At 32.1% G+C, this 121896-nt stretch overlaps 3 protein-coding genes across 3 annotated transcripts; all 3 read left to right on the top strand.

Moving 5' to 3' along the window:
* The first annotated feature begins 3732 nt into the window (after positions 1–3732).
* On the top strand, positions 3733–78511 carry LOC135958838 (asparagine synthetase domain-containing protein CG17486). Its single transcript, XM_065509755.1, has 7 exons — positions 3733–3804; positions 21230–21632; positions 31473–31693; positions 31757–32163; positions 32238–32421; positions 77845–78270; positions 78332–78511. Exons 1-7 carry the CDS (start codon positions 3742–3744, stop codon positions 78332–78334), a joined length of 1707 nt encoding a protein of 568 aa, XP_065365827.1. The 5' UTR covers positions 3733–3741; the 3' UTR covers positions 78335–78511.
* Positions 78512–91755: 13244 nt separating this feature from the next.
* LOC135957951 (uncharacterized) lies at positions 91756–94076 on the top strand. The gene has a single exon (XM_065508801.1). The coding sequence runs from the start codon at positions 91937–91939 to the stop codon at positions 92891–92893; it is 957 nt and encodes a 318-aa protein (XP_065364873.1). The 5' UTR covers positions 91756–91936; the 3' UTR covers positions 92894–94076.
* Positions 94077–107823: 13747 nt separating this feature from the next.
* On the top strand, positions 107824–108690 carry Smn (survival motor neuron). The gene is made up of 2 exons (XM_065507685.1): positions 107824–107918; positions 107984–108690. The coding sequence occupies exons 1-2, from the start codon at positions 107898–107900 to the stop codon at positions 108620–108622; spliced, it is 660 nt and encodes a 219-aa protein (XP_065363757.1). The 5' UTR covers positions 107824–107897; the 3' UTR covers positions 108623–108690.
* The last annotated feature ends 13206 nt before the right edge of the window (positions 108691–121896 follow it).

Raw genomic sequence — 121896 nt, 5'->3', positions numbered from 1 at the left:
AAATTCTGCTGGTTACAGTTGTAGTCGTGTGGCAGCTACTGAATTATTTTAAAGACGACAGCTACAAAGTAAACAGCTGATTTATAATTCAGTGGTGCCACTTTAATAAAAAATAATCGTACAAAATTCCAAAGTAATTAAGATTGAAGCAATTATTTTGAGTAAAAATATATATATGGTTATAATTAATTATGTACCTGTTATTAATTTATTTCAATATGGTTATCAGAAACTTCTCTTAATTAAGTAAAAAAATATATTTTTTTTAAGCACTAATTTGATTTACATTTGTTTATTATATTAGCAACACTATTTCTGTTTTGTAGCTGACAAAAATAGAAATTAGCCTAAAGGGTGGATTAGCCGACTGTAATGTAATGTAACCTTAACGGAACGGAACAGCTGATCGTTTCTATTGTGTGTAAAATAGTTAAAGCAGTTATAGTGACAAAATGTAACGTAACTGTAACGTCTGAACCTGTTAAAAACAGAATTTCTTTACGTTTCTACGTGACATTTACTAACGGTGTTGTCAACTTGTTGATTTTATAAGTCTTGTATAAAAAATACTTATGAACGCTTACACAGAAAAAAGAAATTCATAATTGGAATGAATTTTGTAATAAATATTATTAATCGAATTTGACTTTTTTTCCCAAACTTATTTCATTCAAAATAAGAACATGTTCATAAATATTATAAAATTTTACATGACGGAAATTTTTGCTTTTTTTACTTAATTTTTTTAATAAATTGCATTATAATTGTATTATATAATGAATTAGTGCAAGAATATTTGCATAATAACCATATATTGGCCAATATTTTAAGATAAAAAGGAGAATATCTGAAACTTAAAAATTATCATTAAACATAATAAAACATTCATAAATATAAAAGCATTTCATCCTCTTAAATCAATTTAATAATTTTCGCGCTTTTTATATCATTTTGTAGCTGAAAATCAAAAAAAAAATAAAAATTTTCCATGAAAAATTTCAAACATTTTTGAACAACATAAAAATAAAAATGAAATTGAAATTATATTTTTCAAGCTTTCTAGATTTTATTTCAAAACATAAAATATTAAAAAAATCATACTATTTAAGAAATTATTTATAAATGTTATGAATTGAAATCAATGAATTCGAATCATAATATTTATGTTGAAACTTTTTTCTGTGTAACAATATTTTCAATGTTCTAAAAATGTTTTAAATATTTCAATAATATAAATACATAAATAAAAAACAAAATGTAAGAAAAGATAAACTCACTGTTTATTGTTGATTTTTTGTTTAAGCTTTGATATTTTTACAAATAAAGCTTGAGTGTCTGTAATTCTCATTCACTCTATAGTTTGATTTGTATAATATCTTTGGTTTTTCTAAAGCCTTTTGGGAAAAGATTTCCTGATGATCTGGCCTAAGCAACCAGTGAAATGCGCATAGTCTACGTTTACAATGCAGAAATTGAAAATTAGACAGACGAAGTTTGAAGGCGAGGTGTTGAAGAGGTACAGTGTGTATTACACAATGTCTGCCTTTCAATTTCTGCATTGTAAACGGGGACAAAGGAACTAGCATATCCCACAACAGTAAATGTCAGTGAATTTATCAATAATTGGGAAATTTAGCACAATTTTTACTAAAAAAAAAACTTTTTTATTGTTATGGTAATATTTACTTATTATACAAATTAGTTCATACAAGCATTTATAAAATGTATACCAATAATAATAGTCGAAAGTAATAAGTTTGAAAATATTAAATTAATATTTTGTATAGACAAATTAAATTAACATATTAGGGCCATTATTACAACTTGCCTTTATGTTCGAAATAGTGAAAGGTGAAACTTTAAGCAATAGAAAAAGGTACCCTTAAAGTTAACTATTACTATTACGAACATAAAGGCAAGTTGTAATAATGGCCCTTAGTATAAAGTACAATACAATATTAATTAATTTTTAAGTTATCGGACCTTTAATAAATAAAGTCTGTATGACAAGGTAATAAATAATATTTATAATTGTCTCCTAATGGGTTAATATAAACATATATGAAGTCACTTCGAAGCACTTCACAATGATGATGAATACATTTTTTTTAAATCGCAGAAAAAAATTATAAAATCGCTTGAACAGTATTTATAACAATTGTGTTGATAACACTTTCAAACAGCTGTTTAAATTTGTTTGTTTATGTCAAAAACATATGACACGTTTTTAACACACCGTCTACAACAGGCATGAAATGCTAAACATTAACAATAACACGATGTTAGTGTTAGGTATAGAGACATCATGTTAGCGTTTTTCTCATGTTTTAACATGGTTGTTAAACCATATGTTTTAACAACTCTATTATAACATGAAATGACGTTTAAGCTTGACAGCAGCCATTTTGTTGCTTTTTTTTCATTTACAATTTTCATTCGACAAACAAACAAATAAATGCTGTAAAATAATGTGGAAAATTGTGTAAAAATTGATTGGCTTTGTAATTCTATAAAACAAAAAATAAATAAAAATGGATGCTAACGCTGAAGAAACTTTTAAAATCAATGGATTATACGAACAGTTCCCATATTTTATAGAATTTGCTTCGCTGACAATCAAAAAATAATGAAATATCTTAATATTGGCATGAGTACGATACTCCACCATTAACATATTAATAATTTAACATGAAGTCTTAACATCATGTTTTAACAGCATTTCATGCCTGTTGTAGACGGGGTGTAATGTTCTATAATCGCACTAAAGTGTTACGTTAAGTCAACATTACGGTTACATTACATCAACGGTCGGCTAACCCAGCCTTAATTCGGCTACATCGGCATGAGTAGTCGTGTGGCCGTGTAGCTGTGCTGTCGTTAAAATAATCGTCTCCATATAAACGTGTGCATTTTATTTTTGACAGATTGAAGTTGGTAGCCTGCTGTCTTGAATGTGTTTAATGCTTATGACAACCGTGTATACGTAGCTTAAGACTTATTAGTGGGGACACTTTTTATTCGAAACATTTATAAACTTCTTGTTAAACACAGGGCGAGTATTCGTAAATCGTTAACTGTGTCTGTACCCAAAGTAAATTAATAAAGTAGCGACAGTACTACAACATTTACAAAAACCACAAGCAATTTTGTTTTTGGTTTAAGGTCTGAGCTGTCAAAGTTGCCTGTTGTTGTTTTTGCTTTTGGACAAACACCACAATAACCACAAGTGAATTGACAGTTCAGACTGAATAAAAAAAATAGTCAGCTGTTCTACTGAGTCTACTTTATTAATTTACTTTGTATATTACTCTCTCCTTCCGTTCTACGTGTTTATTCTATGCCATGGAGCAAGGTATATTGTTTGAATTTCTATAAATTTTCAAACAATTGATTTTATAAATTGTATATTTTTTTAATAAGAAAAAAATATTTTTTTTCAATAAAATATTTACGAATTTCTGTATTTGATTTTACAATTTTTGTGATAGGTCCCATTTCAGTAAAAAAAAATATTTGATTTTATGAATTTTGTGATAGAATATGAAATCTAGTTTTTCTGTGCATATTTAAATGCACATTTAATTTAATTTTTGGAAGTACATAATCAATAAAGTGGGCCTTTTTAGGGATTATAAATCGTTAACTGGGGATGCAAAAACGTTAATTGGGAATGAGTATGGAAACAATACTGGCAGCACCGTGTAAAACTATAGTTTCTTGATTAAACTTAATTTTTATAAAATGTGTGGAATATTTTGCTGCATTTCGAAATCATCACAAGTACATTCATGTATAAAAAGTTCCGTAAGTTTGTGATTGAATATAATGGGTAGATGTCTATTTTGGTAGCCAAAAATGTTAAACGATTTCAGTGTTACAATAAAGTTTATTTACTATTCTGTTCGGCAAACGTGTTTTTGTTTTTAATTACACCAATGATGAAAAGTTAGTACAAATTGGAACAATTTCAGTCTGAAATGTAGAATGGTACTCCAATGACTCAATTGGTACAATTAATATCACCCTGTCTCCACGTAACACAGTATATACAAAAAGTCCGACTCTTTGACAGCAGTACTAGGATTCAGCGTTGCCACTCATAAAATATTTTTCCTACCAAATTTCTAATTAAAAGCTACCAAAGCCTACCAAATTTAAAATATTTGAGAAATGCTATATGAATTCGTTTCAAAATTAATAGTTAACTTAAAATTATATTATTGCTGCTATAAAATTATCCAGAGGAAGAATGATATTGAAGCAGAGTTTAATACATATTATTAGAAAATAAAAGTTTTGAGAGCCCTTTGGCATTTTTTGAACTCAACACTACTAAATAAATACACATTTACCTGACTAAACTAATGCCCAGTTTTTGACTTGTTATTTAAATACGTATTTAGTTAATTTTAACTTAAAATTAAGTTGTATTTAAATACAGTTTGAGTTTTTCAGTGCTACATAATTTGTCTTATTTAAATAAGATAAAAGTATGGTAGCACTACTAAATATCAAAAATTTATCGATAGTTTTGCTTAAAACAGCTGTTCAACCAAAACAAAAAGTGATACATTTTGCCCAATAAGAAATAAAAGTTTATTAAACAATAAAATTATTGGTAGGAAAATGCACAAAAGAAGCTCCAATTGCCCCGCATCGGAATTGTAGTTTTTGCAAGACGCTTTTTTTAGCAAGACGCTGTTGTTTGTTTTTTTTTTTTACTACAATAGAGTGAAAAAAAAACCAAACAACAAAAGTCAGCTGTCAAAAACATATGGTAGTTTATGAAACTTAAATAGAATTTAAATGACCAACGTCGGCCATTTAAGTATCATTTAAAAAAGCACTGAGAAACTCATTTTCGCATTTAAATAGAACTTAAATATAATTCATATTTAAATACGAAGTCAAAAACTGGCTCTAAATATTTTAGAAAATGCTATCTTCATATTTTGCAAATATGTAGTTTTATTAAGGCCGAACTATAATATGCATAAGCTAGCTTAAGGTAATGTCATAACTGAACGAAAAGTCTGTCAAATGCTTAAGGAAATCCGAAGAAACTTTTAGATGACCATAATGTACTTACGTGCATTCAAAACAATTTAGCTCCATTTGCACATTTATGTGCAACATGCAATTAAAAAAATACGTATTTCTTATTATTTTATCAAAATAAATTAATTGTCTTCATCCTTTTCATTTATTTCTCTATTTTCTTTGTATAAAATAAACAAACAGCTGATTCCGTACGGAATGTGCGACCAGCTTCGCACTTTGCTTAAGCAAATAAAATTTGACGAAACTTGACGAAACTCTCTTAAGTACATTATAGTTTGTCACATAGGTATAAATCAAGATCAGCGAAACAGCTTGCATTTTTATAATTTTTTTGGTGTCGATAGCTTTCATAATTAGAAGCACAAAAACGTTAATATTTTTGGCTGCTCTCTCTTAGTTTAAGAGTTATAGGAATTTAAAGTCAATACATATAATTGTACATTTCTCATATATTTGGAAAACAAACTGATCGTTATGGGTATCATTGAATAGTGCTTCACTATACCTTTAATATGATATATAATATGGTACAGTTTATTAATATTGTGAACCAAAAATTCCTTTTAGAATTTATATGACAGTACTTCAGAAAATGTTGATATACCGGAAAAGTGATTTTAGCGAAGCCGGTGTTCGATACACCCCAGAGTTAAAAGTCCCTTCGCCCGGCCGAAGACCGACAATACAGAAAATGTAAATATTAACAGAAAAAAAATTATGAAAATATAAACTGTTACGGAGATCTTGATTTGTTCCGCCTTTATTTTGGCTTAACATAAGTAGTATTTTCGTTATTATTTTAATTATTTTGTTCTTAAAAATACTTCTGTATTCAGAAATTACGTAGCCTACCAAAATACGACAAATATCGGAACAAACCAACCAAACTACCAAAAGTCAATTTGTTAACTTCAAACTACCAATTTTGGTCCAATTGGACCAAGGCGGCAACGCTGCTAGGATTCTATACAAAGTAAATTAATAAAGTAGCGACAGTACTACAACAAATACAACATTTACAACAACCACAAGCAATTTTGTTTTTGGTTTAAGGTCTGAGCTGTCAAAGTTGCCTGTTGTTGTTGTTTTTGCTTTGGGGCTTGTTGTATTTTTCACCACAACAACCACAAGTGAATTGACAGTTCAGACTGAATAAAAAAAATAGTCAGCTGTTCTACTGAGTCTACTTAAATAATTTACTTTGGTTCTATAGCTGAAACAAAAAGTCGACTTTTCGACTTTTTCCGTTTTTTAAAAAGTCGACATTTCGAACTTTCGACTTTTGGTAGTTTATGAAAAGTCGATTTTTCGAGCATTCGACTTTTTAGTTAATTGACTTTTTTCGTCTATTTTCGACCTTTTTCAACTTTTTTTCATTTCTTGTAAAAAATACATGGTTTCTACCAAGGCGTATTTAACAAGGTGACAGCCAAGGCGTATTTAACAAGGTGACAGCAGTGGCGAATTGAAATAAATACAGGCGAATTCACTTATTTTTTATATATAGAGTTTGACATACGGACGTACGGGCGAATATTTTTTATATATGTAGTTTGACATTTGTGCGTGCTATTTCTATAATCAGCTGTGCTGCCGATGGCACCTTATTAAATGCACCTTGGTGACAGCAGTGGCGAATTGAAATAAATACAGGCGAATTCACTTATTTTTTATATATAGAGTTTGACATACGTGCGTACGGGGCGGATATTTTTTATATATGTAGTTTGACATTTGTGCGTGCTATTTCTATAATCAGCTGTGCTGTCGATGGCACCTTATTAAATGCACCTTGGTTTCTACCATAGACTAACATAGACCCGAATCAGCTGTTTTTAGCAACATGGCGGAGGCAAACAAAAAAAATTTACGAAAAATTAACAAAAGAAAATGTATAATAAACCACGGTAGATTTAAAAGAGGGAGAAATATATAAATTTATCTTTCTATATCTCGTCTCATCGATTTTTAACTACATTTTAATTTTTCTCTCGCTCTAAGATCTGAAATTCATCAAGGCGATAATAGTTAAAATAATGTTGTAAGAATTTTGTGTAGAAAAAAGCTTTATTTTATAAACATTTATTTATTAATTATTTACATATATTAGCATACACTACAAAAAATGCAAGTGCAATATTTTTTTTTAACAATCTAAAAAGTCGACTTTTATCAACTATTTCGACTAATTTCGACTATTCGACTTTTGAGATAACATAATCGATTGTTCGATTTTTTTCCGACCAAAAAGTCGATTTGGACTTTTGAACTTTTTTCAGGAAATAGTAGATTGCTCGAACAATCGACTTATAGAACCCTAAGCAGTACCTAACTCTAAATATGTGTTAGTAAAATGTATCTAACTCTAAGTGTTAGTGCCTTTTTATTCTTCACCAGACAGAGTTTTATAAAAATGTTTTAAATTTTATACGATATTCAATACGGAAAATTTAAACTCTGTGTAGTTTAAATTCTACTATAAACAAAATAAAATGTCGAAAATAAAGGCGAATTTATATACTAGGAGGTGTCGATTCTACAACAAGTACAACATTTACAAAAACCACTTGTAATTTGTTTTTGTTTATGTGGTTTATGGCCATTTTCACAATGTACGATTAAAAGTTAACGTGAACTTTAACCGCAAGTTAGGCTAATATGAATTTCACAATGTACGATTAATTCTTAACTGACACTATTTAACAACAAAGTTGCTGTTAAATATAACCGAATAAATTTCGCCGGTTAGCATCTTAATTGTAAGAAATATAATAAAAGAACATGGAAAAACATTTATATTTTTGTAATATTTATAATTTTTAAAAGTGTAAAGCGAATAAAAGTAAATTTTGCACGGGGTGATCCATATACCACCCGGATATTGCACTTACAAACCAAACAACAAATGTGCACTTTTCCTTGTTGGTTTTCAGTAATTGTTGTTCAGTTTGTTCTGTAAATTTTACAGTTAGGTACCTTAATATTTTTGAGTTTTATACGTTTTTTTATTATACCACTAAGAAAACACAAATTATTATTTGTTATGCCGTCTTTTAGACAATTTTTTATATTTCAATCTTTCATTACACTATTTTTCGTAAACAAATGTATGCATTATTGCCATACTTTCTACTGAATGCTTTGGTTAAGTAATCAAATGATGGTGAAACGAAAATCGGTAACCGTTGGTTAAATGGTCCCTGTTAAACAAACCGACAGTTAGTTAATTTTCCGGTTAAAATGAAATAATCGTACATTGTGAAAATGGCCGTTAAGCTGTCAAAGTTTCCATGTTGTTTTTGTTATTTTTACGTTTGTTATATAATTCGCCGCAACAAACACAAGACAATTTGACAGCTCAAACATCTAAAAAAGTAAAGTAAACAATAATCAGCTGTGCTATCGACACCACCTGGTATATAAATTCGCCTTGGTCAAAAATTATAAAAAAAAATTTATTTTTAGTTTGTGAAAATTGGACGTGTTTTGAGAATTAAAATGTGCTAAAGTGTAGAATAAAATTAAAAAATTATGTGTGTTAAAGAATTAACGTGAATTGAACTATATTTAATCGACAATTTTTAGTTAAAATTTCAAGACATTTGATGTGTTTACATTAGAGATGAGCGATCCCGTGATTTTTGAAGAACGTTGTTCTCAGTGAACGTGATTTATAAATAACTGTTCTTTTAAACAGTGATCACGTTTTGTCTATGTTAAGCAAAATAACAATTATGTTAAGAAGAATACATTTGGTCAATTCACAAGGTCTCTTATCAGTCATAATGTCCTAATATATCACGACTCAGCAGCTCGTCTTAACCGACTCTTAAGCATTCGTAGCAGGTCTCTGCTGGTTGGTTACGATAACACAATAAACATAGCATACAGAGTAGTATTATTGTAGAACATTTTTTGCTTGAAAAACAATAAAAACCATTGTAAAATATTAGGACATTATGACAATATGACATGATAAGAGACCTTGTGAATTGACGAATTATGTATTATTTTCATTCTTAAATCTGTTCTTATGTTAACCAAAAACTAATATTTGCTGATTTAAAAACATCTGTTAAAAAAACATAGGAAAATAACAGAATTAAGCAAATGCAACAAAATTTTAAGAGAACTAACTGATATATAAAATTATGCGCCTAAAAATATGCAGTAACTGTTGTTACCAGTGAAAAGAACGAAAAAAAGAACGGCATTAAAAGTACCTGTTACTTTCTCCATTTGTTACCAGTGATTTTTTAAAAACGTTACCAGTGAATGTTGAAAAATATTAAGAAACGACATTTAACAGTATGTTGAAAAATATGAGAGAACGACTTAAATGTACCTGTTACTTGCTATATTCAGTAACTGTTGTTACCAATGATTTTTCAATCACAGTGATTAAATCACAGGTATGGAAATATTGCTCATCTCTAGTTTACATTTCTGACAATGGTGTCACAAAGTATACAGAGGCGATACGGCAAAAAAAATATATTTATCTCTTTCGCTCGAAACAATTTCAACTGGTTTGGTTTTGTGCTTATTTATATAGTTGTTTGTTTTAACGCACTGTCTGTATTAAACCGCAAATTTGTTTTCTCTTTCTATCGAAACAATTTCAAAAAAAGCTGATTTTAGTGTTTTTGAACTGTCAAATTTGACACCTCTGTATACTTTGTGATGGTGTTGAATTCACATGGTACCCGTATATGTGAGAGAGTAATATAGAAAAAATAGAGAGTCGTACTTTGTTTATAAATTTTAGTTTCGAAACTGTCAAAGTCTATTGCTAACTCCTTTTTGACCAGACATGAATTTGTCTCGTGTGGGCAATTCTTGTCGATGGTATGTTCGAACCACGTTGTTACAAAATAACATGGTACAGTTAGCGGCTCGTTCGGTTACATAAAAAATTATTTGGAGATTGCATGTGTGACGGATATTTGTATGGAAAGCAAAAAACGCATTATGGCAGGCGACAACGCAGACAAAATACTCACCCTTATTCTGTTTGGCGTCGTCGACACACCATAATGCCGTTTTTAAATGTTTGTTGTAAATCCGTATTCCCGTTGCCATTTATCGATGACTGTCAACATTTGTTTGGTATTCAGTGAAGAAATAATGACGTTTACGTTGCCCAAGGCGAATTCATATAAGGTGTACTTGTCCCTACAACAATTCAAAAACAACATACATTTTGTTTTTTCTTTTTACCCCATCTGTCAAAAAAATAAAGCTAGGCGAATTTAAACTGAAATTTAATAATAAAAAAAACAGTGTAAGATTTATATTAATTACTTTATTTCATATGGAGGGTGTAAAAATATTCGATGAAGAGTTCAAACGCGTAGAAAAAAGAAGAAATGATTGTAAAACAACGCGAAACAAGTGTACGCACAAACACACACACATACATATATCGCGCGCACTTAAAAGTACACAACATAAACAAAAATTTTGACAGTTGGGGTAAAACAGCTGGGCTAACGAGAACGCCTTATATGAATTCTTTAAGGTTTTTCAGGTGTTCATCGAAAGATGAACAAATTTGTTTTCTCTTTCTATCGAAACAATTTCAAAAAAAGCTGATTTTAGTGTTTTTGAACTGTCAAATTTGACACCTCTGTATACTTTGTGATGGTGTTGAATTCACATGGTACCCGTATATGTGAGAGAGTAATATAGAAAAAATAGAGAGTCGTACTTTGTTTATAAATTTTAGTTTCGAAACTGTCAAAGTCTATTGCTAACTCCTTTTTGACCAGACACGAATTTGTCTCGTGTGGGCAATTCTTGTCGATGGTATGTTCGAACCACGTTGTTACAAAATAACATGGTACAGTTAGCGGCTCGTTCGGTTACATAAAAAATTATTTGGAGATTGCATGTGTGACGGATATTTGTATGGAAAGCAAAAAACGCATTATGGCAGGCGACAACGCAGACAAAATACTCACCCTTATTCTGTTTGGCGTCGTCGACACACCATAATGCCGTTTTTAAATGTTTGTTGTAAATCCGTATTCCCGTTGCCATTTATCGATGACTGTCAACATTTGTTTGGTATTCAGTGAAGAAATAATGACGTTTACGTTGCCCAAGGCGAATTCATATAAGGTGTACTTGTCCCTACAACAATTCAAAAACAACATACATTTTGTTTTTTATTTTTACCCCATCTGTCAAAAAAATAAAGCTAGGCGAATTTAAACTGAAATTTAATAATAAAAAAAACAGTGTAAGATTTATATTAATTACTTTATTTCATATGGAGGGTGTAAAAATATTCGATGAAGAGTTCAAACGCGTAGAAAAAAGAAGAAATGATTGTAAAACAACGCTAAACAAGTGTACGCACAAACACACACACATACATATATCGCGCGCACTTAAAAGTACACAACATAAACAAAAATTTTGACAGTTGGGGTAAAACAGCTGGGCTAACGAGAACGCCTTATATGAATTCTTTAAGGTTTTTCAGGTGTTCATCGAAAGACTTCCCCTTGACAATTATGTCTTCGAGGTACACCAAGCATGACTTCCAGTGAAGTCCTTTCAACACATGTTTCATTAAACGCTCGAATGTGGCTGGAGCATTGCAGAGTCCAAAGGGCATCACATTAAACTGCCATAATCCATCACTAGCACTAAACGCAGTTTTCTCTTTGTCTTTTTCTGCAATCTCTACCTGCCCACGACCACTTTGCAAGTCCAATGTGGAGAACCATTTTGTCCAGCTAATGTGTCCAGGCTGTCGTCAATTCTTGATAGCGGGTAGCAGTAATTCTTGGTAACGTCGTTCAGCTTTCTATAATCGACGCAAAATCTAGTGCTGAAGATGGTACTTGAAGATGGTTCTATTACTCCATGCCGCTCCATTTCGTTAACCAGCTCCTTCACCTCACTTCGTTTTGCTAGAGGAATACTTCTGGGCGCCTGCTTATTGGGCCTCGCTTTGCCCCTATTTGTTTGATGCTTTACAATTGCCGTTCTACCTTGGCTTTGACTTTTTAAGGCGAAGCCCGAGGTTTGTTTCTTCAGAAGCAGTTTGGCCTTATTTCTATCGGGTGGCGCTAATCCTCCTACCCATTTCCCTACATATTCCGCTAGTAGCTCGTGTTCTTTGGTGGGTTTATTGGCTGGTTCCGGGTTTTTCTCGCAATTGATTACTGCCTCTGCTGAAGTGCATCGACCTATTTCGGAATTTGGCTTAACGACTTTTTCATAGCTGGACAGGTTAAGCACTCTTACAGGAACTATTTTGTTGCAGGTTTTAACAAGGGCTTTTGCTGTTACAAGATCACTTTTTATTTGTGCTGGTTCTACCACCCACAAACTGTTGTCCTCACAATCTCGATGGTAACTAGCTTTCTTACTTCAGTCCTATTTTCATATCCGACGTCAAGGGGAATCTCCACATTTCGCCAAATTATAACCTTTAGTCCCATATCCAAAGTAATGTCATGAGTAATCAAGAAATCAGTACCAATAATTACTTCGTCCACAATGTCGGCAACAATAAATACATGATACATGTTGGCAATGGTTAATTTCACATTTACTTAACCATAGACAGTGACAGGCTCTCCTGTAGCAGTGCGCAGACTTACCCCGCATAGTGGTTCTATTGTTTTCTTTACTAAGTCAGGTCTGTTGATAGACTGAGACGCTCCAGTGTCTATAGTAAAGATGTGCTTCTGACCGTTGATGTATCCACTAGCCGTAAGATTGCTATTTTTCTGCTGCATCAAACGTTCAATTTCCGTCGCAAAGTCTTGTAGCGTCTCATTTGGGTTTCTGAACTCTACCACTCAATTCCATTCGGTATATTTCTTTCCACCATACTTACGTTGTAGAGCATCCATTATGTCATCATAACTATTTCTGTTACTTACTTGCACGCTTTCAAGGACTACCGCTGCATTTCCTTTTAAGGCCAAAACCAACTCGATAGCTTTTTCTTCGACATTCCACACGTTTCTAATGGCAACCGTATCAAACTGGAACCTAAACACATTCAATGGTGAGGTGCCATAAAAACTAGGGGCTTTTATTCTACTAGAGGATTCTGGAATAATTCGTACCGCTCCTTCTTGACATTGATGATTATTCAATTTTGTTACCAAGTCGGATACCTATTTATCAATGTCATCCATTCTGCTGTTAATAACTGCTCGTTCTTGACATTGAACATTATTCACTTTTGTTTCTAACTCTGATACCTTTTGATCAACGACATCCACTCTGCTGTTAATAACTTCAGACATTTCCTGTATTTTCTCATCTGTGGCTCTAGAAGATTCTTGAAGTTTTGTTTCCATTTCAGCTAATTGTTAATAGTTTCTTTGACTTCAGATTTAACCTCAGCAAGAAGTTTCTCGTTGTCGGCAAGAAGCTTCTCGTTGTTGATGTTAGAAGTTTCTTGAAGAAGTTTCTTGAACTTCAGGAAATTTCTCATTTGTTTCTTTGAATTTGTCCATCATAGCAGCAAACATAGTGCTTAAATTCATGCTGTTTGTTGTTGCACGGGTAGAAACTTCTATTTCTTCTTTATACTCAAATTCGTAAGCTCATATGTCAATATCACGCCGTTTGAATTCATCTATGAGCCTCTTCTACAATTCTGCTTTATTACCTGCTGTTGGTAGCTCCGACTTACTCAATTCTTTCTTGAGTTCAACTTTTAGTTCCTCAAACTTCATGCTTATTATTTTGCAATCCCACTTCTGACACCAATTGTTATGTTTTAACGTTGGTTTATTTCCTTTAAATAAACCGGATACTATTGATTGCAAATAAAAGTCGTTTAGTGATTTGAAAATTGTAACAACTCTTTATTTATTTAAAATGTACAACAACAGAATTAAATAGTCACTCAATGTTTTATTTTATACACGTTTATAAATTCTCAGAAATACAGACACACTTGAAAATACAGCACACTTTAAGGCACTCAGAGTCTCTATAAACTGAAACTCACGACTGTAACCATGGCCACTATTTATACACACGCCATCTCTGGTGAACTTTCTACAATGTTCTTTAACTGTCAAAACTCGTATATTCGAAATATAGAGCTTACGAATACACACGCAATCTCTGGTGAACTTTCTACAATGCTCTTTAACTGTGAAAACTCGTATATTAGAAGTCTAGAGCTTTCGAATACACACGCCATCTCTGGTGAACTCTCTACAATGTTCTTTAACTGCCAAAGCTCGTATATTCGAAGTCGAAAGCTTTCGAATTCGAATATACGAGTCGCAGCAAACATTCAGCGTTGCCATACCTACGATCAACTCAAAGCATTTATTCAATGTTAATAATACCCACAGATATGTTACAGTTTGAGAGGCACTGCTGTTTGAAAGCATTATTCAACTTTAAATCGGCCGTTAAAATCGTTATATTTGAATTCAAGTACAATTTCGTAACAATATGGATTGGAATGGTATTTTGTCTTTCAGTAAAGCTTCTATGTGTATTTTATTCTATGACCATAAGATTCATTGTATATATTGTTACGAAATTGTACTTGAATTCAAATATAACGGCTGATTTAAAAATAGCAGTGTCTCTAACATATCTGTGGGCATTATTAACATTGAATAAACGCTTTCAGTTAACCATTGATCATAAGAATGGCAACGCTGTTTGCTGTGACCGTATATTCGAATATTCAGTTAAAGAACATTGTAGAAACTACACCACAGATGGCGTATGTATTAGAAAGCTCTAGACAGTTAAAGAGCAATCTAGAGTGCAGATGACAGTGTTATAAATAGTGGCAGAGGTTGCAGTCGTTAGTGAGTTTATCAGAAACGCTTTTCGAATAAATATCAACTGAGTGCCTTAAAGTGTGTTGTATTTTTCAAGTGAATTCGTGTACATTATAAAGTGTGTCTGTATTTCTGCGAATTTATAAACGTGTATAAAAAACATTGAGTAACTATTTAATTCTATGGTTGTTGTACATTTTAAATAAATAAAAAGTTGTTATAATTTTTAAACTACTAAACGGCTTTTATTTGCAATCAAAAGTATCCGGTTTATTTAAAGGAAATAAACCAAACGTTTTGAAAAGGTTAAAACGTAACAATTGGTGTCAGAAGTGGGATTGCAAAATAATAAGCATGAAGTTTGAGGAACTAAAAGTTGAACAACTCAAGAAAGAATTGAGTAAGTTGTAGCTACCAACAGCAGGTAACAAGGCAGAATTGCAGAAGAGGCTGATAGACGAATTCAAGCGGCGTGAGTTGATTTTGGCCTTAAAAGGAAATGCAGCGGTAGTTCTTGAAAGCATGCCAGCGAGCAACAGAAATTGTTATGATGACATAATGGAGGCGCTACAACGTAAGTACGGTGGCGAACATAAAAAAGAATTATACCGAATGGAATTGCGTGGTAGAGTGCATAAGGCTATGAGACACTACAAGATTTTGCGTTGGAAATCGAGCGTTTGCTACAGCTCACTTATCCAGGGGAAAAAAATCCATTTTTGGACCATATTAAGATAGAGGCATTCGTCAATGGCATTCGCGATCCTGAAATAAAACATGCGGTTTGTGCTACACCTAAACCATCATTTGCTGAAACAGTCTCATTTGCACTGGCGCAAGAAACGGCGAAAATAATTTCAAAGCCGCAAATATGCAAGGTGCGCAATATCGAGGTTGTTGCTGAAGACGAGATAAATATAGTCGACGAATTAAAAAAGGTCTTGGAGGCGTTTAATGATAAGCATAGCAAAGCCAGAGTAAAATGTTATAATTGCGGTAAATCTGGTCATATTCAGCGAAACTGAAAAGCACCGAGAAAACGAACCAGATCTGTTTCGCCTCCAAGAAACAACCAGCAGTCGAATCATCAATCGTTACAAGAACCTTTAAACTAAAACGAGCTAGCACTATGGGACAAGAGCTGGGATATGAAAATAGGACTCAAGTAAGAAAGCTAGTTACCGTCGAGCATCAGAGACTACCACCACAGTCAGAAACTTTAATATGGGCCTGTATGGAGGGAGATTGTGAGGACAACAGTTTGAGGGTGGTAGAACCAGCAGAAATAAAAAGTGATCTTATAACAGCAAAAGCCCTCGTTAAACCCTGCAACAACAAAATAGTTCCTGTAAGAGTGCTTAACCTGTCCAGCTCTGAAAAAGTCGTTAAGCCAAATTCCGAAATAGGTCGATGCACTTCAGCAGAGGCAGTAATCAATTGCGAGAAAAATCCGGAACCTGCCAATAAATCTACCAAAGAACACGAGCTACTAGCGGAATATGTGGCCGCCCGATAGAAATAAGGCCAAACAGCTTCTGAAGAAACATACCTCGGTCTTCGCCTTAAAAAGTCAAAGCCAAGGTAGAACGGCAATTGTAAAGCATCAAATAAATACTGGCGAATCGAGGCCCATAAAGCAGGCGCCCAGAAGCATTCCTCTAGCAATTCCTCAGTTAACGAAATGGAGCCGAATGGAGTAATCGAACCATCTTCAATTCCTTGGAGCTCGCCTGTTGTGTTAGTTAAAAAGAAAGACGCCAGCACTAGGTTTTGCGTCGATTATAGAAAGCTGAACGACGTTACCAAGAAACACAGCTACCCGCTACCAAGAATTGACACATTAGCTGGAACAAAATGGTTCTCCACATTGGACTTGCAAAGTGGTTATTGGCAGGTAGAGATTGCAGAAAAAGAAAAAGACAAAGAGAAAACTGCCATTAGTGCTAGTGATGGATTATGACAGTTTAATGTGATGTCCTGTAATGGGGAAGTCTTTCGATGAACACCTGAAAAACCTTAAAGAATTAAGAACTTCTCCACGAATAGCTGCGGCTGGACTAAAACTTAGCGTAAAGAAATGTGCATTGTTCCAGAAAGAAGTTAAGTATTTAGAGCATCGCGTAACAGCAGACTGCATATCAACAGATGAAGATAAAATACGAGCCGTAAAGGACTGGCCTCATCCGAGAAATCTTCACGAATTGCGCAGTTTTCTAGGCCTTTGCACGTACTACCAACGATTTGTACCGAATTTTGCCAGTGTTGCCGCAAGCCTACATGAGCTAACGCAGAAGTCGCGAGCGTTCCTGTGGAGTGAATCTCAAGAACAGACATTCCTTCAGTTAAAGGAATTGTTGTGTACAGCACCAATTTTGGCATATCCCATCCCAGGGGCGAAGTTTGTGCTAGACAGCGATGCGAGTGGGTACGGAATACGTGGTGTGCTTTCGCAGGTGATCAACGGGACGGAAAAGGTCATAGGCTACTACAGCCGAATACTTTCCAAGCCTGAGAGAAATTACTGCGTAACGCACCGTGAACTTCTGGCAGTATTAGAGTGTGTGAAGCATTTCCACAAGTATTTGTATGGTCAGCACTTCCAACTGAGAACCGATATTCTGCCCTCAGGTGGTTCTTGCAATTTAAACAACCTGAAGGGCTCGTTGGATTGAGCGGCTTCAGAGGTATGACTTTAGCATCGAACACCGGAAGCGTTTGAAACACGGCAATGCGGACGCGCTCTCAAGACGGCCTTGCAACCTGGAATGCAAGCATTGCGCAAAAGCCGAGGAAAAGGAACGTGTCATTGACGTTCGACTAATGCATATAGAGTCCAGTGCAGATTGGTCTATATTGCAGAGAAATTACCCCATTTCTCATTGGTGTTCCACTGGAGTTGCACTCGGATCAGGGTAGAAATTTTGAATCAGCCGTATTCAAGGAAATGTGCGATTTATACGGAATAAGAAACACTAGAACAACGCCACTGCATCCTCAATCTGATGGCATGGTCGAAAGATTCAATCGCACCCTGGAGGAATATTTAAGAAAAGTGTTCAGTGCACACCAGAAGGAATGGGATGAACACATACCAAACATACCTCTCGAACACCTGCAACAATTGTCTTCGGGACAGAACTCAAGTTGCCTGGTAATTTAGAATTCGGTATTAAGCCCTCATCAAATAATGAAAACACTTCCCAAGAGCATGATGACCTTAACGAACTTCACGAATTCTTACGCAGACGAATAAAAATGACCAGCGACAAAATGAAAGCCAGATACGATCGAGCAGCGAATTCTGAGGGATTTAATGAAGGCCAACTTGTACTGCTGTATAACCCACAACGTAAGAAAGGAATGTCTCCAAAACTACAAACCCATTGGGATGGACCATACAAGGTGATTAGGAGATTAAACGACGTGGTGTAGAGAATACAGAAATAAAAGAGCCCGAGATCTAAAATGAAGGTCGTACATCTAGAACGACTAGCTGCCTATGAGAGAAGTGAATCTATGCCTATTCGGGACGAACAGGCTTAAGCGGGCAGTGTTACGAAATTGTACTTGAATTCAAATATAACGATTTTAACGGGAAATTTAAAAGTTGCATAATGCTTTCAAATAGCAGTGCCTCTAACATATCTGTGGGCATTATTAACATTGAATAAAAGCTTTCAGTTAACCATTGATCGTAAGTATGGCAGCGCTGTTTTCTGCGACCGTATATTCGAATTCGAATATTCAGTTAAAGAACATTGTAGAAAGTACACCACAGATGGCGTATGTATTAGAAAGCTCTAGACAGTTAAAGAGCAATCTAGAGTGCAGATGGCAGTGTTATAAATAGTGGCAGAGTTTGCAGTCGTTAGTGAGTTTATCAGAGACTTAAAGTGTGTTGTATTTTTTAAGTGAATTCGTGTACATTATAAAGTGTGTCTGTATTTCTGCGAATTTATAAACGTGTATAAAAAACATTGAGTGACTATTTAATTCTGTGGTTGTTGTACATTTTAAATAAATAAAGAGTTGTTACAATTTTTACACTACTATCCGGTTTATTTAAAGGAAATAAACCAAACGTTGTGAAAAGATTAAAACGTAACAATATTTTCAAATCAAATGCAAGTCAAACATAATCCAAACATACATATATGAATAAAAATTACACTGTGCACGAAATTGATTTTTTTTGTCACCACCCAGTGGTGATTATCGTTTTTAAGGTTAGCTCTTTTTTTTCGAGATATACCGTTATTTAAAAAATGGATTAGTTTGCACTACATACATATGTTCAGGTAATTCAAAAACGGTTTAGCGTATTGAATAAACTAGAAAAACCGAAATTCCGCAAAATTATCTTTAAGTAAGACTGAAACTTTTTTAATCTGCGCTGTAGTTTTAGAAATATAAATTTTGTGTGCAAAAAAATAATTTGTTAGCTAAATTTCGAAATTTTTTGTTTTTTAAAACGGCATTACAAATTGGAAAATGTAGCTACGCTGTTAATTTTTTCGCGAATTGAAAACAAAATTCTAAACAAAACAAACCCTAAATGATTAAAACCCGTCTACAACTTTTGATTTTATAAACAAAATATATAACAAATATCCCCTAAAAACATTTCACATTTTTTCCCATATTTTTGCAAAAAAAAATTGTATACGTTGATACAATATATACATATATCTTTTATTTTCTACTTGTCAAATTTATGGATTAAATAAAAATCAACAACAAACAGAAAATTACAGAATCTTGCCGTTTTGTAATATACATATGTATGCACTAGAGATGAGCGATCCCGTGATTTTTGAAGAACGTCGTTCTCAGTGAACGTGATTTATAAATCACTGTTCTTTTAAACAGTGGCCGTGATCACGTTTTGTCTATGTTAAGCAAAATAACAATTATGTTCATTCTTATTATTTTAATTCTTAAATCTGCTCGTATGTTAACCAAAAACTTATATTTGCTGATTTAAAAACGTTTTTTTTAAATGGGAAAATAACAGAATTAAGCAAATGCAACAAAATTTTAAGAGAATTAACTGATATGGTACTTAACATTTTATTTTATACACTGTGTTGGATATAAATAAAATTATGCGCCTAAAAAGAGGCAGTAACTGTTGTTACCAGTGAATGTTGAAAAATATAAAAGAACGACATTTAACAGTTTGTTGAAATACGTAAAAGAACGACAGGAAAACTAACTGTTATTTTTTTGTTTTGTTACCATTGATTTTTTAAAAACGTTGCCAATTTGTGTTGAAAGATATAAAAGAACGACATTTAACAGTATGTTGAAAATGTGAAAGAACGATATTAAAAGTTCCTGTTACTACAGTTGTTCCAGTGATTTTTCTAAAACGTTACTAGTATATATTGAAAAATATAAAAGAACAACATTTAACAGTATGTTGAAAAATATAAAAGAACGACTTAAATGTACCTGTTACTTGCAATATTCAGTAACTGTTGTTACCAGTGATTTTTCAATCACAGTGATTAAATCACAGGTATGGAAATATCGCTCATCTCTAGTATGCACTGCATTGCAGACTTTTGTACTACAAAGCATCGCACAGAGGGTTGAAATGTACCAAAAGTGGCTATTAATTCAAAAGCTTAACTTTATCTGTCAAAGTCATGTTTGGTATTGGCTTAAAGTACATTAAATTCTACATCGCTAAATGTTAAAATTACAGTTGTGAAAATTGTGATATTTCGAGATCTTATATTTTTTGTTAAGTCTGTTAAAAGTAGAAATACTAAAATGGAACCATCAACTTCAGGTATTTGAGAACATAAATAAATATTTTTTGTTTAGATATGTAAATGTTTTCGAAATATTTTATTTTTAAATGCTTCATTATTGTGGTTTTTTCGATATATAGATTTAGTTTAAAAAAGTTCAGGGCGAGATCGGGTAAATTTCATTAAATGCTTTAAATTATGACATTTCAGCTTATACATAAAAAAATAGTGCGGGTTTATTGAGGTGTTTTACTTATTTAAGTTATAGTGGATGAACTCCTGTTGCTAAAAAACATATGCTGAAACAAAAACACTAAGGTTATTCTTTTCAGAAAAAGGGAAAATTACACTCTGATTTTTTTACACTTTTACATTGATGACTCCTTTTTTTGTATTGTTAATTACATGGTATAAATAAGAGGAAAATTACATATTCCAACAGTTAAGATAATTTTGTCTCTAGTGTAATGTAGCATATTACTTTATTACTTCAGACTTTATATGTAGTTGTGAAATTAAAGTTACATAATAGATATTTTGCAATTTTAATCCAAAAGTTTTGTGTATTCAACTTTAATGTTTCAATGTTTAATACAAATTCAGACAACAATTTCTTTTCAGAATCTTAGACAGCTGCTTGAGAATCGAGGTCCCAATGCTACACGAATTAAGGAATGTAGTAACGCTACATTTGGAGGATTTGTTCTGTGGCATCAAGGAATTGAACTTTGCATTCAACCAGTGGAATCCGAGTCACACCTTCTACTCTTTAATGGAGATATATTCAACATAAATAATTTTGAGTTGCAGGGAAAGTCCGATTCGGAATGGATTTTTGAAAAATTATCGAACGCAATGGACGAAGTTGAACTTATAAATTGCTTTAAAGCCATCGAGGGACCATACAGTATTATATTTTATGATAAAGTCAACAGAAATATTTACTTTGCAAGAGATTCCCTTGGACGAAATTCTCTTATTATTGAAAATAATAATGAGCATTTTCGGTTACTGAGTACAGCTTGTAAGTGACATATTAAATATTTAAACACATCTCCAACTCATCAACGCCAAACTCTAGTCTATAACTGTTCTTTCCAAAGTGGGACATTTTAAAATTTTTTGGGCAGAGACTGCAAATTATAACTACATAATAGAGTACATATTTTAATTTTTTAAATTTCGATTTATTGATGAAGATATTTTGTGTATCTTTCCGGTGATTATTGAGGAGATTTTGGAGATTTGAGTGGTGGACTATATTGTAGATCGAGATTATGTAGACCTTTATGAAACACCAAATTCTCATATTTTTCTCAACGCATTGGGAAAAAGGTTTGGATAAAAGCAATTAGAAATAAGGTTTGAAAATTAGTGGATTTAGGTATATACAAAATGTGTGGATGTTTGAGCTCACCTTGTGTTTGTGTGTATGTGTGTAGTTATAAATAAATAGATTTTATAATAATTATTTTCAAATTTATATTACAAAAGTTTATTTAGGTTTTATATTTTAATTGTTCACTGACAATGCTACTAGTTGTAGCTACGGATAAGCTGGACAACTCTAGTGAATTCGAAACTATATAGCTCATAAAGATCACCTTGAACCTTTTTTTACTATAGGTGTGTTCGCGTACTTTCCAGTAAAAAATATCCAGTAACTTTATTTTAGAGAGTAAAAATAAATTACTCTCAATCTGAAAAGTAACAAAAAAAGTACGCGAACAACAATTTGTAAAAATAATTTTATTATAAATTAATTTAAAACGTTTGTTTTGGGCTATTTTACTTCTTTTCTTCGCAAAACTTGTAAATTGTATTAGTTTTCAACTTTTTAGTTTTGTTTGCATTTGCAACCATATGTTTTAAACGTTTTTTATGTTGATATTTTTTACTGGACAAAAAATGTCCAGTAAAAAATATCACGTTCTCTATCTACGAACTGTCACTTTTAACACTCTCTTGCTCTCTCGTTACAAGTTTTTAAAAGTAAACGAACGGAATCCCGTAACTTCCAGTGAAAATTTGTACAAATTATTACAAATTATCAAGTACGCGAACACAACTTATATGTTGACGCTAAAATAGTATAATCCAGTCCACACTTTAATGTTGTGCTATATTATTTACTCGGCAGATGTGTTTTCGAGTTGATTTACAGTTTTTCAGCTTCGTAGGTGGAATGGTGATCAGTGGATGGCCCCTCAAAGGCTCACACTTTTTAAAAAATCTCCAAAAATCCATTCATGACCTTTATGAGCTGAAAGGTCTAAAAAAATGTAGGTTATTTTTTTACTTCAAAAGATATTTTTTCAATTTGATCTTTTTTTCGTTTTTTAGATATGAAGGGCCTACTGAGAGTCAAAAAATTTTTTTAAAATATCAAAATTCTGATGAAAATAAAACAAACTTTATAACGTTATCTGCGTGTAACTTTTTTGAAATTTTTTTCCTAAAAATTTGCCTATATTTGACTATATAAAATTGTTATATGAAGAGAACTTAATGTAAAAGCATGTAAAGTCAAATTTGGTTCACTTAAGCTCTATCCAAACTTGGCCAATTTAGAAAAAAAAAATTAGGTTTGAGTAAAAAAAGCTAAAAACACAAAATACATACAAAGCTTTTTTACATGCTGTAAATAACGTCAAAGTGGACACTTTTCTAAAAAATCTCAGTTTTTGGAACAGATTTTCCCCGTTTTAGGTATTTCGGTATTTGAAAACAGAGAATGGAAACGATTTTAATGCCATGTCTGGAAATTAGCTATCGATCAAAAACTACAAATGTCTTCATTCTTTAACAATATTGATATTAGTTGTAGAAATATGTATGTATATAAATCCACTTCTGCTCGACAATAAATTTCTTCAATGGGCATGATATTTTTGTAAAGGTATACGATATATATATCACATTCATCCAAAACATTTTTTCTCATGAAATTACGTGCTATTTGGCGGAATAAAAAATTTAAAAATGCAATCAGAAGAAATGCATCTGATTGCATTAATTTGAGGGTGCTGTAGGTTAACGCGCTAACCCAGCGTTTGATCATTAAACATGAATTGATATTTGCGATTCTCAGACGTAGTAAAAAAAATGTTACTATATACTTTAATACCTGATATTGAAGGTTCCATTATAAAAGATTTACATTATAACACTAACAATAAACGCTTGAATTGTAAAAATTTAAATTTTTTTCACTTTTTTTAAAAACAGCAATAATTTGTTAACTTTGACCGCTCACTGAAAAGAAAGTAAACAACTTAGTTGATTTATTTTTACAGCTAGTGATGTAGAATTTTATCTACTTTTATCCTGTACCAAAATTTATTATAAAAACTTTATTTATAGTTTTCAATTAATCGCCACTTTTATACCATTTGAACCCAACGCGCATCGCCAATCAATAACATCAGTTGCTGATAATTATTAGTTTTTTTTTTTTTTTTTAAAAAAGAGAAGTAACACTCAGGCAATTAATTATGCCTATATATAAATGTGTTACTTTCTTTGGAAAGGGGATAGAGTGTAGAGGAAAAGGTGGTGAAAGGAGGAGAAAAGCTTTTATTTAACAACTCTGCAATTGCGCGTTATGTTTGTTATTAGTGCAGATTGCAGCGCCTCTGGTGGTGAGATGGCGCCTTAGTCAAGCCAACAACCTTTATTTTATTATTTTACTTCGGTGTCGTTTTGGCGCTGTGATAAATATTAGTTATTAGTAAACTAATAATTATTATAAACTGATGTTGTTGATTGGTAGCGGCTGGGAATCGAACCCAGGCCACAAATACCATATCATGCTTAATGATCAAACGCGCTAACCAATTAAGCCACAGCACCCTCAATTTTATTATTTCATATAATTTTCGACAGAGATTTTTTATTAGTTTTTAAAATAACTATTACATTTAATAAGTCGTCTTACATTCGATTCCATTTTTTGGCCAAGTTTACAGTCACAGAGAAACCCATTTTGCTTACCATAGATTTTGGATTTATCGCCAGCAAGGCGTTTTTGTCAAAAATCGCTAATACTTTGTAAAACAAATTTTAAGTTATGTTAGTTCAAAAATTCTTTTCGGAAAACTTAATTATTGTTTATAAAATGTGTTGTAAGTAGTACATTTACGCTGCGTTTACACATGCAAGTAGATTGATGAAAGTTGATAATACGTATTATTATCGAAAATGTCGAAAATACATCGAAATGTCTACAAGTTGCTTGAGCGTTTACACATGCAAGTAAAAGTTCATTTTGTAAATGTTAGCGAAGGAGAATGATGTCTTCAAAATGCCACAAATATAAGAATATTTCAGCTAATTCGATAAATAAACCTTTTATATATCAGCATTTGTTATTTTTAAGTCCATTTGCGGCTTGAAACCAAATTTTATTATTTTTATTCATAACAATAAAGTGTTACCATGATATTCAAATATAAAAATTTCTGGGGAAAATGTTAGGTTAACAATTTTTATAGATATTAGTAACAATTTTATTTATTAAAACTAATGAAATTGCTATTTTTACGAAAACGATAAGCATTAGTGGTCATTTGTACTATTTTCTTTTACAAAAATACATAAAATAAGTTAAAAATATAATTATTATTTCACCACCTTCTGATAAATTTTTTAAAAGCTATTTATTGGCAACTCTATTTGTCATCACTTGTATGAAAGTGTCGAAAATCACTGTCCACCTAAATTCAGTAGGCAGTGAGCTGCAAGTGGCTGCATGTGTGATTGTGTTAGTGCAAAAGTATGTATGTATTGTGTTTTTCGAACTGTTACTTGCATGTGTAAACGCTAGGTTACAGTAATGATAATTATTATTAACCATGTTCATTTTCAATTTTCTAAATTACCGACAAAAAGCCTAGTCAGGCAGTACTGCTCTCTAACCAAACTCTTACTACGTTTAAACGCACGGCTTATTTGCAAATAAAAATATTGCAATTAGAAAAATTTGCCGCATAAACAGTGAATTAATTTTTTATTTGCGAATAGCTAATTCACGAAAACAATTCCTGATTAACGATACTATTTGCAAATAAGATTTTAAACATTGCCATATGTTTTTCCAAACCAGAAAGTGATTCTGAGTCGATCGGTATACTTTACAAACATCTGTCCACTATGGTGGTGAAGGGTATAAAAATATTCGTATTATGTTTATAACGTTGATGGCCCTGGACTTGCAAATCGCACTCTCTTAAGTTGTGGATCCAAATCGTCGTCCGAATCTGATTCAGAACTTATGGTGTTCCAGTATGATGTTAATGAAGTATTTGAAGAAGAAAAAGCTGATGATGTAGGGCAGTCTGGAAGCAAAGTGCCTGTGGACACCATAAGTTCTAAATCACAGTCAGATTCGGACGATTTGGATCCACAACTTAAGAAAGTGCGATTTGCAAGTCCATTGCCATCAACATTATAAACATAATTGTGCAGATGTTGCACACCCACCTTAAAGTATCGACTCAGAAACACTTTCTGTCCGTCTGAAAGTCCATGTAAACCTTGTACGCAACGTGCAGGTTACAATTTTGAAGATATTTCGATAAAGTAGGTCACCTAGCCCCCATACAAATGTCCTCCCGAAATTGGACTTTATCAGTCATATATGATTAAGTTATATAGGTATCTACATAAGTTTCGCTATAAATATGTTTTATACATATATATGGATAATTAGTCATAGCTCACATATAAACCCACTTTAACGCGTATAAATCTCCTAAAAATTTTGGTATACACATAAAATTCAACATACATAAATAATTTTCATATAGACATAAATCACCCCGATCACCATGAACGGTCCATAATTGGTCATAGCTCCCATATAAAGCCCACTTCCGAAAATCACCCACGAATATAAATTATTGAAATTTTAAAAGAAAAATGTGTTTGCTCATTTACTAAGTGTAGGCTATTATATGGTCGGGCTTGACCGACCATACTTTCTTATATGTTTTTATAATTTTTGTAATAGATAGCATAATATGTAGTTCAATGTTGAAGTAAGAAAAAACAAATTAAATTAAAAAAATTTCGGGAAATTGGTCACTTTGTCTGCTTTTACACAGGGCAAGTTTACTTGAAGCAAGTCTCGTCGATTCCCTTTTAAACTTGCTCGTCTGTTTACACACAGCAAGTCTGTGAGCAATTTTGTATGTCAAAACCTAATAGACGCCATATTGAAAATGAGAAAACAAAAGAGAATTGAAGAGACTTGCCAGTACAAGCAAGTGTGTACCCCTCTTCTTTCTTCTTGCCTCTCTCTCCTATAAACTCTAGACTTGCGCAAGAAAAATTGCCCTGTGTAAAAGCAGACTTTGCAGAAAGTTGTTTATTGAGATCTTAGGTACATTTTTGTAGTTGATTATTTCCTTGAATTTTGAACGGTTTGCTACCTATGGACCTGAACAGGGGAAAAATGTAAAAAATCTAATTTTTAAAGTTTTTTTGCGATTATGATCTTGATGAAGTGTTTTTGATTTTATATGTTTTGTGTCTTTTTTTTGTTTTTTATTTCCATGACTTAAAAAATTACACAGAGTGCTATCAATTTATTGTTGTTAAAATCATGTGTATAAGAATAAGTACTCCCAACATTTATTTTGAGTTATTTTTATATTTTTAAGTTTACATTTTGACTATTTACTTCTAACTAAAAACCCTATGATGTTTTTTTATCCTTTAGAGAATTAGAAAAGTAGTTGTGTTCGCGTACTTGATAATTTGTAATAATTTGTACAAATTATCACTGGAAGTTACGAGATTCCGTTCGATTACTTTTAAAAACTTGTAACGAGAGATCAAGAGAGTGTTTAAAGCAGCGAAATGCAATGAGCTCTCAAATGAGCTCTCTTGATTTTGTTTTTACATGTACGCAAGCACACACATTGTATAAAAACAGTCAGTCTCGCATGAGCATTGATAGAAGCAGGTTGTGTTACGCTTTTATGCATGTTTATTTCATTATTTCAGCTATTTGTTTTTGTTTTTGCCAGAGAATAATTCTCAACTCATACAACTACAATATCAAAAACTGTAGTGGTGTGAGTTTGCATTTCGCTGGTTTAAAGTGACAGTTCGTAGATAGAGAACATGATATTTTTACTGGACATTTTTTGTCCAGTAAAAAATATCAACATAAAAACTATGTTTAAAACATATTGTTGCAAATGTAAACAAAACAAAAAAGTTGAAAATTAACACAATTTACAAGTCTTGCAAAGAAAAAAAGTAAAATAACACAAAACTAAATTTTTAAATTGATTTATAATAAAATACAACTAATTTTTACAAATTGTTGTTCGCTTACTTTTTATTGATATTTTTTAGATTGAGAGTAAATGTATTTTTACTCTCTAAATTAAAGTTACTGGATAATTTTTACTGGAAAGTACGCAAACACACTTAGTGTCAAATCTCGAAAGTATTTGGCTATAGGTATTTTAATAATTACATTTAAAAAGTTTTTCGTTTACATATTTTTCTAAGAAATTTCTAAAAGATTTTAAATATTATTTACAGTAACTTTAATATTTAATGGATATGGACATAAGTAGATAAATGCACATAGATGGGATACTCTACTGTAAAAGTCCTAACTCAGTTGTCAAAAACCTAAGTTGTGAGAATGTATTAGTAAACAAAACCAACACTCGTATGTGTGATTACTTTGTTTTTATTTTTTTCTAGTTTCCGCTCTATGTGTATTTCTCTATGGATTTGTGTATTTCTGTATGATACCTTATTCGAGTAGTTATGTATATTGACATCGATTAACATAGATAACAAAACTTTATTTTTTATTTGAAAATAAAAAATTATCTATGCAATATATGTATGTTAATTAGAGTTTTTCACGGGAAATCCCGAGAATTCCGCAATATTTCCAATTCCGAAATCCCGGGAAATTGTGCAAGAATTCCCGGGAATTATTTTCCTTAGTTTTAATTGATGTTTTTTGAACATGACTTTCTCTAAAAGATGCTTCAAGCTCCAAAACAAATGAGGAATCATACAACAAAAAAGATTTAACCCTCCGTTAGTCGTAATCATTTTCAATCGAAACTAGTCGCAATGTATCAAATTGATATCAATAAAAGAAAGGGACGTTTGAAAATAATATTTTCACTTTTTATTTCGAAAACATAAAAACAATATTAAATTCAAAGTATTTAAAAGAGGATTAAAAGTACAATTGCAGTAAAAATATATTTTTATCAAAAAATAGCTTAAAATTTGTTTAAAAAAATTTACAATAAAACAAGTAAGAGTGCTATATTCGGCTATGCCGAATCTTATATACCCTTCACCTTTGTTGTGGATGCATTATTATTTTTTATAATTAGTATATATGTATGTACATTGCCCACTTTCAGCGTACAGCATCCTAAATTTATCAAGAACACAAAAAACAACAACAACGCCAAACGAAACAAAACACCAAAAGAAAAAACAAAAACAAAATACGCAAGGCAATAAAACCAACACACATCCAAACATATGTTTAATTGTATAAAAAACAACAACAACGCCAAAAGAAACAAAACACAAAAGAAAAACAAAATACGCAAAGCATGCACATCCAAACATACGTTTTGTTGCTTTTTTGTCAAAACAAAACCACATACGCACAGCAAAAAAACCAACACACAACCAAACATACGTTTAGTTGTATAAAAAACAACAACAACGCCAAAAGAAACAAAACACAAAAAAAAAAAATACGCATAGCATACCCTTCACCTTCTCACGAAGGTGAAGGGTATAAAAATGTTTGCCTGTTGCGACTAACCACATAGGTCTGGAGTATAGTTTTTTTTGGCCAAAACCATATACTTTCTTTTTTACGTTGAAAATTAATTGAATACTAATAAGTGAGAGGTTGAAATAAATTTTAGCACTTTTTAACCCTTTTGTGACCAATAAAAATTTTGAAAGAAAAATTTTTAATTAAATTATTTATTTATTATTAATGTAAATTTTGCATTAAACGGGCGAGTTATGGTAAAATAAATTGATTGTAAATATTTCCCAAAATATTGCATTAATTTCGATTTTTAACATTTTTCTCAACACTTTTCAACATTTTGTTTTATTCTTAATTAAAGTCTGTATTAAAAATTAGAACCAAAAAATGTTTATGACCGAAAAAATATATATATATTTTTGAGTATTAATTTGCTTAAAAATGTTTAATTTTTCATAAAACGTGCAGGTTATGGTAAAGTAAATTGATTGCTAATATTTTCCACCATATTGCTCTAATTTCGGGTTTAAATACTTTTCTCAACACTTTTAACCGTTTTGTTTTATCTTTGTTTAAAGTCTGCATAAATATTCAAACTATATTTTTAGTGCAATTTTTAACAAAACGGGCAAGTATGATAAAATAAATTGATTGCAAATATTTTCTTACATATTGGTCTAATTTTGGGTTTTTATATTTTTCTCAACACTATTAACCGTTTTGATTTATTCTTATTTAAAGTCTATATAAAAATTCAAACCAAATATTTTAAGTAAAAATTTGCTTTAGTGTCCATTATTAACAAAACGGGCAAGTTATGATAAAATAATTTGATTGCAAAAATTTCCCAACATATTTGCCTAATTTCGGGTTTTTCTATTTTTTTTCAACACTTTTAAACATTTGGTTTTATTCTTAATTAAAGTCGAAGTTTTAATGAATATAAATAAAATTTTTGAAGCAAAAAGAATCTTAAGAAATATCTATTTTTAACGAAACGGGCAAGTTATGGCAAAATATATTGATTGCAAATAATTCCTAACATATTGGTCTAAGTTCGCTATTTGATAAGTTCTTCAATACTTGTAAACATTTTGTTCTCTTCTTAACTGTCTGTATAAAAATAAAAAAATATAATAATAATAATGAATAAAATATATCTAATATATTCTGCACATCAGCAAATTTTTTTAAGATTTAACTTTTGAAACATAAGAAATATTTTATTATTTTCTTTATTTAACTAAAAAATCTGTTGGATAAGCATAGTACCAACATGATAGGAATATATTTTAATTTTTTTAATTTACGAAAAATATTTTATTTTTTGTTTGGTCTAACGTGTAGTATGTTTTTCAAAAAACAGAAGTCCAAATATGTATATTTCAAGTGTTTACTTCAACATTGCAGTACCAAAAATGCCATCGCAAGATTTGAGTTTTGGCCATAAATTGTGTATTTCTAGACCTATGTGCTAACGGAGGGTTAACCCAAATAGACCAATAACTAGTTCATTATTCTATTCCAAAAACTCGTGAATGTTCACGGCTGTCACAGAATTCTATTCCGATCGAAAGTGGAATTATTTTAGTATTTTGCATTTTCACAAAGAGTAAAATTAAAATTTTTTGGAATAAAACTACCTTCGGTTAAATTGAATTTTGTTTAATATTATTGGGTTTTCTTCAAATATTTATTTTTTGCGAATTACCAGAATTTCTAGTCTAACTAAATTCAAACCATTCCGATACAAATGACAAATGGTGACAGGTTTGTATACAACCAAAATTAGAAATTGTGTCAGTTTACCTATTTATATTAAATTTTTATTGGATATTTTTATTTGTATCAAATTACATTTTTTAGATTTTTAACGAAGCCTACATTCTTAAAATTCAATAATTTGTTCTATGCGGAAATTCCCGGGATCTCGGGAAATGAAAATGTGCGGGAAAAAAAACTCTAAATTTAATATATCCCCTACCAATCCATTGGTTTTTAATATAAAATTAAGCCTAATAAATGCATGCAAAATACTTTTGTAATATACGGTATGCATGAATGTGTTGTTTAAATTTGCAGGTATCACGAACATTGAAAATAATACCATGGAACTTCCACCGCTGGGAATTTACAAAATAAATGAAAATGATTTTCAGGGCTGTTGTCTGTTTCCCTGGCGAACTCCAGATGAATACTGCCATGTACATTTAGAACAATTAGAAAGATGCTGTAATTTAGGAATTCAAATCAAGCAACATTCTGAATGTCAGAGGTCCTTAAACGAACTATGTCTTAAAAAGGTGATTGATTGGTTGCATTTTTATTGTTAATTTAATATATGTATTGTTGCTTTTTCTATTTAGTATAATTTTAACTTTTACGACATGGTGGATGGTAAATATTCAAATACATCGGAACTGTATGACATTCTTTTAAAAAATAATGATATTATTAATGCCATAAATGAGTTTTCGGAACTTATAGAAGAATCTGTGAAAAAACGTGTACAATATACCACTAAGTATTGTAACTTATGCTTAGAAAAGAAAACGACGCCATGTGCGCATTCAAAAGTTGCAATTTTATTCTCTGGTGGCATTGATTGCTCTATTTTAGCCGTATTGTGTGATAAATTTATTCCGAAAAGTGATTCAATTGACTTAGTAAATGTGGCATTCGAAAGTACAAGAACAGATATTAATTGGAATGTACCTGATAGGATTTCTGGGAGATCATCATTTCAAAACTTGATGGATATATGTCCCGATAGGTATGTACATACATTTGGATATTATACATAAATATGTGTATACAATTTATCTAATAAGCAATATTGTTATTTAGGAAGTGGAATTTTATCGAAGTAAATGTCAGCAAGCAAGAATTGCATCAACAGTTAAGCCAACATATAAAACATTTGATTTATCCACTCAATACTGTGCTCGATGAGTCAATTGGCTGTGCATTCTGGTTTGCATCACGAGCTATAGGGTTAAAAGATGCTAATAATTGGGAATCATCTGCTCGAGTAAGTATTATTACGTTAAAAATAATTTTATTATAATTTTTATATACAGATACAAATTTTAAAAATAGCACAACATTATTATTTTTTTTGTATTAAATGATAAGAAAATTTATATAAATAAAAGAGTCTGTCTGATATTAAATTTAAGATTCAATAAGATAATTCGGATGAAAATATTACAATACAAAAAATATTGAATTAAAAGATATTTTATATAAAATATGCAAAAAAGATAAGTTAAGATTGTCTATTAAAGATGACAAAACAAATAATATATACACATAGTTTGAAGCAAAATATTAATTTAACTAATTTAGAATACATTATATCTCGTTTGGTGCGAGAATTATATTTACGATTGCGAAAAAATACTTATCTTATTTCTAAGCAAATATTCTACAAGATGTTGCTATGTGATTCACTAACTTTTAACGACAACAATTTTTGTTAGCAATAACTTCTTAAACGATAATAGAATAAATACATCTCTGTCAAAAGAGTGAAATGTTACTCATTCCCTTTGAAATTTTGTGTCGTAACTTTACGAACGATATATCTTTGGTATTTCGGGTTATTTGTATTGTAATACCAATGTTGAAATTAAAAGCGATCATTAATATTTAAACTTATATGTATTTATAAAGACAAATTTTATATATTTAATTACAAAGTTAATTCTTTACCAACCGGTCGCAGCAAAAGTTAAAAGGAAATAGAAAGATGCATACACATGTCAAAGTGCATGCCATTGCAATTTTTGCATACCGGTTATAAATGATAGTTGGTAATTGTGACAGGGTGGCACATATCTATATATCGGTTTGGTTCCGATTGGATTTCTATTGAAATTCTGTTTAGGATATATATATTAACCCACATTCTAGTGAATAATTTTGACAATTATTTTAGAAATATAAAATAATTACAAACCATGACAGAATCAACCAGGTACAATTATTAGGGAGAGTTGTCAATATTTACCCCTACAACGTCAAACTATGGATATCATCAATTTATATATTCATTTGATTTGTGCGCGTTTTTATACATTTTTAGCGTTAAACTTTAACCTTTATGTCAACGGCAACGCTGTAGCTCTGAATTGGATAATCGGATCTACTATAGGATCAACCGTTTGGAAGATAAAGCCCATTTACAAAGTTGCACCCTTACGACAACAGCATACATACCATTTTAAATGAAAACTAATTTAAAAATTGTTGATACTGATGGGACCAGGTCCATCCAAATAACGCCTACTTTTTATGTACAATTCAACTTTAGGGAAAAAATTCTTAAACCGCATAGTCGATATCAAAATAGGGTAACCCATTTTAGATGGTCAAATATGTTCTTAATTATTTTGTAAAGGGTTCCGATAACCCTGCTCCTGGTATGGATATTATAGCCAAAAAACTAAAAAATCCCATTTTTGGGATTTTTTAACACTTTTTCGAGAATTTCGGGTTTCCTGGTAATAAATTTCAAAATATGTTTTCATTTTTCCATTTCTAATAGAAAAATCTACACAGAAAAAAGAAATTCATAATTGGAATGAATTTTGTAATAAATATTATTAATCTAACATGACTTTTTTCCCAAACTTTTTCCATTCAGATTAAGAACATGTTCATAAATATTATTAATTTGTACACGACGCATATATTGGCCAATATTTCAAGATGAATCAACAATATCTGAAAATTTTAAAAATATCATTAAACATGATAAAACATTCATAAACATCCTGTTAAAAAAAATGTGCCAATTTCGCCCATATTTTCTCATTTTGAAGCTGAAAAACATATAAAATTAAAAAAATGTCCACGAAAATTTTCAAACATTTTTGAACAACATTAAAATATAAATGAAATTTAAATTATATTTTCCAAGCCTTCTAAATTTTGTTTGAAAACATAAAATATGAAAAATTCATACTAATTAAGAAAGTATTAATAAATGTTATGAATTGAAATCTATGAAATCAAATCATAATATTTATGTTGAAACTTTTCTGTGTATGTATATAACTAAAATTTCATTAAAAAATATTCATAAATAAAGAATTAATTTTAATTTTAAAAATTTGTATCTTGAAAAAACTCAATAAAAAGCTTTTTTTCCAACAAACGAATTAGATATTAGCATTTTTAGGCTAACGGCATGCCACACTCCATACAAAACGTTGCTGTTGACGTGTGAAATGCAGTCCTGTTGTTGACATAAAGGTTAATTTTTATTTATTTTTTTTTAAACCATTTCATTTTGATATTAAGTGTGTTCGCGTACTTTCCAGTAAAAAATATACAGTAACTTTATTTTAGAGAGTAAAAATAAATTACTCTCAATCTAAAAAAATATCCAAAAAAGTACGCGAACAACAATTTGTAAAAATAAGTTGTATTTTATTATAAATCAATTTAAAACGTTTGTTTTTGTTATTTTACTTCTTTTCTTTGCAAAACTTATAAATTATATTAATTTTCAACTTTTTAGTTCTGTTTACATTTGCAACCACATGTTTTAAACACAATTTTATGTTGATATTTTTTACTGGACAAAAAATGTCCAGTATATCATGTTCTCTATCTACAAACTGTCACTTTTAACACTCTCTTGCTCTCTTGTTACAAGTGTTTAAAAGTAAACGAACGGAATCCCGTAACTTCCAGTGATAATTTGTACAAATTATTACAAATATCAAGTACGCGAACACAACTATTGTTACGAAATTGTACTTGAATTTAAATATAACTGTTTTAACGGCTAGTTTAAAGTTGCATAATGCCTCTCAAACTTTAACATATCTGTGGGTATTATTAACATTGCTGTGGAACATACAGCATTCACACAGCATTATTAACATTGCTGTGAAACATATCGAGGGTTTGTATTCATATAGTGCTACAGTAGTTTTCGCTTATAGTCCACAACTAAAGTTGTACAATATTTGTGGACTATAAGCGAATTAGGACCATAACCGAATTTTTTTTAAGCCACTTTATGGATTATAACTGAATCTTTATATAATACACATTTTGGACTATATAAAAATTATGTACTTTCTGCAATAAAACCACCTTTTTAAACAAAATAGATGTATATTTAAAATATAATCAAATATTGATTTAATTAACATGAATAGTTAAAACAAAAACCTTTACTTATTATTATTTATTGTAATTCAAAAAAAAGCTTAAAGTATGAGATCCATTTTAAGTCTTTGGATGACTAAATCGAACACAAGATAGATATCAATTTCTATATGAAATATAAATTGAGAATTGTTTTTACAATAAAAGATTCTATTTTTTTCAAATATTAAGTTTTGCTCAATTTCGTTGTCAGAACAAAATTTTCTTATAATTTCAACAGAATCTAAAACTTCTTTTGAAGTAATTTTGGTTTGTTGGCAATGAAAAATTTCAACAGCGGAATCATCATTAAAATTATTAAAACATTCTTCACCAGATTTGTCCGAAGCCACATCGTCCAAAAAATTAGCATCACTCAAGATTCCATGACAAATAAGTTCGACATCAGAGTGGACTATATGAACGTTTTTTTTAAATATTAGTTATGCATGCAAAGAAAATTTGGACTTTAAACGAAAATGGACTACAGGCGAAGTGGACTTCAGAACAAATAATTTGTATGAAATTGGAAAAAACCTGTAAGTGAATAGGACTGTTTTGGCTTATATCCGTTTTTGGCCTTTAAGCGGAATGGACTATAAGCGAAAAGTACTGTATTAGCAAAATCAACATTTTACAGGAGAGTGAAAAAACAGTTTTTATACCCTTCACCTTCGTGAGAAGGGTATATATAAGTTTGTCATTCCGTTTGTAATTTCTACATTTTTCATTTCGGACCCTATAAAGTATATATATTCAGGATCCATATATATAGCGGTGTCGATTAAGCCATGTCCGTCCGTCTGTCTGTCTGTTGAAATCCATTTTCTGAAGACCCCACATATAATCGGGATCCAAATCTTCAATAATTCTGTCAGACATGCTTTCGAGAAGTTTGTTATTTAAAATCAGAAAAATCGGTCCACAAATGGCTGAGATATGAGGAAAAAACCAGGACAACCTCGATTTTTGACCTATATCTGGATTATAACTCATTAATATAGACAATATGGATATCTAATGATAGATATTTCAAAGACGTTTGCAACGACGTATATAAGACCATAGTAAGTTGGACCTACAATGGGTCAAAATCGGAAAAATATTTTTTAACCCGAATTTTTTTTTAACCCAAAAAAATTTAAAAAACAAAAAATTTTTTTAAAATTTAAAAAAAAATTAAAAATTTAAAAAAAAAAAATTTTAAATAACAAGTCCGTCTGTCTGTCTATTGAAATCCATTTTCTGAAGACTCCACATATAATCGGGATCCAAATCTTCAATAATTCTGTCAGACATGTTTCCACAACATCGGTCCACAAATGGCTGAGATATGAGGAAAAAACCAGGACAACCTCGATTTTTGACCTATATCTGGATTATAACTCATTAATATAGACAATATGGATATCTAATGATAGATATTTCAAAGACGTTTGCAACGACGAAAAAAAAATTTTAAAATAACAATTCAAAAAAACATTTTTAACAAAAAATGATTAAAAAATAACTTCGGAAAAAACTAATTTTTGTTTACCTAAAAATATTTAATATTTGTATTTTGAAGTATAATTGTAAAGGGTATATAAGATTCGGCCCATCCAAATATAGCTCTGTTACTTGTTTTCTTTAACTCTATGAGTAATAACTAAAATTGATTTTACAATGTTATTTAAAAGTGACGTCTAAATCCTACATATGTTAATTTTTTATTAATTCCTGATATTCGCGCTTATATCACTGCGTTTACATGATGATTTTTATAACGTTGCTTTTTCGACGTGTCTTTTTGTTTGTAGACTAGCGGTGTAGAGAAGTTTGGTGGGTAAACAAATGGACTCGATTTGTGTTTTTCGTGTCTTTTTTCAGATTTCTCTTTATACTAATTTCTTTTCTTCTTGTTCCGTTTTATTTTTTTCCTGATTGTGAAGTTTAATAAAGAAGATTAACCGATTAAACAATAAAAATCAACCCTTGCTGCAAAAAAAAGATGCAACCAAAATTCATCGTATAACCTTTAAAAAGGAATTAAGAAAAAACGACGTTGTAAAAATTATCTATGTTAAATAACAGCTTTTACAAGTTCAAGTTTCATCTTATACTATTTGAACAAAAATAAAAATGAGCTTCAATGAAAACATTGTAGTTTTTATGTCATACGAGATTTTAATAAAATAATTAGTTATTTTTTAAAGAAAACAATATTTAACACGTTATCATGTTAAAAATCTTGCTTACTTTCTCAGGACATATTCCAAATCGTTTCAAATGTAGGTTTTCTAGTGTTGTCATCAAATTTTTGACAGTGCCTTAATGTACTTTTTGGTGGTGGTTTTCGATAAACATGTTGCTTTCTTGTTACATTTTGTTTTACAACTTTATCAGTTGTTGAATGTATTTCATATAGAATTAAAACAAAAATTTCAATAAAAGAAAAAATGCCACATTTTTTTTTATCAATTTATTGCTTAAAAAGTTGGTTCTTATTAAGAAAAATGACAAGTGAAAAGGAGGCAGTAAAATTTAGTTCTTTGAGTTTTCCTAAAATTTTGTCATACTTAGTTCTTCAAGTTTCTCCAAAAATGTCTCTTATTACGAAAAATCCATCTCCTGAAAATTTATAGTCGAATAAAAAAATCTGCGAAATCGCTCCAGACGTTCTCACGTAATGCGATTACATACATGCGAGTCATAACAGCAAAAAAGACGTAAGCGCCAAAAACAAAATTTTACAGGGGAAGGTTTTTTTTTAAATATCTTTGGTTCAAGTCGAAGTATTACCGTGAAATTGAGTATGTATGCACTGTTACTTCTTATCTATACATTGCATTTATTTTATTTCATATATTTCCATGATAACGGGTATTTATGTCGCTTACGTCTTTTTTGCTGTCATGATGTCTAGCCAATATTTTATGTTAAGGCGGTTATAATAATATATTATAATTTATAAGAAATAACAAAAATTAAAATTCACTTTATTAACATTAAATTCATTGGTTAAATTCATATAGTAGAAAATTAATGCTAATTAATTCTAAATTACATAAATATAAATAATGTTTATCCTGTAATGGTTCAATGGTTTAAAAAAAATTAACTTTAAAGTAAATACTAAATGTCATCTTGAATTGCTTCAGGTAGTAAATTTTTAATAGATTTTTCGTATTTTAAATTTAAGAATTTTCAAACCACTTGCATTATTTCTAGTCAATCTTATTTTTTTTTGTGATATGTGAAGCGTTTTCAGCAAAAACTGTTGGCACACTTTAATATTATTATCATTATAGTGAATAAAATTTTTTTAGTTGCACTCCGATACGGCTGAACACTAGTATCATGCTGTTTCTTATTTTGTAATCTCTTTGGTAACATTCTTTACTTTTTGTTACCCCTTTTACCCACACATGTAGGTAGGTACTAGGGTATTCAATTAATCGGGTTTCTGGATTAATCGGTTAATCGAGCAAATAATTAATCGGGGTTTAGATTTAATCGGTTAATAATCGGTTAATATTAAATTATTCGATTAACCGAATAATTTCTATTTTAATTTTAAATTGAAAAGAAAAACACGAATTTTGTATACTTATATAAGCATTTTCTTACTAAAAAGAACAAAAACATAAAAAACAAACAAAACATAATAATTCAACAAAACAATAAATAAAAATATACACATGTGAGTTCCTTTTTTAGATTTTAAGGAGATCTTCTAAAATAATCTTTTAAAAAAAGAATGTAATTTAAATGCTTAAATTTTAAACGATTTTTTTAGTTTTAATTAAACTTGACTTGTAAAAACTACCTCACTGATTGTAGATTTGGAAAAATAGAAAATAAGGCACGATAAAAAGTATCATATTTCTCAGTTCTTTTTTTAGTTTTTTCTAAGCATATTTTTTTAGATTTTGAATACTTTAATAGTATCGTTAAGTTCTGATTAAAGACTCGTTTCAGTAATGTCTTTAGTTTCGTCTATTACCATGTCGTCCTTCAACTCATTATCACAAAGTTCATCATAGAATATTCTAGAAAAAATGTCATTTCCAAATTCCTTAGTTTCAGTTTCCGTACTATACTTCAAATAACTATTGCTAGAAGGGAATGTTCACGAGTTAAGAAATTAAATTTTAAAAAATAATTCTGTATAAAGTGCAAAAAAGAGACATTTCGGTTAATCGGTTAATCGACACAAATTAATCGGTTTATTCGTTATTTGAAAATCGTCAATTTTAAATTATTCGAACAGTTAACCGACAAAAATTAATCGGTTAATCGATTGAATACCCTAGTAGGTACTGAATCTGAAGATTCCGAAGCAAAACATGTTTGCGAAAAAGTTTTTTGCTCGGAATAATGATTAGAATCGGTATCGCTACCATTTTTAATTGAAAACTGAAAAAAAGTTTTACAACACCACAAAATAATAATTTATCGAAATATATTTATATTAAAACTAGCTTTAGCCCGATGCGTTTCGCTACCCCTAGTTATCGTGCTCAAGATTCGATCCAGCCTATTTTTAGTCAAACTACTTACTCTAGCTATAAAAGTACTTTAGATATTCGAAAATTACTATTTACTTGGTATGGGTGGTGCCACGCCCATTTTTCCAATTCCGCCCATTTTCAGCCAAGAAGTGCACAATGGTACCGAAGGAAATTCCGTAAAGTTTTGTGGCTTTTACAATTATAGTCCACCATATTCACCAGATATTCACAACATTTGTTTTAAAACAATTTTACTAAAATACCAATTTTGTATTCCCGAATAACCTTTCAACGATAAATTTGCAGTTGCTTGTGCATTAAGACTAAACTGGCAACTCGCTTTATTTTGATTTTCTTGCGAAAACAATAAAGCAAGTTGTTTTTATTTTTTTGTTTTTTCTTTACTCACTTACACACTACAGTTTGTGTCGGCAAGAAACCAACCAATTGTAGTAAGGAAATGTAAGAAAAGATAAAATCACGGTTTAATGTTGGTGTTTTGTTTAAACTTTGATATTTTTACAAATAAAGCTTGGGTGTCTGTATTTCTCAAACACTCTATAGTTTTACTTGTATAATATCTTAAGTTTTTCTAAAGCCTTTTGGGAAAAGGTTTCCTGATGATCTGGCCTAAGCAACCAGTGAAATGCGCATAGGAACTAGCTTATCCCCCAAGTAGTGCTAAGTGGTAGTGTAAAATTATTCACTAAGTTTTATTTATTTATTCATGTATGTAATATCAAGCCTTATAGGCCAAAATAACAATATTACAAGTAAATAATACCTGAGATTCTTATAACTATTTTCAATTAATAAATTCAATAAAAACAAAAATAAATTATCACTTTAGATTAAGGCTCCCCAGCATTGGCGTAGATAGGGGGGTGCAGACTCGTATCTGCCCACCCCAGATAAAAATTTGGAATGTCGCAGAAAGATTTTTTGGATTTGTTGATTGATCCGTTAAGAGATTCCTGTGCCCTAGAACATTAATCATTGGGTTTTTGGAACCCAAAGCGTTAAAAAATATTCCAATGCCAATCCTACAACGGAGCACATGTAATGTTTGATTTTTAAAAGCTAAAATAAAGGAGTAAAATCCGCAAGCCATTTTGGTTCATTGTTTATCCGACAGGTTAAACTTAGTTATTGTGGATTCGTGTTCACACATAACATCGGCCCAAACATTCTTATCATAGATGCATTATTCATTACTATTAGTTCTGCTAGTTGCGAAAGAAGTTTCTCAGCTATGCGTAGAATAAAACAATGGTTACGTAGTGCAATGCTTCATTAATGATTTTCAAATTTAGCAGTTTTTTTTCAATTCAATTCTTTATTTATAAATATATATATGGGGCATTTCACGTCAAGTGAACCAACTTTTGAAATCGATGTCTTCCGATTGCGATGAAATTTGCACCAATGTTAGTTCTATTGGATAGTAATTCGGACACCATTTTTCAACAAGATCGGTCAAGAACTCTCTGAGTTATAGGAGGTCAAAATTTGACATTTTGGCCAAACAGGTGTTTTTTTTATCCATATAACTTATTACCTATTGTTCTTAGCAAAATGTGTCCCAAATAGTTTAGATAGCTATTTATGCAATCTTTCGAAAAAAAAATTAAAAAAATTTAATAAAATATTTTTGATTGTTTTTTTTTTAAATCAAAAATATTTTTGACTTTTTTGTTCAAAATGGGCCCTTTTTATTTTTTTTAAGAAAGCTTAGGTCTTTTCCTAAGCGACCTATATGGTCACTTAGTGGGATGCGAGTGGGATATCTATCAAAATAAATGTTTTGTAACTCAAGATAAAGGTTTTTAAATTTGCACTATTTTAATTTTTTCATATTTGTGTGTAAACCTTAAAAATTAAACTTACGCAGAGAAACTAGACACATTAGCCTTTCCGATGGTATGTAACATACCCAACTAAAATTTCATAGCCTCGATACTGTAATACCCATAATATGTTAACCTCAGGAATAAAAATCACTTTTTTTCTATGGAAATGTTGAATAATTTAATTTTGTTATTTATTTGTAATAATAATTAATTTAATATATAATAATAATAAAAAGATGAATAATTTAGTCAAATTTAATCTTAATCACAATAGATCAATTTATATAATAACTATTTTTACACTTAATTTATGAAGTTTTTAAATTTTCAAATATCCATACTTTTATCCTCCTTATTTGTCACCTTTATTAGCTGCTTTTTTTGTCAATCCTTTCTTGGCGTTATTAGATTCAGCTACTGATTTCACTGCTGGCTTCTTTTTTGGCTTTGGAAAGAAATCGCATTGAGTAGATGCAGAAAACTTTTTTAATTTGAGTCTTCCATCGACAAGCGGTATGAAAGCATGGTATTGAGCAGTGCCATCGATTGTTACCGCAGCATCGAATCTGCTCTTTAGTGTTTTCAGTGTTTTCAATGTTTCCTCATGATCCTCTTTGCTACTAAAAACTATTTTAGTTTCTTTACAATAATTCTTTGCCCAATAAAGCAGTCGCATCTAAGATGCGATCTTGATGAGAGCACTGGAGGCTATACTTCGCTGCATTTCTTTTGAGGTTTGCTCCAATACCATCACATGCTCCTTTACCATGAGCAGTAGGATGAAAATGCCACTCAGCTGGCATTCCATAATCTTTTTCATGAGCTGTAAGATTTGCGAAGCTATTTTTGTTTTTAAAATGTTGACGAGCTCCGTCCGAAACGTAGTATACCTTTTCTACTGTAAATTTTGATTTTAGATAATTTAGTATTATCTTCTGGTACTCATAAACTGCAACGGTGTCATGTTTTAAATCGTCGGATATGATTGCCATACTTTTGTGTTCCAGGTTTTCTTCTTTCATGTAGTAAATAACTACTGTGAATATAGTTGCTTGGTCGTTATTGAAGTGGAATGCTTGTATGGAATCCTGAAGAACATATTTATAGTTCTCTGCGAAATCAAATGAAATAATGAATTCACCAGACTTCAAATGTGTTTTCAAGTCCTTGAAGAATGACCACTGCTCTTTGACTAAAAAGTCATGGGTTCTCAAATTTAGCAATCCTCTACACAGTTCTTCCACAAAATCATCCACATTTAAAATTATGGTTTTCAGTGTGCATCTTTCAGTCTGAAGCCAAGATTCAAATTTTAACTCCTCAATACATTCTCGATCAAAAGAGTTGATTAAATTTTCTTTGATGGATGTGGTTTCCGGGCAATTCGAACATTCACCTAAGTGGCAAGAGAATCCCATGCTCAGCAACCAATTGTTTAGCAATTCTTGCTTTTCGTTGAGACGTTCCAAACTCAGTCATTGTTTTTGCAGAACTCCATGTTCTTGGAGCAAGCGTGAGAAGTTGAATTCTTTCAGCTTCACTCTGTGACGTTTTGTATTTCTCTTTTATTTGTTCAAGAACTTCTACTGCATCCTTATGGTATTGGTTTCGACACTCATTCGTTGAATTTGAAAAGTTAGAATAACCATCATCATCAACAGTTCTGTCTTCATTCTCGGAATTACTTTTGTCTTCATCTGGAATAACTTCAACGCAAGGCTCATTACTATTCAAATTCGGTAATTCGTTCAACTTTCCGAGCTCTTTCCTGCATGATCCACAAATTTTCAATCGTTTTGACAGCGTAAGGAATTTTTTTAATAAGCCGTCGGAAATATTTCGCATATCTGATGATCTGTGCTTCATTTTGTTAAAGGGATTAAAACAAAAAGACGAATAAATTTCATTTTCAACCTTAGCCTTTTTAGAAGTCGTAGACATTTTGAATTTTGTAAGTATTTATGTAAATAACACACGTCTTAACTTTAACGCTGTTTCTAAAAAACTGATTTCCGTATGTCTTCAGAATGACAATAAATAGTTTTTTAAGATCATATAGGTAGTACGTTTTAATAAATGAGTCTAAAATCTTTTATTAGGGTCAAGAAGGGCTTACATACTAAAGTACCTAGTTTAACCAAATGTTACAAATAATAATAAAAATAAACCACCATATAAATAACCTAACTGTCAACCTCTACCTCTCCACCCACTTCTTAAAGTCAAATGTCATAAAATAATAAATAAACTGGTACTTCGGAGAAGGGCCATAAAATATTTCCACATGATTCCAAAAATTTGTTTCTGGGGCACCTGATATTTTAACAATGAAAATCACGTGCGCTGAAAACTACCTCTAGGATTGACTAAAAAAGCCGCAAGATACAAAACACAGACAAATTTTGGGGGTGGAAAATTAATAGCGGTCGGCCTCATATTGCACCCCTCCAGTGGCTATTATCGGTCAGTTATTGTGGTTTTTATTTTTAAGGTTTTAGAAACACTTACACACAAATATGAAAAAAATCAATTTAAAAACATTTGTCTTGAGTTACAAAACATTTATTTTGATAGATATCCCACTCGCATCCCACTAAGCGACTAAAAGGTTTTAAAGGAAATGACCTAAGCTTTCTTTTGAGAAAAAAAAATTAATAAAAAAAGAGTCCATTTTGGAAAAAAAAAGTCAAAAAGGTTTTTGATTTTTCAAAAAAAAGTAAAAAATTGTATGTCTTGAGTTACAAAACATTTTTTTTATAGATATCCCACTCGCATCCCACTAAGCGACAAAAAGGGTGTTAAAGGAAAACACATAAGCTTTCTTCTGAGCAAAAAAAAAAAAATTAAAAAATGGGTCCATTTTTTTAAAAAAAGTCAAAAAGGTTTTTGATTTTTCAAAAAAAAGTAAAAAATTGTATGTCTTGAGTTACAAAACATTTTTTGATAGATATCCCACTCGCATCCCACTAAGCGACAAAAAGGGTGTTAAAGGAAAACACATAAGCTTTCTTCTGAGCAAAAAAAAAAATTAAAAAATGGGTCCATTTTTTTAAAAAAAGTCAACAAAGTTTTTGATTTTGCAAAAAAATTAAAAAATTTTAAATCTTGAGTTACAAAATATTTTTTTTGATGGATATCCCACTCGCATCCCACTAAGCGACCATATAGGTCGCTTAGGAAAAGACCTAAGCTTTCTTAAAAAAAATAAAAAAAAAAAATAAAAAGTGCCCATTTTGAAAAAAAAGTCAAAAATATTTTTGATTTAAAAAAAAAAATCAAAAATATTTTATTAAATTTTTTTAATTTTTTTTTTCGAAAGATTGCATAAATAGCTATCTAAACTATTTGGGACACATTTTGCTAAGAACAATAGGTAATAAGTTATATGGATAAAAAAAACACCTGTTTGGCCAAAATGTCAAATTTTGACCTCCTATAACTCAGAGAGTTCTTGACCGATCTTGTTGAAAAATGGTGTCCGAATTACTATCCAATAGAACTAACATTGGTGCAAATTTCATCGCGATCGGAAGACATCGATTTCAAAAGTTGGTTCACTTGACGTGAAATGCCCCATATATTAGAGTTAATTTCAAAAATTTGATTTGCGGGTATCATAATTTTTCTGAAGGTTTTTGCGTAAATAAAAATAATGGCGTTCTCTTTTTTTTGGAAAGTTTCCACTCCTTGTGGTGGTTCAACGCACCGAAACCAGTGATGTTCAAAAATAAAAATGAAGATGTATTGGTGAGAGAGCTACCCAGCAAACATAATGTCAAACACTTAAAATAAGAACAAAATAAAGAATGTTTAGATTTAGAATTTTTGATTGATATAACCAATTTATTAAATGAATGTAATATAAATATTAAGGAAATGAAAGAATATACATTATACGACCTAAATTCTCTCAAATTGTTTATTTATTTTTGACTTTGTCTTTTTTGTGTTCAATCGTAATTGAAACGCGTGCGTTTGCTATGCTTCATCCAAAAACCAACCAACAACAATGCTTAATGAATTTCTTTAAAAAAAGATGCATTTGTTACGCTCTTTAAAAGAGCACAACAAATGTGTGTACATTTTTTAAACAATTGTTGTATGGGGTCAACATCACTGACCTAAACACGTGAAATCAGATTTGCAATATATTCAACAGTTTTTGTTCTACAGAAAAATATGCTCAAAATCCACGTCTTTAGATGCGTTGAACCAACACAAGGAGTGAAAATTTTCCAAAAAAAAGGACGCCATTATTTTTAATTACGCAAAAACCTTCAGATAGATATTAGATATTTAGATATAAATAAATCTTTTCAACTCAAAAATTGCATTTTGTCTAACTAATATAATAAGGAACAAATAACAGTTTAAATCAAGAGGTAAATTAAAAAAACCCCATTTAAATATAAAAATATTTTATAAAATAAATTAGCAGTTTTAAATATTGAAAATGAAGTAGTTATGTTAGCAAACTGAATTTTTGTGATATTTTGGTTTTGTTTTAATAAAATTTTATTTTTTTTTATAAAAAAAATTGTTTATTTTTACTATTTGGGAAGGCCACTTGCCCACCCCAGAATAATAGTCTAGCTACGCTTATGCTCCCCAGCCACATTAAAAAAAAAATGTATTAATAAATATCATAATTATAATTATTGTCCATCAGTAGCTATTCGTGAGTATTTAAAAAGTCTAAAATTTTTAAACGAAAGGCATTGTTAGAACAAGAAAAAATACGTAACGTAATAGGCAAAAAGTTCCAGAGTCTTGCTATCCGCACAATAAAAGATTTTTCAAAAAAAGATGTTGATATTCTAGGTAAATATATTTGGGGATTTCTAGCAGATCGCGTAAAAACAAAAGTTCTGCATAACCGAGGAGGTTTTGGCATTTTTATAACTTTATAAAACAAAAACAAATTTCGACATTTAATAAAGTTATTAAAAGTACATCCAAGAAAACGAGAAGTTCGTAATATGTTCATAGCGTCTAACATTATAAACAAAACGCACTATTAAGTTAAATATACGACAAATCTTCTCAATCGCATAGAGCCAGTACCAGAGTAAACCTCAAGACCATATAAGATTTGTGAAAACATTAAAGCATGAGCCAAATTATATCTAATTCGCAATGGTAAATATAAGTTAGTACGTAATATACCACAAATTTTTCCATAAACCATTTAATGTTTAGTGATGAATTGAAAAATATAAGCCTCACTCAATAATAGTGATAGTGTAGCTAAAATTTTTTACCTAATAATATTTTGAAAATAGTTAAAATATATTTTTTGCAGCCTAATGAAATAATTTTTTCTACACTAAAATTTTTAGTTAAACAAATATTCCTGCACTACTTTTTTCAACAAATAAATGTTTTACTCTATTCATAGTTTAAGTTAATAAGGGTACTCATTTAAACGCTTAAGTTTCCCATTTGTGCAAATGGGCAAATTTACGCGACATGTTTCATGAACCCACCTTTTCAATTTTGTGCAAGTTTATACAGAAAATTTATATTTGTCAAATAAAAATACATAAATTCAACAAAAGCTTTAATAATTTTTTTTTCAAATTGTATAAATTTTAATTTTAAAATGTTGAATGAAAGTTAAATCTTTGGAACAAACGGTGGTATACATAGTGTTACGAAATTGTACTTGAATTCAAATATAACGATTTTAACGGCTGATTTAAAAGTAGCATAATGCTTTCAAGTAACAGTGCTGTAAAACTGTAACATATCTGTGGGCATTGTTAAATAAAAGCTTTCAGTTGATTTGATTGTAAGTTGGCAACGCTGTATTCGAGTTCGAATAATCAGTTAAAGAACATTGTAGAAAGTACACCACAGATGGCGTATGATCTAGAATATTCGAACTTTGACAGTTAAAGAGCTTTCTAGATGGTAATGCAGTGTTATAAATAGTGGCAGAGGTTGCAGTCGTGAGTGAGTTGATCAGAGACGCTTTTCGAGGAAACATCATCTAAGTGCCTTAAAGTGTGTTGTGTTTGTATTCAAAGTAAATTCGTGTACATTATAAATTGTGTCTGTAATTCTGAGAATTTATAAACCTGTATAAAAAAAACATTGAGTGGCTATTTAATTCTGTTGTTGTTGTACATTTTAAAGAAATAAAGAGTTGTTACAATTTTCAAACTACTAAACGGCTTTTATTTGCAATCAAAAGTATCCGGTTTATTTAAAGGAAATAAACCAGCGTTTTGAAAAGGTTAAAACGTAACAATTGGTGTCAGAAGTGGGATTGCAAATTATAAGCATGAAGTTTGAGGAACTAAAAGTTGAACAACTCAAGAAAGAATTGAGTAAGTTGGAGCTACCAACAGCAGGTAATAAGGCAGAATTGCAGAAGAGGCTGATAGACGAATTCAAACGGCGTGATATTGACATCGGTGCTTACGAATTCGAGTATAAGGAAGAAATGGCACAATGTTCGCGGCTATGATGGAAAAAATGGAAACAGCCAACAAGAACCTGGAAGCGAAATTGAACGAAAATTCTAGAACCATCTTAGAAACTTCTAAAGTAAACAACGAGAAACTTCTTGCCGACAATGAGAAACTTCGTGCTGAGGTTAAAGCTGAAGTCAAAGAAACTATCAAACACTTAGCTGAAATGGAAGCGAAACTTCAAGAATCCTCTAGAGCTACAGATGAAAAAATTCAGGAAATGTCTGAGGTTATTAACAGCAGAGTGGATGTCGTTGACAAAAAGGTGTCCGAATTAGAGAGCGGCCTAGAAAAACAATCCCAAGATGTTGATAATAAATTTCTCGATCTGGAAATGAAAATTAATAATCTTCAATGCCAAGACGGACCGGTGCGAATTATTTCAGAAACATCGAGTAGAATAAAGGCTCCTAGTTTTGATGGCAGCACACCATTTAATTTTTTTCAAGTTCCAGTTTGATACAGTTGCCAAGAGAAATGTATGGAGTAATGAAGAAAGAGCTATAGAATTGATTTTGGCCTTGAAAGGGAACGCAGCAATAGTTCTTGAAAGCGTACCAGCAAGTAACAGAAATAGCTATGATGACATAATGGATGCTCTACAACGTAAGTATGGTGGAGAACACATGAAAGAAATATACCGAATGGAATTGCGTGGTAGAGTACAAAAACCTAATGAGACGCTACAAGACTTTGCGGCAGAAATCGAACGTTTGATGCAGCTTACATATCCAGACGAAAACCATCCGTTATTGGACCATTTCAAGATTGAGGCATTTGTGAATGGGCTTCGTGACCCTGATGTAAAACATGCGGTTTATGCCACACGGAAGTCAACATTTGCGGAAACCGTTTCATTCGCGCTGGTACAAGAAACCCCAGGTGTGTAATGTGCGGAAAATCGAGGTTGTCGCTGAAAATGATAGAAGTATGGTCAACGAATTAAAGGAATTAATAGAGGCAGTTTTAGAGGCATTAAGTAAGAGACAAACTAGAGCCAAAGTTAAATGTTATAACTGTGGAAAAATGGGTCACATTCAGCGAAACTGTAGAGCACCAATAAAGCGAATCAGATATGTTTCAGCATCAGGAAATAACCAGCTGGCGAATCATCAAGCATTACAGGAGCCACCTTTAAAGCGAGCTTGCACTGAGGGACAGGATCTGACACCCACACCTGATGGCCCTACCATCTCCATATCAGTACTGCAGCAGGAAAATAACAATCTTACTGCTAGTGGGTACATCAACGGTCGGAAGCACATCCTTACTATGGACACGGGAGCGTCGCAGTCTATCATCAGAACAGATTTAGTAAAGAAATCGATGGAACCAATTTGCAATGTAAGTCTACGCACCGCTACTGGAGAGCCTGCCACTGTCCATGGTAAAGTTAATGTGAAACTAACTATTGGTGGTATTAGCGTAAATCATGTCTTTGTTGTTGCCGATATTGTGGACGAAGTAATCATTGGTGCAGACTTCATGATTAATCACAGCATTACTTTGGATATGGGACAAAAAGTCATGAATTGGCGAAATGTTAAAATACCCCTTGACGTCGGATATGAGAGCAAGTCTCAAGTAAGAAAGTTAGTTTTCGTTGAGCACAAAAGGTTGCCACCGCAGTCAGAGGATTTGGTGTGGGCCCGTGAGGAAGTGGAAGATTGTATGGACAATGGTTTGTTGGTGTTGGAACCAGCGGATGTGAGAAGTGGCCATGTAACAATGGAGGCCCTCGTTGAACAGTGCAACGTCAGAATGGTTCCTGTTGGAGAGATAGGTCTGTCCCGCAGGGAAGAGATCATCAGGCCGGGTTCCAAGATGGGTGAAGGTGCTTCAGCAGAAAAGGAAATGCATGAACTCGTTCGGAGCCGAATTAAAATGATAAATGACTAGATGAAAACCAGATATAGCTCACAAAGTAATAAGGGTTTGTCATCCAAATTAAGGAATCACTGCAAAGGACCACATAGGGCAGTTAAGAAATTGGACGACATAGTTTATAGAATACGGAAATGTGGAAGACTGATATCGGGAATTAAGGTCGTACATCTAGAACGACTAGCTGCATATGGGAGAAGTGATTCTATGCCTATTCGGGACGAACAGGCTTAAGCGGGGGGCAGTGTTACGAAATTGTACTTGAATTCAAATATAACGATTTTAACGGCTGATTTAAAAGTAGCATAATGCTTTCAAGTAACAGTGCTGTAAAACTGTAACATATCTGTGGGCATTGTTAAATAAAAGCTTTCAGTTGATTTGATTGTAAGTTGGCAACGCTGTATTCGAGTTCGAATAATCAGTTAAAGAACATTGTAAGAGTACACCACAGATGGCGTATGATCTAGAATATTCGAACTTTGACAGTTAAAGAGCTTTCTAGATGGTAATGCAGTGTTATAAATAGTGGTAATTCTGAGAATTTATAAACCTGTATAAAAAAAACATTGAGTGGCTATTTAATTCTGTTGTTGTACATTTTAAAGAAATAAAGAGTTGTTACAATTTTCAAACTACTAAACGGCTTTTATTTGCAATCAAAAGTATCCGGTTTATTTAAAGGAAATAAACCAGCGTTTTGAAAAGGTTAAAACGTAACAATAGTTTGGAGGACTTTGTTTATGTTCTAGGTTAATGTTTTCATACACAATGTCATTTAATACAATCATTCTGTTCCAAAGTTACACAATTTTCACATGCACAAAATTTTTATATTTTATTTGATTTTTATTTCTTATAAATAAAAGTAAACAAAAGCAGCTGATTCATCAAATGCACAATAAATTCAAGTTTGCGAGTCTAAATTGTCGCGCAAACTTATCGGAGTTGTGCAAACGAATTTCCATACATTTTTTGACATTTCATTTGCGAGAGTGTAAAAATGCACAGATTGCACAGTTTGCGAGGCTTTTAAGCGTTTACATGAGGACCCTTAATATATTTTAGGAAAAAACGTAAAAGCGGTATATAAATACACAAATTACAATAAAAAGAGAAATAAGCAATAAATAACACAGAAAATAATTAGCGACTATTGGCTTTAAGTAAAATAAGCTCGATCGAATTCAACTAATTAATATATGTATCTTTTAACAAATTAAATCTTGTGATGTCCTATAATTTCTTCAAGTCATTATTTTTATTTAGTTTTTTAAGTCAAAATTATTTTTCATTATATATTGTTACGAAATTGTACTTGAATTCAAATATAACGATTGTACGATGAAGAGCTTTTTGTTCACCGGCAACTATATAGAGCAATTCAGTATTTTCGAATTGTTGTCTATATGTCGCTGAAATGTTCACTGGGCAATGATATTTTAAGTATTTAGAACTTGCGACCGTGACGCGTAACGAGAATAAACAAAAGATGATGCTCGAATTAATGTTCTTAAACCTAACAATGTATCATGTAAATAAGAGCTACACTGTTGTTATACATACACTGTTGTTGTATGTATCTCACTTCCAATGTACCAATTCAACTTATTACTAATAAGCAGGGAAACCAAAATATGCAAATGCTTATATTTTCTGGTGAGTCTAATGAGCACATGGATAAGATATTTACACGTTTCACAACTATTTAAGAATTTTGGCATCGATTTATTGGTGCATATTTTACCCTTAGATGCATTTTTTGGAATATATTTGTTTTAAGAGCATATTTATGTCATATTTTGCGTTTTTAGAGCATATTTTGACTTTATCAAAAACAAATTTTGTCTTACTTATTTTTCGCTGTTGCGTTACAAGTTTTACTTCCTTTGTTTAAAATTAAAAATTGAAAAATAGATTGCTTTTTTTTAATATAAAATAAGCACTATTTTAATAATAGCGCCATCTAAATATCAAATTTTAGTTCTAATTCAAACTTAACATTTTCTATGTATAAAAATGCTTTCAGATCCAATAGACAACGATTTTTATTTGAAAATTTAAGTCAATATTTTGTAATTTATTGCAATAATAACCTTAATTGAAGAAGTGACATTATATTTATATAAAATATCATAAAAAATTACATCTCGAGGCCTTTTCATAGCTTATTGTTTTTATTTTTTGTTATACTTGTTTTAGTTTATGTTATTTTTGTTTATTTTATGTTACTTTACTTATTTAGAAATTAATTGTATTGATTTTTTTAAATAAAAGTATATTTTTTGGTTAAAAATTATGTAAAAGTTTGTTTTTTTTAAGAGCATATTTTTTAAATTTTAAGAGCATATTTTAAAGTTTTTACTGCATATTTAAAGCGCTTAAAACGCTTTTTTTAAAGCATATTTCCGGTTTCCCTGCTAATAAGTATGTACGTATATGTATATGAATGTATGCAAAATACTAAATATATTGCATTTTTAAGAACAACAACAACATATTTGTTACAAGAATTGAAGTGAGAAACAAATAATAAAAACTAACGGGTCATTACCAAAATAAGTTACAGTGGTTAGTATGAACAAAAATGCTAACAAATTACAGTGACAACAGTGAGCCAAAAATATGAACAAATTTAATACAATAAAAAATGGAAAATAAATGAATCAAATTAATAATAACAATAAAGATTATTAGTAAATATGATACGGTAACCTAACATTTCGTCCCCATTGAAAGGACACTTTCAAGAAAATAGTAAAGCCAGTCTGTGGATAGGGCGACATATAATTCCTTTTGTTGTTTTGATGTCGACAACTCGTACTCGATCATCTCTACAACGAACAATATTGATGATTTTACCCATGAGCCAACGCTGCGGTGGTAAATTATCTTCTTTAATGATTACTAGGGAATCAGTAGTAATATTTGAATTGGTAATCCATTTATTGCGGGTTTGGAGCTCGTTTATGTAGTCGTGGGACCACTTCTTCCAAAATTGTTGTTTTATGGCGCTTATTCGGGCCCAATACTCAAGTTTATTAATTTCAATTGCAGGGACATCACGTTCTGGCAAACTACGTAGGGGAGCGCCTATCAGGAAATGGCCTAGTGTAAGGGCTTCAAAGTCACTTGGATCGGATGATAGAGGTGAAATCGGTTTTGAATTTAAAATGGCCTCTATTTCGGCCATTGCAGTTGCAAGTTGCTCATATGTGAGCCTTGTGTTGTCGAGGGTCCTGGTTAGGTGACCTTTGGCCGATGTGACGGCCGCCTCCCACAATCCGTCAAAATGTGGTGCCATAGGGGGAATAAAGCGAAAATTAATAAATTGATTTGAGCAATAATAAATTATAAAATTTGAATTTTTCGGATCAAAAAGGATCGAGAGTGAGAAATGCTGGTCCATTGAACCAGATAGATGAAGCGAGTTCTTCTACAGTTGAGCCACGAGACACGATATCAGCAGAATTAAAATGTGTTGGAACATGTCGCCAAATACAGCCAGTAGTTAGATTCTGAATTTCCGATACTTTGTTGCCAACAAAAACACAAAAGCCATGAAGTTGCACTGATTGAAAAACGAGAAATTTCAAGGGAATTTAACGTTTTGAGATCAGAGTCAAAATACTCCCAAGCCGAGTGTAGTTCTTGAGGGATAGATTCATCCCAGCCAATTTTGAGAATCCACAATTCTTGCATGATGATTTTGGATTTTATAATAAGAGTCCTAAGGGATCGAAAAGTGATGACGAGAGCGACAAAATTGTTCTTTTGGTGATTTTTCCATCAATTTGAACTTTAGGCGTAAACGAAAATAGAAATACATCTTTTTGTTATGCTTTAAGTAATGCCAAGAGCAAGGTAACAGCTAATACATCAATATTTAGATCTTTTATAGTTTTGTCGTCTTGAAAACATCTATGATTTGAGTGTCATTTGTCCAATTGAAATGAACCACGAATTAAAATTTCATTCACCTCGTGTCTTAATTTTAGTTAATTCTTCTATTGAATCTGCACCATCGAGAAAATTATCAACATAAAATGATGACTTTATAATTTTTGCACCAAGTTAAAATTGGTCCATGTACTGGTCTGCGAGATAGTGTAGACTTTTGATGGCAAGATAAGGTGCTGCTGACATTCCATAGGTGACTTATACAACTGATATGTACGTATTTCTTCTTCTTCAGAATTTCTCCACAAAATGTACTGGAATTTTCTATGCGAAGAGTCAATAATGCCGATACATTTTTACTATATCAGCTGTAATAGCGAAACGATGAAGGGGAAAACGAAGTAAAATTTTGTACAGCTCATCTTGAATCGTTGGACCAACCATAAGAATGTCATTGAGAGACCTTTGAGATGATGACGGACAGGACGCATCGAAGATCACCCTTAATTTTGTTGAAGTACTATTAGGTTTGAAAACACAATGGTGGGGGATGAAATAATGAGGTTCTAAGCGGGGACCACGAACAAGACTCATATGCCCACAATCTTCATACTCCTTCATAAAATTCACATATTGTGATTTTAGATTGCTGTCACGAGCAAATCGTCTCTCCTAAGATGCAAATCTTTTATGAGCCATATTTCGCGAGTGACCTAAAGTGTCAGCGGATTCTTTGAAGGGTAATTTAACAACAATTCTACCAGATGATTCACGATGGACAGTATTATTGAAAAACGATTGACAATCAGATTGTTCTGGAATCAAAGCATTTGAGCCAGATTGAATTTCTTCGATTTCCCACAAACGTTGTAATTTTAAATCAACCTCCTCTTCTATCGAGAGCATACAAGAAGAACCAGCATCGTTCGATTGATTTGATAAAAAAGACCTGCTACAATCCATCCAAATAGAGTTTTATGTAATTTTGGCAAATTAGGACCAAGTTTAATTTGACCAACTGACAAAATATCAAAGAAAGTTTCTGTACCAATAAGCAAGTCAATTCGTTTTGATTTGAAAAAGTTTTCATCTACTAGCTGATGAAGAATCCAACAAAGCACGTCCCAATTGATAGTGACCGGTAGCGTCACGAACTAGAACCATGACAGTAGCAAGAAGCACCTGTTCCGGCGAGGATTTTTCCATATGAGTATGGACCGATGCATGAGAGTCATTCAAGGCAGTACGAGAAGTAGATGGTTCAGCAGTCGGGGACGATGGCCTAGAAGCTGACTGAGACCGATGAAGCAAACTATGATGCAAGCGAGAACAAGAATTGCACTTGAATGTAGAGGAACAGCTGTTAAATTGATGCCCTTTTGCCAAACAATTAAGACAAAGCCCTAGTCGTTTGACATTTTCAAAACGTTGACCGACATCCATATCTTTGAAGCGAGGGCAACGAGTAATTGTGTGGTCAGTTTTTGTGCAAAGAACACAAACACGTTTCGAAACAGAAAAAGAATAGCCAGTTTTTGAGCTTTTATATTTGGACTTACCAGATTGATGATTGTCAGGCTTACGGTGGGCCACATTTGTATGGCTGGTGTCAACCGATTCCAAGAACCATGGAGCAATCATCCCATGATGGCAGTTCAGTAAAATCCAAAGAGTCTTTGCATTTTCTTTTTGTCTCATCATCAACTTTTTCCAAAATTATGTAGATCAGCATCGAATTAGCAATGTCACTATGTGAGCCTAGAGACAAAAGGGAGCTATAAAGAGCAGAAACATTATCAACGAGACTTCGTAATTGTGAGCAATTGTATTTGGACATGGCTGGAAGTTCAAATAGAGTGGTAATATTTTCCATAAAAATCAGTGAGCTATTGTCGTGACGCGTTTTCAGCCTTTCCAGAGCCTTTGGGTAATTTTCATTCGTAATCTGGAAAGCCTTGACCGTTTCCAATGCTTGGCCTTGGGGCAGTACAGCAGATGGTTAAATTTTTCGATATTCGATAGGCCAAACTCACAATCGATAACTTGGTTGAACGACGTTATAAAATGTTTGTACTCACTGTACTACCACTAAATGTGGGCAATTTGAGCTGAGGCAATTTATTGTTGTTAACAGGAAAACAAATTGTAGAGTCAGACATGGTTGTATTGTGGACATCCTCACCAAGTTGCGCTTGAATATTCATTTTAGCTGGGATGTACTAGTCTTCAATTTCGTACCTACCATTGTCATCAGGATCATATTTCTCAATTTGGGTTTGATACGTCAGTATCTGCTTGAAATATGACTCCAAAATCCCCAAACTCGGCTGACGAAAGTGTCTTACCTTCACCCTTCCATTGGCTTCAACTTGGTTTTTGATGCGGGTTATACTTTTCTTCGTATTAGCCCGTTGCTGCTTAACTTCTTCTAAAGTCATCTCGAAAGTTTCAAAAAGTTGTGTTAGGTAAACCAAAAAGAGTCCAAAAAGAATTTACAAAATGAAGACACAATTTGTGAGTTTAAAAGTTTATATACAACGCTTTATATTTATTTTATATATGTACTGCGAGCGACAAAAATATTGGTGTACAGAAAATATTACACTAAGTACTGGAACCAAATAAATCACGCACTGTTTATGTATTTTTGTATATAACGATAAGCGGTAAAATTTAGAGTTACTTTTTTATTTTATTTTTCAACAAAACTGTTTTTATGTATCGAGCCAACAAAATTTATTTTTGGTTAGATTTAATATAAATTAATGTCACTACATATGTTTATTTTTTAACAAAATTTTGTTTTTATATGCCACAACAATTTGTTCCAAAATGTTTTTAAATGCACTGTCTCTTTATTTTTTACAAAAGTTTTTATTTTAATAAAATTGTTTTTTATTTTAAGTTTGTACCTCAAAGATTATTTTTTAACAAAATTGTTTTTCATTTTTTGTTTTAACAAGGAACAATCCACTCACGCACGACCTGTACACTTGTAACTTTAAGATGTACTTCGACAAAAGTATTTGAAACACGGACCACAAAACGACAAATTAGAAAATATACGTTTAAAATTATCACTTGCCCCAAGTTGGGCGCCAAAATGTACGATGAAGAGCTTTTTGTTCACCGGCAACTATATAGAGCAATTCAGTATTTTCGAATTGTTGTCTATATGTCGCTGAAATATTCACTGGGCAATGATATTTTAAGTATTTAGAACTTGCGACCGTGACACGTAACGAGAATAAACAAAAGATGATGCTCGATCGAATTCAACTATGACAATGTTTTCTTTATTTCAAATTAATGTTCTTAAACCTAACAATGTATCATGTAAATAAGAGCTACACTGTTGTTGTTGTATGTATTATTGTTTGTCTCTCACTTCCAATGTACCAATTCAACTTATTACTAATAAGTATGTACGTATATGTATATGAATGTATGCAAAATACTAAATATATTGCATTTTTAAGAACAACAACAACATACTAGTTACAAGAATTGAAGTGAGAAACAAATAATAAAAACTAACGGGACATTACCAAAATAAGTTACAATGGTTAGTATGAACAAAAATGCTAACAAATTACAGTGACAACAGTGAGCCAAAAATATGAACAAATTTAATACAATAAAAAATAGAAAATTAAGGAAATGAATCAAATTAATAATAACAATAAAGATTACACTCAGGTCTCGTTTTATGCGATAGATGCGTTCCAAAAAAAATCGCATAAATTGAATTCGCATAAAACGGTACTCTAGCTTCATATAAAAACTAATGATTCGTTCCAAAATTCTGAAAAACCGCATAAATTCAAATTTTAATTAAAAAACCAAAGCAAAATCGCATAAAAAAATCAACAAAAATATAATTATTTCATTTATTTAAACAATAAAAACAAAAACCCTTTAAAAAAAATAAACAAAAATATAATATTAATTCATTAATTACAGAAAAAACAGAAAATGATCCAAGAATTAAGCTAAAACATTTTTTATGCAAATTCTGTAAATATGTATGATCAATCTGAATGACTGAATAATTGTCGGCATCGCTTAGGAATTGGTTCAACGTCACTTTCATCACTAGATGATATAATCATATTGTCATCATATTGTAAAATAACATTTTCATCAGTAGAACTAAAAAAAAACATCTAAAATTTTAAAATCTATTAAAATTCCAAAAAAAATCGTTAATTTAAAAACCGCATAAATTTGAATTCGCATAAAAAAAATCCGCACAAAACGAGACCTGAGTGTATTAGTAAATATGATACGGTGACCTAACAACGATTTTAACGGCTGATTTAAAAGTAGCATAATGCTTTCAAATTTCTGCGAATTTATAAACGTGTATAAAAAACATTGAGGGACTATTTAATTCTGTTGTTGTACATTTTAAATAAATAAAGAGTTGTTACAATTTTCAAACTACTAAACGGCTTTTATTTGCAATCAAAAGTATCCGATTTATTTAAAGGAAATAAACCAGCGTTTTAAAAAGTTTAAAACGTAACAATTGGTGTCAGAAGTGGGATTGCAAATTAATAAGCATGAAGTTTGAGGAACTAAAAGTTGAACAATTCAAGAAAGAACTGAGTAAGTTGGAGTTACCAACAGCAGGAAATAAGGCGGAATTACAGAACAGGCTCATAGATGAATTTAAGCGCCGCACAGTGGTATGAGAATAAAAAAAGATGGAAATAAATCTGTAACTTCTAAACCCTTACGCCGATTTGAATGAAATTTCACATGCGCAAAGAGGTAGTGTAGCCGAATTTAAGTTTTGAATTTGGACCTCATGAGCCCACTAGCAGCAGGACCAGGAGTAGGGTGGGTAAAAATGTTGAAAATTCAATTTTCAACTGCGAATATCTCCTAAGCTATACGAGATAATTGATAGCTACGAGGTTTTATGTAGTGCTCGACGAGGAGATTCTATATGTGTAATTTTTTTTAAATCGTAACACAAACGAAGAAATAGGATCATTTTAAAAATTGAACATACACGAGGTGTCCTAATTTGGGACCCACTGGTCCCGCTCCTGGTGGGCTCATGAGGTCCAAATTCAAAACTTAAACTACACTTCCTCTTTGCGCATGTGAAATTTCATTCAAATCGGTGTAAGGGTTTAGAAGTTACAGATTTATTTCCCTCTTTCTTTATTCTCATATCACTGTGCACCGTGATATTGACATCGGTGCTTACGAATTCGAGTATAAGGAAGAAATTGAAGTTTCTACACGTTCAACAACAAGCAGCTAGGATTTAAGCACAATGTTCGCGGCTATGATGAAAAAATGGAAACAGCCAACGAGAAACTTCTGTCTGAAGTTAAAGAAGTTCAAGAAACTTCTAAAGTAAACAACGAGAACCTGGAAGCGAAATTGAACGAAAATTCTAGAACCATCTTAGAAACTACTCGAGTCAACAATAAGAAACTTCTTGCCGACAACGAGAAACTTCGTGCTGAGGTTAAAGCTGATGTCAAAGAAACTATCAAACACTTAGCTGAAATGGAAGCGAAACTTCAAGAATCCTCTCGAGCTACAGATGAGAAAATTCAGGAAATGTCTGAGGTTATTAACAGCAGAGTGGATATCATTGACCAAAAGGTGTCAGATTTAGAAAATGGTCTTGATCAAAAACTGCATGACCTAGAAACAAAGGTTAATAATCTTCAATGCCAAGATGGACCGGTGCGAGTTATTTCAGAAACATCGAGTAGAATAAAGGCTCCTAGTTTTGATGGCACCGCACCATTTAATATGTTCAAGTTCCAGTTTGATACGGTTGCCATTAGAAACATGTGGAAAGACGAAGAAAAATCTATCGAATTGATTTTGGCCTTAAAAGGGAATGCAGCAGTAGTTCTTGAAAGCGTGCCAGCAAGCAACAGAAATTGTTATGATGACATAATGGAGGCGCTCTAACGTAAGTACGGTGTCGAACATAAAAAAGAATTATACCGAATGGAATTGCGAATTAATAGAGGCAGTTTTAATGGCTTTAAGTAAGACAAACTAAAGACAAAGTTAAATGTTATAACTGTGGAAAAATGGGTCACATTCACCGAAACTGCAGAGCACCAAGAAAGCGAATCAGATATGTTTCATCATCAAGAAATAACCAGCTGGCGAATCATCAAGCATTACAGGAGCCACCTTTAAAGCGAGCTAGCACTGAGAGACAGGACCTGACACCCACACCTGATGGCCCTACCATCTCCATATCAGTAGTGCAGCAGGAAAATAACAATTTTACTGCTAGTGGGTACATCAACGGTCGGAAGCACATCCTTACTATGGACACGGGAGCGTCGCAGTCTATCATCAGAACAGATTTAGTAAAGAAATCGATGGAACCAATTTGCAATGTAAGTCTACGCACCGCTACTGGAGAGCCTGCCGCTGTCCATGGTAAAGTTAATGTGAAACTAACTATTGGTGGTATTAACGTAAATCATGTCTTTGTTGTTGCCGATATTTTGGACGAAGTAATCATTGGTGCAGACTTCATGATTAGTCACAGCATTACTTTTATATGGGACAAAAAGTCATAAATTGGCGAAATGTTAAAATACCCCTTGACGTCGGATATGAGAGCAAGTCTCAAGAAAGAAAGTTAGTTTTTGTTGAGCACAAAAGGTTGCCACCGCAGTCAGAGGATTTGGTATTGGCCCGTGAGGAAGTGGAGGATTGTATGGACAATGGTTTGTTGGTGTTGGAACAAGCAGATGTGAAAAGTGACCATGTAACAATGGAGGCCCTCGTTGAATAGTGCAACGACGGAATGGTTCCTGTTGGAGTGCTTGGTCTGTCCCGCAGAGAAAAGATTATCAGCTCGGGTTCCAAGATGGGTGAAGATGCTTCAGCGGGGGCAGTGTTACGAAATTGTACTTGAATTCAAATATAGTGATTTTAACGGCTGATTTAAAAATAGCATAATGCTTTCATATAGCAGTGCTGTAATAGCAAACTGTAACATATCTGTGGGCATTATTAACATTGAATAAAAGCTTTCAGTTGACCATTGATCGTAAGTATGGCAACGCTGTTTGCTGCAACCGTATATTCAAATTCGAATATTCAGTTAAAGAACATTGTAGAAAGTACACCACAGATGGCGTATATATTAGAAAGCTCTAGACAGTGTTATAAATAGTGGCAGAGGTTGCAGTCGTTGGTGAGTTTATCAGAGACGCTTTTCGAATAAACATCGACTGAGTGCCTTAAAGTGTGCTGTGTTTTTCAAATACATTATAAAGTGTGTGTATTTCTTCGAATTTATAAACGTGTATAAAAAAACATTGAGTGACTATTTAATTCTGTTGTTGTACATTTTAAATAAATAAAGAGTTGTTACAATTTTCAAACTACTAAACGGCTTTTATTTGCAATCAAAAGTATCCAGTTTATTTAAAGGAAATAAACCAGCGTTTTAAAAAGGTTAAAACGTAACAATATATATATATTTAATATTCTAGTTTAAACTGGAATAACTTCATGATCACTACTTTTGAATATATTAGTGCAAAGAAAATTATTGAAGCTTTTTTTAGTTATTGTTAAATTTTTTTAACTAATTGAGTTTAGTGCTTATTTCTACACTACCACTCAATTGATTTATAGTTAAAAAAATATCACTATCACTAAAAAATATTAGTGATAAAAATATAAGCTTCACTACCATTAAAGCTTTTTTATATCATCATTTATTTATTGTATCTTCATTATTTAATGAACTAACAATAAGTGGTTCAAATCTTATATCTAATAATTATTATTTAATTAGTCCAGCCAGTGCCGGACGAAAAAATTTTGCATTCATGGTTGTTTTGGTTAAATTGGCATTCTTCCTTCTAGATTAGGTCTGCTGTGTCCCTTCTTCTTAATCGAGTATGGCCACGGTTATCTAATATATTGTGGGCCAGCGGTTTTAGGTGAACTTCAAGTTTTTTTTAAATATTTTTGTACATTTTTCGAGATTTCAGTTTTTACAATGGGCAACTGTGATCATTCGTAGAAACTTGTTTTGGCGTCTTTGGATCTTTTCTACATTTGACGCTGAGGCCGTGCCCCATAACTGTATGCCATAACACCATATCGGTTTTATGATGATGTTATAAAGTAGAAGTTTACAATCTAAACTAAGCGTAGAGTTTCTGCCAATAAGCCAATTAGTTTGAATTGATTTCAAGTTCATTTGAGTCAACTTTGCATATATATGACTTTTCCATGTAAGGCGCCGATCGAGATGTATTCCGAGGTATTTCACTTCCGATTGTTGAATTATTGTTTGGTTTTTGATATGAATAGGGGGGCATAATTATCTACGCAATGTAGAGACTTTGACTTTAATATTCCATTGTTTTAACCATTTTTCTAATTCAAATATGTGGTTTTGTAAGTAACGAGATGCTTCTTGAGGGTTTTCATGAATGCTTAGAATAGCAGTATCATCAGTAAATGTTGATGTATGAGTGCGATTGATAGTTGGCATATCAGACGAATATATCAAATATAAAAAAGGGCCCAGGATACTGGGGACTCCAGCTTCAATGGGTTGTGCAGTACTTAAAAAGTTTCCCTCTTTAAACTTAAATGTTCGACCAGTTAAATAGCTTTCCAACAGCTTATGTGTGTTTGCGGGTAAATTTTGACTCAGTTTGTATATTAATCCAGCATGCCATACCTTATTAAACGCTTGAGAGATATCGATGAAGAGTGCGGAACAGTATTTCTTTTCTTCAAACGCTTTTCTCACCATATTTACAAGTCTATGGGTTTGTTCGATAGTACTGTGTTTTCTTCTAAATCCAAATTGATGATTTCGAATACAATTGTTTTCAGTTAACATCGGGTACAACTTTTTATCATAAGTATCTTCTCAAATAGCTTTGATATATTAGACAATAGGCTGATGGGTCTGTATAATTCTACTTTTGTGTGATCTTTTCCCGGCTTGGGTATCATTTCGAAGATTTTAGTTGGGGGATCTGTGCAATTGCCACTCTCTTCGAAATCTTCTTTTTTCATTTAAGAGCCGTTCGACATCTGCAGAATTAATTCTATTATATCTGATTTGTCGGGGGGTTTGGGTAGCATGTTGAGCAGCCAGTTTGAGATTTTTATCGAAATTGATAAGAGAGTGATCGATTTTTCCGAGCAATGTGTACTGAGGTATTTTTTATATTTGAGCCAATTTATTCTTGTGCCTGCCATCGCTAAATTACCAGTCGGGGATACAATTTCTAGGGGGCTCAATAAAGTAACAAAAGTGGGTGAATGATCTGAATATAGTTCCAGCGAGGATTCAATTTGAATCATTTCTCTAGGGATATTTTTCATCACGCTAAAATCAATAACATCCGGTATTTTTCGTGGGTCAGTAGGCCAGAAAGTATGTTGGTCGCTCGAAAGCACATTCAAACACATTTTAGAAATTGTATCGAACAAAACACGACCTTTAGGGGTAATCAGTCGTTATCCCCAGAATGTGTGCTAAGCATTATAATCGCCAGGAAACGGGGGCCTAGTGATTTAAAAAATCTATTATATTGACTTTCTGTAATTGAAAATCTAGGGGGTGAGTATATCGATGAAATTACTAAGTTTCGATGAAAATCTTCAAGACAGATTGTAGTGGCTTGAAGATAATCTTCGCAAAAATCACACATTAAGTAGTGTTTGATTCGAGCTTTTATTAAAACTAGGATCGCCTGGTGGTCAAAATTCGACCACTAATAACAAAATTATACAGTTACTTTGAGTATACGCAAAAATATTTTTCACGTGTACAAATACACGTGTATTTAGATGTGCATAAACATGTTGTTGTTTTTCAAGCAAATTTAAAACGCTTTTTAACACTTTTATGGAAAGAATTTTTAAAAAAAAATTAATATTGTGCACATATTACATATCAATATTGGTGGACAATAACATACTTAAAAGTGTACCACAAAAAAACGTGTGGCCTATTTATATATAAGATTGCCTCCGCATGCTCTACCTCTGGGATCTTTGGTGTCATATATTACATATCCATTTATTCGAAATGAACTTCTGGACGTCAAATGAGTTTCAGAAACCAGCATTACATCAATTTGTTGGTTTCTTAAAAAATATTCGAGTTCGTTTTTGTGTTGGCGTATGCCGTTTGCATTCCAAAAACATATTCTTAGGCAGTTCATGGTCTGTTAAGCACAGCCTGCAATAACATTGATTGCATCTTAAGCATTTCTTGTATCATGTTACTCATTGAGTTTGTAAAGTTATTTACCGATTGCACAAGAGTTTCTATTGTAGATTCTAGTCGGGTAAAATTGAAAATTGGCGTTTGCACTCTTACCTCTGAGTTCATATTTTCGTTTTGGAGTTGACGGACTTGCGTCTGAGTTTGGTTGTTTCTAAGTACATTTGCATATGTTTCTTTGTTGGCGTATGTCTGTTGCAACGGGTAGTTCAAATTGATGTTATTTAATGGTGGAGCGGGGAAAATCTTCGGTTACTGGCTTTGTGATTTTTTAACAATTGAGTAGACTGGACAACCCCTGTAGTTTGCTGTGTGGTTACCTCCGCAATTGCTGCATTTTTTTATTTTAGGATCATGTAACTCCCCGCAAATAACACATACTGGTGGCAATTTGCAATATACCACTAAAGCTGATGAAAATTAGTTAAAAATATATTTTTTAAAATAATATTTAGTGCTAGTGAAATGTTGATTGCACTCAACATTCAGTGCACTACCCCCAACTCTGGAATTTAGCATAAAACAATTTTACTAAAATACTAATTTTGTATTCCCGAAGAACCTTTTAACGATAAAATCTTTTTCATTTTTATTTATTTCAATATGAGTAAATAATTGATTTGTTTTCTCGGAAAGTATTTTCAAACACCATTAGAAATTTATAGAAAAATAGAACAATATTTTTTAACTTACTAACATACAACATACGTTTCATAAATTTTACGGAATGAAGATCTTATTAAGCTCATTGCAGAGGTATCGCCTCATAATATTTCTGCAAGATCTTCGCATTCGTCCCTAATTATATTTAGAGCCTTTAACTCCTTATACAATTCTTTTTCGTTCTTGTGGTTGTGTTCAACATAATTCTTGGCAAGTAAGCAGTTACAAGCTGTTAGCACACTTACTCTTGCCTTGCAAGGTTTATTCCTGTACTCTTATTTACTTGTACTATTGTATACCGATTTTTTGACATTCGGAACCAAAAAAAGTCATTCTGAACCCAGTTTCAATTCCAAAATTAATTTTTATTCTTTACAACTTTCTTTACACTGATATCACATTTTTTTGTGAATGATAAATACAAGTTGTTAATATATCGGAACATAATTTGCAGATTAATTTACGTTTTCTTTATAAATTAAAAAATGAAATTATCCCCCAAAATTTATATTGGGGACTTATTTCATAATGATTAAAATAATCCCCCAATTAAAAAAATTAAATAATACCCCAAAAAATTAAATAACTCCCCAAAAATAGTTGTTGTTGCTATCTGTACTGATTTTTGTTATTTCATTTTATTTTTGGGGGATTATTTCGTGGGGGTTATTTCATGCCGCCTGTAGTATTCGTACTATTGAATTTAATAGTGAAGTGTTATGCAGAGTGTGCCAATCGTCCACCTGCAATGACATTCCCGTGTTAAATTCACCAGTCAATAGCGTTGCGAGTGGGTTGAAAATTCACTAGTGGTAGTTACCAGTGCCTAACTAATTCGACATAGCGGAACTAGTTCAATGAACTGCAGGGATGAAATAAAGACAGTATACTCTGCAATATATTGCAACAGTTTGTATGTATATTTCATAAAATAATGAAAAAGGAAATGTATGTAATTAGTAAAAAAATACTATTTCAAAAATACATTAGTTGGATTATATTAGGGATGCCAAACGGGATGCCAAAAAATCCCGGGATTCGGGATTTTAGAAATGTAAATCCCGGGATTTCGGCATTTTTCGGGACTTCGGGATTTTAGTCAAAAAACATCAAGTTCAACAATAAAAACTATTTATTTCGTTAATACACTAAGTAAAAATATAACAAAGCAAACACTAATGTATTGAATTAAAATATATTTGACACAAAAAATATTTCATATTTATAACCGTATTCTGAACTTTAAAAGAGTGAGAAATCCATAACAACACTGAAAATTTAAAATATAAAAGTATTGTTTTATTTTATAACAAAAAATTTCCGTCTGTCTATTTAAAACACGATAGCCAGCTGCCAAAACTTTTCCGCAAATACTCTCTGTTGATAAGGTTTGTTTTGGATTGAAAATGGTTCATGATTTCCCCTATTCCCATACTGTTTGAGAAGTCATAAATATATTTATTATGCGGCAATCCTTATAAAATTTTGCACAGAATAAGTTCTAAGTACTAGTATTGCGGAAACCGGGCTACATTTGTCCCTAGTCCCCATACATGGTCCCCTTCAGAAAATCAGTTTAACATTCATAATTGTCTAATAATAATTAATATCGTGATAAAATTTAATAAATAAGTTGTATATGAAAATAAATCCTTCTACCAACTTTTGTGAGGACCAGTCCATAATAATGTAACGTATATATCAGAAAAATATTCTATTTTAAAAAAATAATTTGTATATAATGATAATAACATAAATTTCGATATCAGTCATTCATTCATTCATAAATACTGATTCAAGTCTCCATAGAAGGCCAAAACTACATATTGATGGTGGGTATACAAGATTCGCCACAGCCGAATATAACACTTGTTTTATATTAAAATTATAAGGGATCGGGATCGAATTGCGGGATTGGCATCCCTAGATTATATATACCAAAAACCAGAATTAACACAATACAAAGTACTGATATTCTTAATTAAATTAGCAATATTATTTCAATCACTTATTTTTAGAAAACTGATTTCTTATACTCTTTTTTACATCACAGAACATTTGTCCTGTTGTGGGTTTTTCGCTGTTTTTTGAAATGACAGTTTTACGCTATTTTTTATTTTGTAAAACAATAAAATCTTATTCCTAAAATTTAGAAATTCCTTTTATATATTGTTAGATCATACAATAATTAAGTTAATGTTGAAAATATTTTTATACAAATTGTATCACAAAACTATTTTTCTTTCGTATTTTTAGGAGAAATTTTGTTGATCATATTGTTACGTTTTAACCTTTTCAAAACGCTGGTTTATTACCTTTAAATAAACCGGATACTTTTGATTGCAAATAAAAGCCGTTTAGTAGTTTAAAAATTGTAACAACTCTTTATTTCTTTAAAATGTACAACAACAACAGAATTAAATAGCCACTCAATGTTTTTTATACACGTTTATAAATTCTCAGAAATACAGACACAATTTATAATGTACACGAATTTACTTGAAAAACACAACACACTTTAAGGAACTTAGTTGATGTTTATTCGAAAAGCGTCTCTGATAAACTCACTAACGACTGCAACCTCTGCCACTATTTATAACACTGCCATCTGCACTCTAGATTGCTCTTTAACTGTCAAAGTTCGAATATTCTAGATCATACGCCATCTGTGGTGTACTTTCTACAATGTTCTTTAACTGAATATTCGAAATCGAATACAGCGTTGCCAACTTACAATCAAATCAACTGAAAGCTTTTATTTAATAATGCCCACAGATATGTTACAGTTTTACAGCACTGTTATTTGAAAGCATTATGCTACTTTTAAATCAGCCGTTTGAATTCAAGTACAATTTCGTAACACTGCCCCCCGCTTAAGCCTGTTCGTCCCGAATAGGCATAGATTCACTTCTCCCATAGGCGGCTAGTCGTTCTAGATGTACGACCTTCATTTTAGATCTCGGGCTCTTTTCTTTCTGTATTCTGTACACCACGTCGTTTAATTTCTTAATCACCTTGTATGGTCCATCCCAATGGGTTTGTAGTTTGGGAGACAGTCCTTTCTTGCGTTGTGGGTTATACAGCAGTACATGTTGGCCTTCATTAAATCCCTCAGAATTCGCTGCTCGATCGTATCTGGCTTTCATTTTGTCGCTGGTCATTTTTATTCGTCTGCGTACGAATTCGTGAAGTTCGTTAAGGTCATCTTGCTCTTGGGAAGTGTTTTCATTATTTGATGAGGGCTTAATACCGAATTCTAAATCACCAGGCAACTTGAGTTCTGTCCCGAAGACAATTTTTGCAGGTGTTCGAGAGGTCGAGTCATGAACAGCTGACCTGTATGCCAATAGAAATTTTGGTATGTGTTCATACCAGTCCTTCTGGTGTGCACGGATGCAGTGGCGTTGTTCTGGTTTTTCTTATTCCGTATAAATTGCAAATTTCCTTGAATACGGCGGATTCAAAATTTCTACCCTGATCCGAGTGCAACTCCAGTGGAACACCATACCGACACACCCAGTTGTTCACAAATACGCGTATAACCATTTTAGCTTCCTGATTGGGTATTGCATATACCTCTGGCCATTTGCTGAAATAATCCATAACCACTAGAACGTAACGGTTTCCAGCATCACTGACAGGGAAAGGGCCTGCTACATCCATCGCAATCCGCTAGAATGGCGCACCTGAGTTATACTCAGCGTTTAAAAAGCTACGATAACTAACAAATTTTTAACTGTTGCTACAACTACTGCTTCAAAAAAGTGTATGTAGCGGTAGCGGTAGCAGTAGCATTTGTTTTTTTTCGTTTTCTTTAAAATATAAAACTCTTAACAGAGCAGTAGTAATAAAACATGAATTGTAAATGGAGTAGTAGCATAAAAATACAAATCATTGCTACTGCTCTATATCGAGTTTTAATTTTTAAGGTAGCAGTAAAGTAGCAGTTGATGCAGCAGTTAAGGAAGCAATAAAAGTAGTCAAAAAAGAAAATCTTCACTCATAACACCAAAATTGACAGAATTAAACACTGTGTGTTGTTTTTGTTTTGAGAGAGTTTGAAAGAATTATTCGTTTTTAATCGTCTCAGATGTTCGTGTTGCTAACAGAAAGGTCGTGTTTTCTGTGTGTATAACAAAAAAGCCGAACTTTTGTTTACAACACGACCAACTTACACAAATATACATTCACAACAACAACACATAATATGCTTTTTTGGCTGAAGATTTTTATTTTTGACTTATTTTATTGCTACCTCAACTGCTACTCCAACTGCTACTTAACTGCTACTTCTTCTACTACCTCAACTGCTACTTCTATTACTACTAAATTTTAAAAGTAGCAGAATTAATAAAAAAATAATGACTGCTACATCAAAACTTTTTCTTTTTTAAGGTAGCTTTTTTAAAGTAGCAATAAAAATAATGACTGCTACATCAAAACTTTTTCTTTTTTAAGGTAGCAATAGAAAATAAATTACTCTGCTACTTTTAAATTTTTCTTTTATTAGTACTACTACAACTACTGCTACCAAAATGTGAAGGTAGCAGTAGTAGTAGTAATTATTGACTCCGAGTTTTTATTAATTTTTTAACTAGACTACTTGTGTTTTTTCGTTGCTACTGCTACTTGTAGTCTAGTTTTTTAAACACTGGTTATACTGCTGAAGTTGTCCACGACTTCTTCTTACTGGGCCCTTCGCTGCTATGCATTGTGGACAATTGGCTACCCAATCGGCTACTGCTTGTTGACAACCCACCCAATAAAAACGTTGTTTTAGCTTCTCTAAGGTTTTAGTCACACCAAGATGACCACCACTGGTCCCATCATGAAACTCTTTCATTACTTCGTTTATTTTAGAGGATGGTACCACAATTAGATTTGTCACTGTTTTACCGTCAGCACTTTCCCATATGCGGTATAAGCAGCCATTTAACAATTGTAGACTATTCCATAGGGCCCAATATGATTTCATCAGAGGACTTTCGGCCGATATTTCATTGCGGGCTGGCCTTCTGCCTTCTTCTTTTGCCGATATTATTTTTGATAGTATGGGGTCAATTCTCTGCAATACAGACCAATCTGCACTGGACTCTATATGCATTAGTCGAACGTCAATGACACATTCCTTTTCCTCGGCTTTTGCGCAATGCTTGCATTCCAGGTTGCAAGGCCGTCTTTAAAGCGCGTCCGCATTGCCATGTTTCAAACCCTTCCGGTGTTCGATGCTAAAGTCATAGCTCTGAAGCCGCTCAATACAACGAGCCAGTTGCCCTTCAGGTTGTTTAAATTGCAACAACCACCTGAGGGCAGAATGATCGGTTCTCAGTTGGAAGTGCTGACCATACAAATAATTGTGGAAATGCTTCACACACTCTAATACTGCCAGGAGTTTACGTCGCGTTACGTAGTAATTTCTCTCAGGCTTGGAAAGTATTTGGCTGTAGTAGTCTATGACCTTTTCCGTCCCGTTGATCACCTGCGAAAGCACACCGCCTATTCCGTATCCACTCGCATCGCTGTCTAGCACAAACTTCTCCCCTGGAATGGGATATGCCAAAATTGGTGCTGTACAAAACAATTCCTTTAACTGAAGGAATGCCTTTTCTTGAGATTCACTCCACAGGAACGCTCGCGACTTCTGCGGTAGCTCATGTAGGCTTGCGGCAACACTGGCAAAATTCGGTACAAATCGTCGGTAGTACGTGCAAAGGCCTAGAAAACTGCGCAATTCGTGAAGATTTCTCGAACGAGGCCAGTCCTTTACGGCTCGTATTTTATCCTCATCTGTTGATATGCCGTCTGCTGTTACGCGATGCCCTAAATACTTAACTTCTTTCTGGAACAATGAAAGATAGCAACTGCTATTCGTTTAAGGACTTCTTCAAGGTTTTTCAAGTGTTCATCGAAAGACTTCCCCATGACAATTATGTCATCGAGGTACACCAAGCATGTCTTCCAGTGAAGTCCTTTCAACACATGTTCCATTAAACGCTCGAATGTGGCTGGAGCATTGCAGAGTCCAAAAGGCATCACATTAAACTGCCATTATCCATCTCTAGCACTAAACGCAGTTTTCTCTTTGTCTTTTTCTGCAATCTCTACCTGCCAATAACCATTTTGCAAGTCCAATGTGGAGAACCATTTTGTTCCAGCTAATGTATCCAGGGTGTCGTCAATTCTTGGTAGCGGGTAGCTGTCTTTTTTGGTAACGTCGTTCAGCTTTCTATAATCGACGCAAAACCTAGTGCTGCCGTCTTTCTTTTTAACTAACACAACAGGCGAGCTCCAAGGACTTGAAGATGGTTCGATTACTCCATCCCGCTCCATTTTGTTAACCAACTCCTTCACCTCACTTCGTTTTGCTAGAGGAATACTTCTGGGCGCCTGCTTTATGGGCCTCGCTTCGCCAGTATTTGTTTGATGCTTTACAATTGCCGTTCTACCATGGCTTTGACTTTTTAAGGCGAAGACCGAGGTATGTTTCTTCAGAAGCTGTTTGGCCTTATTTCTATCGGGCGGCGCTAATCCTCCTACCGATTTCCCCACATATTCCGCTAGTAGCTCGTGTTCCTTGGTGGATTTATTGGCATGTTCCGGGTTTTTCTCGCAATTGATTACTGCCTCTGCTGAAGTGCATCGACCTATTTCGGAATTTGGCTTAACGACTTTTTCAGAGCTGGACAGGTTAAGCACTCTTACAGGAACTATTTTGTTGTTGCAGGGTTTAACGAGGGCTTTTGCTGTTATAAGATCACTTTTTATTTCTGCTGGTTCTACCACCCACAAACTGTTGTCCTCACAATCTCCCTCCATACAGGCCCATAATAAAGTTTCTGACTGTGGTGGTATTCTCTGATCCTCGACGGTAACTAGCTTTCTTACTTGAGTCCTATTTTCATATCCGACGTCAAGGGGTATTTCCACATTTCGCCAAATCATAACAATATCGGCAACAATAAATACATGATTGACGCTAACATTGGCAATGGTTACTTTCACATTTACTTTACCATAGACAGTGGCTGGCTCCCCAGTAGCTGTGCGCAGACTTACCCCACGTAATGGTTCAATTGTGTTTTTGACAAAATCGGGCTTGACTATGGACTGCGACGCTCCTGTGTCTATAGTAAAAATGTGCTTCTGACCGTTGATGTATCCACTAGCCGTAAGATTGCTATTTTTCTGCTGCATTACTGATATGGAGATTGTGGGGCCCTCAGATGTGGGAGCTAGCTCTTGCCCCATAGTGCTAGCTCGTTTTAGTTTAAAGGTGATTCTTGTGACGATTGATGATTTGACGGCTGGTTGTTTCTTGGATGCGAAACAGATCTGGTTCGTTTTCTCGGTGCTTTGCAGTTTCGCTGAATATGACCAGATTTACCGCAATTATAACATTTTACCCTGGCTTTGCTATGCTTATCATTAAACGCCTCCAAGACCTTTTTTAATTCGTCGACTATATTTCTCTCGTCTTCAGCAACAACCTCGATATTGCGCACCTTGCATATTTGCGGCTTTGAAATTATTTTCGCCGTTTCTTGCGCCAGTGCAAATGAGACTGTTTCAGCAAATGATGGTTTAGGTGTAGCACAAACCGCATGTTTTATTTCAGGATCGCGAATGCCATTGACGAATGCCTCTATCTTGATATGGTCCAAAAATGGGTTGTTCTCCCCTGGATAAGTGAGCTGTAGCAAACGCTCGATTTCCAACGCAAAATCTTGTAGCGTCTCATTGGGTTTCTGCACTCTACCACGCAATTCCATTCGGTATAATTCTTTTTTATGTTCGCCACCGTACTTACGTTGTAGCGCCTCCATTATGTCATCATAACAATTTCTGTTGCTTGCTGGCACGCTTTCAAGAACTACTGCGGCATTCCCTTTTAAGGCCAATATCAATTCTATAGCTTTTTCTTCATTGTTCCACATGTTTCTAATGGCAACTGTATCAAACTGGAACTTGAAAACATTAAATGGTGTGCTGCCATCAAAACTAGGGGCCTTTATTCTGCTAGATGCTTCTGAAATAACTCGCACCGGTCCATCTTGGCATTGAAGATTATTAACTTTTATTTCTAGGTCATGCAGTTTTTGATCAACACAATTTTCTAAATCTGACACCTTTTTGTCAATACCATCCACTCTGCTGTTAAAAGCTTCAGACATTTCCTGAATTTTCTCTTCTGCGACTCTAGATGATTCTTGAAATTTCGCTTCCATTTCAGCTAGGAGTTTCTCGTTGTTGACTTGAACTTCAGCTAATAATTTTTCATTGTTGACTCTAGAAGTTTCTTGAACTTCAGCTAACAGCTTCTCGTTGTTTACTTGAGTTTTTTCTAAGATGGTTCTAGAATTTTCGTTCAATTTCGCTTCCAGGTTCTCGTTGTTTACTTTAGAAGTTTCTTGAACTTCTTTAAATTTCTCCATCATAACAGCAAACATTGTGGATAAATCCATGCTGTTTGTTGTTGCACGGGTAGAAACTTCCATTTCTTCCTTATACTCAAATTCGTAAGCACCGATGTCAATATCACGCCGCTTGAATTCGTCTATCAGCCTCTTCTGCAATTCTGCCTTGTTACCTGCTGTTGGTAGCTCTAACTTACTCAATTCTTTCTTGAGTTGTTCAACTTTTAGTTCCTCAAACTTCATGCTTATTAATTTGCAATCCCACTTCTGACACCAATTGTTACGTTTTAACCTTTTCAAAACGCTGGTTTATTTCCTTTAAATAAACCGGATACTTTTGATTGCAAATAAAAGCCGTTTAGTAGTTTGAAAATTGTAACAACTCTTTATTTCTTTAAAATGTACAACAACAACAAAATTAAATAGCCACTCAATGTTTTTTATACACGTTTATAAATTCTCAGAAATACACACACAATTTATAATGTACACGAATTTACTTGAAAAACACAACACACTTTAAGGAACTTAGTTGATGTTTATTCGAAAAGCGTCTCTGATAAACTAACTAACGACTGCAACCTCTGCCACTATTTATAACACTGCCATCTGCACTCTAGATTGCTCTTTAACTGTCAAAGTTCGAATATTCTAGATCATACGCCATCTGTGGTGTACTTTCTACAATGTTCTTTAACTGAATATTCGAAATCGAATACAGCGTTGCCAACTTACAATCAAATCAACTGAAAGCTTTTATTTAATAATGCCCACAGATGTGTTACAGTTTTAAAGCACTGTTATTTGAAAGCATTATGCTACTTTTAAATCAGCCGTTAAAATCGTTATATTTGAATTCAAGTACAATTTCGTAACAATATATAAATTTTAAAAATCAGATAAATCCAAACTGTTTTGTTTGCTCTAAATGATTAAAGTCTCTCCACAATTTTTGATTTTACAAACAAAAGATAAAGCAAATATCCCCTAATAACATTTTAAAATTTGTTCCCATATTTTTACAAAAAGTACACTATAAATTTTTCAATTCTTAAAAATTGTATATGTACATTTTTGAAAAGAAGACACAATTTCCTATACGTTGCATATAATATCACTAGTCAAATTTATGGATTCAAATTCAACAACAAACAGAAAATTTACAGAATCTTGACAGATTGCAGTTGGGAGCCTGCTGACTTCAATGTGTTTAATGTGGTGGAAATTAATGAAGAATACAGGGGGGGTTACTCCCTAATTCGATTCGAATGGAAATATTTTCGAATTACAATGTATTTAGCACACATTTTCGAACATTTTCGTTTTTGGATTGAGTTACGCAGTAACCCGCCGAATACATCTGTTAAAAAATTTATATTTTTCTTTTCTAAAACTTTTAAAAATTTACTTTAATTACTGTTTTAAGTACTACTGTTACCATAACTTGTAATAATCTATATATAAAAATGAAATGGTCTATGTATGTGAGAACGGCTGGAGCGATTTGGCTGATTTTTTTTTATTCGATTCGAAATTTTCAGGAGATGGTTTGTAAAGAAAAAAATTCAAAAATTCCGGGTAAATCTCGGAATTTTTTTTTTTGAGTCCAGTCCAGTAATAAAAATCTTAGATATTTATTTGCAAATAAATAAGAACAGGTAGGTGTATGTAGGTTGGAGAAACTTGAGGAACTAACATTAGTAAATACTACCGGGCGAAGCCGGGGCGGTCAACTAGTTTAAAATAAATATCAAAATATAGAAAAGTAGAATGATACAATTTCTTGGTAGGCTATAGTGAGCTGTAAAACTCGTTCGATGATATATGGTTTTTAGCAAAACTCGTTTGTTTCGAAAATTTGTTGCAAAACTCGTTCGTTCCAAACTATTATCTATTATTTCTCTATGTTGCAGTTTATTTAAATTGTTCAACTGTTGAGTTTTAGCAAAGAATATAAATCATATAGAAGGCGCATGTGAATGAAAACCAAAATATTTTTGAAAAAATCATGATGCGGGCGGGAAGACAAAAGGGAAAGAAGCACAAAAAAGAGCGTAACAATGCTCACGTTCTCTCGTTGTTTATGAGATCTTTATTTTTTATATGAGATCAATTTTGTTATTCGATTACTGTAAAATTTTGCATTTGCAATGTGTTTTATTGTTGTACAGATAAAACTATATCGATTTGCACCGAAATTCAGATGCTGTTTTTATCTAAAATTAAAAATTTATAGGAATAAAAAAATTACCAAAATAAACTGCCTTGTTCATAAAAAATATGTTATGTTTATTAAAGCGGCATGGACACACAATTCTTTTGGGGTCTTTTGTCAAACCATGTTGTATATTTATTTCACAGCTGTGCAGTATAAATACAGTAGTTTTGATTTACCTGCCTTTCACTTAAGAGCATTTTGCATATAAGTGCACAAAACTTGTGTTTTGTATATTTATTTATCAAACTCTATACAAATTCGTTAATTTAAGTGCATTGTTCATACCTGCACATTTAAGATAAGTGCATAATACTTTTGGAAGCTATAACTGGTTTTCATGAAAAAAAAAATTCATTTAGCTGCTTAATATAAAATTAAATCAAAACAAAATAAGAAAAATACGATTTTGAATAAAAAATTGTGTTGTAAACATTTTAATAATTTTAAAAGTAGCTAAAAGACCAAATTTGTCGTTATTTTTAAAGGGAAACATCACAAAACTTCATGTAAATTATTTGCCGTTAGCTGCTTTTTTGGGCAGTAAACTTAAATGCACTTACCAGCATCAATAAGCAGGTAAGTTAACTGATGTTAACTGTAATTTTAGCTTATCTGCACAAAATATCGTGCAAAGTTGGTTGTGCAGGAAAGTCAAAATTACTGTATTTTTATTAAAGATATTTAAAAAGAGATTAAAATAAAACATATTATTATTCCTGCTTAAGGAATTTTGTTTGGTTTTTATTTAATCATGTTGCTTGGAAATGAAATAAATTTGGTTCTCATATATATCGGCTACAGACGAGTTGTTATTGTTGCCTCCTTTTTGCCGTAATACAGAAAACGCGTTTTCTAATTTGTCCTGATTAAGGGATTTTTGTTATTAAGAAATATACATTACCACCTTTTTAAAATATAATCCGTTAACATAAGAACTGATTTAAAAGTGAGCTTCATTCATATTTAAAACGAAAACACGATTCTTTTGACCCACAAACTCCACTTTTTCTAAATATTCCAGATCTGTAGCAATTATCACCATAAAAAGCGGCACTATTAAGACATTTGAAAATCTTGTAAATTTTTTCCACAAGGCCAATTCTGTGGAATTTATTTAAAATTTTGTGGTTTCGGAAATAGTTTTGATAGCAGCCGCAACAGTTCTGCTGAAAATTTGTGTTGCTAATTTTACACACATTTTTTCAAAAGTGTTGGGGTAAATGTATTTCCGTGTTATTTTTGAACACATTTTTGTTTTTGCACTTGCTTCCATTTCATACAATTCCTTAATTATTTGAAAGCTGACTGTTCCATCCGGTGATTTTATGTCACACTTTAATCACCCATTCCACAAAGACTTAATTAAATGTGGGAAATCGTACGTGCAAAAAACTTTTTGATCACTAGTTTCAAAAAACGACTTTAAGGTTGGAAAAACATTTTTGGTTGGTCGAGCCTTGATCACATACAAGGACACGAATGTTTATTCCCATGCTTTTCAAAATATTAATATTTTCTTTAACAATTTCACTTAAAGTATCCGCAGATAAGCCGTTGTGGGATATAAAATAGTTAAGAATGATTGCAAAATTAGAAACCATAGATTTAATCATAAATACACACACATTGGTGCTTGCTATATTTTTTTCTGTACTGATCTACAAGCAGAATTTGTTTTTCGCAATTTGTACAGGAGGGGACTTCGACATTTTTTTCCCAACATATGAACTTGCAAAATAATTTTCTCATATATAAAGATTTTGTCCAAGTATCATGTCCGACGAAGGAAATGTTTTTATTTATCGCGTTATTATATACTTTTTATAATTTCTCGACACACGGTACGTAATATTTCACTGCAGCTTTGAAACGGAAATATTTTATTAAAAAAAATATTGTGTAATATATAAAATATCAATATCATATGGCTGTAAAATTATTTAAAAAATTAATTTTCATTGAAAATGTTGAAAAAACCTTTTGTTTATGATGGGGTTTCGCGCGTTTTGTTACCTAGAAGAATTATTTAAAAATATACCTCATATAACGAGCGATTTTAGCATTTCACCTTCTCATATGTAACATTAAATAGCTTAAATATTTTTTTATTTTTTCCTTTAGGTGGTAATAATAGGAAGTGGAGCTGATGAGTTATTTGGAGGCTATGTACGACATAAAAACGCATATATTCGTTATACTGGGACAGAAGAGGAGAAACAACAAAATCTTCTTAGAGAATTAGAGAAAGATTGGAATAGAATTCCATCACGAAATTTGGCAAGAGACGATCGTGTAATATCTGATAATGGAAAAACACCTAGAGCTCCTTTTATTGAAGAACACCTTGTTAGTTTCATCCGTTCATTAACCCCTAACCAAAGATGTTGCTTTTTATTGGAAGACGGCATTGGCGATAAATTATTTTTAAGACTGTATGGATATTATATTGGTTTAAAAAATTCAGCATTTTTAAAGAAGAGAGCCATTCAATTTGGTTCTAGGATTGCCAACAAAAAACAAAATGCTGCAGATCGCTCCTCGTACATGGTAAATAATTCCGCATATTAAAAACAAACATACATACAAGCATAACTTTCTTTTATTCCAGTAAATTATTATCCTATGATTTTTTTAATAACAATAAGGAAACAATTCCGAGGGATTTACCTGCAATTTGGATTCATTTCCAATAAATAATCTTATTAAATAAATTAGATTTTTCTCAAAAATGTACAAATTTGTTTAAACATTCTTTAATAAAACAATACGTATACAATATTAAAATAAATTGCTTTTATCATAATTGCATCAATGATCACCAGGAAAGAAATGTGGATATTCCTTAAAACTAATTTAAGTTGGATTTTAAAGATACGAGGTTATATGCCGTTCACAACAACCGCAAATCCTGATTATTTTTCAAGTTTTTATTTATTTCAATGATAGCCATAAGATCAATTGACTACAGATAATTCTTATAATATGACATATGTATGTAATTCATTTTAATTTCACTTTTTACAAAATTAGCCGCCAAAAAATATCTATACAAACAGAACTAAATTTTAAAAATTTTATTTTAAAACAAGAAGAAAAATGATTAGGTGATAATCAGCAATAACCATTTAATATTTTTTAATTTAAAAAAAAATTCAGAATCTGGCACATTATGCGTAATTTTGCATCCATCAATTGGACATCAAGTTGATTTTTTATTTGAAATTTATCAGGCCTGTCACAGAATTCCATTCCGATCGAAAGTGGAATTAAGTCCGTATTTTACTTCTTCAGAAAAAGTAAAACGAAATTTTTTCGGAATGAAACCACTTTTACTTTTGAAAATGGAATTGATGTTTTTTATTATTTAACATGAAATAAAACTTAACATCTAATATGAACAATTTGAACACTTTTTTTATGATTATATTGTATATTATGCAATTTTTTTAAATATTTATGTATTTTAGAAATTAACAAGTTGATGGCTTAGTTGTATCCAAAGATTTTGCTGAAACAATTTTAGAAAATGTGTTTTTGTGATTCTAATGAAGAAACTTCAACTTATTTAGACGTTATAACTCTTTCAACATTTCAGAGTGCTTTAGAAAATCGGGAACATACAGACAAAAATACAAACATATCATCAAAGAAGCTACCTTGCCGAACACCATCTCCAGGCCCAAAACATAAAAGACCACGAACTCCTTGCAATCCTCATACACCATCAACACCTGATTTAAATAAACTTCTGGCAGAAGAAAACAGTTATTTAAAATCTATAGTTAAATTAATGGAAGAACAACGCGATGAAATAAGATGCCAAAATCAAAAATTAGACAGGCTATGCAATATCCTGGGAAATAATTTTACTGCCAGAAAAATAAATGATAAGGAAACTCAAAAACTGTTAAAGAAGAAAAACTAATTAAAATTATTAGAAATAGAATCTTTAAAACTTGAAATAGAACGCACAAAATCAATGTGTCAATAATTCCTTATATCTTCTAAATTCTAAATGATCTTATTTTAAACTACATATGGATTCCAAAACTGTTCCTTTAAATAGTATTTTTTATTTAATTTAAAATAATAAAAAAGAAAATATACTTGAATTGTTTTAAACACTGTTTGTTAATTCAATTGAGCAGCAATATTGTGTGATTTAAACTACTTCGAATTCGAAATCCAACATTTTAATTTCAGATGAGAAGTTAATAACGAATGCACATTAGGTTGGCTACCAAAACTTCAAATGGAAATATTGGCCTTTTTAATGCCATTTTGTTTTTGGTAAATATTAAATTCCGTTTGGCAGCGGCAGTCAAAGACATTGCATAGTAATCACTTAATAAATTTTGTTGAAAAGCCTATATTGCTTTCAAAGATTCAATTGCTTGTTTAAATAATTTCGCGAGTTATAAAGAAGAAAGTGAAAATATAGAACAATATTTATTTATTTTATTTATTCAAGATTGTATACAAAGCCATTATAGGCCAAAATATAAATATGTATTACATAGTAATAAAAATCCTGAGATATAAACTATACTTAGTAAATAACAATTAAATAAATGGTCGTATTACATTCATACAAACAAAATTAGCTCCCCAGCCAAATATATAATAAAAAGTAAAATATTTAGAAAAATATATAAGAAAAATACAGTCCCAATTAGCGGAAATTCCTGCTTAAACCAAAACCAAAGAAATATAAGGACAATAAGTTTAAATAGGTAAGTAAGATGTCATAAAGTAATTAATCTAGGGTACCAAAGTAATTCAGAAGTTTAAGACGAAAAACATTGTTGGATTGTGAAAATTTACGAAGCTCATAAGGCAAGCAATTCCAGCAGCGAGCAATCCTAACTAAAAAGGATCTCTCAAAAAGATTCTAGGAATAAAAACCTGAGGATTTCTAGCAGATCTCAAAAAGAAAAATTTATTACATAAGGTGGAAGGAAATCTCCTACTAATAACATTATGAAACAAAGCTAAATTTCTATATTTAATAAAATTAAAAAATGAACAACCAAGAAATTTGTGTACATAAGAAGAAATATGATCCCTAATCCGAACGTTGTAAGCAAACCTCACAATTGTATGAACAGTTCGTCGCAACCTATTTAAGATAAAACCTGAAGATCCAGATACCACCCAAGACAATATAAAATCTGAGGCATTAAAAGAGCATGGTCCAATCTCACCCTGATGCGTAAAGGTAAATACATATTAGTTGAGTAAATTCTTCGAAGTGTACCCCAGATCCTACCAGAAATCAAGTCAACATGACTCCCAAACAAAAGTTCACTATCAATAACAACACCCAAACACTTGTGCCGGCAAACAAATTCAATAGCACTATCGCCAAGATATTAAGTAATTGTTTTTTTTTTAAATTAGAAAGATTAGTTTAACTTGCTTGAAATAAAACCACTTTTTTAACATAACCTTAAAAGTGCTGCGATTGTTTTCAAAATGTAAATTTGTGAAAGCTTTTAAAATTTCGGCTCAGATCGGCAGTTTGAATGCAATCAGAAATGAATATATTGAAATGTTGTAAACCAATTTTCATTTACATTCAATAGCCATTTTTATACGTTTTCGAATAATACTATATTTTTAGGTTATTGTTTGAAATTTGGCTTATTCAAAAAAAAGAAAAAATTTATGCCGTTTTCAAACATGTAGTTGACAAAATTTAAGAACATATTTTCAGATGAAGTGGAGAAGCATAAAACGCAAACAATACATTTTTATACCCTACACCACCATAGAGCGTTTGTGCAGATCCATTCACAAGGCCTCTGTTGATTTAAGCCCTGTGAGATCTGACTGACTATGGCGGATAATGCTGTGGTGGAGCTGTGCATCTTACGGAATCCATGCTGGTAGTTGATGGTTCAGCTGGGAGAGGAGAAGAGCTTCGAGTGTGTACGCTACAGGTGACAAGAGGGAAATCGGCATGTACGATTGTCCGTCACTCGTGATTTTCTCAGGTTTCAACACTGGGATCACTCGACCCATTATTCCAGACATATTATTAAGCTCGTTACTGACAGGTTTAAAACCATTGTCAGGTACTCGACTCCTCGCTCGCCTAGGTGTTTTAGCATCAGCATGGATATTCCGTCAGGTCCTATTGCCTTTGAAAGCTTAACTGTGTTGATGGCGTCTGTAACTTCAGTTGGTGTTGTGGTGTGTTCGAGACTGTTAGATTATGTAGTTTGCGGACAATACTTCTTTTCGCCTTGTCTCTCTCGGGGTGCTCAATAAATTGTAGGCAAAAAGCACGAGCGCAGCGTTTAGGGTCGGATATGGTGGTGTCTGCAAACTTAATCGCGACTATATCATCCTTCTTTGTCAGTTTGGAGAATGACCCAACTGTAGACCACAACTTTCTAACTCTAGAACCTCATTTACGTAGCGTTTACACATGCAAGTAACAGTGGCAAAAACTCAACACATTCATACTTTTCACTAACACAATTGTGTAAATTTACACATGCATAGTGATTGTGTTAGTGCAAACGTACCCAGCGGCGAAATGTTTGAGGCCTTCAGCTATAAGACCTTCCTAGACCTTTTTTTAGATCCAGTACTCATGCTCGCTTGCCTTCTCAGGAAGACCTTATGGAAGGCCTACCAGCTCCCTTCTTTCTGTTGCTACAAACGTAGTACAAGCACAAAATACCGTTAAAAAATCACATTCCAAAGACAAAACAACAAATACAAAAAATGCAAAAAGTGTAAAGAAAAAAAGAAGTAAACTTTTAACAGTTTTGCTTAAATTCTTTGACAAAGCAGTTGTGCGTTGTGTAAATTTTTTAAATTATTCATGTTTTTTATTATAAAAAAATTAAAATAAATAGATGATCGCTTAGGGCGGGTAACTTATTAAATTTTAAACATAGTTTAGGCTTAATCAAAGACAACATTTATTTAACAATATTCCAACAACAGGCCTGCTATCAGGCCTGTTGAAGAAGGCCTATTATCAGGCCTGTTGAAGAAGGCCTACTATCAGGCCTGTTGAAGAAGGTAAAGCAGAAGGCCTTTGCTGGCTAGGACATCATGTGTAAAAAATGCGTGAGTATAGAATCGGGCAATAAGCTCTTGTGTCTGATAAATAAGGCCTTCCAGAAGGTCTGCTTACTACTTTATTTCGCCGCTGGGTATAAATGTGATCAATTACTTGCACTGTTACTTGTCTGTGTAATCACCAGGTTACCAACCTGCTGATATCGCGGTTCAGCTGGTTCGGATCTCATCACGCTCATCTGCGAGTTCCGCTGCTTCTGCTGGGAAGTGCGGTAGCACTACAGATATTCTACCAGCGAGAATGAAGAGAGCCGCTGCTGCGGTGACGGTTTCGCGAAACATCCTCTCTGATATGTGTACGTTGAAGGGAATACCACAATACTGAGTATTAACACTTTTCAAATTTAAAATATTATTGAAATCATTCGGTATTTCAAAAATCGTTTCGAAAAAAAATTTATTTTTTATACGACAGTATTACAAATATTTTATTTCTTTGTTGATTGATATTTTTCAGCAAACTTTATTTTTATTTTATATTTTTTTGCACTTTTGTTGGCTTTATAAATCCATGTAACATATGAAAATAAAAAGTTTTTGAATTGTTTTAAAAAAACTTAAATACCGACCATAAAAATCATTCGTATTTTTTGAAAATCTAATACAAATTTTGTTTAGGCTATGAAATTTTATTATGATACTTGAGTTTTTGACAAATATTAATACTCAGTATTGCCGTCTATAAATACCTTAACATATTAAATATTTAGAGAAAAAAGTATTACAAAAATTTTTACAGAAGTGAAAGAATGGTAATCAAAATAATAATGAATCACTTAGCCAAAAATGCTTGTTGCTATCAAATTTTGGTATTGATTTTCTCGATTCTATCTGAGCTTTGATGAATCTTTCTCTTCTTGTTTTGTTGCACAAAGTTGATGTTGCTTTACTCACAGCTTTGACTGATCTCTTTACCGGGGGTGGCAGGGGGTGAAATAGCTCAATTCCTCCGTTTTTTCCTTCTTCAACAGAAGAATATTTTTTTTCATCTACAGATTTTAATATAGGTGATTCAGTAATATTTTCATCCCATTTCCAAAGGTCAAGTATGACGTAGCATTAAAATTTATCTTTGGTATCTGAAACAGCCGTAATTTATTTGACGTTGTGGATCTATTTTTCAAAATCCGATGGACAGCTAATTCATGAATATGTTGTTGGGGATCTGTCAACATTACAAATAATAAGTTTTCAGGATGTGCTGTTTCTTTGAACCACTGGGCCGACAAACCTTCAAAGTTGTTGTTAATATCTGCTAAGTTTGATTAGTTCAAAAAGGTGTCGGGTCCTTCTTTACAGCTGGGAAGAGTTTTTATAGAAAACTACACTGGAGCGTAAACATTTACCATATATATTGCAAGAGTTGTTAGATTTGTTCTCAACTGAAATATATAGACGAAGATCTGCACTTATATATTCAACGCAAAGCTCTGGTAGGTTCTTGGGAATTGGTTTAATCTTCTCTATTGGTCTTTTTTCAAAGTTTTCAAATTCTTTGCAATTTTTCCTAAAAATGTCTGTGGTCTGAATGACAATTCATTCATATGCAACATACAAATGATACACAATTAGGGTCTACAAAATATTTTCTATTAAACGAATATGCAGTTAAACAATTTTGTGATATACCAGTATCCAAGAAAAAGTTTTTAATGTTCGTAATTGTAATTGTTCTGTTTCTTCACAATCCGACTGATCATATTCAAATTCAGATGCACTGCTCAATATATCTGGCTACTTATAGCCATTTGTGTAATCGTGCTCAGGTATGCTATCAAAATTCGTTCTCCAGCAGGTAAATTTTGGCTTCTATTTCTTGATATGTTTGTTGGCTCTTTTTTAATTTCCCTATCATATTTAAGGCTTTTCTTAAAATGTCTATATACATATCTGCTTTGTTTTTCTTTAAATAACTATTTAACGTACTCTGTTAGGACCTAAATTCTATTCCTAATTTTAACATCTTTGGGTGTTTTTCGGAGTAGTTATTTAGATTCTAACGAGTAACCCGCTAACGGTTTTAAAAACATTGTCGTCCACAATTTGTACAAAGAAAACTCACTCGTTTTTGTGAGCCCGAAATAAGTGCACAACGATTTCCTCTTACCGTGTATATTTAAGGTAATTTATTAATAAATAAAATTGAGAATTATTTCTCTGAATTTATAATTGAAAATAAACGTCTTTTACTTTGTTTCTTTTTATTCTTCTATCTACCTTTTCACAAATAAACAATAAGAAGACACTAATCGTTTTTTTTTTCTTCATACGATTAAGGATCGACATCTAATAAATCAACACTAGTTATCACCCAAACCATAACATCGTTTAAGAAAATTTATTTAACAAGGTGCGTACTGAATAAATTTTATCCCAAGTGTCGAATAAAAGAAATATACATAAAAAGTGTCAGTGCAAAGAGGAATAGAAGAAAACTTAAAGAACAAAATTGTTTTTATTTTTTAATTTGTTACCATTGTGAATATCACTTGTTGTAATTGATCGTGTAACAACCCTGCTTTTATACAGTACTAATTTGACGTTTGCTTTAAATATTTTTCTTTGGTGCAAAATAAATCAACTACGTTTTTTGTTTACTCGGACGGACGGATTTATAAATAAAAATAAAAGTTAAAAGCCATAAAAAAATCGAAACAAAATAAAAATTAAGTGTAAAGAAAATAATAAATAATAAAATAATAAATTTAAATACATATTCTAGATAAAATATATTAGAAAAAAGTGTGTATAATTTTACATATATTTTGTAAACAAATTCGGTAATATTATTTTCTCATTTGCCAAGAGTCACTCTACAGTCGGTCAGTTTGATTTTTTTTGCTTTTTTTTATTTAACATCGTACGAAAAATTATTATTTCAATTTAATCGTCGATAATTGGATTGAACGAAAATGCCTATCACACCTTTAAATAAATTTATAAGAACATCCGACGCTCTTGTTACTTTTGAAGCAAGATTTAATGATTTTAGTGAGGAGATGCATAATGTTTATAGGTTAGAGATTCAAAACGTAGAAATAAGATCGTTATGGGATAAAGTTAAGTCAACTTATGAGGAATGTTTTAATTTTTTGGAAACTTCCGATGATGTAGAGACGAGCGACCTAGATGCAGCTTCTTCAAAATATCAAGTCACCTATGAGTCTTATCTTAAATGTTTAGGGGCGATTAATGAAAGGGTACAAGGATTTGAATCAGCACCGAAGACCAGTAATTCACCGACGGTGGATAATAATTCTGGAAATTCTGGGCATAATTTGACAATACCCCCTTGTGATGTCGACACATTTGGAGGAGATTATGTTTCATGGCCTGCATTTAGGGATTTATTTACGGCTATCTATATCAATAGCTCTCGCCTTACCAATGTAGAACGACTTTGTCATTTGATACGCAGGACCGAAGGCGAGGCTAAGGAAATCGTATTGAAATCTCCACTAAGTAATGAGGGTTTTGTAATTGCCTGGAATGATCTTAAAGAGGCGTATGAAAATCCTCGAATGTTGGTAAATAACCAACTAAAACTCTTGTTTAATCTACCTACCTTTGACAAGGAATCTAGTGTCGGACTCAAAACGCTACAGCGCGGGGTTAACGATTGTCTTAATTCCCTTTAAATTTATAAAGTTTCTACAACAAATTGGGACCCAATTCTTATATTTATATGCATTCAGCGTCTGCCTACGTCTACTGTTAGTTTATGGGAACAGGGTGTTAAGGATAAATTGGTGTTGTCTACTTGGAGGGAATTTGATGCCTTTCTGACGGAAAGGATTCGTACTTTGGAATGCGTGCGGGATCTCAAGGATTCTCAACCTGCTACAAAATCTTCTGGACAGAAGGTTAAGGTTTATATGACCAATACTACATCGAATTCGAATTCTTGCGTTTTGTGTCATTCTAAGGGTCATTTTATGAGGTCTTGTAAGCGTTTTAAAAATCTTTCAATTTCTGAGAGATTTTCTACGGTGAAGAAATTCCACTGCTGTGTTAATTGTTTGTGAAGGGAACATGAGGTAAAGAATTGTAAGAGTGCCTTTAACTGTTACGTTTGTAAAAAGAGACATCATACGATGTTACTTCGCGAAATATCCACTTCTGAAGGTTCGGTAAATGATACTTCGACTCAGGCCTCTAATACTGCTAGTGTTACGCCGTCTACGACAGCGTTGAATTCGACACAACTTCCGAGTACGAGCAGTAACAATTCAGGTAATCCGAATTGTCAGTTTTTTCATGTTTCTCAAAATCGCAAAGTACTTTTAGGAACAGCTGTGGTAAATGTTATTCTTCAAGGTGTGACATACCAGCTCGAGCACTGATTGACCCGGCTTCAGAGTCTTCGTTTGTCTCTGAACATTTTCAATGTCGCTTGAAACTGTCTACACTTTCGACGAATGTTAAGGTTTCAGGTATTAATTAGACGTTATCAGCTACCTCAAGGAAAAGTTGTGCTTTGAATATTGGATCTCAGTTGGATCCATCTATATTGTTGGAGACAATGGCGTTTGTTTTACCTAGCATATCGGGTAACCTACCATCTTTCGTAGTTAGTTCGGGACTTCGTGAGGAATTTTCGGGCCTACGTTTGGCAGACCCTCATTTTTATAATTGTAGAGCAGTTGATATACTTCTGGGTGCAGATTTATATCCTCGCGTGTTTCTAGGAGAGATCCAACGTGATGTTTTAGGAACTTTGGTCACTCAGCGGACTATATTTGGATGGATTCTTACTGGCCCTATTCAGGAACAATCAGTTCAAGTATATTCAACACGGATATAATGTTCTACTGAGGACTGCTTAAATAGGAACATTTTACGATTTTGGGAATTAGAGGAAGCTCCTAAAAAGAAAATGTTGACACCATTTGACAAAATTTGTGAGGAGAATTACAGGAGAACTACGCGCCGCGACTCCAATGGCCGTTATGTAGTGACGCTACCCTTTAAAACGGAATTTCCTCACTCGATCTGTTTGGGGTCCTCTAAACGGAATGTTACGGCACAGTTTTTGAGAACTGAGTCTTGTCTTTTGCGAAAACCGGAGGTTAAAGCCTTATTTGATGAGGTTGTTCAGGAGTATCTTATTCTAAACCACATGAAACAGGTGTTGGATGAGGCTACTCCTCCTTTTCAGTCGTGTTATCTTCCTCATCATCCGGTAATTAAGCCCGATAGGAAGACAATGAAATTGAGAGTAGTATTTAACGCTTCCAATCGCACTTCTAATGGTAATGGTCTGAACGACTGTCTTTATGTTGGACTCACATTACAATCGGACTTAGTACTTTTAATACTTCGTTGGCGACTTTTCCGATATGTTTTTAATTGCGACATTACACAAATGTATAGACAGATTCGTCTTGATCCAACTCATACTCCATTCCAACGTATTTTGTTTCGGTCTTCTCCGACGGAGGAGGTGAAAGAGTATGAGTTACAGACTGTCACCTGCGGTGTCAATTGTGCTCCTTACCTGGCAATACGGACACGGTTACAGTTGGCTGATGACGCTGAAGAAGAGTATCCCTTGCGGCCAATATTTTGCGCAAGTGTATGTACGTTGACGATAGGTGCTCACGATGTTTCATCTGCTTTGAAGGCACGGGATCAATTGAGAACAGTCTTATTGTCAGCAAAATTCGAGTTAAGGCAATGGACTTCAAACGAGATTGGACTTCTGGAAGGATTTCCCCTTGATCATTTGGTAGATTCTAAACTTTTGACATTTGTGGAATCGAGTAGTTCGAAGACTTTGGGTATTCAATGGAATGCAAAATTGGACTCCTTTTATTTTAGGGTAAAACCAATCGATGATAGTCCTCATTATACGAAAAGATAAGTTTTATCCACTATAGCTAGGTTGTTTGATCCCGTGGGTTGGCTAGGCCCGGTCATTATAACAGCGAAAATAATCATGCAGAAGATTTGGCTCGACAATATTGATTGGGATGATTTTCTACCTGTTTCGACGGAAAATGAGTGGAGGAAATTTGTTGCGTCTTACACGGAAGTAACAGAGTTTGTCGAATTCAGGAGAATATAGGAAGACACAATTGGTATCAGATCGGAGGAAAATCCGGCGGATTTAGGTAGTCGTGGTGTTTCCCCTTCTGTTTTGGCACAAAGTGATCTTTGGTGGCATGGACCTAAATGGTTGCGAAAGCACAAAACCTCTTGGGATATTAGGGAACTCTCCCTACTAGAGACCGATATGGAAGTTCGAACTGTTAGGACTCATGCATCTTTCTTTGTGAATTACGAGGATGTGCTTGATAGATTTTCGTCTCTAGATCGAGCTCTTCGCGTTATAGCATATATGTTTCGGTTTCTCTATAGAACTCACCCAGCACGAAGAGATAGTTATTATTATTCTACTACTACAATATCGAGTGTTGAGATAGGACAGGTGAAATTGCGTCTGGCTATTTTAGCGCAGAGAATATCAAGCCCTAACTTTAGGAAGACCTATCTCATCTAACAGCCGCCTTCTGCCGCTTAATCCTTGTTTAGACAAGGATAATGTTATGCGATTAAATGGTCGCTTGGAAAAGTCTCCGTCGTTGTCCTATACGGAAAAATATCCGATTATTTTACCATATTCGTGTCGCTTTACTAGACTGTTGATCGAATTCGTACATTTGATAACAATTCATGGGAGTAATCAGCTGATGTTAAGAAATATTCGTGTAGAGTATTGGGTTCCCCGACTTAAGGTTATAGTTCGTACTGAAATTAATCGCTGTAAGCGTTGTTTATTGGACAGAAAACGTTCGTGTAGTCAAATAATGGCAGCATTACCATCAGAGCGAACTACTTTGGATAGACCGTTTACCAACATCGGTGTTGATTTTACAGGACCGTTTGATATGCGGAATTTCACTGGTAGATCTTGTCAGATATCGAAGGCCTATGTGTGTATATTTGTTTGTTTTTCTACCAAGGCTGTTCATCTGGAAGCAACATCGGATTTGTCATCGGACGCATTTTATCGGTTCATAGCCAGATGTGGATGCCCGCTTACCATTTTCTCTGACAATGGAACTAATTTTGTTGGAGCTTCTCGTGAAATCGAAAAGGATTTTCGAACTTTTCTCAAAGAAATTCAGGTACGCATGAGCTCTGTGTTTGGAATTCGAGGACTATCGTGGCGCTTTATACCAGCTAGAGCTCCTCACATGGGTGACTTATGGGAAGCTGCCGTGAAGAGTTTTAAACGACATTTTTGTAAGGAAGCACAGATGGTTAAATATACCTTTGAAGAGCTGTCTACCATACTTGCATGAATCGAGGCTTGTTTGAATTCTCGTCCACTTTGTCCCCTATCCGACAACCCAAGTGAGCCAGTTGCTCTTACGCCAGGACATTTTCTGATAGGTTCTCCTATAATTGCTCCGCCGGAACCATCTATTTATGAAAGTTAAAGCTTTTGCTCACGAATTCTGTCGACGATGGAAAGAAGAGTATTTATCCAATTTGCACTAAAGATATAAATGGAAATCCCCAGAACGCGATATTTCAATTGATGATTTGGTGGCAATACGCCATGAACAGATGTCCCCGACTTCTTGGAAGTTGGGACGTGTAGTTAGAACATACCCAGGTAGTGATAGTCATGTTCGTGTCGCGGATATACGCACAGAAAACTGGGTTGTTAAACGACCAATCACTAAACTAGTCGTTTTGACTAGTTAAATATATCATTTATATACTTCATTAACCTTCATTGTTTCTTAGTAAAATGGAAGCTTTGCCAACATTCTTTGAAGATGTTCTTCTGGAGGATTACGAGGAAGCAATGAAGGTCGCAGGTCCAGCGCCAGTGGCAAACCAGTATATTGAAAGCACCCGTTAACATCGAAACCCCTCTTGTAGAAACAAAAATCATTACGGAGATGTCTAAAACTAATGCTACTAAAGCTGTGAACCACGAAGAAGCTCAACCGCCCGTAGAACCAATGGAAAATGTAGGCTCGAATGTACCGGTCACTCATGCTCCTCAAAGATGAAGAATTACTACCATAGAATGTAGTTTATGTAAAAAAGATCACTCTCTAAGGGGATGTTTTCGTTTTCGCAAACTCAAACATGAAGAAAAGCTAAGACATGTACATGTGTGCGGACATTGTTCTCGATGTTTAAATCAGATGCACAAAACGAATGACTGCAAAAGTACCGCGAAATGTGCTAAGTGTCAGGGTGATCACAACATCCTACTGCATTCCAAATCCCATTCGTCTCGATCGAACAACCGAACATCAACTTCAAGATCAGCAAGGACTTCACGTCCAAATCCTACGTTGACCATTTCCCCACTCCCATTACGCCATTTTGTGACCTTTTCACCCACGTTACAGGTTATATAAGTGATCTGCTTGTTCGTCAGATCAATTTACCTACAACTAGGAATAATGAGGACTCATATTGTCGCTTAGTTATACGATCCATTTACGATAAAGCTCAGCAAATGTCTATAACGGCGAGAACGTTTGAGATGAATCGAGTTAAAACTTCCATAGAGGATGTATCCGAAGTTATTTGCGATCAATACAGTGGTTTTCAGCTCGCTGATCCCACTTTTTTTAAATCTGGACAAGTCGCGTTAGTTTTTGGCCCCGAATTGAGCCCACAAATTATGAAAGGAAGAATACATTCGAGCCCGGGTTTTCCATTGGCGCAATATACAATTTTCGGCTGGGTCATTTCAGGCCTGTCGCCGTTCTAAAACCATTGCCCGCAAGGGTTAGTTGATGGATCTGTCTAAAAACCATTGCCCGCAAGGGTCAGTTGATGGATCTGTCAAAAAAACATTGCTCGCAAGGGTCATTTGATGGATCTGTCTAAAAACCATTTTTTGTAGTGCTAGTTCAGTTTCTGCCTTCATTGCAAACGGATGTGTTCATTAAGTGCTCTTCAAAAAACAATCAAAACTATTTTAAAAGTCAAAATTAAAACCAAACAAAAATACCAAAAAATAAAATATCTGATAATAAAGTATCTGATAAGTTTTTGTGAAAAAAGTAAATAATTTGTTTAATAAAACAAGAAAATTAAATAAAACCAAATTTATATAAAAAAAAAAGAGAAAATCAAAATGAGCCAAGCAGTTGTATGTAATCAATGTAAAAAAGACATAACAACAACAAACTACGTAAAATGTTACAATTGTAACTCGAACTACCATTTCTCAACGTGCTCCCCGCTTTCTGAGAGTACATACTTAGGAATGTATGGTGAGAGGAAAACTTCATGGAAGTGTCACTTATGCAAACCAAGAAGCCGATCTCCAAATACACTTTATCAAGCTGTTGTTTTTGACGATAAAAACAACAAAAAACAAGCAAGAACCGACGATGAAGAGAATGCAGAAGTTGATCAATCCAAAAAATTTAAGGAAACTATGTCATTGACCTCTGTCAATAATAAAATATGTTCTGTCCAATCTGATGTCAAAGATTTGGCAAAAACAATTGGAGAGCTCTCAGCAAACGTTAACACGTTAAGTGTACAAATTAAAGAAGACATCCACCTTGCTCTCACAACAATAACAAATACAATTACATCTCTAGTTTCTCAAGTAAAAGATCTTAATGAGAAAGACAAACAAAGAGATACACAAATCAGCGCAATGGAAACACGCATAAACAAATTAGAACAACAAACTATCAACAAAAATATAGAAATAAAAAATATTCAAAATAAACAAATCTCCGAGTTTGATGTTGTTAAAACCATTGGAGCATCAATTAATGTTGAAATAAGAGAGGAAGACATAAGCAAAGCATATCGTTTAAAAAAGCAAGACGATAAGGTGATTGTAGAATTTTCTACACTGAACAAAAAAGATGATAATAAATATATATACATAAACGATCAACTAACGTTCAACAACCGTCGTCTTCTATGGCTAGCTAAAACTAAAGCAAAAGAGGCAAAATGGAAATATGTATGGGTACGCAACGGAAATATTTTTGCACGCAAAACTGAAAATTCTCCCTTATTTGTCATCAATAATGCCGCGGATATCGAATCCATTAATAACTCTATGTAAACTAAACACACAATCCTTATACATATGTTAACTGTTTTAAATAAAATAATGAATAATAATAAAAAACAAACTTTAACTACTTTTAATCAAATTAATAAAGACTTCTTAAGTTATCCCATATCCCTAATATACACGAACATACGCTCGCTAAGACTCAACTTTACTTCTTTTCTGGCAACAATAAATAATATAATAACCCAAATTAAATTCATTATCTTAGTTGAAACCAATATAACTGATAATGAAAACATTTTTTACAATGTAAGAGGTTTTAACGCAGTCTTTTTCAACAGAGTAAACAGAGGAGGAGGAATTGCTGTGTACATTGCAGAAGATTTAAATTTTACTGAAATCTCCCTAGAATCTATCTCTTTTGAAATCATACAAATAGATGTAAATATTAACAACAAAATAATTTCTTTACTTTCCGTTTATCGTCCCCCACACGAAAATACTACATCGTTTGTCAACGAACTTGATACAATCATAAATAATATAAAGAAAAAACAAGAGATTATACTAGTGGGAGATATAAATATAGACATATTAAGAGAAAACATTACAACAACAACATATCTTAATATGATAATGTGTAATGGACTGCAATGTATGATAAACGAGAGTACACGTGAAGATATCCAAAAAAACACAAGAACGTGCATCCATCATCTCTTTATAAGAAACAATAAAGCAACAACAAAAGCATATGCTCTAATAATAACAACAAACATATCTGACCACTACTCTCTATATTGTTGTATAAATGAAGAAGTAAACAACCAGAGTGTGCTAACCACAACTAGCTTGGGGCCACAATTTAATAATTTTAAAATTAATAAACAAATCCAAGATACAAATTGGAATTCAATAGCTCGACAAATATCAAATACAAATGATCTTTACAACAAAATGTATGAAATATTCGATGAAATATATAAAAAATCAAGTAAAAAATCAAAAACTAGTAAAAAAAGATCGATAAATCCGTGGATTAGTGAAGAAATTGTTAAATATTGTGATACGCGGGATAAACTTTTTAAAAAATGGAGAAATAATCCAAAAAACAAAATATATGAACAAGAATATAAAACATTTAGAAATTTATTAAACAAAAAAATAATTTATGAAAAAAACAATTATTATAGAAATAAATTTGTTGAAAACGGAAACGATATACGCGCTACCTGGCAATTAATAAATGAAATAATAGGCAAAAAATACTAATATTGATAGTTTTATAACCAAAAGTTTCAAAACTCAAAATATAAATGACATTATAAATAATTTTGCATTAAACTTCAAAACGAATGTAAATAAAATAATACACAGCTGTAACATAAAAACCACAAATAATATTAGCACATCTATACAAAACTCAATATACATTGATTATACTAACGATGAAGAAATTTACTATATTTTAAAAACACTTAATATCAAAAAAGGAGCAGGAGCTGATGGGATTCGAGCAAAAGACCTGAAAATAAATGCTAGTTTTTTGACGCCGATTATTACCAAATTAATAAATTTGAGTTTAGAGCAAGCAATTGTGCCTGATTTACTTAAAACCAGGGTTTCGATATTCAGCTCTAGCAACATATTGCTTACATTTGACTATGCAATAAATATGAAATTATCTCATTTCATCACAATCAACTAATATAAATATTCATATTAAGTTAAAACGTCTATAGTGAGGCCAATACATAAAAGTGGTAATAAAACTGATTTTAATAATTATAGGCCAATATCAATATTATCAGTAATTGATAAAATTTTGGAAGAAATTATCGTCAGAAGACTCACAGATTTCTTAAAAAAATTTAAAATTATAAACAAAAATCAGTTTGGATTCCAAAAAGGGAAAAATATAAACAATTTATTGGGATACTTTTCTAACTACATTAACGGATGTTTGAGTAAGAAAATGCATGTCTTAGTGTTGTTTATCGATTTTAGTAAAGCATTTGATACTCTATCGCATACCAAACTAGTTCAAACTCTAGAAAGAAATGGAATAAGAGGAAGCAAACTAAAGTGGTTTAAAAATTATCTAGAAAATAGATATTACTGCGTTAAAATCAATAACAACTTCAGCAATAAAATATCATACGATTGCGGCGTACCACAAGGATCAAAACTTGGTCCAATTCTTTATATAATATATGCAAATGACTTAATGAATTGTCTAAAAGGTACAACATTTGCGTATGCTGATGACACGGCAATAGTAGTCGCTGATAATAGCATTGAAAAGGCAACAGAAACAATGCAAAAACAATTAGATACTGCAACGAAATGGTGCCACGACAGCGGTCTAATCATTAATGCTAGTAAAACTAAAATCATGCATATTAAACCTCCTCATCTTGCCAACTCAAATATTAAACTAAAATTCCATAATACGGAATGTCTACACAAAAATGCTTTGAATAACCCAAAAATTAACGACACATGTTCAACCATAATAGAAATGGTCAACTCATATAAGTATCTGGGAGTATATGTTGACAGCAAATTTAAATGGAAGACCCACATCGAGAATCTGCAAAAGAAACTTCGAAAAGCGTCATATATGTTATACCACTTAAGTAACTGCTGCACTTATAGTGTACTGCGTCAGGCGTACTTTTCATTAGCAGAATCCTATATCAGACATGGAATAGCAGCATGGGGAAATGTTAAATACAACAGCACATTACAAAAAACACAAGATACTTTACTTAAACTTTTATGGAAAAAACATCAATATCACATCAACAGCACAGATAACGATAACACAACAAATCACAACTCTCGTATGAAAAAAAGTCCTAGCAATACTGCAAAAGAACTACAAATCCTTAATGTCAAAAATATTTATAATATAACAATAATAAAAGAATTTGATAAAACCAGTTTTTTAAAGCCAATTGATCATGCTCACAACACTAGACAGAGATCCATCGGAAGATTCAAAGTCGACCGTTTTTATAATGAATATGGCAGAAACACACTTCCAGTAACATTGCCAACAATCCTCAACAAAATACCAATCGAAATTTTAAATAATACAAATAATAAGAAAAGAAATGAACTTATAAAAAAATACTTCATCAGTTTGCAATGATAGGTAACCTGAACTATGTGTAGTAAATAATCTGAACATAAAATCGTATAAATTTTTTAAACTTATTTTCCTGCAGACAAGCTGAATAGCTTTGCGGGGTATAATAATTTTTAATAAAAATATACAACGAGAAATAAAATGAATAATATACATACAATAAAATTGTATAACAAAAACACCAATTACACCTGATGCAAGATCTCCTTTCAACTACATAAATATGGAAATACAACACTGCTTGGATGATGGAGGCCGAATGCAGATACATACATATATATCTTTTGTTACACAATATTTTACTATATTTTGTTATATATTGTATTTTGTTATATATTATATTGTAACTTCAAACAATTTTTCTTAAATAAAAAAAGATATGAATTCAAAAAAAAAAAAAAAATTCTATAGGTTATATTGCCTAAAAATATAGTATAAATTTAACTAAGAGCAAGGGTAGAAGGCATTTACAAAGTTATTTAGTAAATATGCCTAAAATGTTTGTTGATTTCCTTGTTCGAAAAATCAACAAAAATTTTTGTTAAATCTTATAAACTTTTCAAAATTACAAATGATAGCAAAGCTAATTTATACTTTTATTTTTGGTAAATTATCTATGTAATAAAATACCTGTTTAGTTAAATTAACTATTTTTTCTATGCTATTACTACTAATGACAATGAAATTGATTTTTTATTTAATTTATCTTTATTTATTGATAAAATGAAAACTTAATGGAGTAATGTTTTACAAATAAAATTGATTTTGGAAACAATTAATATCTAACCTTATGAATGTAAATGTTACTATGTGGAATGTCTGTCCATCTTTATCTTTTGATCTGTTCCAATACTAGTCAGATTTAAAGGTTTTGTTTTATTAATAATAAACTTAAGAACCAATAGTATCACTATTTTTGATTGAAACCTGCAATCTGAGATAGAGATGGACATTCCACATACTAACATTCAAATTCTTATTATTCTTAGGGCCATTATTACAACTTGCCTTTATAGTTAAAGTTAACTTTAAGGGTACCTTTTTATATTGCTTAAAGTTACCTTTAACTATAAAGGCAGAACAGTTAAATAAAATATTGAAACATTTCAATACCGGAACTTCTGGGAGATAGCTTTCCATGTAGGTAGATTTGTCGGGAGTTGAGCTTGTTGTGGGCATGCTTGATTTTTTGAGTTTTGAAAATAATCTCTTTCATTGTCCGAAGACGATGTCTGTGGTGGTATTGTGGAATTTTGATTTCTTTTGTGGACTTGTTTCACCAAAAGTTTCGTAGGATCTCGCGTTTGTAAATTTATTTGAGTTTATGATTATATTGCTAAAAATATAATTTATTTACATTTTCATATTTTTAAAGTTAATTTAATATATCGTTCGATTAATCGAATAATTTCTTACGAATAATTATTCGAACAATTTAAAAATGGCCATTTTCGAATAACGAATAATTCGAACAATTTTATGTAGAATAATCGAATAAAACGAATAAATGTTCATATATATTTAAATTTATTAAATTGCTTAAAATTTTTCATAATTTCAAATTTAAATAAGTAATAATGACTTACAAAAATTGTATTGTTTCTGAAATTCGACAAATAACTAAAGACAAAGGGACTTTCGATCACTATAGATGAGTGTTCCGATAGCTCCTTCTATAAATATATAAATATTACTGCAAGAAGTTACAATTCTAAAAACAAATCTTTAAAAATTTTTAACTTAGGTCTCGAACCAATGAAAATAAAAGGTACGGAATAAAATATTTGTTATTTAGCGGGCGAAATATTAGAAGAATCGCAATTAATAATCAAAATATTAACTTCGATTAAGGTCGAGTTGAATGTGATGGAGGATGTGATTTTGAAACGGTCGTCGAAAGTGATATTGAGTATGACATTTATAATGATTACATTGAAATAGATGAAGGCCATGATATTAAAATATATGTTTGTATATAAGTGATGTTATTAACCGCGTACGTAAGTGTTGTAAAATATTTAATAAATCGAATGATATACACAAATATTGCAAACTAAAGTTTTATTGCAAGAAAAGCGTGGAGTTCGTCTTTATTCGTCTACATGATTTTGAACATCGTTGAACATGTTTGTCTAAAATGGTAATAAACTTTTTGCGTATTTGTAAATGCGCCAATCATGCACTGCTTGACTTCAAATTAGCCGCGTTCACTGACAATGATATCTAACATTGGACAGATTCCCTTTATTGTGTAATTCCCCAAGACCACTTTATTAAGCAAAGATTCGGCAACGTTGATAGAGCTTGATGTATAATACAATTTGTTATAAATAATTTAGAAATAGTGAATAATTAATTTACTAAAGAATTAGTTATTTAATTTAAAACCCGAATTAATGAACGACATAAAAAAGTTCTTAATACGTTTATATTGTATTTGAATTCAGAATCATGTCCTACTAGCTCAAATTTTTTAAAGCATAGATCCAAAACGGAAACTAATGGGTTTGCTAGTCAATTGCTTTGCAGATTGTTCGGGAGTTAATCTGATCAGAATATTTCTGTTGAAAATTTAATGATGGACTTTGTTTTCGAAGGTTTTTTAACATTATCAATATTTGAGTTGTTAACTTTAACTTTACCGTTATTTTTGTTTTTCTTATTCATTCTTTACTTTTTTAAAAAAATTTAAATTATTCGAATAATTCGATTAATTTTAAACTTGTGATCGAATTATTCGAACAAGTTAAAATCTCTTATTCGAATTATTCGTTTTATTCGAACAAGAGAAAAATCGAATAATTCGAATACCCTAATACATACCCTTTTGCACCAAAAATATTTGCAATTGACAATTAAATAAACAAAAAAACTTCGTACAAATAAATTCGAAGATGTTACTAATTCCAATAGTTATATTAACATAGTTTTTAGGTAAAGTGTATTGTTTGCATTACCTATTGGCATAGATAATAAAACTTAGTTTTTCATTTTCATATAAAAATAAATTAACTATGCAAGCTTAGTTAATATAGCCTCGATTATTTTTATATTTATATATATTTTGCAAGGTGGGCGGCAATGTTTAATTTAACTTTTCTTAAAATGTCTATATACATAACTGCTTTGTTTTTCTTTAAATAACTATTTAACGTACTCTGTTAGGACCTAAATTATATTCCTAATTTTAACATCTTTGGGTGTTTTTCGGAGTAGTTATTTAGATTCTAACGAGTAAACCGCTAACGGTTTTAAAAACATTGTCGTCCCCAATTTGTACAAAGAAAACTCACTCGTTTTTGTGAGCCCGAAATAAGTGCACAACGATTTCCTCTTACGGTGTATATTTAAGGTAATTTATTAATAAATAAAATTCAGAATTATTTCTCTGGATTTATAATTGAAAATAAACGTCTTTTACTTTGTTTCTTTTTATTCTATCTACCTCTTCATACAAACAAAGGCTATGACTAGTCCACTCATAAAATTTCATCAGATCGGCATAGTTTGGCAATATATTATATTTCAAATCACACAAAACAAAAAATAAGGGACTCTTCCAACTATTTCTGTTACGCTCCATTTCTCAAATTATGAAAACCAAATAAATAATAGTATAAAAAAGTATAATTAATTTGATGTAAAAAATGTACTCTTTCTAAAAATTCAATCGCGACCCGGAGGCAGTAAAACATAAAATAAAGCAATAACATTTTAGATACATACATATTAGCTACACCATTTGGCACATTTTTATCGCTGAGCCTTTCAAAAATTTTAGAAAAAACAAATTTTACCCACCCTACTGTATACTTGGCATGTCTGTCGTGTGCACCCTGTAGATGTTGGAGAAGAGGTTGGCAACGCGGAAAATGATGACAGATGTCAAAGAGGTTTTGACAGATACAAAAAAGGAAACAGACTAGAAAGGAGTGAAATAAAAACAAACAAAATACAGGCGCCAGGCAAAGTAGATTGCTGACAATCTATTTTGCCTGGAACAAAGAATATGACACCGAGGTGATGAGCTGGTGTGTGACCTGAAGATCGATCTCTTTGGTTGTGAATTGGATTGGTAAGTGGTTAAGTGGCGCATCGAAAAACAAAAAAAAAATATATAAAACAAATTGAATGCGTAAGACCGGTGGAAACCATACTGGCACTATTGAAAAAACAGAACGTTGATCTCCCTATAGACCAATGGAAGGCGGTAGCCTCTATGGTGTGTAAGGAGAACAGCGGGAGGGATTTCCGGTTCGCAGTGGATCGTAAATCCCTCGAGATTTTGGACAAGGTGAAAGGGGTTGTCAATTTTGGTTTTGGCACTGTCAGGTTTCGGTACTCGAAACATGACACTACCAAAGAGGCTGCTAGTGGTGCAGATAAACCTGCATCATTGTGAAGCGGCCTCAACAGAATTGGCAAACTTTCTCACCAAATCCCAGACCGACGTGGCCCTGATCCAAGAATCTTGGATCAATCAAAATAAGGTTTGCGGGTTAGGGATAGCGGGATACACGTTATTTATCCCGTCCACTGAGGACAAGGTAAGAACGTGTATCCTGGCAAGGAGAGAACTCAAACTAATAATTTCTCATTCCTTTAGGTGCGGTGAGATCACTGTCGTAAATAGGGAAGCCAGGGGTGAGCGGACGCTGACATTGGCTTCGGTGTATATGCCGTATGATGAAGCAGATCCACCAGGCAAATAGGTGTTGGAGCTAACGACGTATACAAAAAGGAGAGGTGCTATCCTGGTTATGGGATGTGATGCAAATGCTCATCACAGCCAATGGGGCAGTGCTGATATTAATAAAAGAGGTGAGTGCGTCTATGATTTCATAACTGTCAACAATCTAGTTATCAGTAACAAGGGCAATATGCCCACGTTTAGGAACAAGGATAGGCAGGCGGTTATAGATATGACTTCGACAAACCAAAATGATAATTTCGTTAGAGATTGGAGGGTATCCACGGACTGTTCCTTTTCGGATCATAGTAGGATTACCTTCACCTTGAATTTCAACTCGTCTGTAAGGGTGCCATTTAGGGATCCTAGGCGGACAAACTGGGGAACGTTTTATGAAAAGGTTCGTAATGGGTTGGAACAGTCTACTTTATGTGAACTGATACCATCCAATTTGGAAAATACGGTGAACAAGCGGATTTCATGGAGGAATTATTGTGAATCCGTTGATAGCGTCAATGAGCTGTGAAGGTTTCGGAGAATTTTATCCAAAGACCCAAAGGTCATAGGGTATATTCAAAGAGCTGACAACTCATGGACGGAATCTAGCTCGGAAACACTCTCCCTGCTTATGGAAACACACTTTCCTGGTTGTGAAGGTACAGGCACTAGGGTTGACTGAGGGTACTAGTCATGACTCTAGACAAATTGAGGGAATAGTCACTAGGGAAAAACTAGCCTGGGCGGTGAAAACTTTCGACCCGTACAAATCACCTGGTCCGGATGGAGTATTTCCGGCGATGCTATGCAATATCCCGGATACGGCACTATTCCTTTTGGCTGATATCTTCAAGGCCTGTCTCAGTAGGAAGTATCTGCCGTGCGGGTGGAGGGAGGTCAAGGTTGTCTTCATACCTAAGGCCGGTAAGGCCAGCCACTCGAAACCAAAGGATTTTAGACCTATTAGCCTATCGTCTTTTTTTCTGAAGACATTAGAACGACTGATAGATCTACATCTAAGGAGCAATATAGATACTCATCTCATTAGCAACGCTCAACATGCCTACCTCAAGGGTAAGTCTGTTGAGAGTGCGCTTCATGAAGTGGTCGGTTGTATAAAGCACAGTCTGAAGCATAGGGAATATACTTTAGCTGCGTTTCTTGATATAGAAGGCGCCTTTAACAACATTAGGATAGAGCCAATTAGGAACTCGTTAGTAGAACTTGGGGTTAACGACTTCCTAGTGAGTTGGATAATCTTAATGCTGGAAAGCAGGATTATCAACTCAACCATAGGGGACGATGTGATCAGAAGACGGGTTACCAGAGGTACACCACAAGGTGGAGTTCTTTCTCCTCTTCTGTGGTTACTGGCGGTTAATCATATTCTCAGGACCTTCGAATCTAAGGGTAGGAAGATAGTCGCCTATGCGGATGTAGTGGTGATCCTGATTAAGGGAAAATTTCTCTCAACTATCAGTGACATCATGCAGGAGTCGCTTGGCGATCTCTCGTCCTGGGCAAAGACTAACGGCCTGGGTGTAAACCCATCAAAGACAGAATTGGTGTTATTTACTAGGAAGTATAAGGTAGAGAACTTCAACTTGCCGAAATTAGTCGGTCTTGAGCTGAGTTTATCAGGGGGAGCCAAGTATTTAGGAACCTTCCTTGACAATAAATTGTTATGAAAATAAATACGCAATGCCTACTATACATGCAGGAACTCAATTGGCAAGGACTGGGGCTTGCGACCTAGTATGGTTAATTGGATCTACACTTCTGTTGTTAGACCTATTATTACTTATGGTTGCACAGTGTGGTGGGAGGCAATGAGGAAACGTAGCTACAGGGCTATACTCAACAAGGCTCAAAGGTGTGCATGTCTGGGCATCACAGGTGCCTTTGGTAGCACCCCGAAGGCGGCGTTGGATATAATCCTAAACCTACTACCCATTGAGAAATATGTTGAGAATGTGGCAGCAAGGAACTTACTCAGACTATCAGAGCCTTCTTTGGTGAAACCCTTGCGGATAGGGCACACTATGATACTGTATGAGGCAGGTCTTATTGGTCAGGACATTATTCCATCTGGAATCTTTGACTATAAGGTCGCGACCTTTAGCTTCGGTGCAACACCCCCAGTAGAGTTCCCCACTAGGGATGAGTGGGTTAGATCCGATCAACTGTTTGATGGGTGCGCAGTTTTCACTGACGGTTCCAAAATGGATTCTGGCACAGGGGCCGGGGTTTATTTGGTCGACCAAGACATCAAGCGCTCATATAGACTCGCTAACGAGTGTAGCGTCTTCCAGGCAGAGATCTTCGCGATCTGGAAAGCCACAGAGTTGATAAAGGCACACGTCAATAGAGGGGCTGTTTTTTTGAAATCGGAACACAAACGAAGAAATAGGATCATTTTAAAAATTGACCATACCCGAAGTGTCCTACTTTGGCGACCCCTGGTCCAGCGTTTGCCGGGCGCATGAAGTCCAGATTCAAAACTTAAACTCGACAACACTTCCCCTTTGCGCATGTGCAATTTCATTCAAATCGGACTAAGGGTTTAGAAGTTACAGAATTATTTCCCTTTTTTTCTTTCTCATACCACTGTGCGTCATGACCAGTTTTTTTCAAACTTTTTTGTTGAAGAAATTAAAGACTTTTAGATGGCTAAAATGTACTATAAAGTTAAGATCTATTGTTGCATTTTTATGTGTTATTTTGTATTTTTTGAAAGCAATTCGTAATAAGTAGTACAAAAAATTCGTCCATAAAATTTGCGATGTGTAGACGTCAATTGTCATATGTAGCAATCCTTTGCGCAATGATTGATCTACTGATTGCTTGAGCAATTTCTTCTTTCTATAATTTGGTTTGATTAATACATACACATTTAATTTATTTAAGTACCAAAAGTAAAAAAACAATGAAATTAATGGAAAAATTCAGCATAAAATATAAGCAAAATAGAACTTCTCGCGTTGAAAGTGTTGTATTAATGACGAACTTTTACTCTACCTAACCTAGCGTTTACACATGCAAGTAACAGTTCGAAAAACACAATACATTCACACTTTTGCACTAACACAAGCACACATGCAGCCACTTACAGCTCACTGCCTAGTGAATTTCGATGGACAGTGATTTTTTGACACTTACTGCAATAAAGTGTCAAAAACACAAACAGAGTTGCCTAACTAAAAAAATTTAAAAAAAATTACTGGATTGTGGTAAAATAATTATTATATTTTTAACTTATTTTATGTATATTTGTAAAAAAAATTGTTTTTTCTCTTCAAATATGAATAAAGAACGCTATTAAATTAATTTAAGAGCACTAATCTCATTAAAGTAATAATAATAATTATTTATAACAATTATTTCCCTACAAATATATGTATGTGGTATCCTAGGCAACTCTTAATAATAATGTGTTTACGTTTTGACGACATTTTTAAAATGAACTTTTACTTGCATGTGTAAACGCTCAAGCAACTTGTAGACATTTCGATGTATTTTCGACATTTTCGATAATAATACGTATTCTCAACTTTCCTCAATCTACTTGCATGTGTAAACGCACCGTAAAGCAATTCTGACAACTTTTTTTTGAGCTTATCAATAAAAATTGCTACGTAGAGATGTAGGGTAGCAATAATTGCTCAAGAAATCATTGTGCAATGGATTGCAACATATGGCTACTGTTATCTACACATCGCAAATTTTATGGACGCAATCAAGGGAAATTTATATACCAGGGGCCTATTTCACTAAACTACAATTCTACAAGTTACAATTACAAGTCTAATTCTTACAAGTACTGATGAATTGTGTTTCATTAAAAATTTCACATCACTTGTAAACTACAATTTCTACAATTACAAGTTCTTGTACATATATATTGTGATATTAATTTTACAATTCTTATTTATTATTACTCAAAATGCTAAAATATCATATAAAAAAGCAATGGCCCATAATCATAGTCAAACACTAAAGTCGGTTCTTTTTAAAAACAACTTTAAAATAAAAACCTGCTTTTTTTTAATTTGCAACCATAGTCAAAATTAAAGTATGTTTTAAATTGAACCGACTTTAACTGGGTGCCACCTCAAATGTAGAAAATGTTTTCATACAATATACAACGAAATACAGACAAGTGGCACCGCTGAACAGCTGACATAGAAAATTAAAACAAAAACCAAAAAAGGTAAACAATAAAAGTAACCGGGACAACTAAAGAAAAAAAGTTTTTTGTGGTGGAAAAATGGAAAAGATAAGATTAGTATCATATTTAGAATATTTTGGTACTAATTTTATTGATAACTGTTCAATAATTGCAAAATCTCTACCAATATCTTGTAACTTAAACATTTTTTACTTTGTTACGAACTTTTTTTACTTGGTGAAGAACAGCTGATGCTGTTGTTAAACGAGTTAATAACAGCTTCAGCTAGTTTTATATTTAAAGTCGACTTCAGCGTCAGAAGTATACTTTAACTTGTCTATGATAGACCTAAAGTACACTCTAGTGTAAAGTCGAGCTTAATTCTCTTAAAGTATTCTTTATTTCTGACTATGATTATGGGCCCATGTTTTTATTTTAAAATTGATTTTAAAAAGAACCGACTTTAGTGTTTGACTATGATTATGGGCCATGGTTTCTAAATTTATTGATGCGCCTTTTGTAATGTTTAGCAATAAAAATGAAATTTATCAAGGCGATAATAGTTAGAATAATGTTGTAAGAATTTTGTGTAGAAAAAAACTTTATTTTATAAACATTTATTTATTATTTACATATATTAGCGTACACTAGAAAATATGCAAGTGCAATATTTTTTTAACAATCTAAAAAGTCGACTTTTATCGACTATTCGACTTTTATCGACTATTTTCGACATTTATCGACTATTTTCGACTATTCGACTTTTATCGAGATAACATAATCGATTGTTCGACTTTTTCCCACCAAAAAGTCGATTTCGACTTTTTTCAGGAAATAGTCGATTATTCGTACAATCGACTTATAGAACCCTAGCCACCACCTTGAAAGAATTCGCCTTGGACTGTCAACTCTGCAAACCCTGCTGTTACAACAACAACAACGTCAGTTATGACAAATCTGTATATACATTAGGGTTCTCTAATTGAAACAAAAAGTCGACTTTTCGACACTTAGACTCTTTTCGTTTGTTAAAAAGTCGACTTTCGAGTTTTGGTAATTTATGAAAAGTCGACTTTTCGAACTTTCGACTTTTTTGTTAAATCGACTTTTTTCGACTATTTTCAACTTTTCGACTATTTTCGACTTTTTGCAACATTTTACAATTTCTTGTAAAAAATACATGGTTTCTATATTTATTGATGCGCGTTTTGTAATGTTAACATTAAAAATAAAGTGTATCAAGGCAGTAATAGGTAGATTTCAATTTATAAAATAGTAAACAAATTTATATTAAATAATTTACTAATTTGGCATGTTTATTATCAAACACATACCTAAAAGTTTCTACATTTATTTATTATTTATTGTAGCATACACTAGAAAAAATACAAGTGTACAAAATTGCAATAGTTTTAGTACAATGTTGCAATTAAATTTTTTTTCACAATCTAAAAAGTCGACTTTTATCGACTATTCGACTTTTATCAACTATTTTCGACTTTTATCGACTATTCGACTTTTATCGACATTTATCGACTTTTATCGACTTAATCGATTGTTCGACTTTTTTCCGACCAAAAAGTCGATTTCGACTTTTTTCAGCAAAAACTCGTTTGTTCGATTTATCAACTTATAGAACCCTAATATAAGGAAAAAAGTCGAACAATCGATTATGTTATCTCAAAAGTCGAAAAAAGTCGAATAGTCGATTAAGTCGAAAATAGTCGATAAAAGTCGAAAAAAGTCGAATAGTCGATAAGAGTCGACTTTTTAGATTGTTAAAAAAAATATTTATTGCAACATTATACTAAAACTATTGCAATTTGGTACACTTGCATTTTTTGTAGTGTATGCTAATATAAATAATAAATAAATGTTTATAAATTAAAGCTTTTTTCTACACAACATTCTTCTAACTCTTATCGCCTTGATAAATTTCATTTTTATTGCTAAACATTACGAAAGGCGCATCAATAAATGTAGAAACTATGTATTTTTTACAAGAAATGGTAAAAAGTTGAAAAAAGTCGAAAATAGTCGGAAAGTCGAAAATAGTCTAAAAAAGTCGAAAAAGTCGATTTAACTAAAAAGTCGAAAGTTCGAAAAGTCGACTTTTTAAAAAACGGAAAAAGTCGAAAGGTCGAAAAGTCGACTTTTTGTTTCAGCTATAGAACCCTAGTTTCTACATTTATTGATGCGCCTTTTGTAATGTTTAGCAATAAAAAATTAAATTTATCAAGGCGATAATAGTTAGAATAATGTTGTGTAGAAAAAGCTTTAATTTATAAACATTTATTTATTATTTATATTAGCATACACTACAAAAAATGCAAGTGCAATATTTTTTTAAAATAATCTAAAAAGTCGACTTTTACCGACTATTCGACTTTTATCGACTATTTTCGACTTTTATCGACTTTATCGAACATAATCGATTTTTCGACTTTTTTGTTCGAAAAAAGTCGAATAGTCGATAAAAGTCGAAAGTAGTGGAATAGTCGATAAAAGTCGAAAATAGTCGAATAGTCGATAAAAGTCGACATTTTAGATTGTTCAAAAAATATTTAATTTCAACATTAAACTAAAACTATTGCAATTTGGTACACTTTTTGTAGTGTATGCTAATATAAATAATAAATAAATGTTTATAAAATAAAGCTTTTTTCTACACAAAATTCTTCCAACATTCTTCTAACTATTATCGCCTTGATAAATTTTGTTTTTATTGCTAAACATTACAAAAGGCGCATCAATAAATGTAGAAACTATATATTTTTTACAAGAAATGGTAAAAAGTTGAAAAAGTCGAAAATAGTCGGAAAGTCGAAAATAGTCGGAAAGTCGATTTAACTAAAAAGTCGAAAAGTCGACCTTTTAAAAAACAAAAAAAGTCGAAAACTGGAAAAGTCGACTTTTTAAAAAACGGAAAAAGTTGAAAAGTCTAAAAGTCGACTTTTTGTTTCAGCTATAGAACCCTAAACCCTACATGGCTTGTTCTGACAAACAATAACGAATAACTTTAAACACAAACGAGAGGGATAAAATGGAAAAATCTGAGACAAAAGTTTGTTTGTAAAAGAATATATGTATTTGAAAGTTTTTATATATATTTTTTTGTAATAATTTCAGTTAGATGTTCTAGAAGATCCATGGGATGACACATTGTTAATAAAGGCTTACGACAATTCCATAAAACTTGCGCGCGAGGAATTGGCTCGTCGTATGGCAACTTCTACTAGCAAAGATGTCAGTCATTGCTCAAACGAGAGTAACAATTTAAAATCTGTTGATATCGCAAATATTAACAGAAAGGATGAATATAAAGTCGGTGATTATGTGCGTGCTACTTACGATGATGGGATTGATTACGAAGCCAAAATTGTTTCGATAGATCGCATCTCTGGAACATGCCTTCTAAAGTATATCGGCTATGAAAATGAACAAACAACTGCATTAGACAACCTAATTGCATCATGGGGGAAAAAGTCTCGTAGACTTCAATTTGCAAAAGCTAAATTAGACAATACTGATCACATAATTAACATGGATAATACGGGAAGCAAAACTTCCAAAAGAAATAAATCATCTAATCTAAAAACAATTCCACCACCACCTCCAATGCCTCCTATGCTATCAACAACCCAGAACTGCGAGGATTCGGAGCATCTTTCAGCGATGCTGATGTCATGGTATATGAGTGGTTATTATACCGGCGTATATCAAGGTATGCAAATGGCAAAATCGAGCTCCAAAAACAAGAAACTGTAGATTGTACAAAAATTTTTAAATAATGGATTAATAAATATACTTTTCTAGTTTGCACGATAATATTAAAATTGTGCGAATTTCGGTTGCACTCATTGTTTTCTTTATTTGTATTCAGAGCTGTAAATTTATCATTAATTTTTGAATTAATTCGCGAATCATTCACACAAAAAAAATAATTGAATGAAATTTGAGTCAATTCAAATGAATTGCAATTCGTTTCCAATTCAAATGAATTTATAGAATTCGTTTCTAATTCAAATGAATTTGTCAAAGTGAATTGCAATTCATTTGAATTGAAATTATTTTGAATTAATTCAAATGAATTAGAAAAAAGAATTAGCAATGAATTAGAAAAAAAAATTAGCAATTCATTTCCAACTCATTTGAATTGATTGAAATTTTAATTGATTTTGTAAGAGAATCTACATTAACATCTTTTTTCTAATTCATTTGAATTAATTCAAATGAATTGGAAACGATTTGCAACTCATTTTTACAAATTCATTTGAATTGAAAATAAATTGAAATTCATTTCTGCCTAATTTGTATTAATTGATTCAAATTTCATTCAACTAATTTTGTAAATGTAAAATGAATTAATTCAAAATTTAGCTAATTCTTAATGAATTAAAAAAGTATGATTCATTTACAGCTCTGGTATTCATAAATATTTACATTATACAATTGGAAATAAATTTTCTTAATTGTTTAAAAAATATGAATTTTACGAAACAAAAAAAAAATAATTTGTATTTGAACGCAAATATTTGATTTCATGCTGCATGTATACGTTTTGGGAAATGATAATTTTCAGTACTGACGTGTGAAAATATTTATATGAATATAATTTAAAAAAAAAACAATTCAAAAAATTAAAAAAACAACTTTGAAAAAAAAAATAAATTTTGTTTACCTAAAAATATTTAAAATTTTTATTTTGAAGTATAATTTGGTGAAGGGTATATAAGATTCGGCACAGCCGAATACAGCTCTCTTGTTTTTTTTTAATTTTTAATAAAAATTGAGCATCCATATACATTAGAGTGGGTCAATTTTTTTCTCGACAAAGCGGTTATTAAAATCGTAATCTACGATGAATTCTAAGAAGTTTTGCCGAAGAAACCATGGGTCTAAAATCAAAATGGAGCTTCCCATTTTTAACGCGAAAATTGTCCTTTCGTATTTTATATTTTTGTTTAAATATGCTAACATTTTATTGAGCATTTTAAGAAATTTGACTATGTTTGGTCTTTTTTAAAAGGAAAGAAAGGCAAAAAAGATGAATCTTTGCAAATGCGGAAGATTAGCAATAAACTTCACCCGAGGATGGTTACAAAATCTCATATTGTGGTTGTGCGAGAACCTAAAACAGATCTTTTGGGTCATAGTGGGGAAATGAAAAATAAAAAAGATGCAAATAAATTTGTAAGTTCTAAACCGATAATCCGATTTTAATAAAATTGCTCACGGCTATAGAGGAGTTGTTACTGAGCTTATGCTTTAAATTCAGACTTTCAACATTAAGGTGGGGCGGAGCCTCAAAGCCCCAAATTGGGGTGTCTCGGGTATATTAAAAATGATGCCAAATTTTTGTTCTCTATCCGATTTGAAAGATTTGTACATATGTAGAATCTACAAGACTAGAGTTACAAAACATGCTACTATAACTAAGAGCTAGTTTCTTACTTGTCAGTTAAACTCAGCTTAACACGCTGTTATATTAAACCTGAAGCATATTTTGCCGGGATTTAACCAATGATTGTGTTTCTCACTAAAGCTAGGTACTCTGTTCATATTTGCGAAAAATCATGGTTTTTTCATGCGAAAAATTGTATATGATGTTTGACAGCTAGCTGTTGCTTTTAATTTCGTGCGAAAGAAATGCTGCGTATGTTATTTCGTGTGGAAAAATAAGGTTGCCAGATGTATTTCACATGTTTTCCACAATAAAAACAGAGTACAACTTTTGCGAAATTTTTTCGCATATATTTCATTCCAAATATTTTATATGTAGTTTGACAGCATTTCGCACGAAATTTTGAACAGAGTACCTAGCTTAATAGATTAATTTTGTTAGCATTGCCATACTTTTGAGTCAAATCACATGTTTATTCCTCAAATTTGTTTATATAAATATGGCAACACTTTAAATTTTATAAGAAAAAGCAACCGCGTACATAATTTTTTTTTGTAAATTTTTACTTTGTAAAAGAAAAAGTAACATTAAAGTATATAAAATGTATACTAAAAATTATATTTATGTTAATAAAGCAAATCAAAACAAAGAGCTGCTGTGCTGAATTGTTTATTTTATTATTTATCTGTTTGTGCTTTAGCATTTTATACTTAGGTTTAACTCATCAATGATGCTCAGTTAAACCTAGATTATATAGTAACAAAACAATAAGTGAGAAACACAATTTTTAGTTTAATCTAGGTTTAAGCGATGAATGTAGATTATCTTTATCCCAGAAACTAGCTCTAAATTTTATATTTTATAGTTTACGAGATATTCACCATTGAAATTTAAAATTTTATATTTTTTACCTACCTTGGTCTGTATTTTTGCAAATAGCGGATCCAAATCTCTCCCGATTTTTTCAAATATATATTTTTTAATTAACAACTAACTTATTAGTATTACAAGGAAAGAATTATTTCAAAGCCGATACCAAGTCAAAAGTTATGTACACTTAAATTAAAAAAAAATTAAAAAGAAATTTTTTTCGGATTTTTAAAAAATCCCAAAAATGGTATTTTTTAGATTTTTGACTCCGTTGACGGTACCGAGATGCGGGCTTTAAATTGCCTTTGCAAAATATTTAAGAACATATTGGGGCTTACAAAAGAGGATTTAATTTTTTGAAAGCAGCTATGCGATAGGAGAAAATTTGGCGTAAATTTTAAATTTAGATAAAAAATAGGTCTACTTCGGAAGGCTCTTGACCACGCACTTATACAAATATTGAAATTATTTTTCTTCTATAGTACTTCCCAAAATCTTACCGTTGAGAAAAATATAAACGCATTATTTATTTTGTTTTTATTTTCTATATAATCGCGAAAAAAGAATTTACAATATTTTTATTTTTTTTTTTTAATTTAAGTGCACATAACTTTTGACTTGGTATCGATTTTGAAGTAATTCTTTCCTTATAATACTAATAAATTTATTGTTAATTAAAGGATATAATTTCAAAAAATCCGGAGAGATTTGGATCCGTAAAACATAAAATTTTAATTTTCAATGGTGAATATCTCGTAAACTATTAAAGATAAAATAATGTTATTTCAAATCGGATAGAGAACAAAAATGTTGCATCATTTTTAATTTGTAATATACCCGAGACACCCCAATTTGGGTTCTTGAGACTCCGCCCCACCTTAGTGTTGAAAGTCCAAATGCAAAACATAGGCCTAAAAACACCTCCTCTATAGTCGTGGGAAATTTTATTAAAATCGGATTATCGGTTTAGAACTTACAAATTTATTTGCACCTTTTTTTATTTTTCATTTCCACCACTGTGACCCAAAATATCGGTTTTAGGTTCTCGCACAACCACAATATGAGATTTTTTAACCATCATCGGGTGTTGTTTATTGATAATCTCCTCCATTTGCAAACATAGTCAAGTTTCTTAAAAGGCTTAATAAAATGTTAGCATATTTAAACAAAAATATAAAATAAGAAAGGAACATTTTCGCGTTAAAAATGGGAAGCTCCATTTTGATTTTAGACCCATGGTTTCTTCGGCAAACATTCTTAGAATTCATCGTAGATTACGATTTTGATAACCGCTTGTTGCATTTTTTTGGCTCCATACAAATTGACCCACTCTAATATACATACATAGAAATATTTTTTTGTTAATTTGAAATTATCCCCTTCCACTGTTATGATTATAAGGTGGCTGAGTAAAACAACTTAGTATATTTCTAAGCCAAGAGTAATATTTATTTAAATAATAAAATGAATAATAAATAAAATAATAATATAAAAAATAGTTACGCATTTACAATTATGTTGACTATACGCTCTGTTCAATAACTTCAAAGCTGTTACTAGTTAGTAACAATTGTTACTGGAAAAGCGTTCATTAACTCAAAAAACTGAGAAAAAATCAAAAGCGTATATATTTTAGAGAGTGTTCTCTCGTTGCAAACTATTACAAGTTCTATTTTGAACTCGTAATAGTTAGCAGCTTATGTTTTGTGTTATTGTTTATTTACAATTTTATTTTTGTGGTGAAAAAATGTCAAAAACAGTAATTTTCAATAAATTTGAAAAAAAATTGAGTATTTATACATTTTAAAAGGAATAAAATTAGAAAATTGTGTGCATAAAACAATTGTTACTGGAAAAGGGTTCATTTACTTTTTACCAGAGACATAACTGTTATAAGAAATATCTAAAAAAATTTAGCCATAACTGTTATATTGTAGAAATAAATTTTTGGTTTTTATGCCCTTCACCATGAGTGGCAAGGGTATATATAAGTTTGTCATTCCGTTTGTAATTTCCACATTTTTCATTTGCGACCCCATAAAGTGGATCTGGATCGTTATAGATAGCGGAATCGATGTAGCCATGTCCGTCTGTGTGTTGAAATCAACTTTCCAAAGCCCCCAAATAACATACATACATTATTCATATATCAATATCTCCGGAATTCTTCCGGCTCGGTTGCTATTTAAAATCGAGAAAATCGGTCTACAAATGGCTGAGATATAAGGAAAAAACCAGGACAACCTCGATTTTTTACCTATTTTTGACCTATATCTGGATTACTAAGACATTAATATAGACAATATGGATATCTAATGATAGATATTTCAGAGACCTTTGCATCGACGTATATAAGACCATAGTAAGTTGGACCTGGGCTGAGATATAACCAAAAAAACCAAAACACAATGTAATTTGTTATTGTTTTCAATGACGTCATGCAAATATATGTATAATAACAAACAAATCTTTATTTGTACCCAGCGGGAAAAAATGATAGGACTTCAATTTGTAGGCCTTCTAAAGGGCATACTTACACATTCTAAAAGATCCGATACTCATTCCACCCTGCCTGCTCTTAGAAGGTGTTCAAGAAGCCCTATGAATCCCCTTCTAATAACAAGTGAGCTTGTTGGCTGCCAACAGCCCATCATAAGTAGGCCTTCTCTCAGCCCTCTAACAGCAGCGAGTATGCAAGGCCTTGGCTCGCAATGACACGCCGTGTAAAATTGAAATGATTTTGCAATGCGGCAAAATGATTTTGCAAGTCCTTGTGTCTGCAAAATGAGGCATTTAGGAAGGCCTCTTTACTGCATCTTTTTCCCGCTGGGTATGTATGAATGTATTTATGTATGTGTTTTTTTGTCAATCTTCAGCAATGCGAATTTATATACCAGGTGGTGTCGATTCTACAACAAGTACAATATTTACAAAAACCACTTGCAATTTGTTTTTGTTTATGTGGTTTAAGCTGTCAAAGTTTGCCTGTTGTTTTTGTTACTTTTACGTTTGTTGTAGCATTCGCCGCAACCATCACAGGATAATTGACAGCACAAACATCCAAACAACACTAATCAGCTGTGCTACCAACACCACCTGGCATGTCGAATTTACTGTACAGGTGGCGTTGATATTACAACAAGTACAACATTGCAATAACAACCAAAGTAAATTAATAAAGTAGCGACAGTACTACAACAAATACAACATTTACAAAAACCACAAGCAATTTTGTTTTTGGTTTAAGGTCTGAGCTGTCAAAGTTGCCTGTTGTTGGTTTTGCTTTTGGGCTTGTTGTATTTTTCGCCACAACAACCACAAGTGAATTGACAGTTCAGACCAAAGTAAAAAAAATTGTCAGCTGTTCTACTGAGTCTACTTTATTAATTTACTTTGATAACAACATTGTTTTATTGTTGCTTGGGGGACAAAAGTGTCAAAAAAACAAAACAAAAATTTGTGAAAAAAAAACAAAAATAAAATCAATTTAATAAAAAATAAAATAAAAATGTAATAAAATCAATAAAAATAACGTTAATTTTACATAAACGCTAAATTTATTTGCGAGGACATCGATCAACAATGGCGTGGTCCAGAAAAAACATCCAAAGATAATAAAGGAAATGAAAAAACTGATAAAATAAGGGTGCCTCCTGGAAGCTCCTGTAATAATGGCACAGTTTGCGGTGAAAATGGTAGCGCTAATGCTCCAAATGTATGCACGTGGCAAATGGTTGTGATTGATCGAATGAACTTCGGAGCTACCCGTTTTGTTGTACTTTTAAGAGATCTTATAAACTTTCTTTGGAGCTAAAAAGGTAAACAAAACAAGTTTTGACATAAAATAAATTCGTTTTGTAAACAATTTTTGACAAGTTTGCCCCCAAGGCGAACAAAAAAAGTAGATCAGCTGTGCTGTTAACGCCACCCAAAGTAAATTAATAAAGTAGACTCAGTAGAACAGCTGACTATTTTTTTTACTTTGGTCTGAACTGTCAATTCACTTGTGGTTGTTGTGGCGAAAAATACAACAAGCCCAAAAGCAAAAACAACAACAGGCAACTTTGACAGCTCAGACCTTAAACCAAAAATAAAATTGCTTGTGGTTTTTGTAAATGTTGTATTTGTTGTAGTACTGTCGCTACTTTATTAATTTACTTTCGCTCAGACCTTAAACCAAAAATAAAATTGCTTGTGGTTTTTGTAAATGTTGTATTTGTTGTAGTACTGTCGCTACTTTATTAATTTACTTTGACGCCACCTGTACAGTAAATTCGCCTTGCCACCTGGTATATAAATTCGCCTTGAGAGAGAGCTTTTATAATGTGTTCTCAAAAGAGCAACTCTCTCACGCGTACACAGAACCAGTGTTGCAATATATTTTTTGAAGAAAACTTTATTTCTAAGTACATACTAAAATTACAAAACCCAATTCGTACAAATATGTAATCAAACTGAGATAATTTATGTGAATTCAGTGCTGGAGACACTTTCAATATATTCAAATCAATCTCCCCATTTAGTGAATGAATTGGGGGACTATCATTTTGAAATCATCGGTTCATCTTATTGATATCAATTTTCCAAAAAAAACTTTTTTTTTAAAAATAAAACTTTTTGCGTCTCAAAAACCTTGCTAAAAAGGGAAAACTTGACATATGGTAACACTGCTCAGAACATATATTGTACAAAAACAACAACCACGTTGTTTGAGCACGTTGCGTTTGCGCTTATTTCATTTTTGTTGTTTGTTGCTATTGTCAACAAATAATTGAGCAACGCAACCACACCCAGCATGGGGAATCTATAGATGGTGACGACAGAAGTACATGTACAAAAACAACAGGTACTTTGTTTTTGTTAAAAGATAGTCGAACTGTCAAAGTTGCCTGTTGTTGTTTTTGCTTTTGGGTTTGTTGTATTTTTCGCCACAACAATCACAAGTGAATTGACAGTTCACTTGTCTAAACAATTCGCCTTGACTCCCATATTGTTATTCTATTTTTTTAGCCGTTTTTAAACATGAAAGTAAATAACAAACATTTCAGAAAAAGCTTTTTGTTCGATTGTTGTGTTTAATTCTTTTAATACCCTTCATCATATGTATATGTAAGTTTGTCATTCCGTTTGCAATTTCTATAAAATTTTATGAAATTTCAACAGATTATGTAAATGATTCTATATTGGATTTGCTGTTACGGTTCCATATGTGTTCTCCTATTTTAAGATGGGATGGAAAATTATATTTTTGTTCCGTATTAAAATAGTATTAAAAAATTACTTTCTTCATCACCAGAGTACTTAAAATTTTAATATTACTGTAGCTTTATGTTGTAAACAGTCGTCTGTTATCACAAAATTGTCTGTTGAATACGAGATTTTCTATAGAAAATGCTGTTATAATAGACAAGATTTTTAAAGAAAATGCTGTTTTTAATACGATTTTCTATAGAAAATACTGTAATACACAGCATGTCCAAAAAATATAGTTATAGACAAGATTTTCTATAGAAAATTATTTTATTTTCTATAGAAAAATGTTACACTCAAGATTTTCAACAGAAAATATAGTTATACTTAAGATTTTCTACAGCAAATATTGTTTTCTATAGAAAATCTTGTGTAGAACAAAATTTTCTATGGAAAATCTTGCGTAGAACAACATTTTCTATAGAAAATCTTGTGTAGAACAAAATTTTCTATGGGAAATCTTGCGTAGAACAACATTTTCTATAGAAAATCTTGTGTAGAACAACATTTTCTATAGAAAATCTTGTGTAGAACAACATTTTCTATAGAAAATCTTGTGTAGAACAACATTTTCTATAGAAAATCTTGTGTAGAGCAACATTTTCTATAGAAAATCTTGTGTAGAACAACATTTTCTATAGAAAATCTTGTGTAGAACAACATTTTCTATAGAAAATCTTGTGTAGAACAACATTTTCTATAGAAAATCTTGTGTAGAACAATATTTTCTATAGAAAATCTTGTGTAGAACAATATTTTCTATAGAAAATCTTGTGTAGAACAATATTTTCTATAGAAAATCTTGTCTATAACAATATTTTCTGTAGAAAATCTTGTCTATAACAATATTTTCTATAGAAAATCTTGTGTAGAACAACATTTTCTATGGAAAATCTTGTGTAGAGCAACATTTTCTATAGAAAATCTTGTGTAGAACAACATTTTCTATAGAAAATCTTGTGTAGAACAACATTTTCTATAGAAAATCTTGTGTAGAACAACATTTTCTATAGAAAATCTTGTGTAGAACAATATTTTCTATAGAAAATCTTGTGTAGAACAATATTTTCTATAGAAAATCTTGTGTAGAACAATATTTTCTATAGAAAATCTTGTGTAGAACAATATTTTCTATAGAAAATCTTGTGTAGAACAATATTTTCTATAGAAAATCTTGTGTAGAACAATATTTTCTATAGAAAATCTTGTGTATGAAGATTTTTTCTATAGAAAATCTTGTTCTACACAAGATTTTCTATTGAAAATCCTGTGTAGAACAAAATATTGTCCTACACAAGATTTTCTATAGAAAAAATCGTCATACACAAGATTTTCTATAGAAAATATTGTTCTACACAAGATTTTCTATAGAAAAAATCGTAATACACAAGATTTTCTATAGAAAATATTGTTCTACACAAGATTTTCTATAGCAAATATTGTTCTACACAAGATTTTCTATAGATGTTGTTCTACACAAGATTTTCTATAGAAAATGTTGTTCTACACAAGATTTTCTATAGAAAATGTTGTTCTACACAAGATTTTCTATAGATGTTGTTCTACACAAGATTTTCCATAGAAAATGTTGTTCTACACAAGATTTTCTATAGAAAATATTGTTATAGACAAGATTTTCTACAGAAAATATTGTTATAGACAAGATTTTCTACAGAAAATATTGTTATAGACAAGATTTTCTACAGAAAATATTGTTATAGACAAGATTTTCTACAGAAAATATTGTTATAGACAAGATTTTCTACAGAAAATATTGTTATAGACAAGATTTTCTACAGAAAATATTGTTATAGACAAGATTTTCTACAGAAAATATTGTTATAGACAAGATTTTCTACAGAAAATATTGTTATAGAAAAGATTTTCTACAGAAAATATTGTTATAGACAAGATTTTCTACAGAAAATATTGTTATAGACAAGATTTTCTACAGAAAATATTGTTATAGACAAGATTTTCTACAGAAAATATTGTTATAGACAAGATTTTCTACAGAAAATATTGTTAGAGACAAGATTTTCTACAGAAAATATTGTTATAGACAAGATTTTCTACAGAAAATATTGTTATCGACAAGATTTTCTACAGAAAATATTGTTATACTCAAGATTTTCTACAGAAAATGTTGTTATACTCAAGATTTTCTACAGAAAATGTTGTTCTACACAAGATTTTGACCTATATCTGTATTATGGATATCTAATGATAGATATTTCAAAGACCTTTGCAACGACGTATATAAGACCATAGTAAGTTGGACCTACAATGGGTCAAAAATCGAAAAAATATTTTTTAACCCAAATTTTTTTTTTCACTAAATTTAAAAAAAAATTAAAAAACAATTTCGAAAAAAAAATTGGAAAAATAAAATTGAATTTGTGTTTACCTAAAAATATTTAAAATTTTTATTTTAAAGTATAATTTGGTGAAGGGTATTTAAGATTCGGCACAGCCGAATATAGCTCTCTTACTGGTTTAAATAATAGTTATTCTCAATGAAAATAATAGAAAATAATAGAAATAAGTTTTGCTTTTCAATAAGTGCTCATAACTTTTATTTTTGATTTTTATGTTTTTACGTTGCCTTATAAGAGTTAAGGCTGGGTTAGCCGACCGTTGATGTAATGTAACCGTAATGTTGACTTAACGTAACACTTTAGTGCGATTATAGAACATTAAAAACGTGTCATGTTTTTGACATAAACAAACAAATTTAAACAGCTGTTTGAAAATGTTATCAACACAATTGTTTTAAATACTGTTCAAGCGATTTTATAATTTTTTTCTGCGATTTAAAAAAAAATGTATTCATCATCATTGTGAAGTGCTTCGAAGTGACTTTATATATGTTTATATTAACCCATTAGGACACAATTATAAATATTATTTATTACCTTGTCATACAGACTTTATTTATTAAAGGTCCGATAACTTAAAAATTAATTAATATTGTATTGTACTTTATACTAAGGGCCATTATTACAACTTGCCTTTATGTTCGTAATAGTAATAGTTAACTTTAAGGGTACCTTTTTCTATTGCTTAAAGTTTCACCTTCACTATTTCGAACATAAAGGCAAGTTGTAATAATGGCCCTAATTTGTTAATTTAATTTGTCTATACAAAATATTAATTTAATATTTTCAAACTTATTACTTTCGACTATTATTAGCACAAAGTATACAGAGGCGACACGGCAAAAAAATATATTTGTCTCTATCGCTCGAAACAATTTCAACTGGTTTGGTTTTGTGCTTATTTATATAGTTGTTTGTTTTAACGCACTGTCTGTAAACCGCAAATTTGTTTTCTCTTTCTATCGAAACAATTTAAAAAAAAACTGATTTTAGTGTTTTTGAACTGTCAAATTTGACGCCTCTGTATACTTTGTGATTATTAGTATACATTTTATAAATGCTTGTGTGAACTAATTTGTATAATATGTAAATATTACCATAACAATAAAAAAATTTTGTTTTTAGTAAGAATTGTGCTAAATTTCCCAATTATTGATAAATTCACTGACATTTATTGTTGTGGGATATGCTAGTTCCTTTGTCCCCTTTTACAATGCAGAAATTGAAAGGCAGACATTTTTCTCATTCTCTTTTGAACTAACCTAAACCTGTGTAATACACACTGTACCTCTTCAACACCTCGCCATCAAACTTCGTCTGTCTACCTTTCAATTTCTGCATTGTAAACGTAGACTATGCGCATTTCACTGGTTGCTTAAGCCAGATCATCAGGAAACCTTTTCCCAAAAGGCTTTAGAAAAACTAAAGATATTATACAAATCAAACTATAGAGTGAATGAGAATTACAGACACTCAAGCTTTATTTGTAAAAATATCAAAGCTTAAACAAAAAATCAACAATAAACAGTGAGTTTATCTTTTCTTACATTTTGATTTTTATTTATGTATTTATATTATTGAAATATTTAAAACATTTTTAGAACATTGAAAATATTGTTAAGCGTTCTGAGCATAAGTATTTTTTATACAAGACTTTTAAAATCAACAAGTTGACAACACCATTAGTAAATGTCACGTTGAAACGTAAAGAAATTCTGTTTTTAACAGATTCAGACATTACAGTTACCAAAGTAAATTAATAAAGTAGACTCAGTAGAACAGCTGACTATTTTTTTTACTTTGGTCTAATCTGTCAATTCACTTGTGGTTGTTGTGGCGAAAAATACAACAAGCCCAAAAGCAAAAACAACAACAGGCAACTTTGACAGCTCAGACCTTAAACCAAAAACAAAATTGCTTGTGGTTTTTGTAAATGTTGTATTTGTTGTAGTACTGTCGCTACTTTATTAATTTACTTTGACAGTTACGTTACATTTTGTCACTAACTGCTTTAACTACTTTACACACAATAGAAACGATCAGCTGTTCCGTTCCGTTAAGGTTACATTACATTACAGTCGGCTAATCCACCCTTTATTCATAATAAATATTTTTTTACGTTGCCTAATAAGAGTTATTTATAATAAATATATTTTCGTTACTCATAACTTTAATTTTCGATTTAACTTCACCTGAAGTATCTCCACATCAACCAATATCCGATTTTCTGATTGACGAATCTAAACACGTCATCGTTGTTCGGAACATCAATTAGAGAACTTGAAGTGGATTTATCTTCAGAAGATGACAACGGCAATACATCGCGAGAGTTATTAGCAGCTATAGCTGAAATAGAGAGCTTTAAACCTATGAGACTGAACGTAGAAGCCGACAAAGTAAATTAATAAAGTAGACTCAGTAGAACAGCTGACTATTTTTTTTACTTTGGTCTGAACTGTCAATTCACTTGTGGTTGTTGTGGCGAAAAATACAACAAGCCCAAAAGCAAACACAACAACAGGCAACTTTGACAGCTCAGACCTTAAACCAAAAACAAAATTGCTTGTGGTTTTTGTAAATGTTGTATTTGTTGTAGTACTGTTGCTACTTTATTAATTTACTTTGGAAGCCGACTTGTTGCAATATTAGGAAGAGAAAAAGGATACTTTTGCAATTTTTAAATAAATTGGTTCATATTGTCTATGTACTGCCGGCTAAACGGCTTTCTGTTTAAAGAGCATTTTCTGCTTTGCGTATTTTGTTGACTGAGAAAAGGTGCAACTTGGCGGACAATGCGTTTGCTAAAACATTGATTGTGAAACAAAATTCTTCATAATTAAAAAACACAATAAAAAACATCAATCTCATACCAAGCTTATTTTTTGCGACTTTAAAGGTTCAATTCAATGTATGTACCAAAGTAAATTAATAAAGTAGACTCAGTAGAACAGCTGACTATTTTTTTTACTTTGGTCTGAACTGTCAATTTACTTGTGGTTGTTGTGGCGAAAAATACAACAAGCCCAACAGCAAAAACAACAACAGGCAACTTTGACAGCTCAGACCTTAAACCAAAACCAAAATTGCTTGTGGTTTTTGTAAATGTTGTATTTGTTGTAGTACTGTCGCTACTTTATTAA

This window comes from Calliphora vicina, chromosome 4, assembly GCF_958450345.1.
Source record: "Calliphora vicina chromosome 4, idCalVici1.1, whole genome shotgun sequence".
NCBI lineage: Eukaryota > Metazoa > Arthropoda > Insecta > Diptera > Calliphoridae > Calliphora > Calliphora vicina.
The sequence above is the reverse complement of the archived record's forward strand: the minus strand, read 5'-3'. Positions and strand labels throughout refer to the sequence as shown.

Excerpts from the sequence above, each read along its gene's own strand:
- LOC135958838 (XM_065509755.1), top strand. The coding sequence starts at position 3,742 with ATGTGTGGAATATTTTGCTGCATTTCGAAATCATCACAAGTACATTCA. Across the intron at positions 21,633-31,472 it reads TCGGTTACTGAGTACAGCTT|GTATCACGAACATTGAAAAT; the intron begins GTAAGTGACATA and ends TTAAATTTGCAG. Across the intron at positions 31,694-31,756 it reads ACGAACTATGTCTTAAAAAG|TATAATTTTAACTTTTACGA; the intron begins GTGATTGATTGG and ends TTTTCTATTTAG.
- LOC135957951 (XM_065508801.1), top strand. The coding sequence starts at position 91,937 with ATGAGCCAAGCAGTTGTATGTAATCAATGTAAAAAAGACATAACAACA.
- Smn (XM_065507685.1), top strand. The coding sequence starts at position 107,898 with ATGGAAAAATCTGAGACAAAA. Across the intron at positions 107,919-107,983 it reads TGGAAAAATCTGAGACAAAA|TTAGATGTTCTAGAAGATCC; the intron begins GTTTGTTTGTAA and ends TAATAATTTCAG.